The sequence below is a fragment of the Malurus melanocephalus genome, unplaced genomic scaffold (assembly GCF_030028575.1).
Source record: "Malurus melanocephalus ecotype Western Australia unplaced genomic scaffold, MMel_1.1 scaffold_18, whole genome shotgun sequence".
Taxonomy (NCBI): domain Eukaryota; kingdom Metazoa; phylum Chordata; class Aves; order Passeriformes; family Maluridae; genus Malurus; species Malurus melanocephalus.
The window spans coordinates 285,172-429,350 of NW_026623250.1; the positions used below are offsets into that span (position 1 = coordinate 285,172).

At 37.2% G+C, this 144,179-nt stretch overlaps 1 protein-coding gene across 2 annotated transcripts; it reads right to left on the reverse strand.

The window, feature by feature from the left end:
- Positions 1 to 8,430: 8,430 nt before the first annotated feature.
- Positions 8,431 to 119,478, reverse strand: ERBIN (erbb2 interacting protein). Of its 2 annotated transcripts, XM_057389618.1 has the most exons (29): positions 119,212 to 119,478; positions 118,777 to 118,869; positions 100,094 to 100,205; positions 81,446 to 81,502; positions 68,924 to 69,121; positions 65,902 to 66,019; positions 53,099 to 53,177; positions 52,301 to 52,390; positions 46,074 to 46,130; positions 41,969 to 42,032; positions 40,501 to 40,575; positions 38,625 to 38,769; positions 38,109 to 38,181; positions 36,878 to 37,007; positions 36,437 to 36,552; positions 35,338 to 35,407; positions 34,176 to 34,275; positions 32,092 to 32,213; positions 31,350 to 31,520; positions 30,374 to 30,556; positions 28,503 to 28,620; positions 26,625 to 26,808; positions 24,327 to 25,848; positions 17,865 to 18,008; positions 16,925 to 17,056; positions 15,268 to 15,471; positions 14,101 to 14,193; positions 13,434 to 13,508; positions 8,431 to 10,792 (listed from the first exon to the last, which is right to left on the reverse strand). In XM_057389618.1, exons 5-29 carry the CDS (start codon positions 69,110 to 69,112, stop codon positions 10,685 to 10,687), a joined length of 4,362 nt encoding a protein of 1,453 aa, XP_057245601.1. In that variant the 5' UTR covers positions 69,113 to 69,121; positions 81,446 to 81,502; positions 100,094 to 100,205; positions 118,777 to 118,869; positions 119,212 to 119,478; the 3' UTR covers positions 8,431 to 10,684. The 2 variants fall into 2 exon arrangements, with proteins under 2 accessions (XP_057245601.1, XP_057245599.1); XM_057389616.1 differs by lacking the exons at positions 8,431 to 10,792; positions 13,434 to 13,508; positions 14,101 to 14,193; ... (6 more) ...; positions 100,094 to 100,205; positions 119,212 to 119,478 and adding an exon at positions 119,120 to 119,179 and having other exon boundaries at positions 30,281 to 30,556.
- Between the last annotated feature and the right edge of the window lie 24,701 nt (positions 119,479 to 144,179).

The following is a 144,179-nucleotide window of genomic DNA, read 5'->3' on the forward strand; positions in this document are numbered from 1 at the left end:
CAGGTAGGACTTAATTTAAAATGATTAGCAGTACACTCATATTCTCTTTCTAAATTAAATCCAGATTCCAGAAGTACAAGACTTAAATCCTTTCTTGTAGCCATTCTGGTAACTTCTAATTAGCTTAAATTGAGAGAAGTTTAACTGGAGCTTCTAGATATTTTGTTAAATATTGTGGAAAATGAATCTRATACTATTATTCTATATGCAGAAAACCTTCTATAAGGTTTTCTTCTGTTTTCACTAAAACATCTCTTCCCAAGGTGGTTAGCAGWGATGTAGATGATTTTAGTGCTTTGAATAAACTTATCCTTTCTCATTGCATCTCTTAGTGGAGAGTACCAAATAAAAATGAACTCTCAAATTCACAGAGAAAAGCTTTGTGATGTCAGAACTGACTGGGATAGCTTCCTTCGTGTAAAGCCTGTAACAGTACATGTGTAATTCTGAGCTACTGGTTTGCTCTCTGAAGACAAAGCAAGCAAAACATTGATTATATTTTGTAATTGTCAGTTCCTGCCACCAAATTAGCTTGGAAAATAAATAAATTTGTATTTCAAAAGAATAGGGGGAAAAAACAGTCCCAGATCCCCAAAAATCTAATGGTCAAAGCCTTGGGTCACACATGTTGCCACTAAAAGGCTGGAAGCAGACAATAAATATTTTAGTCAAATGGTTCAAAATTTAGAGATGTTGAAGGGCCAGTCCCCCTCATATAATAAAACCCCTCAGAACTATTGAGAAAGAAAAAGTAAATAAAAATGCTAGACATGAAAGAAATTGAATTGATGTACAAGCAGTGCCCAGACATCATCTCTCAAATCAATGGCTAATAGACCTTTATTAATACCTGAATCATTGCTGTAGGTCTACAGAAAACTTTAGCTGCRATCTAAGTGAATTAATATGTGTACAAGTTACTTTTCAATTTTGCCCACCTGTTTTTACTTGTTATTAAACGTATTTGTGCATGTAAATAAAGCTTCAGTAAATAAACTCTTTCATTTCACTTCCACCGTGCTTGTCAGGCTAACTAGCAAAACCCAAGGCATTCTGCAGGCTTTTTGGAGGTATTGGGCAAACGTCAGAATGCAAAATATTTGCTTTCCATTACAACTGCATACCTTTTCTGTTTTATTGATCAGCAGAGTTTTTTTCTTAAGAACTGTAAAATAATCTTCCCCTCAAACTGCATCACTCCCTCTTCTCATTAGATTCTGAAAAAGAGCACTGAAAAAGAACACAAGGTATGTTACCTCTACAGGGATTGTGGTTACCTGCATGCAAAATGATGAAATCTTTAAGTAAGAGTGACTGTTAACCTTTTGTCCAAGATTGTATTTTGTGATCTTGCCATGAGGATTAAAAAGCAATTACTGGGAAATGTTGATTGCAAGGTACCAGTGGAAAAATCTCGGCAATTCCAAARGAAGTTGCAATAAAAGTTAGTTTAGATGATCAGGAAAAAGTCTTTTTCATTTCAAGTGGATAGTGGGTGGTCGATAGAGGTGGAGATCTCTGTGATACTTGCTGCGCTTGCAGGGGGAGGGTATTGAAATAACGTGAGGTAAAAGAAAGAAGCATTACAAAGCTTTCATTAGCTTTCTTTAAATGGAAGCTTAAAGCCTTCAGAAAGAATGTTAGCCACAGAGATAACAATTATTTGATAAATATCAAATAATTCTAAATCTTAAGCAATTTTTGATAAGTAAAATTTAACTTCAGAATCAACCACTACTGCAGCACTTGTACAAACTTGCCTCTGGAAATCCAAAGCCCTTGAAACTACTGCGAAAATCTGCAGCAAAGAAGATGTATCCATGGCCAGGGAGAATCAGGATAAAGGAAGTGTTCACATGCAAGATCACAGGACATGATGGGGTGTTTCTGTGAGTGTTGAAGAATCTAACCAGTGTACTGTCAGACCACCTCCAATTATCTTTCARAGTCATAATGTTTGGGGAGGAGAATGTCACCACTAGATTGCAGATGGGCAAGAAGAAGCATTGGTAAAATTAGAGGCCAATCAGCCCCATGTCCCTGGGAAAGTGATGGAGCAAATCCCCCTGACAGCCGTTGTCAAATACGCCAAGAACAAGAAGAAAACTGGGAGTTGTGAGTRTGGATTTATAAAGCACAAACTGCCTGACCACCTGGTAGCCTTCTGGTGCCATGAAATGACTGGCTCATGAATGAGGAGAGAGCAGYGAATACTGTTTGTCTCTATTTTTCTTTACTCTTCTTTCTTCCTATTTTAAAGCAGTACTAGAATGCCACTAAAACCAATATATTTGTGTAGCCTGTGCTAATTAACTTTACATCACTTTCCTTATTGTATAACCAAAATGTCAGTCTTTTGTGTAGATTAGTGATGCAGAACACTGGAAACCAATTTCTCTTCTGCAGCATGGATGTTGCTTTTCTTGTGAATTGATCAAGAGGCATAATCTTCAAATGCCAGTCTCCTGCCAGTACAAACTGACTGCTGATAATACTCCTATTTTCTGTTTTTGCCTAGACATGTGTTCCAGATTCACAGACACATGTTCACACCTCAGATTAACTTGAACTAACGTTCAAATACAAATAGAACAGAAAATGTTAACTTTATAACATTTCACAGACAATAGATCTTATTCTAAACTCCAGCAGATGCACAGTGTGTCCCAAGYACAAGTTTTTTTCAACCCCTTTCCATTGTCATACCTTTCAGGTTTATCAGGTAACTGCTCTCATTTTTCTGTATGCCTTAGTATATTTTATGGAGTTTTTTAAAGAGGACTCATATAGAACAGAAAAACATATTACAGAAGACAAATTGTTAATTCTGTGTAGTAACCCTCAGTCCACTACATCCGTAATCCCAGAAATTCTATAAAATTATTCAAAAAGAAAGTAAAAGACCAATTTTACATATCTACCCAGAAAAATTATGAAAATACTTTTCATGGATAAAATTTCTAGAGTAGTAATTCTTTTCCCCAGGTGAAAGTTTTATCTAGAAATTTTCAAGTCCTGCCTATAATGAGATTAACAGATGAAGTCTACATGGTCAGTGTAAGCAGCTGAAACCAGTTTAAAATGTCTTGCCTCTGGATGGCAGTCAGCTGTACAAGCTAATATTAAACTGAAACAGCTTTGAGATTTCTGCTTATGGCAACACACGAAAAAATTTAGGATTGCAGTATTTAGCATAGCAGTATCCATTAGAAGAGTCACATTAGCAGCTCTAGGAGTGTGTTTCACATTGACATTCTCATTCTTCTCTTCATAAAATTGCTTGTATCAAAGATGGAGTAGTTTTTCTCAACTTAAAATTATTTTYAAACTTATCTCAAAATAAGATGAGGGAGTTACTGACAGCTTGAGATAGTATCATTACCTCTGAATCTCCAAGCATATATTAACAAAGGAGGAGTATTTCCACCATTTAGAAACTGGGAAGATGTACAAAAGCAGTTACAAGTTGAGAATCTTAATCTGAGAACAGATTCTGCATCCATTTATCATTTCTGGGCAGCATTTCTTCAGTCACTTGTGAAATCTAGAATCTCTTCTGCAGTCAAAACTACTTGGATTACAGAAGCATTTTTTCTTCAAAAGAGGATTTTAGAAAACTTTTTTAAAGCTGTATAAAAGTCTATATCTCAGTTGATAAACCAACAGTTTTATTATATACTTTTAATAACTGTGTAACTAAGTATGTGTAATGAAAGGAAATGTAAAAACTCAGCTTTTATTTTTTTTAATTAAATTGAGTGTCGTTTAGGAGATCTGCTACTTCCTGTTCTTCTGGCAGGACATACAGTTGGAAATGTTTGGGAAGGTGCCACTGGAGTGAAAAAAGTATCTTTTTTTGCTGTGAGGTTATCCTGYTGGGAATCACAGCATATAATTCTACATATTCTACAAGGGGAAGATATTTTTTAACCTCAAAAAGCTCTATGAACAAGGTTATTCAAAGGTATTGGATAGAAAATTACGGAATTCACTGGGACAAATTTCTTTTTCTTTCCAGACAGATTTTGTAGGAGGAGGGCAAGAAGTTTTCTTCATGGCATAAGCATATATAACCTTTATAATTGTGATGTTTGAAAACTCAGTGCAGATTAACATTTAGGTTTTATTTGAATGTGGTATAAAATAGACATTATTACAAAATAAAGTGAGTKCAATAAGTAGTAATGCTAAAAAGTTACTGGTGTCTTCAAATGTCTTCAAGTATGATTCAATCTGTAATASATTAACTACATTTACAAATAAATAAACCACCACACATTGCTTACTGCAGCTTCAGGAAATCACCCAGTGTATTTTCATAAAATTAAAATGCAGAAGAAAAATTAATTGTTTAGATATTTTATCTGTTTGGAGGCTTTCAGCATGGTTTCTCACCCTTGAATGGATCAACTCCAACCTMATTAATCATTGCTTATGAGACAATTTTCCATGATTATTTCATTTTTTTTCCAGGACTTAGTGTTACATCAGCTAACCAGATGTTACTATCTACTTAAATACTTCTTAGTAAACCTCACTTTCTGTARTGAAGCTACAACTTTCAACTGAAGAAGTTCTTGCTAGAAACATTCCCAGCAAAAATACCTTCTCCGTATTCAAAGCCAGTTGTTGATTATTCTATTGTAAGTGGAAGTCCTTGCAGACAAAAATCAATCAAATGGGCTAAAACATTGATCTTCAGAGCCTTGGCACAATACTTTCAAATCCTGAATTTTGCCAGAGCATATTAATAATTTAGTAGAAAGCTTTCCCTCCTTTTTGTTAGTTTGTTATTGGTTTTTTCTCCAAAGTTTCCTTCACAAATTATCAGCATTAGCAGCTGAMTGAGAATTTCTCTGAAGAGCATCTGGTTCATCTGCTACCAGTTTCTCTATTAAAAGACAGCCCACGGAAAGTCAGATGAACCAAATCAGTATTTTCACATCTGGCAAACAAGAGTGAATATTCTGCCACTTTTTTTTTTTTTTTTATTAATTTGGACAATACTGAAGAATAAACATTTCAGCTATTTGCAGCATCCAGCCATGCCTCATGAAATGGATGCAGTACAGAGCCATATTCCCCTTTGTGTTACGCAGCTGCAAAAATGAACGTTGCAGACTACAGTGATAAGAAGTTTAATTCCCGGTGCTCTAATGTTTGGGCCATGCAGAAAAGCTTTGTTATTAGCAATGTGATGTTTCATGAGGAGGAATTGTCAGCTATTTCAGGAACCTTGCCAGCCTAGTCACATGTTCTCTTGCATGGTCTTAGTGCACCCCTAAAGCTTTTAATCTGGAATTCATATAAATATGAGGGATGTTTGTAATGTTTGCAAATTACTTTTGATATTCACAAAATCCTATGCACATTATTTCTGATGTAGTTTAAAATACTGGATGTAGTACTCCTTTGTGTTTTCTCTTCCTTTAGGCCAAACAGCTGCCCGTACTTAATGTTTATCCCTAATACAAAGCAATAGTTCAAATACTACAAATTGGATTATTGAAATACAAGTCACATTCTCACAGACAGAATTCAGGAAAAGCAAACACAAGAAGGCAAAAGAGTCGGACATCCGGGAGTGCCTCAGAGTAGAGGGTCTCAACTGCAAGGAGATGATACTGTCTGTACTTGAAATGAGGCTCTTAGAAAGTAGCCAGAGGGAGAGGATGCTCCTAGGAACCCTCCAAGAAACGTGAGGGACCTGCGGCTGCCACGTATAAAGCAAGAGGGCCACAGGGCTATGGGCCTGAGGAAGCTCTGGCAGCAAGTGTGGTCTGCAGCCCTTGATGCAGGATCCCTGAAGCRTTTGTCACAGCTGCCCCTGCTTAGAGAGGGTGATACTCCCACCCTTTAGCTAGTGCTAGAAGGAGGCTTGTAGGCTCAGAGGGAGTACTTGGGGCCTCTCCTGGACCTTTTATGCAGGACTTGTGCTGCTGTTGGAGAGCTATGCTAAGCAGAGGAATTTTGGAAGTCCACAACCTGTGCAGCCTGGGGAGAGACAGGATTTCATGAGACCCTGCAGCTTCAAGAGCCCCACCACAATGCAGACCTGGGCAGTCTATCTCTAGCAGAACCGTAAGTGGAATACCAGTGGAAAGCAATAGCTGGAAACTGCTGGCTTCGAGCACTGCATGTAAGGCTCTTGCTTGTAGTGCAGCTTTAACAGTCCGTGTAGCAGAGCATCAGTTTCAAGGCAGTCTCATAGATGCTGCAATAGAATCTTCTGTACACATTCAAAAATTGAATTTAATCCACAGCAGGAGGAATACCATACCAAAAAATACACTTGTTCTCTGAAAAAGTACCTTCAGGCAGAAAAACCTAAGTTAGACCCAGCATTCTCAGATGCTTGATGAAAAGGTAAACTGTTAAGTTRTAATGTCCAAGTAGGGAGCAGATACAGAAAACCTAAATAACGAGGGTCCCAGTACTTCAGGGTCATCAGGGCCGTAACCTGTTATAGTTAGAATCAGTTTTCTGTACAGAGGAAGTTGGGTGTGGTGATACTGGTATGCCAGATCCCCATRCACAAGCAAAAATGACTAAACTATGTGTTACTACACTGTTGTGTGGTTTCTAAGAAAACTGGATGTAATCTGAATTTAGCTCTCCTGTGAAATTCTGTGCCTAGCTCTTCAATTTCTTTAGCAGAAAACCCTTGTATACCTCTTCAGTGCTTCCAGTGTACTCCTGATATTAACCCTACTCATTGACCTAGGCATCTGTCTCTGCCTAAGCTACTTAACTTGCGACTAAAGTCCTCTTTGTGGTAGAAGCCACTCACTGTTCTATGTGATTTCATTGCAAGACTGGGGTGCATTGGGTCTAGCTGAGATGGAGCTCATTTCCCCACAACAGCCCTCACAGGGCTATGCTTTGCACTGGTAGCCACAGAAGTGCTGGTAACACACCAGGGTTTGGCTACTGCTGGACAGTGCTGGCACAGCACCAGCACTGACTCTCTTGCATCCCCATCAGTAGGCTGGGGGTGAGAAACATCCTGGGAGGGGACACAAATAAGYCAGCTGACCCAAACGAACCAAAGGGGTGTTTCATAACGTATGATGTCAGCTCAGATAGAAAAGCTACGAAGAGGAGGAAGAAGGTGGGGCATTTGTTTTTCACAATGTTTGCCTTCCAGAGGCAAACCACTACCTGTGTAGATGCCGTTTCCTGGCAAGTGGCTGGCCATCACTTACTGATAATTATGATTTATTTTCTCTTTATTTGTGCACGTGTAAACTTTCCTTTTTGCTTTAGTAAACTGCCTTATCTCAACCTAGGGAAGGGGGAGTGATAAAGCAGCTTGGCAGGCACCTGGCATCCAGCCAAAGTCAACCCAGTAGAGGGGGTTATTCACAAAATCTTTCTTTGTTGTGAAGAACCCAGTCTTGCAATGAAATCACCTAGAACAGATGTGTGGGCACTGAGATACACAGAGCCAGGAACACAAATAAGACTTCACTAATGTATATTGATGGAGTACTGAGGTCTACAGAAACTGTAGATGAAAAAAATAGCATTATGGAGAATATCCTTAAATAAGTCAATTTCACACAGCTTTAAAGAGCATTAGTTTATTATCTATTCTCCATGTGTTACCTCAGAAACAGTCTTATTATATACAAAAATTTGGAATGTTGAATAAATGCTGATCAATAGAAACATTACATAGCTGTTGACAAGGGAGTATTTCTAAACAAAACCAAAATAATCATGTATGTTTGATTCTGTGTGTCGCTTATTGCTGTGTTTGTGTTCATAGAATGTTTTTAAGCATATACACTTCTAAAATTCATCCAAAAAAGAAATTTAAAGAATATTTACATAATAAATACGTGGGAGACTTCATCTTTTCATTACATCAGTTGAACTGATTCTTTAATGAACTATTAAGAATAGAAAGAATTAACACCATTTGCATCAATTCATTGCCATGCTGAGTAACTTAGGCTGCTGATGGATTTTATTCTATTCAAAATGTAGTTTACAATGCATTCAAAATGGAAAGTGCCGATACTGTCTCTCGTCCTGTTGAATCCTGGCTGGACTAGTTCAGGAGACTAGTTCAGGAATCTTTCTCCCATTCCCCACAAAATCATTTAGTCTGACATGTTTACCTTCACACACTGACACTGACAAAACAAACACATTTCAATTCACTGAAAACTCAAACATTTAGTGAGTAAAATCAGCATAATCCATGTTTTATTAGACAATTAATTTGCTAACTGACGGAAGACAAGCTTTGGCCAAGTATTCCCACAAGAAGTACTAAACTTCTTGCTATATATCTCTACTTATATAGTTCTACCAGCCGAACAGTTTTTGGTAGAATTTTTCTGTGATACATAAATCTGAAAATTAAGTGACACAACAACATTTAAAACTTCTGTTACCATTAAAGCAAAATACAATACAGTATAATTTCTCAGTGATATATTTAAATGTACTGCAAAATGTATACAAAGTCAGTCCAAGATCAGTAAAGAATCAGTTCTGCTTTTTGGACTTTTCCCTTCTCAAAGATACAGGTTTTGTAGAAGACCAAGGTCATTTAGGACTTGTCTGTATGTATCCCCATTAAAAGGCAGTGTGTGATAAAAATAACATGATTAAAAGTAATGAACATGTGATGTGAACATCTTGCATTTTCAATAAAAAAATAGAAACTAAACAACAACTAAACACTGAAGCCTGCCATTATATAGCTATGTTTCTCATTCTTTAAGATTAACAGCACACAGAAAATAAGTGAATTTTATCAAAATACAGCACATTTCTGCTAATATATCAAAAAAATCATTTTCTATGTAAATATTACTGAAAATTAACTAAAAAGAATTAAAATATACAAAGAGTTGTTAAAGGGTTTCAATTAAAATTATTAGAACTATACACAGTACAATAAGCAATAGTTAACATCTTTGAAAGAAGTGCAATAATATTGGAGTTCACTTACTAAAAAAGTACTGCCTGTTTATTACTGMTAGCTATGTATAATTCCTTTCTCTTCCAGCTCATTGTCCCAAAACTAAAGGAAGCTGGTGTTTTTGCTAGCTTTATTAAAAGCRTTTACTTTTTGGGTTGAAAAAAAGCGCTTAATCCTGTCTCAAACTACCAACTTGTAATTAAAAATTAACTGCAATAATTGAATATTGCTCCAATGATAGGCTAATTATTAGCCCTGATTAAAAACAGTTATCGGTCTTCTATGGCACTTTTCCCTGGTCCATAACAACCGTGTATGAATTATCACTGCAGATTATGCAGTCTCTATTCAATTACAAAGGAGAAAGATAAAGTTAATGTTTCTGGTAAACAAAATCAATAGAAGCATAATTGAACCTTTTATACAGTAATAAGGAACAAAGGCAGCCTGTGGTAAATTACTATTACATTAATGTAATTAGAAACCCTTTAATGACTCTGAAGTGTCTAGTTCACATTTAATGTTACCTGTAGGAACAGCCCTTTAAGAAACCTCATTACAAACTGGTGGGTTGTAAGTACACCCTCCCTTTGCTCTCCATCTCACCACAGCAATTCTCCATCACTGCTCAAAGTTTCACAAACTTGCTTTGGTTACCTAGCTCCATGCGTATGGTTTCCTTTTTGATGAACAAGGCAATGCAAAGGCCAAACAAAATTGAGATGTTTTTCATAACCTTTCCGGCATCATTGACTTTGTCTGTTTAAATATATATTACAGGCAACAACCTTAAAAACTGGCCATTTCAGTTTCATTTTTAAAATCTGTCAGCTTAAAATGGAGTAATTTTTATAAAGATAAAAGTATCACCATTTCCACAAAACTGGGGATTTCCATAGCAGAGAAAAATCTCTGGGCACAATTCCACAGTACAGTTGAAAAAAATTATGTATGCGAGAAAACAACTAAACATGAATCACATGTGGCAAATGAATGTTCAATGATTACATTAAGAACAAATCCCATATAGTATGATAAATTTGTAGTTACAGTCTTTCTAAAAAAAAAAAAAAAAACAAAAAAAACCACCAAAAGCTTTTATTGCATTTTCTATTGGTAGACGTACACACCAGAACTAAAACACTTTTTCTTCTCTCCTAATTCCAGATTTAGATAGCAGATAATTGTTTCACCTGACCTTTATTCTGTCCAACCAGCACCACCTTCCATCTACCCATTCATCTATACAATGTGCACATAGCAAAGCCAACACTTCATATCCCCGTTCGTATCTACAGAAGTGGTTCAGCGTAACACATTAATATCTGGTGAATAAAAATAAAGGCAATAAACAGCTACAGGACAGACAGCCCTGCCATCTGTCCATTGGCTACAACTAAGGCTTCGCAAAGCCTTGCACGAAGTTTAGTAATGTGTATGAATTATCCAAAAATAAACCTACCATCTGTACAAAAAACAACACAGGTTTGTTCTTGGAGGAGTGATCCTTAGATTGCTATAATGCTTAAAAACAAGTTTATTCACCATACGCATTTCCAAAATTATTTCCTGTATGTTCTATACAGTGGTTTTTTTCCCCCTTTAACCACAAGTTCAGTATTTCCTGTACAAATTTTGATCATAATTCTTTTTGAGTTCTTTTAATGTATAAAAATATGCAAAATATTCAGTTTCCCCATAGTCCTTCAAAGAATTCTGTTGGTTTATCCCCACAATCCACGGTACTTATGAAGAAACTTCTCGCACAATGATGAGTTCCACTGCATTCTGAAAAGTCTTTAGCAAAGATACTGCTTGTCCATGATCAATATTGATGAAGCTGTATCCATTAGCCTAAAAWGAAATATTTCAAATTGAAAATCACATTCTCATATGCCGTGTCAGTAAAATATGTCTCTTATTTCATGTTAGTTTATTTAAGCCTTTAGGCTTCTGTATGAATGTGGAGAATAAAACACTGCAGATTTRCATTTTACTTGAATATGTACCTGCATGCTACAAAAACCTAAACTACCATCTCAATCTTGGAAGAATATTGCAAATAACCAAAAAAACCCTGAACTTTAAACTATTAACATCAGACATCTTATTCATCAGCCATAATGCAGCCACACCAAAAAACCCAAATGTACTACAAATGACACATCCTATTTTAAATATCAGAATATTAGAAATGGTATCTGTGATAAATTAAAACCATTGAGGCCTGTGACAAAAACATKAATGGTACTGAGATCCTGAGATCATCCACAACTTGAATTTGCCCATGACTCTTAAACAATATTGGTATTCTAAATTCTTAAGTTTGTCTTGGCAAACGCAGGCAGAGCCAAGTGGCCTACAAAAGACAAGGAAAACATGGCTATGGCTCAACTTCTCAGGGTAGGTATACTACCACAAAATCATGCTCAACCTTGTCAGCAAAACATTACAGAACAAATTTGCCCATTTAAACTGTTATGGCTTCCAGCTGTGCATCCCACATTTCTCCCTGAGCTACTTATGTGGTGACAGAGAGAACTGGCCATGCTCTCTGTGCYTTAGTTGTGCTGTTTTGAAAGCTACAAACATCATTGAACACTCACTGTTGTTACCAGCTAAATCCTTGGTTGCAAAAACCAGTGTTTTTCAAATCTTTCTAGGGTTGCAGAGGAAGTTTTATGTAGACTGTTCAGAGAGCAAAGGTGGCAATAACCCTTCCAAATCATAATTTGCAAAGAATGTCCTAGTCCTACTCATAAGACTTTACTTGCAATTATCTAATTACTAGTCATGTATTTTTATTAGACATATGTATTAAACAGCCAAYATAATATGCATGCCTACTGTATGTTTTACAGAAAATATTGCAAAATCAGGGAAAGGCATTTTGGAAGAGATTAAATTCATTAAAAACATCAACAGAAGTCTGAGAGGCAACAAACCAGAGTGGGACTGCCTTTGCATCATCACTGGGATTATCACAGATAAAAAGAATGTGCTGTTACACAAAAAAAAAATACTCTTAGTTATGAGAAATGAAGTGCCTTCAGATTATCTAAGCATRAAAATGCAACTTCTCCTTTAGCTCTTTTTCAAACTGAATTCCTTACTAAACAGCAAAGAAATCCCAAGCAGTGCCAACATAACAAACTTCATTAAGGAATTTGATTTGTCTGCGTGACATTTATAAAGATAGGAATAACCCATTAAAACAAGTTACCTTTCAGACATGTTCCACTTTAAAAATAYGTCACAAATTTGCTGACAGTTTTTTTTCAAAGGTTTAACATGCTTCCTGTTCCTGTATGTGTTGGTAATCCTGTTCCTTGGGTGTTGGATTATCACGTCCATGTATCAGTAAAAGAACTAGGACCTTCCTCACCCCAATGAGGAAGAACAAGCACAGAATTATTTATCGTGCTCAAGAACAAGCCATCTTTTTGTTGGAACAACTTAGTCTCAGTTCAGTTTTCTTGTGTGCCTTTTGGCTTTATCTTTCATTTCAAGAATTAGGCTGAGTTTTCAATGTGGTTTTGTTTTAGAAAACAATTCACAGGATGTTGTGGTTTAATTCCAGACACTCATGGGGGTGGGGAGGTTTGGTTTGTTTTTTTTTGTTTGAGCTGTATTTAGAAAACTGAAATGCAGCAGAGTCGACTCCATCAGCATTTTCATGATATGGTGAGTAATTATTTTTAACAAGCTCTGCAACTTTAAGGGTAGTTACAACTATGTTCAAATGTCCCATTAGCCCATTTTGGTTAGCATGCACTGATTACCCTATTATTCGTTTCCCTGATTCCTCTACAAATAGCTTACAAGCTCACTAGACAACTTCAAACAAATCTGATAGAAAAGGTCTGACAGGTACAGACTTCCTAGAGAAAGGAACAACACAGCTTGCAGTCCAGAAGCCATGACTCCTGAAATGCCTGACTTGGTTGGCCACGAGGTGCGTTCTGTGAGCAGGCAGACACCTGCCAGCAAAGGGGCAGCTCCGGCCAGTGCTCATGCATGTCTGSCCTGCCAGGGAAGGAGACACAGCAAAGGCTGGCAGGAGCTGCAGCACCGAGAGGGACATTGCAGGAATGTGCAGCTGCGGGGAGTGGCTCTCAGGGGCAATTGCTGGTGTGCAGACTTCACATTGATCAGAACACTGCATGTGAATGACCACAAATTCAGTAACTGAATGATAGTATAGCCTACTGAAATGCTCATGTTCCATCTGAAACGACATCTTTTGTCACTTTTATTTTTGTCTTTAGAGGTGTAAAAATGTTCAGAATTAGTAAAAATGATCCACCCTGCTTCAGTCTGTGTCACTGATCATTATGCTAGGTGGCAGAAAATGAAAAGCTTCATCCCAGAATAAAAGAATAAATTTGGAACAAATATTGGTAATCTATCTAAAAGTTAAATATTTTGCTCTTAGATGCAAACTGAAAATGGACTACTGTATTACATTGGCTAGTTAATTAAGTCGTTACAATACCTGAATTATTTTATCCCCTGGCTGTAACAGCTTAGATGCTGGTCCGTCTGGCTGCACTCTGGTTACAAATATGCCCTTGAAAAACAAAGGGGGAAAACGTTTTTGAAACCTAGTTACAAATAACAGGACAGCATCAAACAGATGTAATTCAAAACATTTTTTTCAGTTTTCCACCCTAAATAGAAGGGAATGCAATATTATTCTACAGGTCTCTGGTTTTTGGCACCACTTTCCTTTTCTGATGTTAAAAATCCAGAACTATTTTTAAAGGGTTACTGAGGGGCAAATTGTGTGATCCACCTTGGTTTAATTTGGCAGATGTATATGCCATGATGAATTATCAACCACCAGAAATATAGCTGTAGGCTAAATTTCTGTTTCTTTTATAGGAGGATTCCTAATTAGACACTCCATAATTCACTGTCTCAAATCTGCTGATAACTAGAACTTGCATAACCGCTCATCTGGAATAATCTTCTATACTGTCATGTGACTGTGATGACCACCTACAAGCTTGATTTTCCACATCGTTTGTCCAGTTTTCTCTCTTCCAATCCTGGAGTTTAGTGATTTGGGAAATATATATACTTTCTTTACTGCCTTGGCGGAATGTGAGAAACATTATAAATCAGAATACTTTTAAGAAGTATCGGTATAAAATACTTACATCATCTTCTGGTCTGAATGGATTTCCTCTACCACCAACTCCTCCTGATATACTAAATCCAAGTTCAGGATCCTTGTCAACTCTCACTCGAATCTAAGTAATTACAACCAAAGTTAGATGAACTGGCTGAAAATCTACATTCAAAGCTACTGTAATGAAATCATTACTAAGGAATTCAGGTGAACAAAAGCTTTAAAATAAAAAAAAAAATTAAAAAACAGTTCAAGAGAGTATTGTATCTCATAACATTAATGCAGAACAAGATTGCAATAAAACACCATGTATTATTGTACCTAAATTATACTACAGTACCACTGTTATTATAATCATAATTCACATGGGCTTTCAATTCTTAGATATTTTGATAGGTAATGGCCCCAGCAAGTACACATGCTCCTATGAAATGACCTGTTCCTCCTATTTCTTTGCTATCTCTAGATGAATTTTTAAAATCAAACCTCATGCCTGCTTTCACTCCAAGTCCTATATAGACAACAGTGTTCTCTTTCTCTTGCTGAAAGAGTTGAATAAAAAACTTATTTTACACAGGAAGTGGACATTCTCATTCTAGCACAGAACAAATATCTAGTTCTCAGTGTTTTCTAAAAAAAAAACCCAAACAATATAGAAAGAAGGCTGCTATAGAAAGAGCCATTTAGAAAGAGCCACTAAATGGTGTAAGAATTTCTTATATACACATTTRTCTGTCATAAATAAAACTGATAATTATCAGGCACACATCAGATTGCTCACACTTTTTAATGGATTTTGCTTACGGATACTCATTTCTACATTTGCAGGTTTTTTAATCTTTCCAGATGCAAAGTACTCAAACTTGTACTGTGATTTTGCATTTTCTTCAGTTACTAGCTAAATAATGACTTGAATACATAAACACATTTAGTTGAGAAATTAATTTCTAGCTCAGTAGAAAGATGCAAGTTTAAGTTCCTGGGACATTCTGCTAGAATTCTACTAMGTTTCTCTCAAAACTGGAAGGAATCTGTGATTTGAGGAGTAAAATTGCTCTGAGATAACTGTCTTCTGATGGAGATAAATCCCTATATTGTTTCTGTCACCATCTACAGAGAAAAGATAAATTAATGTAACAATTCATTGTCACTGACTGACAGATGTCATATATGTCAGACAGATTTTTACTCTTACCTCTTGCTTTGCCAACTCATGGCTTTGTCTTGGAGACGATTGGGTATAGGGAGGTTGGTGGGCAACTTTCAACATCAGATAATCAATTAATTGCTCTCTAGATGGATGTCTTGCAACTGATGATTGAGGAGGGAGATGATGGACTTGGCTGTAGTTTGCCTGAAGTCTCTGAGGCTGGCACATTTGTCCATTTGTTAAAGGCATCTGAAAAAACCAGGAATACTCAGGGTCATACATTTTATAAGCAGCAATTCTCAAATCTTGCTTTATTAATTCAATACTTCTTATATGTGACTGCTCTTAATTTTTAGCAACATTATTAAAAAGTACTCTTCTGGATCATGTACAATTATATCTATTTTGTTTATAATTATCAGGCCTGACCTACTAAAGAAATATGAAAAACAAAAACTTGAGTGCTAATTTATTAGCACAGATTAGACACCTTTACTTGTAGCACTGGTTTTTTCATTGAGTTTTCCCAAACATTATTTTCTAGCAGTGCAACTGATGGTATTGACACTTGGTCAATACCATTATAGCCTGCACTTTTCTTGCATAAAATTCTGAGATTTTGTAACAATYTCCAATAGGTCATACAAAAATAAAAATCCTCCCCCCCATCTGGCAGACTACTTGCTTTCYAAGCATCTTTTGGTGACTGCTTCACTAGAAAACCCCCCGAGCAAGTTCACATCCATGCTCAAGATTGCAGTATTTCCAACAAGGGTTATCTTTTGTTAACACATATATAATTATATATAACAAATATAATTGATTTGATAGGTATAAATGATGACAAGCAGCAGTGAGATACACAACTGTCAAGACATACAGTGCATTCCAACCCAGTCACCAGGAATGATGTTGGAGGTGACAATGTTATTTTGGTCTTACTGTTGTGCTCTATAGCTCTGTGTTGAAATGGGCAGCCTTTTGTCCTCCTTGCCCATTAAACTCATGCTCTTATCCACCATAATTAGTCACCGATGCATCTTTATCATTCCAAAAATGCTACAGGCTTGAGTTACAGATTTTTTTGTGCCTGCCACCATCATCCCATCAGTTACAGGATACAAGGATATTAAAATACTCTCTCAGTATTATAAATAGCTGAAGTGTGCAAATTTTAACCTCTAACCATGCTCTGTGAATTGACAAATATCAGAATCTGCTCTGTTCAGTTTATGTCAAACTGATTCTGAGAAATTATAATGTGTGTATATAATACATTTCAGCTTATTTACAGATCACATATATTTAATTTACACGATTTTCCACTGCCTTTTCTGAAAACTTGAAGCATGACAAGAAAACTTTTCTTTGCTCTACTGTCAGAGGTAGAGTTTATATAGGCAAAATGCATCCACAGCTATGCAAATTCCCAATACCCATTGTCTGTAGTAATGTGACTGAGATTACTGAAGTTATAACAGTAAGAGCAACTCTTGCATCATAATTTACAAGAATCCATTTCTGTCTTCCAAAAAGGATGCTGTTTCACTTATGCCAGCTTTGAAACCTGGGTATTACATTTTAAAGAAGGTTTAGTTCCAACTGCTATCACAACGTAAGTTTCTGCTACATTAAATAAAAAATATATCCTTACAAATAATAGCAAATAATATCCTCTCTGTGATGTCATGCAGATAATTACCTGCACAGCTGTTTTCTTCATGCTTTCTGGAGGAACATCTTTGAGACTAAGTGTGGCAGATGAGTAATTCTGCTGTCCTGAAATGAATACTTCATCCTGGCACTGGTCTCCCGGAGCAGAAACCTGGGGATGCTTTAAACAGAACAAAGCAGTATAGACAACTGTTTTCATATAATTAAAACAAAAAAAAATTTCAAAAGAAGCACAGGATAAAACATCTTAAGAGCTTTACCATTCTTTATCTTCTTTGATTAGCTAGTACATTATTTATGTAGAAAATCTCACTAGCCAGAACACCATACACCCATAAAATATTGATAGACATTTACAAATCTCACAATCGCAGAGATGTCTTTTATCACCAGTACATTAATAAGAAAAGTCAACAGATGCTAGGGACCAGGAATTCAAGGATTCAGAGAAGTATTCTGTTGACTTTATCCTGCTCACTATGGATTCTATAACATCGCTCAGGATGCTCAGTTAAAAACTCATTTCCTCACATTTTTTGCCTATGAATTTTCTTGAATGCTACAGTATCTCAAAGTACAGTTTACTCTGTACAGAATTTATTTTAGGGGAGGAAAAAGAATAGTAAGATTTTGTTCAAATCTTATAACCTAGGTTAAATTCAGAACGTAATCTCTTGATCACAAAGTTACAATAAAATCAGACAGTTTTACATATGTTCAACCATCTACAAAGCCAGTTAGAAAAATTCAACTTTGTGACAATAAACTGAAAAGCTCTACAGCAAATTTACGGCATATGAAGTGAAGGCAATATATTTAATGCCTAAAATAAAATTCCAGTATACAAGTTATGTTCTTTTTATTAAAGCATTGTGCATCTGTTACAGGGTAACTGTATCAGTTTGAGGACCCCCTCAGTTTATTCTCTCCCACCGTATATAATGCAATAGCCTCCTGTAGGTACTCACTCGAACAATGTGCACACCAGAACCTCTTCCRTCTGCAACACTCAAGGCAACACTACCCTGGCTGCCATGCAGATCCCTAGAGCTGCCATAGTGAAAGCTGCTAACTGCAGCATAATTGGAATTAAAGGACCGAGACAGCATGCTCTGAATAAAGAGGGGACAGATTTAACACAGAGATTAGTGCAGCATGCATAAACCACAAGACATGTTATACATGTAATACAAACATATTCCATTGTCATGCAAGATAAAAACCATGCAAGAACAGTACCACTGTGAGGTATAAATACATCTCAGTGACCCTATTWACCTTTATTTACTGTAAATCAGCATGCAATCAGCAGTTCACATGCAGAATTACATGTAAATAAAGTAATCAAATATTCATRTGGCTGAAAAAATAACAAAGGTGCTTATCAAAATTTTCAGGTTTTCATTACGTTTGCAACATATTAAATATGTTGTAGGAAGAGAAGCTGGCAGTCAAGTAAAACACCTGTAGTAATCTGTCTAACTTCCCCTTACTATCTCATCCTCACTACTAGTAAAGCACAAATGAAAATTTACACAGATTTGACTGACTGGATTTTCTTGCTGTAGCCACGCTGCAGCAATGCTCTCCACTTCATTCACGAACGTTAACAAGCCTCATTTAAAGGAGGAGGCTTCAAAGAAACTGAGACCACCCCTGTGCTATTGTAGGCGATGAAACAGGTAATATAACCTCAAGGACAGATGTGACAGGGGTTTGGGTTTGAGCTTCATTACCTAGCAAACCTGACCCCTGCAATATTGGTAAGGATAACAAAATGAAAGCAAGAGGCATTACCATGTTGCCAACATGGTCTTTTGTAGCAGTAAGAACAAAATAAAAAGACAGTGCAAGGGAAGAAACAGAAAATCTTCCATGGGCCATCTGATAAACGTAACAATCCTATATTGAAAATGTGATGATCCCAAGAAATAATACTAGAATACGAAAAGATACACCACAAAGCATCAAATCCTAGCGTATTCAAAGTTGCTTTTTCTCAGTTAAAGAAAGGAATGTTCAAAACAGATAAGATTTGACTTAAAATTTTATATTTACATAAATAAATATATTTTGGCATTTGCCTGTTGACTACTAATCTGATTTGGAAAATGGTCACTAGTCCTTAGGCAAACATCTGGTCTTTCATCCTAGCTTCATCTTGTGAAACTAAAACTAGTTTAATAATCAAAGCCATATGCCTCTGCAACACTTCTATTTCCCAGATGCTTTGATAGCACAGTCATTGGAAACTCCCTTGACAAACAGTATTTACAGACAACACTTGTTTTATCTTGACCAAAGCTCTTGGATAACCTCAGCCTCAATGATATAGTGAACATTCTTCATGTTTCTCTTTTACCTAGCCTTCTCTCTGGCCAAGGGATTTTTCAAGCTTCCAGGCAAGTCTACAGAAGTCTTCCCTCTCTTGGGATGGGAAGACTGTTCTCAGCATTTAAATCTACATCCACTAGACATTTAATCTGAGTTTACTGCTCCTCTAAGTTTCAGGCCAAACACCCGGGAAAACATGTCCAAGTTTTCCTTAACTTCTTTGTGCCTCAAACCATCTTCTTACTACTCTTCTCAGAACAGCCTGTAATTAACCTCTTGGCCTTCTTCCCCCACCACTATAGGCAACTCCCTGAAGTCTCCTTACAGGAAATTCTCAGAGGTTCCTATRTCTCTCCAATTTCTATATGTGGCAAAAAGACAGATAAAAATAGAAGGAATGCATGGTGGGACTAAAAAATGATCTCCTGAAAGTGTCTGTAGCAGACCATCTTACTATAAACACCCCTAGATCCACTAGATTAATTTTTGCCAGATAGAGCCAAATAGATGCTCAATAAACAGTGACTATCTCTGTGACAAAAGAGATGTGACAATGCAGGTTTGGATTTGAAATCTAAGACAGATCTTCAATAGAGAGGGAGAACTTTCCTAACGTTTACAGACATATGAACTTGTACATCAGGAACTGAGATTTCAGTTAAGTGAGTTTCAAGGTGACTACATAATCTGAGAAGAATAAACTCCCAAGGGTTTATAAAACCTTTCTTGGAAGAGACTTCTTCCAAAAGTACAAAAAATGATCATGTATTTGATGTAGGGAAGAGTAGAGAACCCCTTAACTCTCCTTTTCTACATGAGCACAGCACCTCAACACTAATTAGAAGAAACACAGAAACACTACAATCAGTACAGAACAAATACTATTTAAAATTACATGGACTTGTAAGAAAGTTTAACACAAGAAGAGATACCTAGGGACAAAACAAAAGAGTATTTTGTCCTCTACCTATTTTTAATTGGGAAGAGAGAAACTGAGGCATTTGGAGAATGAACAGCATTCCTATTTTGTTTCTCGATAAAAGCATGATGAAGATGAAAGCTGTACATTTCCTAGAAAAATTCCTGAAGACTGCTACACCAGAGAAGACACTTTCTGAAATCTGAATATGCAGATGCCATTAATCTCCCTGGTTTTTACTCTGAATTATTAAAAACTAAATATGATCTAAAATTTCAGACTAAATATGACTGTTAATTCCAATTATTCACCTGGCTTGCTAGTATCTTATAGCATAATGGACTGCAAAATAATAATTCAAATATTTGAGGCCTGAGAAATATTATTTCAGTTATTCTGAAGTGATACAAACTAGAAATACACATCATGTTTTTCAGCATAGTTTTGGGAAAGCTGCATTTACCAGAAGACAGTCATTCAGCCATCAATAGTCCCTATTACAAACTAMAAGACATCAAGAAAAAATGGCTATGTACAAAGTAAGAAGAAGTATGTTCACCATAATCATCCCAATGTGTAGTTAAAATCAGCCTCTAATGAATCAGTTTAGATGCAGGCAGCTAATAGAACAATTCTGGTGTTTACTCACATAATTTTTTTTTCAATTATAAAAGCCAGAATGTATTCTCCATTTTGCAGCTTATAAAAGAATTAACATTTCAGACTCCAAAAGAGCATGTTTTGGGAATTGAAATGCATTAATGCATTAACTTAGGTGCACGAAAATAAATAGTATAATTTATTTAAGAGAATTTATAATACTGTAATTTTAGGACCAGCTAGAGTCTGCCATGGCAATCCATGACATTTTGGCATAGAAGAGGAACTAATAAATTCAGTACCTGCAGGGAACAAGAGTCTACACTCTACTTATCCTGAAACAGCCTTAACTGGTAACTGCTAAGCCTAAGTATTAAGTCTTTTTTATTTATTTACTTAACATTATCTAGAACTGCARGGTAAAGGTGGACGTAAGTTACTCTTCGTGCCAATATTGAAGTGTCTAGAAATCCCTTCAGTTTTCATTCCCACCATGCACATAACAGACAGCATTCCTACTGAAGTGTTACATATGACAAAACTATATATAATTTAAAGTCTACTGCAAGAAAATTATTCTGGCAGGATCAGAAATTTTGCTGTTTATATACCAAATGCACAAGAATTTTATTCCTTTTGAAGTGTAATGATTTGAGTTCCAAATTCTACAAAATATCATTATAATACATTGATGTTCTAGTAGTCTATTCAAAATGGAGGAAAAAACCCAACTAGAATAAAAATTTTAAACTAACAACTACTGAATGGATAATACTCCTGTAATTTATCAGTGTAAAAATATCCTTCAGGTTATGAATGCTTAAGTATTTAATTTCATATATGCACAGACCCACTGAAGTCACTGTCCTTGGGTTGAAAGCGACCCACATGGATCATCCAGTCTAACTTTTTAGTGAATGCTTCTTACAGCTTGTTGAAGGTATTACAAATGCTGGCTATTTCACTGGAGCCCACTGATAATCATTTTYGCTAGACTTAAAACTATTCTTTATCTCTGCTCAAGCAAATTAAATTATTAAAAGCTTTTCCCCCACCTTTATCAGGTAAAAAAGGGCTAATAAATAAAGAACTAGCTTCTCCAATTTGTCCAACAAGCAGACATTGTTCAGTTAAGTGGGTTCACTCTTCCCTCTCTATTCAGTTACTAAATGTTATAGAAAGAGAATYAGCATGTGTTTCAGGAGCTTAAGAAAAGAAAACCRCCAACCAAACAAAACAACAACCAATAAAGCCAATACCCAAAAGCTCACTAAACCTTCTTCCTAACAAGACACAGGATAGAAATTAYGAAGATGACTAAATTCAGTAACATCAAAAATCATACCATTAACCTATAGTGGTCAGGAAGGAATGTATTAAATATTCATTAAAATGCTTAATTTTGTATACCTGTTTTTTTCAATGTTGTATCTTATGCTTTAAAAAAAAGAAACGCCATTTTAAATCCGTGAAAGCTTTGTCAAAATAGTTTCCAATAAATGCTCCTTAAATGAGCTCTGCAATTGAACTTGTTCCTCAAATGAGTTCTGTTAATTACTAGATTTTTTTTTTTTTTAGACTTCAAAACATTTCAGAAGTCTGCTTTATAGATAAAGCACCCTCACTACTTGGCTAATTTTTAATTACAAACAGAAATACCAAAGCCATTATTTAAAAAGAAATAGACGAAATATAGAATAGAAGAAATATTCAGTAAATTCCTAGAATTTTCACATTATCATATTTGCCAGCTGCCATAAGGATCATATCTATATTTTTYACAGTTCAGATTTTTCTTTTAAATTTGGTTATATCCTAGAGAATATAAAGTAGACAATTATATACACATTAACTTTTAAACCCATAAATAAGTCKCAGATTGTTAAGAAAAAGCTACTTTAAAACACTTCAATACAAAACAGACTTAAAAGATCTGTTAAATTAAATGCACAACTAAAGCCTCAACAGCTGCTACTCTACGTGAGTTTAGCAGGAAAAATTAAGGTTTCCACATAAAGCACAAYGAAAAGAATGGTCAGATAGGAAAGGAACCAAGTCAGGCAGTCAATGCCATTTCAGTAAAGTGACACTACACTGCTGCAGGCTCAAGCAAGTATCACTGCTGTATTAAACACTGTTGCTAACATGCCAATGAACAGGCTATAAACAAACTGCATTAGCAGCACACTGGATCTCTGTACTCAGGGACTGATGGTATTTTTGCTTCTCTTGTCATTTCTTGGAATATTTGATATATCCATCCAGAAGAGAAAATGAGGGAATGTGTCTTTTATTAGAGTTGGAACATGGTGAGTTTAGGGACCCTCTCGTGGGACAAGGGGTCCCCACATGACAGCACAATACTACCCTGAGACATTTCCTGCTGTAGGTGACAACCTGGATTAGAAGAAAATGTACAGCTGTTGTGCACATATCTTTAGAAAATGAAACCTGCCCCTTTCTCTCACCAGAATTTATGCTGGAAAAAAAAAACCCAGCCAAAAAAACCCCCAAAAACCAGACAGCAAATCCTTCAAATTACTAGAATTTCTAAAGAAAAACAATAGTTACAAGTAATTTTTCCACCATCTCCAATTAAATTTCTCTAGCTATCACAGATATTCAAATATTTAGCAAAATAATTAGCAAGCAAAGTATGCTCTAAAATAAAAAACCCTAAAAAACCAAAATCCATGTAGCTGGCATAATCAAAATGTAATTTGGCTGCTTTACTGAATTGCCTTCCAAACATGATCTGGCTAATGATATTCTAGCCATTTTTAGTGATGACATTTTCAGCTGGGTTAGCTGGACAGCACAGATTACACTTTTCCAGGCTCTACGCAAATTCTCTGAAGATATGTAATTGCTCAGCTACRTATCAGCTCAAATTCCTGATGGCATTTATAGTACATAAAGCATCCTGTTCATTATCTCTACTTATATCAAAACCTACTGTGATTTTTCTGAAATGAACAAGATTTTTAAGTGTTCTCATCTCACAGCAATAAATATTCATTTAACAATCTGTCAGATACCCAGCTTCAAAAGATAACTGGCTCAGAGGCAAATACATGATAATTAYGGTTTTTGAATTCTTCAACAACTAAAGCTGCAGACCTATACTTCCAACAGATTTCACTGAATTTCTTTTTCCTTGTTCTAAAAGAGAAGAAACAGGGTGAAAAAAAAAGGCAGAACAGAAAGATCAAGTAGTGCAAGGGAATATTTTAGTATGTTGTGAATACAGAGCAACAATAAAAATTACCTAAATTAAAAGAGCTGGCCTTGTGGTCCAGCAGGTCTGTATGATATTATTTAATGTATTTAAAAGTAATATGGCTAAGCTGGCAAGTATGATACAAAAATAACAGCAGCATTTTTTTATTGGGGAGAAAGGTTAATTTACAGTCTACCATCTGAGTTTTTCTTAGATATTCATCACAAACACGTTTATCCTTTATAAAGAAGTATAAAAATTAGATTTTCAATAGTAAGTAAAAGCTGTTCAAAACAGAGTACTTATTCCATATATATCTAACAGAAAATAGAAAAAAGTTAGAATTATTGTTTTTACCTTTTCCAGCTTTTTAGCCTCAATATGTCGCAGCACCTGTTCCCTCCAGTCATGGGGGACTTTAGTTTTTCCTGCAGGGTCTAATAAAGAGTGCTCGGAGTTAACCCTTGGGTTTGATCTCTTTGAGGGGCTAGTCCGTGAGTAATTGAAGTCACTGACTGACATAGTTCTTTCAGGTATTTCGTTCACCGACGGCCGCGCGCTCTGTGGGCGGGTCACGTTGGGACCATCAATGCTGTAGGTCCGGGCCGAGAGAGGCCTCTGCTGCCCTGACATTACTGCTGGAGCTCTTCCCATTGAATGCAAATCTCTGTATGTTAAGTAGTCCCCTTCAGGAACTTGGGCCCGCCTTGAAGGCCCACTATCCCCAATATTAATGGAAGCTGTGGAAGAGACACTACTCTGCCTTTGAAGGGTATGTCTGGTTGCTCCAGGGAGCAGTCTGTCACCTGGTGGAACAGCCCACAGATCTGCGTGTCTCCCAGCCATCCGCTGGTGAGTGCTGTACACAGCACTGGCCCGGACATTGTTATGATTGGAGAAATTCATATTGCCAGAATGCTTTACATAGCTGGGAGTTTCTGTACTGTCAGACCTAAGCAGACGTGAAGGAGGTAAGCTGCCTTGTTCTACTTGGGTGTTTTGTTTCTGGGGCCACAAGGCATCTTTTGCTGCTGCACTGCTACTGTATTGAATATTGTACTGGGGAGCACAAAGCATCTGTGCACCACCTGCCACTGACCCCCTCACTACATTAGCACCTTCAGGATTGTGATTTGAGTCAAACTTGAACACCGTTTTTGTAGAAGATACTAAATCAGATGATGATGATGACCCAGGAAACACCTGCAAAGGCTGATCATAGAGAAGAGTAGCAGATTTACTTCGGACTATGTTTTTTCCATCTGCAGTATCAGATCCTGATTTTAGCACTGAGTTTGGCTGTTGAGATCCATTCTCATTTACAGTATCATAGATTTTCAGCCCACCACTGTCCATACTTGTGATGCTGTGAGATTTCATCACAGGAGATGTTCTCTGTGGAGACAAATCTTCAGTGCTTCTAGAAACAGACAGCTCAGCAGGATCCCCATCAACTGTAGTGCTTTTTGCTAATTTGTCTTTACTGGGAGACTGTACTGTTTCCTCAGGATGTCCATTTACTTTATTTATACGATATTTATTTCCATTTTCCAAGTGCTCACTTTCTTCTTTTGTGTTATTATTCAAAAAGCCCATTACTGAAACCATTTTCTGTGTTTCTAACTTTTCTACAGGAACTGGCACTGSCTCTTCACTAACCAGTTTATTGATATTCATGTTTATTTGGTCTAATTTGTGCGACTCCTCTATAGGAGTGCTTAGATCAACACCTTTTCCTATCAGGCCTAATCTTTCTTCAATGCTTAATTCATATTCAGACAGATTTGTAACCTTCTCTTGCACATTTAATTTTTCTTCTACTGTAATACTCAATTCTCCTCCATTTTGCAAAAGATTATTCAAATTTTCATCTTCTCGCCTGGAAGAAAAAAAGATGGCTCTTAAAAAAAATTCTCWTAAGAACGAACATATTTCTCTAAGAATCACCTTAGAGAGAATTACTACTAATATGCAACCATGTTGTGCACACCAAAGAGAACAAAGAAACAGATTTATGACTTGCTATCTTACACTGAAGAAATATCTTATATAGAGAGCTCATTTAGGCAATGTTTGTGTCGTGGCTTCAGAAGTTTGTTTAAATTCAACAAGAATAATTAAAAACAGGTAAACAGTGTAAAGAAGTATGAAGTGCCAATAACTCAGTATTTTTTTTTGATTCCTTGTCATTTCCATGACATTGTGGGACAATTGTATTGTTTGTATTGTCAGTTTTTATGAAAAATGGTACTTTTTAACTAAACCTCTGGAAGAGTAACAAACTGCAATTCCATTCTTTGTAAGTTTTTAAGAACCTTTAATGGTCATATTAGCCATTTTCAAAATAACACAAATAAAACCACAGAGCTTTTAAAATGGTATATATGGATGTATTTTGTAGGGATAAAATTTACGAAGATAAAATTATTACATCCTATTATTAAGAGAAATGTGTATTGTATACTAAAGACAGTCCCTGAATTTTTTTTTATGAGAACCTTATTAAGAGAACATTATTACCTTTATTATACAATATTGAAATTTTAAATATTTAATGAATGATACATGAATGAATTAAAGGAATGAACACAATACAAATTATTAAGTAACACTTTTCTATTGTATTTGCTTAGTGGTCCACAGTATCTTACAAACCTGATCTTGGATAAAACAGCAGCATGCGTTTCTTTGTCAGGAGAACAGAGAGAAATATCTTGGCTACTGTCAGTATTTAAGGAAACAGAATCTGACATTCGAGATGGAGAGGAACAGTTGCTGTTATTCTGATTACTATTGTGGGTAGCTTCATCTGATAAGGAATCATTATCTTTTGAATCATCTGAAACAAAAATTTGCCAATTCAGTTAGACACAGATTTTACTAACAGCCATTTCATCTGTGTATATATAGTTTTTAGAAAATATCTCTTGACCTTCAGTAATTCTTACTACCAGAAACTAAAATGTAAGCTAACACCTTTGCAAAGTTCATTTAAACTTACAGAATACAGTTGGAAACAGTCCCTATATTTGAAAGTATTTGGCTAAATGTAAACAGCCCGTATCTGGTTATTAAATCCAGCTTCTTGCTTTATTCCTATTTTCCTTGTCATACACTAGTGCTCCATTACTGAATACTTCCTTAAAATATCTATCAAATAATATTTCTGTTATTACAAGGATTTCAAAGTTGTAAATTACACAAGCCTACTGGCCCCGAAGAAGAAGAAGCACACTGGTTCACATGCAGTGTTTTGAAAGTGAACACAGCTCCTGATTTGGAACATCATATAATTGTTGGTGCTATTTACTAGACCACGTACTCTGGAAGAATCTAGATCACTGGACAAGCTCTGTATAGCTTTCTAGTAAAAATAAAAAATCAGAATGAAAAATCTTCTTCTGCAGATTTTGAATCCAATGCAYTCCCATGCTTTGCAGATCCCTCAGGACAACATTTTCAGAGTAATTTACCCCTGTGCACATTGATTCTTGCATAATGTATGCATACTTACATACCACATCCGTATAAAAATAATTTCTCTGGGGGAATTCAAGCCAGCCGTGATTCTGACATGAGCGTAGAAACAAATACATTTAAATTTTTGCTTCAAGCCAGTTACAGGTGCCAAACACATGCATTTTGTGGAACTAATGTCTATCTTCAGAGACAAGAAAGATRTTTTGACCTGGTACTTTGGTCAGACATAAAAATCCAAGGACAGCATTGATAAACATCCACCTTTTCACCTGCACGGGGTCCTCAGCAGACTCCTCCTGCTTCCACCGTATGGTTCTCACCAAATCTCGTATTTTTAAATCTAATGTCCAGAAAAGSCTTTTGTTCTGGAAAGTACTTGGATAGCATTTGAAGCAAAATACTATTTKCTATCCCATTTTTCTATCATGTTTTCACTGAATCCTAGGCCATTTCTTACAATTAAGGAAATATTACCCAGAGCAAATTTATATTTCAGAGAATATAAAATCCAGTTAACAAAAAAAAAAATATTCAGAAGTTTCCTGCTAATGGAACAAAGAAAAATCAGAGTGAAGTAACTCTGGAGAAAGAACTTGCAAAAGAAAAGTTTCTTAACCCTTAGGAAAAGAGCACAGCTTCTGCAGAGAAATTTAAGTAAGTGATACTGCTGCCTACAGCAGCAATAATTCACAAAATCTGGATGAAGTGGGAGATACAGAATATTTCTGCACTCTTTCTCCTAAGCATATCAAGAGTGTGTTCAAGCTCAAAACCCCTCAAAACACACACCCCTTCTCTTCCTGTCTGATTTAAACTGCAAGAATCAAGAAAATTAGGATATMAACACAGCCTTCTCTAGCACGCACTCAAGTATATAAAATTTTCTCCTGCTTTCATTGCTTAACTAGAGAATTAATCATCTTTCTTTTAAAACATACAAATTAGGTCTACTTTTATGTTATTTTACTTAATTTAATTGGAGAAACTAGCCACCTGGAGTCAAGAAATTATTTGAATCACACAAGACTTCCACTGCTTTTTATGGTACCTTACCCTTTTTGCTGTTGCTTARGGCTACCACTTTTGGTTGGTTTATGGAGGTTTCTATCAGTGGTGGTCGCATTTCTGCCATTTTCATCTCTTCGTCAGAGGAGAGTTCTTCTGATTCCTGCTAGAGGAAAAGCAGCTTTATGCTATCCATTTTAAGGAGCACTTTAAAGGTTAAGTGAATGCTATCTAAACTATCACCACCTAAACTATAAAAGAGCAAAAAATTAGCCACATTACAAAGGCAAAACAAAACAACTTTGTAGGACACCTGTAGTCCAAGTCAACTGAATTATCTTTAAGAAGCAGCACATGCAGACTTGCATTGTCACTGATGAACTTTGTGGGATGACACTCAAGACAGGTAACTTTAACTGCCAAAAGCTACTTGAAGCAAGCAGATGAAATATTCATTCTACCACTGGAGAGAGCATCTAGCTGACTCCAAGACACAAACTGAACACTGAACCAGAAAACACTGCAGATTTACTAGGTGGGTATTGGTTTTGAAGGAAAGAACCCAAACTGAAACAGCTATAGAATAGCATGACCAAGGAAATCTTAGGAATGGAGAGTATGCTGTGAGAAAAGACTGAAGGAGTTGGTTTGCCTAGTCTATCTAACAAAAACAGTATGGGTATGGGTAGCTTGCTGGGGGTAAATCCCAAAAGGAAAAGAAGTTAACTGCAAGAGCAATGGCAGAGGAATAAAGTGATGCAGAATTCATTTAAGCTAGTAATCACTATTTCTGAACCGTAAGATGGAACTCACTGCAATTAAGAGAGAGCTAGACAAAGCTGCTGCAAGAGCAGCCATGCCACTGATTCAGCATCCTACTACCAGCCCTATATTCACTTATCTTTAAACCCCAGTTGTTTACAGTAGTATCTTGAGAACCAGCAGGTTTAGTACACAGAAATAAGGAATTCACTATACCTGCCTTGCTTACTTAAATGGCATACAGCCAGCTACAAAGAATTAGTATCATCAGACAACTATCATGACCTTCTGTAATTATGTTTTTAAATGAAAGGAAAATATCAATACCAATATTTTCAAAAAGCATGTAGAACCAGGAACACACTGCAAGTGGGGAAGTAGCCATTGACAGCCACAACAGCCTGTCACTCAAGTCTCTTCAGCGGTAAGTATGAATGTAGAAACATTCCACAGCTCACATAATGCAGGCACAAAATAGTTACCCACTTGTGAAACTATAAAAAAGGTGTTTTACAGGTTGCGACTGGGAACTGATAAAATGACAACTTCCAAAATTTGTCATAAATATCAGACTTGCTAAACAAATGAATACACAGGGTTTGTCAGCGAGTTGTAAAGTTCAGAAGTTTAAAATCCCTCACTATAAGAAGCAAATACATTCCAAGAAATATTCCTGACAACTCACTAGTAAACACAGAGGAGTAAATACTTTTAAACCCTCCTTTCACTTTACCTTTGAAATGCATGTGTATCGTCACTTGGATATAGCAATTTTTATTGCTCCCACTGTTCTGACATTTTCTCATTTCAGCAATGATTTAAAATGGTTATTTAATTAAGTACTGACAAGCGATAACTGGAGGATTCTATCAAAGTGTGAGTCTTCACAGTTTATAATAACATTTAATTGAGTTTGCTTTATTTTTGTTTAAATGCATGCAGCTTTCATGATGAACTTTTTTATCAGCTGTTTCAACTTTTACTTAAAAAMATCTGAAGGGAGAAAAATACTGTAATGAAAACCATCTGATTTTACAACACTTATGGAGGGCAATTTTCTTCTATTGTCTACAGAAATTTTAATCTCCCAGAAGAACAAATTCAATACAACACCAACACAATTTCTGACTGCTATAATGCTCATTGCAATGCCATACCTCAAGCACGTCTTCATGGTTGACAATTGTTTTCGTGTTCGGCAAGGTTTTAACAAGTGCAGTCATCTGTGAATTTGCAGTGCTGTGCTCAGCTTCTGGTTCACTAGGTTTCTGCACAGAGCTTCCTGCTGGATATTGCTTTCTCTCATCRGCTTTGTTCTTTACCGAACCAATTTCTGAAGTCTACAGAATTAAGAATATTAGCACAAAAAACATCCTGAAAGGTTTTCAGTGACCTATAGAACAAACATTACTTATTTTGGAAAAATATGGAATGGAAAAATCTGAGCTCTGAAATTATAAACTACAGAATAGACCCGGTGTGAAATGCTGAGAAAACTCTACAGATCACTAAGGTACAGTCCCTGCCCTTTGTCCATCAGTTTGACTCTTTTCCTTACTGGTCTCAATGTGTACCATTACATTCCCAGTCAAATGAAAGAAAAAAAAAAAAGAAAAACACGAAGGCCAATACCTACAATGATTCTATGACAGCACCAAATAGTAGTCCTATCACATATCATGCTACATCAAGCTCTTAGATACTCTCAACACTTTGGCCAGCTTGTTATTACTGTTTGTTATCATATACAACCTTCAGTCATGAGAGGAGCAGTAAAATCCTTAGATTATCCAAATTTCATTGTGAAGTCTGTCAGATAAAAGAGGATCAGAGGATGACAAAGATGCCATCCACTAGAAGCCAAAGAAGTCAGCTCCTTAAAATATCCACAGTTTGCATTTGCCCAAGAATCAGATAACTTTCCTTGTTCCTAGTGTAGGAAGAAGACTAGTACTACAAACCAAACATTTATTACAGACATCCTTAAGTAGGGAAGAGGTAAATTGTGTTCTGCAAACGAACAATTTTCCTTGCTAAAGCATCAGAGGGGAGGGACAAGAAAATTAAAAATAGTCAATGATACTTAAGTCTTTGGAAGTTCTTGCAAAACCAGAAGATAATGCTATGTCTAACCTTTACCCCCACATCTTTTACAGAAACTGTCTGGACTTCTCGTTTTGACTCCTTGGCAGTATCTTCAGTAGATTCTTCATCCTTTAGTCTATGGACAATTGTCTGGACTGTTTTGACCATATTCTTCAGTTCATCTGGATATGGAGTTGGATATCTCTTCAGATTGCCCTCCTGTATAACAAAAAACAATAATGTTCAACATTTATTTAAATATCAGAACTAAAAAATAAGCTTTAAAATAAGTAATTAATTAGGACAAACCACTGAACAGTCTAGGATCTCCACTTTGCTATTCAAACCTACCGTCACTGAGGCACACATAAGCTTATACAACCAGGCAAGGTTATGAATCCCTTTCACCCCCCTTTCCCCAACATGTCTACTAATTCCAAGCAAGGATTTAATTCACTCAAAATACAATCAGGATTTATCACGGTTTCTCCACAGCATCATTAGTCAGGTATCCTCCTAGCTAGGCCCTACATGGCCATCTATCAGCTTAGAGTTCTTCCCTTGTGCCCTACTGAAAGTGACCTGGCCAAATAATACCCAAACGAAAAGCAAACACAACAAAAAATCCAAACCATAGTGTTTTATCTGCTATATGCTAAACTAGTAACTGCTGACTTGATTTATTCAGCAGAGTGAAACCCACAGCCAAAGGAAGGAAAAGGCAGAGAATAAGGGGTGGAAGTAAGCGGGAAGGAGGCACCAAGTATGCAAAAATAAATTCAAWACTAACCCGAGGTGGTGCCTCCCTCTCATCTTTGTCTTCATCACACTCAAATGCCACCTGAGCACGCTGTTTCCGCTGTTCCTCCCACAGAGATGGATTGAAACTTTCATTATCAGATATGAACATAACTGGAAAAAAACCCAAAGAAGCTCTCATGAGAATAGCATACACTATGCAAAATAAAATATACTTTCTCTTGGGAGGGATTGGTATGCTTTTGTATGCATTCTTAAAAGATAAAAGACTAACAGCACCATTTATTGAAGATTAGATACAATGCATTGCTTTATGAATTTGGCTGTACTTTTATATTAGAAAAATCCCTATCTGTAAAAAGAAAATAATGATGTTCAGCTGTACATTAGGCTTAACATTCACACTTGAAAATTTTCAGCAGAACTGTAAGTGGTTCATTATATCTGTAAATATGAAATAATGTATTTGTGTGTATATATACAAATGCAAACTACACCTGCATAGATTTACATAGCCTATTGTCAGTGCTTATCATTATTAAGCACAAGTAAGAACATTCATCTGAATTTAATTTAAGGAAAATTTTAAAATGAAAACTGAAAATTACTTAGTGAGAAAACCCTGCATTATTACTAATCCTAAYAAAATATAAGTATCTAAAACTAAAGGTTAAGCTAATATGCATGATTTTGCAGAAGTTATGCAGTTTACATGGGCTTTAAATASAAGTATTTCTTGTTTAATTTTACAAGGGATTTAAAAAAGAAGAAGAGAATAAGTCTCTTATTTTAGCATGTCTTGGTGTTACATCAGCCAGGTTCTACTTTAGCATGACAAATAGTCTAATAAATCTGCCACTATCACCCAGCAAATACCAACTGCTCCTATTAACCACTCCTATACCTGAAAAATATAAAAATACCTAATGTTATGGCTCAGTAAGTAATGAAATACTTGTTACACTGCATTTATTGGGTAAACTTACAATTTTAACACATCTGAAAATATTACAATAAATGTCACTATCTCTATCACTAAAATTTCCTGACAAAAAGCCAGCTTAAAAATACCTATAGAATCTTAACCCATCCATTTGGAATTACCACCTGATTCTGTCATCTTAAACCAAACAAATGGTCCTTTCCTTGTTTAAAGAAAGAAAYCCCAGAACCTGAGAAAAATGTAGTTCCAGTGGAGAGAACACTTTCAGGAACAATCTTGAATTTCACTGAAGCTCCCAATTCTCACATTCTATCAGCGGTATTGCAGATACATTACAAGGCGCAAAAAATGATGCAAAATTTACTGCTTTTGTATATGTTTCTTATTACTCCTCTCTCAGTGTACTAGACACCTATGCCATGGAACAAGAAATGTTGCAACTTATCCATTTTCAATTATTTCCATTAATATATTGCCCCCCAGCACCCATTTCTGTTAAAGCAGCACAAGCTTTTTCGTTTTCTTCACAAGGGAAAGAAAGTGGAAAAATAAAATTATTTAACTTCCTTTCCCTAAAAAGGGCTTAGTACTGGAATGTTACTTGTTTCCCTAACTGTTTCACAACTGTGCTGAAACAACTTTGTGGTAAGAGCTTAAAATTTTGTGCCTAACCTTTGTGCCTATAAAACAGTTTAATCTACATATGAGCAATAATGCTTTCTCTGGACTGATTTTTTTTGTCATTTCAGAATAAACCAGAGAATACTAAGCACTTTTCAAAAAATATGCACCTGGTAACAGATGAAACATTTTGTTAAAATAGTCAGTTTGAAGCTAACACTTGGTACATTTCACCCCAAATTTTACCCCAAAACACTAAGCTGTGTTGGAAGGAAAGAAGGTGTCACACYGGGAGCAGTAATCATCACAGAATGTGTTCCTGTCAGTCTTTTCTCACCTTGCTCACTGAAATAGTTTCATCTAGAAATTACCAATATCTAAATCTCATTAAATTACTCTCTCCCACTCATCAGGCACAACTCAGAACCTCTTACAAGTATACTCCAGACTTGCATTTAGGAATTATTTAGTGAAAACCATTTTAGCAGGAAGTCTTTCCATTATTATTTTTAAAAGTGATCACTCTGACAGGGTATTTCAGAATTCCTTACCCTCCTCAGTCCTTGGTTGCTGAGGGAACATGTAATTAGTAAGTACTGTTTTCTGTGTGTCAGGGTCAGCTTCTTTTTGAAGAGGGATAAGTGGTTTAGACTAGAAAGTAAATGAAAGAAGGATATGTTATGAGATTATATATAGATATAAAAATAAATATGACCTACATATCACAGAGCATGCGTGTCTCATGACTTTGAAGACTATTCTCCCTTGTATTAAATCATTTCTCCTCTGAATAATTTTCACAAAATTAAGAYGTTAACATGTCTGTACTTAAATGAGGAATGGCTTTGACTGAACACAAACTCAGAGACAGCTTCTRTGAAAAAGCAATCACTAGATAGTCAAAAAGTAACCCAGTTTCTTKTTGGTACTTACAACTATCCCAAAGCATGCTGATCTAAAATGCAGATATATTTGGCTATTTAAARCCGTAAACAACCATACAAAGAGAAAAAATCCTGTACTTTTGTTCTTTATTTTGATGCCAGATTGAACACCCTCCACCACTTACACAGAAGGGGATTCTTTAAATTAGTCTTTTAGTAAAAGTGCACATCTGCAGTTAGTGGATTTCTGGCAGTCCCTGCACACCTTAATGCTATTCAGAAAATGAGCATAATGCCAAGGACTTCAATAAAAAGAAAAATACAAGYTACAAGCCCATGAGGTACTGCTTAACAGCTTCAAAGTGGAACAGTCACACAGTTCAATGGTGTGGCAAGAAACCTGACTCAAAACCACACAAGCTGAGTTTCCCCACAGGTACAGCTGCAAAAGCAATGCCAGGCTATACATTTAAGCTCTAGTTTATCAACTAAGTCTCCTGTGCAAATTAGCCTGAGCAAAAGAAAACAAGGAAACAAAAGAAAAAACAAAAAAACTAAACAGACAAAACACAACAAAAACAAATTTGAAAAAAACCCCAACATCTGTTAAATTGCATTTCCTCACAGCACAGAACTTCTCCAAAAGTATGAGACTCCAGAGACACGTAAGCTCACTATTGGTAACTTCAGGAGAATTGATACTGTAATGTTAGGAARGTTTTGATGCACACAGTACTAGGTCTCTTTTTTTAGCAGATGGCTCTGTACTTGTAAGTCCCATTAGGAATGAAGTAAACAATCATTTGTATCAACATTTAAAAAAACTTACCTGATTGTCTGACAGCCACATAGCAGTGAGCTGTTGGAGTTTTGTGAAGGTAAATGGTAAATTCTTCAGTCTGTAAATTACAAGAATTTATATAAGGACATTTAGCCAGACTGTTAAGACTTTAAACAATCCTGCATTAGTCTGTAAAATATTTTAAAAGGACATTTCCATATGAAGCTAAATTAATAAATAGAGAGCTGAAAGGCTACAGCATGGAATTTAAATTCAAATTTTAAAAACCCAAGCAAACAAGAAAAACTTACATATGCCAAGTTTATCAAGTAGCTTAAAACAAAGAAATTACTTATTATATTATTATTATTATATTCAATTATAACTTGAATTTAACTTAGTTGAGTGACTTGAATACAAAGACAATTAATGTGAAATCATGAATTTGAATCCTCAGCATTTTATCTGTTAATACATATGCCAAGGAAAAACATGCTACAACTGAAAATCAGTTTTTCAAAGTTTTTCATGTATGGGGAAGGGGCTGTCATGGATAATGGATGCTCTAGCATTAATGGATAAATCAAGCTACAGATGGAGTACAGAGAAGCTAGATTGACAGAACAGGAGGGAGAGCTACAACAGACTCCTCTCTCCTAGTATCTTTTAGTTCTATAAACCAGCAGTTCAGTTCTCTAAACCCAAAGCTAACCATTCTGTCCATTTTTAATGATTATCTCTAACAAAACACAACACTTTTCCCCCTTCCCCAGGATATGGAGGTCTTTTAAATTATCCTATGATGCTGCTGGCTACTCCATATGCAATACAGGAAGCTACTAATCTTTAAGTGAGAATCAAAAGTTTTATGAAAATAACCAAACTAATTCCCAGAAAAACATATGCTAATAATCATGAATGTATTGAAGCTGCACTTCAATGCATCTGCCAAGTCATTAAAATAAAGACAGCTTAATACAATGGAACTGCAAGATCCAGAATATGACAATAATACATTAAATACATCTCAGTCAGCTTCTGAGCTGTGCATGAGATAACGAAAGATAGCATAATGTATTCGTAACATTCCCACTACATTATTGTTGCATTTTATACAACTTCTACTTGATTAAAAGCATTCACAAACCTATTGTCACTCAGATTGATGACTTTTAATTTCTGCATATCACCCATTTCTTCAGGGAGAAATTCAAGCTTATTAGAATGCAAAAACAGCACTGTTACATGCTTCCAGTTTCCAATCTGAAAAAAACCACACAAAGAATTAATTCATCTTCACAACATAAATATGAAAATTTTAAACCAATTAGTACTGAGGCTATTTGCCCTGGAAAGTTTATTCTCACATATGAAACCTTTTAGTTTCAATACACAGCAATGAATTCCTACTTGTTGCTTTAAAAAATCAAATTCRTTATTTAGTAACTTGGATATTTGTATACATCCTCCTTTATAAACACACACAACAAAACCACTCTAAAAATTATTAACTTGTTATCCACAAATTGTACAGACTATATTAACACATTAATATATTAATTTTACAGGTTCGCAATTAAATGCATACCTCTGAAGGCAATTGAGTTAAAAAGTTATGATCTGCAGCAAATGTTCTTATATTCGAGAGCTGCCCAACAGATGAAGGCAATGTTTCAATCTCATTGAAACTACAGTCCAGTTCTTCTACAGATATTAACCTAAAAAAAAAAGAAAAATTACTCCTCTATACAGATTAATTAATCCAACATTAATTGAATACTTTGGTTGCAGTTTAATTTAAGTTAGTAACACTATTAATTACTAATCTCAAACGTAGTTAAAAATAAACCCAAAGGAATTAAAATCTAAGAAGAATCCTTTACTGATTGCCTAAAGTGTGTTTTGGGATGGGTATTTTTTCCTGTTAGCTGATTGCAGGTTTTTTGGTTCTGTTTTGAGCCTGCTTGTTTTTTTAAAATCTCCTTTACACTGCCCTCACAATGTAAACAGTGAGACCAGCAACATCAGATGCTTGTGTAGTACACAACAAGACACCAGCGAAAAGCATTAAAAACATTCAGAATAGAACAGATCGTAGCCAAATTAGAGCTCAGTGCAGTTTCTGAACAAGTAAAGAATTGTAAGAGTTAGGAGAGTGAACCTAAGAGTCTGACAGTGAAGAAGTATTTTGTAAAGACAACCTATATTAATTAAAATATATGAAAATAAATTGGAAAATATTGTACATTTGTAATTACTTTTGCAATTATTTGCAAGTTTTAAATTAAATTGCTGAACACCAAAATATGTATTAAAAAGATCTGCTGATGGACAGCTGAAAATTCTCTCTCTCTCTCTCTCTCTCTCTCTCTCTCTCTCTCTCTCTATATATATATATATATATATATATATATATATATATAAAGAGAAATATATGCTCAAATTTACTTTTTACAAGGTTTTTGAGAGTGGGTGAATCATTTCAGTCTCCACCACAGCCATCTTACTGGCCAAAAAACCCAGTTTCAGGCAGCTGACTGACTCCTTAGGTATCTTGTTTTCCAGCACATCCCATGCTTCTTCCATAGACTGGTGGCTGCATTAAGTGAGGAACATATGTCTTTTGGTATTAATAATAATAACATACATGCAGCAAAGAAGAACTACGATGTGAAAACACTCCCTTTCAACTGTATTAGGACATTAAAATGTAGAAGATATTAAATCATGTAGTTATAAAAAACTTCAAAGGAGGAGCCACTGTTACAGAAAAGTGTTCAGAAAGGCAATTCAACTTTTTATTTTGGTGAAATACCTACCCTCCTATGGAGTCTGGCAAATAAATTAGCTGGTTTTCATCAATTTTAAGTGTTGTCACCTTTTTCAGAGAACCTAGAACAACAGGAACAAGTAAATCAAAACCGACAATTGAGTTCATTACACTGAGTTTTAATTTTAAATTAAGAACGGGAAAAAACCCAAAATATTATGGGCAATAAACCACATTTTCTCTATTCCCTGACATGCCTATGGTGCTGCATTCCTAAGAAAATACGGAGATGAGTTTCCAGAACTTGTTTGGCAGTTTACAATGTGTCAGCCATTAGAGTGGGCAGGTGAGGGCAGGGAGGAAACAAAAGTTTTTCTTCTGACAATGACATCAGTTTTTCCTTCATTTATAGACTACTGCATAAAGAATGCTCCAAAACAATTTTAAGTTATTATTCAGCTATGGTACGTCTACTCAGCTGAAACAGAATGTAGTTTTTTCATTTTCAAGTGCTCTGTGTCTGAACTATAGCTTCTAAGAACATGAATTAATCAAAAATACAAACCAATAGACTCTGGTAGTTGCTGAAGTGAATTACTGGATAACAGTAGGTCTTGCAGGCTTTCACAACCTGAAATACCTTCTTCGACTACCTCAATGTTGTTTTTAGAAACATCCAAGTAGGTCAGTTGTTTCAAAGTGCCTATGAACTAAAAGCAAGAGAAAACAATACATTCTAGAAACTGCAAGTTCAAAACAAAAAATTCAGTAGATTTGAAAGACTATCTCAAGTGTAATGCCAGGGGAAAAGACTGAGAGTGCTGAAATACAATTTCATGCAAAATATCAAAACTTTCAAATTAAGTATTTTGTGCAGATAAGCACAGCTGATGTTTATACACACACAGACACCCTGTTGCTGTTGGCTAGACAGCAACATGAAATAACAGACACAAAGACACACATGTACACACAGAAAGAAAAAAGAGTGTACTTTATTGTGGGACAAGCTTCTTTTATCTACTTTAGCAACCAGTGCATACATTTGCRTTATACATYAGTAATTAAACAACTGTCTCTTAAACAATCAATATATGATTGGTGGGTTTGCAAAAGCTACGGTATTAGTAATGTTTATAATTGTCAGCCACCTGCGTTATCGATTCTACATTCTAATCTCTTTTTCTCAAAGGTAGCCAAGGCTGTGGTATTCCTACTCCATGCAGGCTGTTAAACCTCCCTTTAGTTTCCCAGGACTCAGTCATAAACAATAATYAGCTGCGTTTGTGAGCCAGCCAGATCTGAGAGTCGGCTCCCAGACCACCCAACACCCCACAGTAACTGTACATCCCTGAAGTCAGTCTGCTGCAAGTTCAGGTTTGATTAGTTACCATAAATCAAGTAATTGAAGTATTACAACAGACTTCAGAAAGAGACACATAATGTGAGGATATCATTACGCTCCAGTAAAGACTTCTAAATGTTTACTTTTGCCTTTTCTTTAAAACTGCATCCTACTTAACCTAAAAACCAACAACGATGAATTGCTAATTGTATAAACAGAAAGAAACAAGCCAAAATAAAAGCTTGTATTACCATTCCATATGACCCCAGCATTATCTTCAAGACTCGCGCATATTATTCTATTAAAAATCTTCAGTTTCAGAAATAGTTTTATTTTACTGCAAAATACAGTTCAGCTTGTATTTTACAATCAAACCACTCAACTCTCTAAGAGTCAGCTGAAGGAAAGCAGTAGTAAAGACTACTGATCAGGCAGGAAGGCCACATACCACATGAYTGCTAGTGAATTTAAGGTTGAAAACAACTCAGCTGCTTCACAAATTTCAAATACTCATTTATTAGTTTGCTACAACTTAAGCACAGGTTCTCAAGTACTGTAATAATAGGTCAGCCTAAGCCACATGTAACTGTGAAAGATGTCAGCCTTATGTCAACCCATACAAAGTCAACAGACTGTTTTCTCAGGAACTGGCTCTTCTCCTTGTTTACACTGCACCAAAACTGGCACTGCTTGCTTTACAGCTGTGACCAGTACAAATCCACACAATGTATTTACCCTGTGAATTCCTGGTTGCTGTCTAACACAGAATAATCCCTTTTTGGAAGGACTGTTCAGCCCTCAGTTTGGTTTAAGATTTTTACCCTGAACTGCAATATAATTTTTAGATAAGTACATAACTTTCAATTTTTTTTWAWTWAWTTTTTWAAWTTTTTTTTTTAACCAAAAAGCTGTGAACCCAGCTCTCATGATCAGTGATAATTTCTAAGTGAAATATTTAAGCATTCAAGTGCCATTTAGCCTTTTGGCTTTAAATAACACTAAAATTACATAGCAACTTCAACATACATGTTCAAAGACAAAGCAAATACCTATGTAATTTAAAATACTCTATGTTTAACACAGCAAAAGTACTTACCCCAGGAATAAGTGTTAGTCTATTACCATCCATCCAAAATTCCTTTAATCCACTCAGTTGTTCAAGTACTTCAGGCTGTAATGGGAAGAAGACATTTTTAAAAAAAATTAAAATATGTCAGTGAATGGCAAAAACAACTCCAGTGATTTGTCTACTGCAACTTTAATAATATCTTACTACAGATAGTTATACACACTACTGTTACACACCCTTCTTTCACTAGATCATCAAAGAAAACCCAGATATTTCACTTTTGAATTGGAAATATACACCAGATACAAAAAAAAAACCACCTTCTAAGCACTAAATAATCTTTAGAGAAAGGCTTTCTGTAGGTTTGGTATTTTTTACAGAAAGTATTATTTTTCAACAGGCACACATTTTAAGTCCATGTCATGTGTACAGTTTCTTCCTTGATGGAGTTTTGTTGTATAGTAAATAGACAGGATTTCTGCTTAAGTTGCAAGAAAAATTTGTAATGCAAGACTACTAGTCAGAGAGATCTTTATCCAAAATAACAGCAGTTTCAGACMTTTTAGTGCTTTTACCTTAAGCTCGTACTGAAGTTACTAGAAGTTGACTCTTATAGCTAAAAGTAAAAGGCTAATACAGATGAAACAATCAGCCAAAAATAGAGCCAAACAGGTAATTTTWCAGCCTATGCTTAGCTCCTCGCTGTTATGGCTTAACATGGACCTGCACACATTAGTTTAAGGCTCCCACACAAATATGTACCCTGTAATGATGAGAATATGGCAGTAATGGTTAAGGGCTAGATGTTTAAACATCATAATCAAAAATTCCTTAAGTACACTGCCCTGTTTTCCAAACCATTTCATTAGGCAATCATTGTTCAGCTCTGCACGTTCTACTAGTGGCACACAAAGGCTTGACTTTATTGTATTGCAGGTCAGCAAGTTTCATTATACTTGTATTTCAATTCCTTTACCCAGGAAAGCATGTGTAAAAGCAGAGAGATGTTACATGACTCTAAATAYATGACACATTTGCCTGTGAGACCACAAACAGGGCACAAGTCAGTCCACACTAAAAGAAAAACCTGAGTACCTCAACTGTCAGTACTACTTTGAACAATATTCAAACTTAAAATTAATATAGTTTCTCTTGGATCTACATGGTTTATGCACAATAAAAAAGCAGGTTATGCACAGTAATATATACATGATAATCAATAAGTGGTTAGAATTTATTCCAAGCCAAACAATTATGTTTCTAACTCAAACACTTATTATCATTAATTATTTACCAGTACAGTAACCACACCATACAACAGAGTGTTACGTTAAAATGGAGTAAACACATACTCTCCTAAAAACACARGCTCCATAAAGTATATGGTAGCAAAATTCTTAAACTGATGTTTATATTTTCRTATTTATTAACAAAAGATCAAAGGATAAGGAGATTTAAAAAAGATCCAAAGCTCTATTACTTTAGCAAAACTCACCACTTCTGTGAATTCATTACTTCCTAAGTCCAGTCTCTCCAGCTGAGTCAGTCTGGACATGGTTCTGCATAGGGAGGAGATCAATAAAGAATTATATCTAGCTACATCAAATCTTCCAGTATTTCCAAGAATCTATTAACCAGTATTAAGTAGTGATGCTATTCCAGAATTGGAATGACACATAAATAAGGTCAATTTTTTACACGCTGTTCAACCAGATACCCATTATTGATCCCACATAATGCTGAGTGTCAGGTGAAGAGGACACTGCAGCACATCTACAGATGGGCTTGCGAAAACTGAAAACCAGTAAAGATAAAGATAACACAGTGACTCATCTCTTTTGAGCGTTTCAGCCTTTCACCTACAGTCATAATTCATCCTTTCACCAGTCAAAGGCTGGTTAATTACATGTTTTCTTCTCAAAGACAGCCTAGCGATCAGTTAAAAAAGAAAAGACTGCTGTTGAACCACAGTAACCAACATCACCTTTTTCCCTCTCCAGGCTGCTAACAAAGTTGCTTCCACTTGATGTCATTTGGAATCATAATTATTTCTCTAGTCATACATTAAATGAGATTACTAAATTGGATTTTGTGACACATCACAAAATCACTGTTTAACCTAACATTTGGCAAATATTAAATCAATGTCTGAAATAAATGCAAAATCCATTACTTCAAGCTGTGTTTTGGAAACATTATTCCTCTATTTAAGTTTRCTTTGGGAACTCCACAGAGATTATCTACCACTGCACATGGTGGTCTACACAATGGGTACTTCAGAGTCAACAGCAGTTCTACCTGAAACTTTTTTTAAGGGGGTATAAATCACTCATATAACCTCATACATGGTCTGTATTTATTTAATAATGGATTTCCACAGAATAATTAGTAGTATCTAAAACTTCCATATGTGAACTGCAATTGTATACATACTGTAAAATTCTGGCAAAACTGAAGAGCTTCTAAACAGTAGAGTTTTGTATATTTTCAGAATATAACAACAGTTTCTTCATGAAAAAACTGCATGAGCACAAGACATTTTAAGCAGCTATTCAAAACTTCAGTTTTCTTTTAAATACAATAAGCTCTGCAGCTGCTTTGAGCATATAGTTAAAAAATAGTATATTGGAAAATGCCTTATTTACTGGAAGTAATTTAATGTGATTATTAGTATTATTAATTAAATAATCTCCAAGAAGGAGACTCCACATTTGTTTTTCAATTTGATTTTCATGACATTAGAGTAATTTTGCTAGGGGACAAACTAGGAATTTAGCATAAGCAGGCAAAGACAAGATAAAAGCTGAAACACCTTTTTGCACYGGTCCAACAGTACACACAGGCTTCGCAGGAAAGCCTCTAGCTAACAGTGTTACTATACCAGAGAAAGAAAAAAAAAAAAAAAAAMCAAAAAACCACGAAAAGGCTACTTTCAGAAGACTCTGGGAAATAATTTCCCTCATTTCTGGAAGCTAATGAACAGGATGATTATCAGTAAGCCAACTGCTAACATTCTTTTCCAAAGGCTAACTAAACTTATATAAGTCCCTCTGAAATCCTGCAGAAGATTAATCTCTCAAAGCTTYGAGAGACCATGCCAATACCAATTTTAGTGCAGTATGTTCCTAACAAATTTGCCCCAATGATTCTCCCAGAAGCACTGCTGAAGACTCCTTTAAAAGGATCTAACACAGCATTCTGTGGCTTTTGAAACTTCACAGACCACACTATGCAAACCAGTGTTATGTAACAATGACAGGATAACAAATTAACTTTATTGATTTTGGGCCCTTTTTTTTCCTTGCCAAAATGGCTGCAATCTAGCAAACAAATCCACTCAAGTATAAAACATACACAAATGTGTTTGCTAGATGAAGGTCTTGGTAATATTCCTTCCTTTCCCTGCTGCTTGCATAATAGCACTTTCAGATATTCTATGACTAATGTCTCCTTGTTTTCCTGTATTATTGATGGAGAATTACATTCAGACAAAATGCAAACAAGGTTTCCAATAATTTTAAGGCAAATTCAGGAAATGTAGGAAAATTCAATGCCAAAGCATGTGGAAACAAACATTAACTAGATCATGGAGTTACACCTATTTCCATCATTGACATGGTCCGATGTAATCCCTCCCACACACTGAAACCCTCTTTCATAATTCACATTATTGAACTTGGTGTCAAATCAACTCAACACTATGTGATCAGATAGCCTAAATTATGCCTCAAATTCTATTGTTGCATACAGACAGATTCACTAAGGTTAACACTACAGCTTACTTCAAGTGGCATAAAATTCAAGGGATGTGTGTGTGATGTCAAGATTGGGCCTTCACTCTTATTATGCTATCAAGTAACTTGCTTCTTTCTAAAAAGCTTACTTCTTTTATTGACAATTAGGCCACAGAAATTTTAAAAAAATGGAAARAAAAATTTACCATATTTTTACTGGACCATTTTCCCAGCTTACCTAACAGAAAAATGCCTCTAAAATAGTCACTGTGTGTTTTTGCTTTCCTTTCAGTAGAAGCTGTTTTGCATTATAATGCTGCCACTTTCGCAGTCTCTGGCTGTGGATAAGCTTCAAGCAAAATGATGCATTTGGCATAAAGTAAGGTTGATTTAGTGTGTTGGCATTAATTACCCATYTTGATTAACGTTCTTTCAAGTGCTYCATGCTTTACTGTGAAAAATTATGTGCATGTTTTACTCAGAAAGAAGGCTAGTTTGATGCTGCAAAAATTCATCCAAATACATTTCTTATTACAAATAGCAAAGAATTTGCTGTAAGAATTAAAATATTAGAAAGATGAGATTCTTTGAAACATAAGAACATATATTGGTATTATACAACAAAAGTGTATTAGGACATACTGCTACATCTTGTTAGCATAAAAAAACTGCTTTGGATTTTCTACACTTTTCAAAGCTGCATAGCATGTTCTATAGGAGTACCAGGATAGAACAATAAAGGTGGTAGCTCAGCATGTACTATACATTATTATGGAGGACCTCTTCATGACAGTTGCTGATTATTTTTCAATCAAGGATGAAGCGCTGAAAACAAAAAAAAATCCCAGCACCTTCAACAGAGGGTATGTTTGACTTAAAAACATTAAAGCATTTGTTTAAATATCTCTTGTCACCACAAGAATAAACTACACGTTTAGAAAGATTTCATGTAATTCATTCTGTTTGTGTTAATTATGGCAATTAAGGCCAGAGTGATCTTATAAACAAAATCCATATTAGCTGTAAGTTTTAATTATAACAATTATAGCTATTGTTCTTCAGTTGGGAATAACTTAATTTAGAGAGATACCACCCCAGATTACATGTCCTTTAATTTTTTTTTCCACTGAAAACTAATGATAACACAAAGAGCCAACAAGGATAGAGAGTATTTATACCACAGAATGCTTCACACTTTCAAGATGCAAATTCATGCTTTCTGATGCTATACACACCATTCCAGATATGAGTTCTGGCCTGTTTATATAGTAGACTCCACAGTACAGTATCTAGGCACTTAAAAAATGAATCTGTATAGAACATAACCTTGATGTCTTATGCATATAATTAGCTAAAGTCACTAAAAAAAACTGACTTTTGTATTTGAAGAAATGGCAATTCCCATTTCAGCTAATTGCATTCAAGTCTCTGTGAGCATGAGTTAGAGCAAAATTCAATTGCTAGCTCCTCCTCCACCAAAACTTCTTACATTCAGCAAAACCAGCAACTCTCTCTTCCAATTTCTGTTGCCAAAGAAAGATCCTTTTACAGTACACCACAATATATTAATGACTCTACAGGTAGTTATTCACATCCCATCTTTGGAATCTGTTTCTTTCTTCATTGACATCTTTTATCTTTATTAACCTTCTTGGAACTCCAGGGTCCCAGTCAGAAAATTCAGTGCATTACTCTTGTTCATAGAAACAGCAGGAACTGCATGCCCATCAGCCTGCGTTTGTTTGATGAACTAAGTGAGAACTGCAAGGCAGGGACGAGGAAAATGCTAGATTTTAGGAGAGAGGTACAATTGGATTAATGTTAAAATAAATGCTGTAGGAACTTCCAGAACTATACTATACTTACTTTGGCAATATTTTTAACTGGTTTTCTCTAAGTTCCAATATCTGGAGTTTAGTTAATCTGTAACAGAAAGACATAACAAATTACCACAGTATTCTGTATTTTATGACAAAAGCAATCTCTGAACTTATTTATGTTACATGTTACATTTTTACATATTTATGTTACATTATGTTACATTTAAAAAAAAAAAAAACCTGTAAGTTTTAAAATTTTTTCCTGTAACATTAAGACAAAATTTTGTGCAAAACTTGTATGCTATTTTAAATTCATTACTGGAAYTCGACTTTGGTAAAGCAACAAACAAACTACGTCTTGCCTGCTTTACTGCACCTATTTGAATGATTTTTTTCCTTCATCCTAAGGATTTGGAAATACTTCATTGAATTAATTATGGGTACGTGTTATTGTTATAATGAAGAGTACACAGGAAGTCACAGAAAAGTAGGATGATTTAGCACAACTTAAGATATTAGATTTCTACTACTGGCAATGTAGCGAATCTACTACTGGTGATTTCTACAAACTGTTCAATAAAAAAGCTTCATCTGAGGAACACCTTAAGGGCTCCACCTGATAAAAACAACCTTTAAATTAATCTTGGATTTCTTTCCATATTATCTTTATAGTCAGTTTCTTAATCCATTTTGAAATTTCTGTTAGATGGTGGTTTGACCTTTCTTCCAGTAAGTCCTCAGCTGAAGATAAATAACCTCCAAATCCCAACTCAAGTGCTTGGCCAAGGTAAGTTCCAAGCAGTCTTGACAAGCCATGCACCATTCATAGTGAAAATTTTTATATTGTGACAGAAGTATCAAAGCTGTATTTGTTAAAAGCAAYGAAGAAACTGGGTTTGGTTTAATCACAGACAGGACCATAACAACAAAAGTTCTACATGTGACCCACTAACAGCCTTCATACAAACAAAATAGGGCATTAAAGTCCCTAACTCAGAAAGGCACTTAGTGAAGAGGCCAGCCTTTCCTGAAAGTGCTTAACTAGCACATTGTAAGGACAGAGACAAAACTCTTCATTTTTGTTAAGTGGTAAGAGCTATACTTACACTTTCTCTATTAAGAAATACAAAGCAGGAAACAGTAATTATTTTTCCTCTAGAYATGCATTCATTTTTAGGTAAGTTCAAAAGCAGCAATCTGCCATGCCCATAAAAAACTAAAGAATGTAAGTCACCTTGAAACARTCAGTGCAGTGCAGCATTGCAAGCAGCACTTGCCATCTGGTAGCAACTGCTGGAGGGGAACTTCCTCTCTCCAGCTTCTAAAAAAAGCCCCAACACCCTAACAGTGCTAAAAGAATACCTTAATAAAAACACCATTCATGATAACAGCACTGCTGTTCATCTAGAACATAAGTGGGAAAGACTTCTCAGCCATCCTACCCTACCTGCATCCCAAGATATAAATCTAGTAAAAAAAAAGAACTTGTTTAAGAGCCCTCRTGAATGAACATTTTGGGCTTTGATTTCTGAACCAAGCACTGCATTAGGCTTCAGCTGGTGCTTTGCTTTGACGACAGAGAAGACAGCTACACAGTTTGTAGTTTTTCTTCGCAATTCATATGTGCAGTCAAATTTCTGCTGAATGCAGTGGAAGCAAATCTCTATTCATATGCTAAAACATAAATATGTACACCCACTCTGCTGACTTTAGCCAGAACTCAGTGCACAACACTTGTAATAAGCTGATTCTCTGAACTTAGAGACTACCTTTAYAGTGATAGAAAGGCTCATTGCTTTGTCACCTTGTTTCATGTACTAATATTTCCTCAGTTAGCCCTAAAATCCTGAAGCTATAAATATCGAATTTCTTATGTGTAGAGCTTCACAGAAGCTACTAGGAAAATATTSTCAACCTCTTCTGGCTGGGACATAAAAGCTTTACCTGCACAGGTAATTTTTTTCCAGTAATTGATGAGAAATACTGGACTGAAGCAGTTGTCACCTCTTCCATTATTGACTCCAGATGCTAAGTGAAGGTTAAAATACTGAGYCTAGCTATTATGTAAATTGTTGGTGCTAAGCATCCAACATCCACCCAAGCTGAGCATCTGAACTGCCATAATGGACCCGAAGAACTGGCATTTAATTTGGAAAAGAAATATAGAACTAATTCACCTATACAAAAAGAAAAATCAAATTCATATAAATGATGAGAATGCTTATTATCTGTGCCCTTCTGGCAAAGAATTGTCCTACTTGTACAGAAATATTTAATTTCTGACTTGAAAAACTCATCACCACAAAACTATCTGTACATCACCAACACACAAAGCTGTAAGAGGTWTTATTCAACTGAAAGGACATATTCTGTAATAGCTGAAAAATTATTTTTTCAGTATTGTTCTTTAAGTGTAACCAACTCAGACTGCCTTTAAAATGCAGCACAACTTCTCAATAAAACAAAATCTCTACATGAACTATTTGCCAGAAGAAGATCAATATCCTTCCCAAATCTGCTTTCTTAAACTACACCACCTGTAAAAAATGTAAAAGAAACATACAGCAGAAACTTGCTGTGCAACAAGCTGCCATTCCTCGGGAAGCTAAAAACATTGCATAGAGAGACATTCCTTACTTTACACCTTCTTTGCAGTTTTTCTAAAGCAGAATATTTTTACCTGAAATTGTTACTAAGATGTAAAGGCAAGTGGACTAAAATATATGCATCCTGTAGCAGGCTGCATCTATTAAAGTTTCTGCAAAACATGTACAAACATATATGTATAAATTTCATTATTACTGTACATTTATGCAAAAAATATCCCAAAGTTGATACTACTGAAACCATCTATTACTACAAATACTAGTGGCAGGTTGTTAAGTAAATATTCCTAAAGCAAATTAACTGCAACACCACAGTAAAGAGGCTCTGGAWGCAATATTCCACTATGGACAACATTCCCACGTTTTTTAGAATTACACTTAAGATAAAATCCTTGCTTATCTTAAACAGCCATTAGTAAATAATGTTTCCCTTTTTAAACCCTGTCTCAAAATACCCATGCAGTGAATGACAAGTTTAACATGCTCTGCTKATATATTTGTGCTTTAAACATAAATATACCTTATGTATTTAGATACAACAGATAATTTTCTTAGGCAAGCATAATAATTCTCAGAGACCTGTTCATTGGCATGAAGGCTAATGCTGTGATCTGTGCCAATACCAATGCATTAGAGTTTGGGAATGGAGGAAAATCCTCCCATTGTCACCTGAGAATTCCAAATGAATGGGTACATGATATCAAAAGTCTGGGGACTTTCAGTAATTCTAACAGGTTAGACAAATACAACGTCATTGAAGGACAGTAAACACACAACATTCATAAAAAAGAGGGAAAATAGATTGCATAATCTTGACCTCACAAGTACAAAAAGCATTAGCACAAATTCTGAAGATGAGAATATAGTACGAAGGTAAATGAAATAAAACACTGCAAGGATATACTAAAAGTGCTTTTCATTACAAAAGATTTCTTTCCGAAGCATCAGACTGAGTGTTACTGATAGAGGTGTTCAAAGACCCTTACTAGGACTATCTTGTTCAGTATTTTCAATAGCTATTTTCTGATTTTAGGATCAGAAAGAGTTTAAATTGGCTTATGTCACTTATAAGTGATTTAATAAGAAACTGTAGAGGAAAAAAACCCATGTAACTKTAGAACTGAAAAAAATTAGAAAAAAGGACAAGATGCCATAGCATCAAGCCACATATTTAGGATTTCCTTGTAGGCATCAGCCATTTTTAACTGAACTGTCCAATACATCAGTTGATCATGTAGGAAATTACACTAGGCAGCTGCAAAAAGGATAATTGGAACACTAGAGCATAACCACAGACATTTCCAAGAGAAGCGAGAAGATAGTCATGACACTGTACAAGCCACGAAGAGATCTCAATTTGAATTCTAAATATAGCTATACATGTCATCCTCTGTCAAAAAGAAGATGAATTAAAACTGAAACTTGTACCAAGATACATTAATATAATCAGACACAAAAGAAAACCTACCACGCCAGAAGGAAACAGAATTTAGTCTAATAAACTGAGGGCACTACAAATACAGCAGGTGAGAGAATGGGGGACAATACTCATGAGAAATGACAGCAGTTAAACTGTAGAAACTATAAATATGAACAGTCAGAGAAAAAGTGATGTGGGAAACCAGGTTTCTAATCTGAGACATAAGAGCATAGAAACCTTGTTAGCTGTAGTATGTACTGGCTTAGTTTCCAGGAGATGTCATTATTGACAATAGCTGCCAGTAAGAGGAGGCAACAAAACTCAGTTACTTCACATATTCATAAACAATTAAAAATAATAGCTATAAGGCCATCTACAAAATAATTAATGCACCAAACTGGAAGAAACTGAAGGGCTTGTCCTTTATGAGAATAAATATCTCAAAAGTCTCTACCAGAATTTTTTATTTGTTTATAAAAGAAGAATTTTCATATTCTGAAGTACAAGTTAAAAAGCTTTGTACTAGAAAGTATTTACACTAGTTGTAAAATTGTGGGGCAGCAGAGAAATCTCATCACTTACAGAACAGAAGTATTCAATGTCAAAGAAGTCTGAATCTTACTTGAAAATGGTATTTTAATGTTTCATTGTTTTCTAATTTATTTGATTTAAACATTACCTTCCTATAGAACACTGTATTCTATGCAACACTATTATTAGGAGATTACATACATAAACACTTCAAATTCATCCTCCTAGCTGTAACATAGGATGCTGGTAGTCATTAGATTTTAAAAAACAAAGCTGAATTCTTCATAGCTATCAAGAGAAACACTACAAGGGAAAGCTGGCTTTCAAATTGTCTTCTGTAACTGATTTACTCCTAAGACATTTGTAATTAATGGCTTCACCACTTCACTAGCCATTAAGCATTATAGAAGCTGACAGTGATGAAGAAAAAGTCATGTGACTTTTTGTATATGTGTAAGATAAACTACTTAAATGATCAGCTGTGTCAACCTGAAGACTTCAAGTTCATCCCTAGTGCCTACTTTTACTATGAGAATCTTGCCATTTGTTTAGACTATTAAAACTAGAACAGAAAAAAACATAGGCAATCATTCAAATTCCACTAAGATTATGAATATTCCAGATATTTCTTCTTCAACTTTAATGAGGGCTTTTGAAACATAAACTTTGTGCACAAGAAACAAGCATGATAATAATGTTTCTGCATCATAAGCAGCTGTTTTGTTAGCTGAATATGTAGCACATGTGCCCTTAATCATTCATCAGGGAATGAATGGTAACAGAGAAGAGCAAGCCAACAGCTCCCATCAAGACGACTAATAAACTAATGGTCACTAGTGGAGGGCACCAYGGCTTATCTTCCACTGCACATCTCCTGATCTGCTAAACTGCTGCAGCATTATCTGAGGGCTTTGCTAATGTCTTGCAAACTGTGCTGACCCAAATGTAACTACACAGCCTAAGGCAATTTTTTCACTCAGCAACATGACTCGTTAACTAATAGCTGTATTTTCTGAAAGAGATGCTTGCTGCACATGGGAAGGGGCATGTAAGTGACAATCTAGGAAAAGAGCATTAGATTAGGAACAGAGAGAGGGGAAAACTACAGAAATGGCTAAAATCAGTGTGATAAGGACAGCATGAACTATGTTCATCTAAGACTTTTATGAGTATTATCCTTTCACTCTTGCTCCCAAGATTTAATCTATTTTACAGAGGTATTAATCCAAGTATTTATCTTGTATTTAAGCTATGACGTGTAACAATTTTGCACAGTCAGCACACCATAAATATGACAAGTTTTTCAGAAACAGCTCTGACAATAAGGACTTGAGAGTTATAGCTGTGCATGAAGTAATTTGTGCATCCAGGACTGGACAAGTGGAATTACTGTTGTCATTATTTGCTTCACTCCAATTATTACATGACAAGCAATACARATTTCAAAATGACTGATGTTCCTTACTTACCACACTACTGTTGCAAAAGAAACAAGAATGTAAATGAGTTTTAGGCTCTTCATTCTATCTGTGCTTCAGAAGTGAAAACTAAAAGCTGCTGATACAGATTTMGGGCTTTTTGTTCCTGTATCTGTTGTGAATTTTTAATGCACACTTCTTCCCCTTCTCCAGTACTCAAATTGCTTCAGAAGCAGAAGAAACTGCTCTGCAAAAACTTAAAACTGAAAGCAGATATTAAGTTTGATGTTCAACTTACCTGCCAAAATTGGCTGGCAAAAACTCAAGAAAAGCATCATTCAGGTACAGTTGTGTTAGGTTTAACAGTTGAGAAAATCCATCTGGCAGCCTATATTGAAGTAAAATAATGTTGTACCTTAGTGTCAATTATATTCAGGGGTATTAAGTCATAGAAATATAGTGATACTTAAGAGAATAAGTTCTACATATTGATAAAGTAAAAGGGTAAATTTCTCTAAAGTCACACTAGACAATTGCTCTCCATAAGGTAAGTTTCAAAATTATTTGTAAGTACTGAGAACAGTGTCTACAGGCAATAAAATCTACAAATAAACGTAGCCTTGCTATGTATTTGTGATCTCCTGATACCTAATGTGAGGAAGGCATTAATTAGAAAAAAACATACAAATTAAAACACCACACCTTTTCCCCTCAGAAGAAACATATCTTTGCAGTGCTACTTCTGGCAAATTAATTTTGTCACTACAGCAGAAATGCATATTAAAGCAGRATGAATTTTTGTTATTAAGGAAGAAAACACTTTGCATATTTCTCTACAGCCACAGAGAAGTGATGGATTTTAACAAGCTGACAAAGCTACATGGTATAAYGAAGGATTGTCCACATAGCCTATTAACTTTGGCAAAGTACTTTAATGAGATAGCTACTCCGGATCACAGCACAATAAGGTTAATGAAGATACTTCTCAGGTAACTCTGCTCTCACATCTAAGAGCTGGTACCTGTCTTGGGTAAATTTGAGACTCAGTACTATTTGCACAAAATATAAAGCATCAAAAAAAAATCTACAAACTTACTTTGAAATTGGATTTACGCTTGCCTCAACMACTGTCAAGACTTTACAGTTTTTAATATTTTCTGGAAACTCCTGTATGCCTGCAAGATACAGAAAGAGGTAGAAAAATAGCATTAAATTATTAGACTCCACCACATGCATAAAAATGATGCACATGAAACCACTAGCCATAAAAACTTTGATTCATTTAGCAACTAATGAACTGTTTTTCTAATGTCTCATTTTACATTMAGTTCTCATTAAAGAAATACTTTTGTGCAATATCATTTTCTGTCACTGTACTATTCCTAAAGCTTTTCATGTAGGTTCGCAGGCAGTACTACGGACACACAGCACAATAAATTCCGACCGCTTATTACCAAATACTAAAGTACTTGTSCTTTGGAAATGTTACTTAAGATGAGAACTTCTGTCTCAACATAATTTATTTTTAAAAAGGCATACACATGGTAGAATGAAGTTTCCAACAAGATCTGTTTATCAAATGCACAGCTTTTATAACATCCAGGTGAAACGGCAAGGCTTCAAATCTTAAAGTATGTTTACAGCTTCATAGTGCTGAACACACATCAAAAATGTCATGCATGCTTGCTGCTAGCTTCTACATCATTTGAGAGAAGGACAAAAAATGTTTCAGCATACTTATGTTTGAAAATGAAAACAGKAAGGAACCTCCTTTTTTTCCAAGGTCCCATCTGGAAATGCCAGACTGGAGCTGCATTCCACATATTGGCCAATTTGTATTTGTCCAAAACCAATAAAGCAGTCCTTGAATATGACATATATCCACTACGTCAGTAGGAAAAGAGTATTGAGCCATTCTGGCAYGCAAGACCTTTACCTCCATCTTTACTATATACAACATTAAAAAAACCCCCAAGTAAAGCCACTGCTATCACAACTGCAGTTGCTTTTGCAACAGATCACATTTTTCTTATACTCTGAATAAGAACCGTTATACCCTGAATAAGATACCCTTATACCTTGTTTTATTTTAAATGTATTTTCCCTAAGTACAATACTCATTTATACTGATATCTTTCTACTTCAATTAAGAATACACTGTTGTTTGCAAGAAAAAAACCCCATAAGCTAGTAAACAAAGTCAGTTTAAAACAACTTTTCTTTTTTTTCAGGTAATAAATTGTAGGTCTTTGTCTTTTAATTAATGCATGCAATGGTATTTGTGAGTGGTTTATCAGGTGGAAAGTGTAACCGAACCCAGGGAACAAGACCACTAAGAAGGCACCCTACTCCATGAATGCTTGTGTTTAGATTACTGAGAGCCTGAAATTTCATGCTGCTTGAAGCGACATTAACAGTCCAGCTGCAGAGAGAAAGAAAAGGGCTGCATCACTTCTCCTTCAGGCTGGCAGGTGGAACTTGGTTATTCTCTGTTGTGAGAACATGGTAAAGCATCAACTGCTAAGTAACATTTTTACTYACATAAGAAATTGCACAATATTTAATGTTATCCTAGAACTTGATTCTGTATTTGTGCAGTAACAAGACTGACCTGGTATATTAGGACTTCAGAGATGGCAGTACACAATAAAAGTAGTGACAAAACCCATACTTTAACGAACTGGTGATGACGACTGACAGAGTTATTGTACTGATATTTCCATAAATTCAACTAAAGTAGTGACMCCATTTCTTTACCCCAAGTAGACTTTTAGATCTTTCTTGACAGGAACCTGCTTGTCATACTACTRTTGAAACTAGTACTTTTGACTCATAGCAGGCATTGCACTCTGTTACTGAGATGTAAAAGGCAAGAGAAAATCATTATGATATCCAGATAATATTGGTGTTTAAACACATCTAAGTATCATGGACCTATCTGGAAAATAACTTGTTAAAACCAGAAGCAGAAGGGATCAGGAAGAACTGAACCATCAGTGGTAATACAGGACAAGATTCCTGACACTTCAGATTGACTAACATGCACGCATATGCACACGTGTAAATAAAAATACAGCTTTTAGTATATTTATGTATCTCTGTATGTGTGTGTGTGTGAGTGTGTGAATTCAGCCACATGAAGTTTACTGCAGCTGCGAGCRGAGTCAAAGCAGACAATAGCAACAGACAATTAAATAATTTAAACAATTAAAATTTAATCCATTCCACTACTCAGTACAAAAAAACCTAAAAAGGTAATATTTATAATGTAATAAAGTTTCATTTCTKTAAAGCAGTAATGTTATTTTCAAGTCCAAGAAAGATTAAGAAACTACYGAAGAGAGACTGGAACAATACCTTACCAATTGCTGTCATATAGTATTAGTACAAAGAGAAACACACTTSCAAGAAACTTAAATATACTTGATCTTAATTCCAATTGTAGTAATAAACCTCTTTCAGCAAAAAGAATATCCATACATGGAAAGCAACTAACATGACACAATAACCTGAGCCTGTAGAGATAAAGTTACAGATGGTTTGTATGAATGACCTTCTGCTGTCTGAAAAATAAATCAAGACCTCTTTWTTGCTGAGGATATAAATTTACCTTCTTAAAACAAGCATCTACATTAATCAGAATAAACTATTGCAAAGCTCTTCCTTGGAGGCAGAGCTGTGTCTCAGACTCCCTCTGTGCATTTAGCTTTGCTCAATGAATCATGCTGAGAGATTCTCTAAGCTTAGTTTTTCTGAAAGATGGTCACAGCACTGGCCTTGGCTTGGTCCTTGGATGAAAGAACACTTCAGTTAAACACTCTAAACCCTATGTTTGTAATATTAATACAAGTTTCCATTGTCTGTGTCATGAACTCATGAAAGCACAGAAGGCTTAAATTTGTGATAACTACCTAAAAAACAAAACACATAGCACATCTGCTAGAGGGGAGAATCTCAATGTAAACTTACTCTCAAATGAACAGCCAAATAAAATATTAGCTATCCAAATACAGACATGTTAAATCAGCATGCTTTTGTACATAATCAGAGGACACTACAGTAGTCTCCRGTTTGACTATGCCTTGGGCAAGTGGCAGCAACAGCTTAAACAACAAATTAATAACAGAATTCAACTGATACGAGAAACCTAACAATGAAGGAGCCTGGGAGCCTAATTTGACTTCTTCAAGCTAGAATCATTATCATACCATCTTTACCAACCTCACTCAGTACTTCAGTACAGACAAATGACCATCATTCAAAAGAGCACCCTATTGGGAATGACAGCACAAAATACACCCAATATTTCTAATACACATTCATAAGSTAGGAAAACAAAAACCAGGAGACTGCTACTCTACCACATGATAGGAAGTTCCATTTACTAACTGGCTATACAACAATCTTCTGACCACTCACTTTTCCTCAGCTATACTCCTGCACACAAGAAGCATGCAGTTATTGTTGAGCCAGTATTCTTTCATTTCTCCCACCAAGAAAGCAAATTCAAAAAGAAAGTAAGAAAGAAGAGTAAATAAGAAGACAGAGAGAAATCAGAAAAACATATGAGGGAAGTAAACAGGGYTGTTTTAAAGACCACCTTGGAAGAGGATTTGCTCCTCGCTTTTCTGCTTCTCAWCTACCCTCAATGTTTTGAATCTTCTTCCCCATTAAGGAAGCTCTGCGAATCTCAACAGACTCCGTGACCACATGTAAGTCATCCTTTTGTTAGCCAACTCAATCCTTCCATGAGCATCTCATTAAATGATTACTACACTTTGAGATCCATATTCYTTCCTAAATCCTACTTTTCTTCTGGGTTTGCTACTGCTTTCTTTATACTCTGATACTCAAGGATTATAGACAGCAGTGCAACAGATCACTTGGTCTGTTGCAGCCTTATTCTACTTTCACTGAAAAGCATTACATGGGCAAGTTCTTCAACATACCCATTTCATACTTTACATACAACCACTATTGCCCAACACATTTTAGTGCTCCAACTAGTTTATTGATCACACTCATTGTTTTCCAGAAAAATACAAACCATCAYGCCTGTGGACATGACCATTTGCAGAGCAAAATAGGATAAAACACAATCTGCTGATCATCTTTAACCACCAGATCCAAAATGAATTGGGAGCAAAGTTCTTTTCGTAGTGTAGCTTACCACAGAAGTCGGATTTATGCAATAGGTACAACAACAAACAAAAACTCAAAAAATCCACTAAAACCCACAACAGAATAAACAAAATAAACAAAATAAACAAAACAAGCTTGGAAGAAAGTTAATGAAAATTTGGCGGTAAGGTAAGGAAGAGGAATTTAAAATTCTTGTCTGGACTACACCAAAAGCAGAAAGCATTCATCATTCAGAACTCTACTTGGCAAAACCTCACCATCTAACCTAGTGGTATTCAATCATGATCCAAGAACAGCTGTGGCACATGCCCAAAGGACATACCAAAAAGGTCATACAGGGATTTCGGGTCAACGGACACAAATCTGGAGGTAATCATCCTCAGTTCTTGATCACATAACAGGGCTGAAATACAGAATTTCACTTGATTTCTAACTCCTTAGAGAGCAATGATTTTTCTTGGCATAGTTGTCAGAGCAAGTGTGCACAAGTGCCCTCTGCCTGGATTAAAGACTGTAAATATAATTGGGGTACCCCTCACCATCTGGAGTTACACTCATCTTCTTCCCTACACAGCACAATCCTCCCCTATCACTAGGGTCAGTGTRACCTGTAGAGCAGGAGAAAAAACTGAGACAATCTTTTCTCTCTATCCAGTAAGATTTTTTTCACTCAACTACTGGCAATTCTGTATCTATAGAAAATTGTGCAAGTCAAATCCTTTGTTGGTAGAATCCTTTACTGCAATGAATCTTGGTGGTGACAACTCTGTATGCTACTGCTTCAGCTCTAACGCAGATGGGGGCTTGCTCTGCAGCACATCCTGTGATGAAATTTAACTCAGAAACAAATGCTAAAACTAGTATGTCCAGACTCCAGCTACAGAAACCACCACTGCCATACAGAAGCAGCAATCCCTAGTGATTTGTAGAGAGTTACACCTCTTCTTACACAGAAACTTTTAAGATAAGCTTAAATAGGAAAAAGGAAAAAGTATTGGTTCAATTCCTAAAAAGCACAGAGGAGCTGTGTAGGAGCCATRTGGGTGATGTTCCCAAAGGACTCTGCAGCTACATCTGTTTGTGAACAATGTGAGGGAAAGAAAATTCTCTCCAAACAACACTAAAAAGCTCTCTTGGAGCAAAGTACATGAAACTACAGCCTGCTGTGCACCTATTCCACTCTGCATCCTTCCAAGTATAGAGAACACAGAGGCAAACATAGAGGTTCAGTTAGCATGAATACAAATTACCTACTTTCTTCCCTCATTTAGTCTGTTTATCCTGGGTCTGACTTCGGGGCAAGCAGCTCCACCATAAAAAGAGAAGCTGTTGTCTGTTTTTCTCCTCAGTCCTTCAAGCCCATATAGATGAAACACAGCAAAATATTTTTAATAATATATGCCACAACTCTTCCAAAGATCATGAAAGACTTGTTTGCAAAAGCTGAGATTTTAAACTGAAAACTGACAGTATCAGTCACATTCTATATTTTTATATATTTATGTATTTTACTTTTATGTGGGATTGCTGCATACCTTCTAGTGTATTAGAGCCCCAGCAGTTCAATGAACAGTACTGACCCACCCACCCTTACTTTTTGAACATCGATTCCTCTTCCCAAATTCTTCCTTGCTGCAGCTGTTTTCAGACCCACCAGCATCTCAGTTTTACATGAGATGCAAGGCTAATCTGCAGGACAGCAGTAATACTTTTCCAATTACAGTTGTGCAGTTTGAGCTTTTGRGTCCTTTATTGCTTTTATACTAGCACAGATAACACAGTACCACAAATGTGTAAGAATCTTCCAAGCATTCCTCCTCAAACCTCCGATTTGGAAGACATCCAATTTTTAGAGAAAGGTCTCTCTAAGCCTGTTATAGCCATGKCTCTTACACAATTTAAAGGAGAAAGAATATGAGTCACAAAGCAGGTTCCTCAATGCCTGTTACTCAGAAAAAAAGGGATAGCCAGTAATTGTTTTTTGAAGACATGCCTGACTCACTAATTTACATAAACCTAAACATGCCAGGGCAGAGTAAAACTGCACAATGTGGAACATTAGGACGGTTGTGGACAACAGTTATGTTCATAACACTATTTTGGACCATTTCCAAGGTTACGTGGTTTTCAACTATGTCTAATTCATGGATGGAGTGYTCAACCACTCAGAGAAGCACAAAACGTAACCATTTGAAGCTGCTTTGCTTTTCCCTGCCCTGTCCCTCACTACTCTGGACTAAATCAGTGCTGTGTGTCCAGTCACTTTGAGTTGCTGCAAGACAGTCGCTCGAAGCACATCCTGTTGCAAAAATAAAGTTTCTCCTTTCTTGAATTGGCCAGGTGCATAGCGACAGCAGCTATGCTATATTCTGGGCAGGCTAAGCACTAATTTGAGCTGGGCAGGGGGTTYCTGGAGTCAGGCAAATCTGAGTAACAGGCTGAGACACCAGTCAGGACTGCCAGGAAACAGCCAAGTCCCAGCAGCTCTTGTAAGCAGTAGAGAAAGGATAGCAGGGCTAAGTTATCATGAGAGACTTCAAGAGGTTCAGTGAGCGAAAGGGACTGGGAGTGTAAGGAACAGGACAGGGGGTGTGGTGCAGGGTCTGCACAGCAGCTCAAGGCAAAGGCCACTCTGTCCTACTGAGTGGTCAACATGCAGCAACCTCTTTTCGGCAACAAAATTGGTGTCCACCCATTGTGACTGCTGGGCTGAGGATGAAACATCAGAGAGATGCCACAGCCTCCTCAGGCAGATACCTAYACCCAAACAGACCTCCTGAAGTTTCAGAGAGCCATCCAAACCCTCAGCTGCAGGGACTCCAGAATCTGGGAGCCTCCCTAGAACCCAAAGGCAGAGGTGAGTGCCATGGGTGCAAGTGTGCCCAGATACACAAACTCAATTGAGTAAAGTGCTCACTAGGCAGAATACCATCTGGGAATTGGAGCAGGGGATTGATAGCAGTATTAAGCTCTCACACAGGCAGSGCTGTCGCTCTCACACTGGCTTGGGAGCTGGAGATAAGTTAGCATACAACCCAAGCCAGTGGACTCAGCTAATTCACAAGACAAGGGAGAACAGACTCTTGTCTTAGCTCAGAGCAGGAGAAAGAGTGCTCCCTGTGCTACCAACGTACCCCTAAAAAACAGGTGTGAGCTAGAAGAAGAATCCCTGATACATAGTCAAGACCCAGAAGAAGAGAATTCTACTACGTTTGTACAGTCAGTCATCTTCAGAGTGACCTAATTACAGCTTCCCAGTAACTGAAGGGGCCTACAGGAAAGGTGGAGGGGGTCCTTTTACAATAGCATGCAGTGACAGGACATGGGAGGGATGGGAGTAGGTTTAGATTTGATGTCAGGAAGCAAGTTTTTACTGTGAGGGTAGTGAAAACTGGCTGCCCAGAGAAATTAAGGATGCCTTCTCCCTGGAAGTATTCCAGGTCAGGTTGGATGGAGCTCTGAGCAACCTGGTCTAGTGAAAAATGTCCCTGGCCCGGTCAGGGGGGTTGAAACAAGATGACCTTGCCAGTTCCTTCCAACACAAATCATTCTATTCCATGAGCCTATTCTGTCTCTGCAAGTAAATCCACATCTAAAAAAACTCCATCATTACTTTTACAATACCTTTTCTGTGTACAAAAATTTCTTTTGAGTCCAGGAAGACGTTTTTATTAAACTTACTTCAGAATTTCAGATACACACACTCAAATTTCACATTCAGAACCTTATCTGCATTGAAATTCCACTTCATTCACATCCTCTCTTATACACAGAGATCATTTTATTGTGAACAGACAGATTATTTTCAGTACCTTCAATAAGACAATGTATTTAAGAAAAAGTACTACAAACACTGAGAAAAAACTTTAAATAGAAGGGCTGCCTGCATTTAGGATACATTTMTAACCACTATACAGTGATACACTTATCATAGAGCTACAGACTCMGAATTCTGCAGCAAATCAATTGTCTTTTATTTCACTATCACTGATGATGTAAAAAACCCTGCTCCTGTCTGCCCCTCTGTCAGTATAAGCAGAGAAATAGCAAATTAACAGCAAGTTATTTTGTATGCAGGATCTTTCTCTCCTACTTCTTCCTGCAGAAAATAAAACTGGCATCTGTCTCCCTCCATTAACTATAAACAATTCTCAATTCCTTGCAAAAGCCATATTTCTAAACGTACCAGATGGGCAACACATGACTCGATAGTTTCCTGAATTCTCATTCTCCAACACCCCAACTTCTGGCACACAGYGTATTAAAGGTAGTTTGCCAAATCAACAGATTTTTTTGAACACTGAAGAAAACATATTTGATCTAAACTTGCATTTGCTAACAAAAATCTTTAAATTACAGGAATAACTTTATAGGCAGATATGCCTGGAGACAGGGAGGTGAGGGGAAGGGAGTGTATTCTTAGATTTAGTTTGTCTATTTTCCCATGAAGACTCCTTTCAATACAGACTAACAAACTGACATGAGTAAATCTGCTATAACATCATTGTGAAAGAAAACACACCTAATTATCTAAAAGACTACTRAAGGTTCTTTCCAAAGCCCCAGACTACTGGTCTTGGTAGTTATTTTMTCATCTTGCTGTTTAATCCTCCAAAGGCCTGAATAATAGGGAACTTAAAAATTCCATCATTTTCTTTTACCACCTGCATGTAGGGAAAAGTAGAACATCTCACCGTTTCCCACTAACTCCACAGACACAAGCAATTTCAAGTGCATTTCCAAGGTTCCAGGCAAGCCTGATTTTCCTTGCAGTCACCTCATCCTATGTTTCAGCCTTTCAAATCACTTGATTCTAGTAACCTGTAAATCTAATTCTTCTGTACATTTATATAYGCCATCAGATGCCGAATATAAATGCTTTCCCCTTCTTCAAAGAAGAGGCAAAAACATTTCTGTCAAAGTCTTCCACATTGCCCTAGATGCATGTTAAGGCTGGCACTCCAGAGCCACAAGGAAATGATTGTTACCTTAAGCTTAAACCTGAAAGACAGTGATTTAGGGGTGGAGAGTGGTGTCGCAGGGCTTTTTGGTGGGTGGGATTTTTTTTCCTGTACAGCTGTCAATACATAAATACGTTGGSGATACAGGCTTAAAAATATTTTGATTTCCTTTGGCCTCACAAATAAAACATTAATTAAAATAAATTTTTTTTCACTGATCTCGCTATCTGTATACTACAACTTCTCCCTGGGATGTAACCCATCAGCTTACAGGGCTGGGAGAAAAGGTATCTCTCAATGCTTTGTATAGTGCAGGATATAATTTCTGGTATAGGAATGCAGTTTATTTACTGAACCATTTGTTTAAGTATAATTTTATCTTTGTGAGTAGGACAGCATTAGGTTTCAGCTAAAAATTTCAAAGCTGAAGTGTATCTGGAAAGAAGCAATGGACTACCTCTGATAATAAGGGCTCACCAGTAGCCTTGGGAATCAGGGTTAAATGCCATAAAAAGAGTGGATGCCCTCACWACCAAAAAGCTACAAAATTTATTATCTACTATCAACAATAAAAGCAGAGTTAAGACTAACTCTTGTCTATGCTTGCTGCACACAGCAGCAATTTGGAATTTTTAGGCTACGCTTGCACCACGACTGCTTCAGCAGCCACGTATAATACATTCCAGACCACACTCTTCTACAAAGAGGTCTTCTTCTTCTGTATGCTCCACCACACRCAACCATTAGAAGCTTGTACTGTAACTCAGCACATACATCAAAACATACATCTCTTCAAACAGCAGATAAACTTACAGAGAAGTAGTCAAATGMAGACTTGTATATAAAAAATCCACCCTATCTGGCTCAAGGAGGTCCAGTAACAGAAAATGCTGGACACTGGAAGCATACATTGAAACATGCATGTCTCCTGGCTTCCTGTATTTTACTAAGTTTTCCCTAGGTGGCTACTTTTGGTCACTGTCAGATACAGGACACTAGATTAGATTAATCCTTTTTCTGATAAAATGTTACTAAATATTCTTAAGTATCAGCCTTTGCACATCTGCTATGTCTCTGTTACAGAGTTTTAGATATTGCGTGTATGAGCAGAGACCTTTAAGCAAAAAATCAAAAGGGCAAGATTTGTCATGTTTCTAAAGCACCATAAACATTGCTTTCCTGGACTAACACCTTTCACATAATGAATCTGCTACCTTGAAAAATTGCTGTGATTTTGATCTTTCATCTAAACATCAAATACTAAGCACACACATGTATATGCATGTAATTCTACTTGGAGAACTGGATGCTGTCCCATGCAACAGGTCTCTCTCTGTGAGCCAGACTGCAATTCATTAGGTAATTTGAAAACATTTTAAATCTGAAGCTTAATTTTTCATTTTTCTATCAACTCTTYAGAAAATTAAATACTTTGGTCAATACACTTAATTATGTCTATGCCAGAAACAGCTCAAATATTTTACATGGAAGTTCTATCATATTTCATGTATGCTGGTATTTGAAAACTGAAGTCTAACTATCCTTCTAAAAATACAATCTTTAAAAATAAATTCATATTTGATCTCAAAGCATCTGCACTTCATGGTTTAGCTCAATCCATCTCAGAAGGAAACACTTAACTGTATATCAATACTTTAAAAAAATAGAGGAACTATCACCATTCACTCACCACAACAGGAATCTGAAAAACACACGGAATTATTTTAGAATTTGGCATCACTCAGCATCCTGCCCTATTGGGAACTCACCTAYACTAATTATATGTTTCTTATAAATTAAAGGAAAGCAATTCCTGTGCTTTCCACAGAAGTCCACTGCTTCCACACTCTATTCTTTCAAAATGTAACAGAAGAAGGAAGAATTGCAGTTATTGGTAAGTTTTGCTACCCTCAGAAATCTAATCAAATGACTCCTATTTGGCACTATTATTGACACCAACCAGAACAATAGGCAAGTGAGCAGTGAATTCTTATAAAGAGAAAAACAGACACAAGGGAGGAATGTAGGCCTGCAGTTGTCAAGAGAAAAATTTTCCAAGGTTGCAACAGTCGAGAGGAAAATAGGGAAATGCATTTATCCCAACAAACTGAGGTCTCAAATAATACCAAATTTATTACAGAATAAACAGCACTATTTCTTACTTCACCCAGCAGGAACAAACAGGGAGTCTAGTTTGTTTTTAATTTTACAGAGGCTTTAGAACTACTAGAAAACAAGATGTCCCTAGTAAACAAGCTTGTGACCTCAGAACTATTTTTTTATGTGCAACACTAGTCAGAGAAGCTATCCAAATTGTGATAAGACTGTGAATAGACACATGATAATAGTTTAAATAAGCTTGTACCCTGCCATTTCTCTGAAGGGTGCTAGAAAAAATCCCCAACCTCCAGAAAACAGAGATTCATAGTTTACTGGGATAGCGTATCATACGCCTCAGAGGAACAAGTGCCCTTTCAGCAGCTCTCTGTAGGCTTAGCTCAGGACCATGCCATTTAGACAGACAAGCAACTCCCTAGCTTCAGCTGCCTATTTATGTACATGAGCTCTGGAATTTGCCAACAGCGGCATTCAAATCCCCTTTTACTGCTTTTAAGTCTTCTGCACTGAGAATTTGTGTTGCAAACAGTTAATACTTTCAACGGTTCAGTCCAGGACAAAAGGATGATTCTTCTCTGTTGTATGTTACTGTGACAGTTTAAGGCCTGTGTTCTTTAAGAAAGACTATCAATCCACTTGTACCAGGAGCAGATCAGTGACAACTAGGTCAATGTATCACATTAAATGCTCTGTTCATTAAGCAGAAATAATAGAGTAACAGTTTAAGTACAGATTGGGCTACAAAAGACAACCAAGGAAAATACTGACACCTCAAGAACTGGAATGCTTTCTTAGTAAAGTAGAACATAGTTCTCTTTGTGGAGTCATAATTAGCTACCAGCCCAAATAAAATAATAAATTGAGTAACAAAACCTTTGGAATATTTACCTAATTCTCATTTTCAAGTTCTATTTTGGTAAGGTTTCCTTTTACTTAGCTTCAAATTAGTAAAATTAAAGTATTCCATTAGCCTCAATTAGCATGATTTAACTTCTCTCTCAAAAAGGTCACACAACTAAGTTCAATGACAATGTTATTTGAATTTCCACGTAGCTGTGCACATCTGGCAGTTTGCCAAAGCAGCACCATCAGTAAAATCCCAWACAATACAATACCTGGCTGGTATTTTCTAACTTATAGAAGTCTGACGCACACAGAATGACAGATTTTTAACAAGTCAGACAAGTGAAYCAAGTCATGTCTGTGGACACATAAATACTTTTCCCATGCAACAGAGGTTACCAGCCCCCAGAGCAAGACAACGAAGAAGCCAAGTCCTACTATACTACAATTTTCCAAGAGCTTGTTAAAATTAACCAAAACCAATTTTCATATAGAACAAATTATATCAACAAAATCTAGCAAAATTTACAAGCTCYTGTGCGAACTCTGTTCAGTGACAGATACTAGTTACTACAAGTAGCATTTGAGATTATGTATTTTGAAACAATACAGAATATTAGACAGTATCATCTACAAACCAATCAATGTGGGAGATACAATTTAATATCACAACCAGATCATAAGAGTATCTTTTATTGTAAGCAGGGATTTACAGCAGTAACGTAAAAATTACTAGCTGTGTAGCTGCTAGAAACTACAGTTTCACTAGTGTTTTTGTACTGTCAAGGGTGATTCGCCATTTAGTAACCTCAATACAATAAACAAAGTGACTTACCATTCTTGCTGACATCCAGTTCCCTGAGATTAATGAGATTTGCAATGGATGCTGGCAATGTGGTTAGATCATTGTCTGGCAAACTCAACTTGTGTAGAGACTGACAGTTAAAAAGTTGCTATTGAAACAAAGAAAAAAGTGAATGTGATTTTCTCTTAGTTTCCTCGATATAGCTTTTGTTTTTAATCCCTTTAAACTTCTGACTTCATGGCCTGATGAGCAGGTTATTTAGAGTTTTTGACTAAAAAAAATTTTAAAGCAGTTTCATTAAAAATTGACTCAGATTAAAATGCTTAGGAAAGCAAAAAAAAAATGCAAATGGTCACAAGTATGCTTAATACTTCCTACAAATTCCTTCCAGTATCTCAGAAATTGTGATCTGCAGTTACACACACACCTGCAAACATTGCAAAATATTTGCTATAATAGACATGCCATGTGATACCCCGAGGTTAAGTAAAGTTTATTCAAGAAAGAAAAGAAAAAAATTATAGRCATTTTTTTTAAAGTCAAATGGTTCTGGAACACAGGATTTCAGTAGGTATTCATCTCCTCTAAAAGTTTATATTTCATTTTGTAATGTTGTCCAATAGTTTTTCCCCTTCATGCTTCCTATCTTAAGTATGAAAACATMCAACAAAGTTGAAAAAAATTTTAAACTACTGAAAAAAATTGAACTAATGAAAAAACTGAAACTACTCAAAGTTCGAGCTAGGAGTATAGAAAAGTGTTTAGTCTCTTCAATATACATGTATTAACATCTTTATCAAATACTAGCTCAGAGCTAGATCTCTTCCTACATGCAGGGTACCTAAGTGATTTACACTCAAAAGCTTTAAAAATTGACAAAGTAGGGCAAATGATCTTCATGTAATGGAAGAAAAATCTTCAAATTATATGTAGGAAACTTATTTTGTACTATGTGTATCTCTAAGAAAGCAGTTGAAAGGTTCATCTAAATCATTTATGCTGAATACTCCTTTCCTGACAATTCTGTATAAGATTATTCATAAATACATTGATTTTAAAACCTTGTCTTTTGGAATTCTGAGAAAAGACCTTAAAAAAAGGAAGTGTTCATTGACTAAAAAATTCATCTCAATCACTATCATAACAATGGGCTCAGTTTGACCAAAATTTAATGTGTCTCTCTCAATTACAAGGCCATTATTTCAACCAGAGACTGAATAAGCCCCATTCCTAAAAAATTTGCATATACCACCCCAGAACAAAAGCAGAACATAAATTAGCAAGATGGACAGTTAAAGGAATGAGCTTTAACTTGTCTACTGCTGTTTCCAATTCATCAGAAATGTGTCTGTTAGAACTTATTTATCRTTAAGGCTTTGAAGAGTTACAAGTCACTCAGGATACTTTGATGAGCTCAAGTGTTTTGGAGCCATTCCCTCATTTCAAGAATATATACTTAAAGCTCTTCCCGGAAAGCAATAATCTGGACTCCTGGAATCATTAAAATTTCCCTGATTACCCCGGTCAAAGCACATGCAGCACAAGGAATTTCAAGAACCCTAAAGGAAAATGAGGGGGAAGGGAGTTTTGGATGGTGTTGAATTTGAAGTTGTTCTTTTTGTTGCTCTTTGTAAGTGTTGACATATTTGTAATTACTACTGTTAAATGCTGGAAGCTACATAATTAAAGACTATTTTACTGCAGAACTCTTCCAAACTTCAGAGTGAGAGAGAAAAGTAAAACTGTTACAGTTTGGGCTTTTCAACTCAAATACACACTGTGGCACTTAAACAGCAAAACTTTTCAGATGTGATTTAGGATATAAGATGAAGGGAGGATGAAAGCCCASTCATTTCAAATGCCCAGTCAATTTTGAAGCTGAGACTATGCACTAACATTTTGTGTGAAGTCAATTCCTTCTCTACCACAAACTTTCTCTCCAGTTTGCTTCCTTCCAGTTTGCTCATGCTGTGCCCGCAGCCAGCCAGTTAAATTAAGGATATACTGTAAGAACTGAGTTTTGAAGTAGGCTGGAATTCTGAAATTATTCAGGGCAATTAAAAAAACGCAAGAGACACACATGGATGGGTGATTTCAGTGATCAGATTGACAAGCAGCCCCAAACCAGTTGTGTTATAGCATAGGAAGTCCAGATCACAAAACACTACTGGGGCGAAGAGGAAAGGTGAGAATGGGAATGTCTTAACAGGGTTTCAGAAAACTAGARAGAGGGCCTGATAATTATCATACTCTTTATATTTCAAATGCCTTAACTAAAAGCATTTTTCAGAGCTGGAAGACTAAATAAAAGGGAAAAGGAATAYGCAGCTTGAAACTCTGGCTCCATATTGGCTAGGATAATTTCAAATATTACAGGCCTTCCCCTACAGTTCTTCTAAGGAACTTTAATTATCAAAATTTTGGTCAAATGAATAAAAAGCCACTTWGACTACATCTTCACTTCCTCCTAATCACTCTGTGTTCTTTACTGTATTTGAATTTATATATGGGGGCGTTTTCTTTTGAAATTTAAAAGGGTAGCAAAGACTAATGACCAAAATTACTTAAAAGCTGGAAAAAACCTTTAGCTTCTCAGAAATATGCCTGTAAGTATGCCTTACTGTAACGCAGAAACACATTAACTTGAAGCAAATGTAGGCTATTATTTGTCCCTGCAGTTAAGAAAAAATCCAACAAAACCCAAAAAGGAAAAAAAATATAAATTTTCAAGCAATCTTTCTAACCACATGGATAATTAAACCTTAGAGCAGACCAAGGCGAGTGGAAGTAGGCCCACTTCTCAGTGCACAGAAATAGATTTATTAGCCAGCCTTTTCTGCTATGTATYTCTTGCGCTGGATCTTTTGCTTGAGCAGCCTCATTCCAATTCATGTAACAAAACAATCAAGCTAGAGTGCGTAAATTTTCAGTCCATCAAGGCTGCTTCATGGCAAACTATGGCCCAGAAGCTGAAGCTAGACACTATCAGCTTCTCCAATGACAGTGAAGTAAAGTTAGTAAGTGTACCTAAAAGCAAAACCATCCAACATACCTTTGGAAGCTCTTCAATCTGATTAGCATCTAAATACAGTTCTTCCAAGGTCTTTTCAAAAGTAAAAATCTCCTTAGGCACCTGTTCCAGGCTGCAGTGAGAATAATCAAGCGTAGTCACAGTTTCCTCCTCTCCACGCAGACAGCGGCATGGCACCAGCCGCAAAAACAAATTCCGCTTCGTTGTCATTTTCAGGCACTGTAAAACAGAAATCAGTTGATTTAAAAACTAAAGCAACCTCAGAAACACGTGCAGTTTTTCAAACTTCTACCAGCTGCTAAATACTGAAAAGAAGTAGCATATATATGTACCTGCATATATATCTACACATGAGACACAGTGGGGATCAYGTACTTACTTTCTTTTAAATACAACAGATCTCTGATTATATTAAATGGGGTGAACACACCTACAGACACCAGAAATGGAGCCAAAATTTAGCCTGTGACTTGTCACCAGCTAACACAGCCCTACACTGCAGAGAATCAGAGAACTTTAAAAAAGCATTTCTGAACTGTCAATTGTATCTTTACAATGTAGCTKATCCCACCTTTACAAAGTCAGTGGAATATTTTTGTTCAGTATAATAAAATCTACAGAAAATTTAAACGTTGCTATAGCAAATCTATTCAGTTTGGGATTTTTTCTGGTATTTGTAAATTCACTTAACTCAATTTGAAATCCTTTAATGACAGAAGACAATGGAAAGAACCCTTTTCTACCAAGTGTTCTGTCTGCAGTTTAAAAGGAAAGGTTTCCAAGTGCACAATTTTCAATTTCAATTGAAATTTTTCAATTTCATTCGCTTTGGAAAACTTCAAAACACCTTGCTGTGTACACTGGAACTAAGGAACCTTGTTATGGGAATGTATCTTTCTTCCTTTTAACTCATTATTACAACAGTTCCCTCTATTCTCCATGACTTCTACAATATTCCCATCCAGCCTGGAAAGGCAAATCTGAATTGCGCTGACTAATTACTGAGAGCATACGCTAGCCACGTTCCTGCCTCTTTTCTCCTCAGCAACAGCACAAGGTCTCTTTTTCTAATTATCACTGGATTTTCACAAAATCTTTAGAATGTCACCCCAGGTTTCAAGTTTGTCTGAAATTAGATAACAGACTCAATTTTTCAAGAAGGACCAACATATGCAGACTAACAACACGATCATGTCAGCTTCATTTCCTCAGGAAATTGGCCTAAAAATATATACTTCTTCAAAACAGCACTATTTATTTTCTCAATCAAACTGCCAACACTCCAAATGAAAATATGCTTTTTTTATCTCATTTTTTTTCAAACTGCTGAAATTATATTTCAACTTCTGGACTGGTGACAGGAAACTTTCTCCTTCAAGTGCCAAAAAAGTCTTTCAGACACATTTAGCAGACTGCACTTGAACTTTCAGACAATATGTTAGTAAAATAGAGAGAACATAAAATACCATGCCCATAGCACTATGCTAAGTCACAAACTGCAAGACCCCTTTTCTCATTAAGACACAAAAACAAGTAATGTGCTTGGATTTTCCTCTATGTGCAGCTTAGCTTGCCAAATACTTCACAGTACGTATAATTCACATGGCAACAGATCAAGGGACTGCTATACTTCAGTGTTTTCATTAACCAGAAGTAGAATTTATCACTCAGGCTGTGAACAGTCAGATTCCACATCCACCGATTAAAAAGTTGGAAGAAAACGTTTCATTAAAATAGTGGGATGTCACAACTTCATTTTTTAACAAAGCTTCAACATTGACAGAATTTTGTAATTATGTTGATTATCAGAACACAGCATTTCCATAAAACTCCGGTAATTATTTAAATGAAAACTGATCCAAAAACTGTATTGCAATGTAAAGAGTTTGGAGACTGCAAATTTCACACTGGGGTTTCTACAAAGCRGGAAAGTCAGCAAAACAGACAGCACAACCTCCTCCTGCCACTTTCACAGGAACAGGCTCAAGAAYGACATCCGCCAGCCACCCACAGACAGATGCCAAAGACACTATGGAAGCTGATGTGATCACTGGGTCAAAGCTACCCATGCCTTCTCCAAGCCTCTGATGCTGTGCATGAAAACACAAACTGAATTCCCTGGCCACCATTTAAAAACAAAAAGCCTTTGACAAAACAGAATTTTTTTCTCATTTTGCTAGTAGTTCAGAGAATGGCAAAGCTGTGGAAAAACACAACACTTCTGAAAGAAGTGTCAACAGCACTCTCTTTAAATAGGAGTACGAACAGAAGAACATATGTCATGGAAACAAGCACTGGAAGCAGAGATCGTATGTGTGAATTGATTACCAGAAATCTGGCAGGGAAAGACACACCTATATCACACTAGCTGCAGCCATCAGTGAGTTCACTTTGTCCAGTCATTTCAACTTCTGAGATTTATGTTATGAAAGCAGAATATTAAGTATTATAATATAATATTCTGCTTATATTATTAATATAACCATATGCTTCATATAAATAACAAAAAAAGAAACTACTTGTCATTTGAAACCCTCAAAATGAGCATTCATTACAATATTTGCCTCCTCTTCTTCAGTGGACATGGAATCCTACTTGTCCACGTCTCAAGAGTTTCCAAAGCAACAAAACTCATAAGGCCTAACAATGCAAAACCCACACATAACTAGTTTTCCTAACTTATTCCATTATTCTGTAAGAGAGATTTCAAGCTTTTGGAAGGCATGGAGTTAGAAGGATCTGGTAAAAGATCACATGCATCCACAGTACTGTAAATGGATTAGTAAACAAATGCCTGTGTAATAACACAGTGCTAGGTCGTATTTCCTACAGTTACCACATCCCTTAAAGCACCTGAACTCACAGCTCACACCTTAAGCCGAGACAGCCACACCTCATATTTAAGTATAAAYATACAGCCATCCAAAAGCACTGGTTTGTATTAGGCACATGTCAAATTTTGAACTTGGGCATGTTTCATTGTAACTCTTCAAAACCCAGAATGAACCAAGAAAGCCACATTTAAGTGAAGGCAGGAAACTGCAATGTGATTTAATTCAAAATTGTTTTATGTTTGTTCAAATTTTACATCTGCAYATACAGGAAGAACAGTTTAAGACCCATAATCTACAACAGAGATGGCTGCCAATACTAGGAAATGGGTGCGTCGGGATAGTGGCAGGAAGTATTCCCCACAGCCACTCCTCTACAATATGTATCTTATAAAACAAGTCAGACCACACACCACTTCTTATCTGTCTCAGTTTACCCATCTCGTGGTCAGTTGCCCAAGCAGAAAATCATGAAATACAKAAGAGACTCTACTGTTAGAACTACCAAAGACAGAAAAAGGTGATTTCACAYACATGTGCTTTTCTTCTATTGCTCCAAATAGGAACTTCTCCATGTTTATTTTGGGTAAATACACAGAAAGTAGTAAGGAACACATATACAGGCAGGGTAATGATTTTTTTCCTGCCCAAAAAATAGGCAAGTCTAGCAGGCAGAAAAATCTTCATTACTAATATATCACAACATCAGGTGTATATATACCTGAAGCACCATATTCAGCAACGTAAAATTGTTTTTCAGACCTACAACATTATGATGGCTTATTTTTCTCCACTACTTAACTCCAATTCTTTATGGGGCAGATATATAATAAAGAACTCAAAGGAAAATAAACAAAAAACCCAAAACACAAATAAAACTCTCTTGTTCCTTAAATCATTAGAGCCTTGACACAAGTCTACCTGAGGTTCAGTGCTCAAAACCAACAAAAAAATTATGACTTTCGTATAGTACTTTGGTTGTTTGGGGTTTTTCTCACATCTTGAAGGAATAGGAAGGGAAAAACASCACTCTGCATGGATTGTAGGTGGATACTTGCTCCACCTTGGACAGTGATTGGCAAAGGAATCTCTGCTCTGGTGCCTGGAGCACCTTCTCTCCCCCTCCTTCATTGGCCCTGGTGTCTGCAGGGCTGTCTCTCACATATTAGCACTTTTCTCGCTTTGCTGTTTTACAGTTGTTTTAACAATCCCTTGAATATGTTATCACAGAGGCCTTACCAAGATTGCTGACTGACTCAGCTTTGGCAAATAGTGGGTCCAGCTTGGAAACAGCTGGAATTAGCTCCATCCAGTATGGGGGTAGCTTCAGGCAGCTTCTGCGTGTGGTGAAGTCACACCTGCGGACCCCCTGCAGAATCCCAGGAGATAAGGGGCTAATGTGTTTGTCTCAAACACCAAGAGCAGCGTGGCTGTGGCACCAACCAAGGACTGCAGGTAACAGCAGCCAAGGACTGCTGGCAATAGCACGCTGTGAGAAAGAACAAGATGTGACTGGACAAGGGGCCATAGCAAGGTAGGACAGCACTTTTCTGGGACAAATGTCTTCGATCCAGCTCCTGGAGACAAACACAACTCAGAACAGCACAAACACACAAGTGAGGTGGAGAAGCGGGCATGGACTCAGGGCGGGGGGGGCAGGGAGCGTGTGTAACAAGACCACTAAAGATCCCCAAAGCCCTCTGACCCATTTCCAGATAGTCCTGGAAGAATGGACTGCGGATGATGACTAATCGCAGAGAAAATGCAAAACTTTTCTCCAGGGCAGGGGAAGTTTATCTATTAAAAAGGCACCGAAAAGCAAGCCCAGGTGCATGGGTATCCCCGAACCCTGGACATCCCATCAGCTGGATCAATGCTACAGCACTGATCAAGTCTCTTTCTCCCTTCCTCTCTCCATATTTAATTCATTTCTCTTTGTCTCCTTCCTTTCACTCTACCCCCTTTATCCAAAACCCCTGCTGTGTACTTACATTAGGAGGTCAGAGACTAACACACTAATTTCCACACCAGGTTTAACTTACTAATAATTACTTTATAAGCTTTTGTGGACTTTCCAATTTTAGTAATTTCTTCTGACAAGCATCTACAAATCTTGGATTTGTCCTTACAAGTGGGACACCATACACCAGCTACTAAATCCTTGCCACATATACCCAATACAAACTACAAACAGTAACAAGCGAACAGAATAAAAACAGAGAAGCAGGAAAAAAAAGCGTTGGCTTGAAGACCAATGAAAGAAAACAAGATCAACAGCAAGCTTGGAGAAACACTAAATTTTAATCCAGAAGAGACTAGCATCATTCAGTGAACCAYTACTCTTCACTAGAACTCTGATGATTCCCTGCACACTCCCATTACCCAAGTACCTGGCAGTCCAACAGCATCTGGAGACCTGCCTGAGCCCCACACGACATTTAGAGTTKAACCTCAAGTAGAACTCAGGATTCAAGTAGTTTTGTCCCCAGTCTATGTTAATTTTTTCTCAAAGCCGTAGTTTAACTGCATCATTACATCTTTAGACTTCCTGGCTGATGCTAACAGGACGGAATCGCACATGCTCAAAGCTGCAGAAACCTCTGCTTCCTCCTCCCAGGCCCTTAAAAAGGATATTACATCAGCAGCAGTTGAAAACAACCTATCAGATGTTTATACAGAAAGGCAAGACGAACCGGGAACACAAAATACACTGAGGTTCTTTTCAGTCCACCCCACTACCTACGAACTAGTTCAGGATTAAGGCACTGAGCAAAACACAGGAAAGAGAAAGATTGTTTTGGGGAGGAAGTAACCTAACATACTGCCTGACAAATACAAAAAAGCTTTAATTGGCCAGCTGACAGAAGTCCCAACATACTCCTGGTTGAAACAAAGAATTATGAAAAAAACTCCTAAGGGTTTTTCTCTGCCTAAAGTAGCAACAAGCACTCCAGTAGGTATCAAAATAGGGGCTGTTTAGTTTGTTGATGAGAGATGCTATATTGAGAAAATTAACAGCACAATTTACATTAATGTCTTCCAGTTACAAGCAGCACTAACCCTCATGAATTTGGGAAACCTATAAGTAACATAGTACTTCTAGAAGGAACACAAAATATCATAAGTCTTTACAGAAAACAAAGCACAGGATTATTTACTCTTTAAACTCATAGTATTTGGCACCTCTTACTACTCAGCAAGTCATGGAGGGAGAGGGTGGAAGAGGGGGATGCAGCACTAAGGCTTGGTACAGACTTAGCCGAAGATCTATCCAGTTTTCTTGGGCAGGAAGGGTGAGAATCTTAAGTTAACAAACTGTAAATACCATTTTGCAAACCCTAGCTTACAAGTGTGTTTCYTTCCAATCCCTTCTCTTGTCATTTTTGGAAAAGGAAAGGATGGCTCAAACCTGACGGCCACTGACAAGGACATTAAGCAAAGAGAGCCTGCACTGTGAAAAAGCTGTCCCTTTTTAAGTATCACTGGCATTCTCTGGCTGAGGTGGTAAAGCCTCACTTGGTGACAATGCCAACTTAAGGTATTTTCACTTCTTCCTTCCTTCTCATCCAAGCTATTTTTCCGTATCTCTTGTAAAAAAAAATTCTGAACTGGACTGGTTATGTCATACATTTCATATGAATGACACTGGCAAAMATGTCAGCACAAACAAATGAACCAAAGTACTGCACTCTGGAGAAAGAACAAGTGGTTGGAAACAAAATGGATTTTGGAACCACCATTTTAATATTAAGCTATTGTCCAAGCCTCCCTACTTCTAGCATAAAAACAATGCTCAGGCCTGCATGATGGCTGCGTGCCTTCACGCAGGCAAGGAACACCAAAAAATATGCGGTGGTTGCTCACAGACAGCATGAAGAAAAAACAGAATAAAAGGCATTACTCTTGAAACAACAATAGTGAACAACAGGAAGAAGAACATGTTAGTAAACAGAGTGAATAGCCACTCGTTAAATGAAAAATATTGAGGATGTTTGCTAATTTTTTTGAGAAAACCAAGGGAACAGGCAAGGGAGAAATCAGGGGTTTTTTACTAATCCAGCATCTCAGAATACAACCAAAACCAGCCATTATCTACTCCTAGCTTGCCAAAACATTAAACTCAAAGTTTCTCTCAGGTTCACTACTTTGCAAGTTCTCAATGTCTCTACATATTATACAATAACTCCAAAACCTAAACCATCCACCCATMTCTAAGGGAGAGGGCAGCAAGATAATTTCAGTTAACTCCCAGAAAAGCAATGTCGGATATGAATTTTGAAGACATTTGCTTAAATTATCTCCTTCTTGCATACTATAAATAAATTCTAACCAGATTTCAAATTACTCTATTTTATTTTGCTTTAAAATAATCAGAAATCCTTTACACAATTAGAATGTRAAGTTTCTCATCAAACCATATTATAAAACCTCTTTACTTGCTGCAGTTGCAGTGGTGTTACCTGTATCAACATTTCCTTAGTTCAAAATCAGAATTTTCCTGTTTTACTGGAACTAAAGAATCTTTGTAACAGACATATTTCAGCTGAWAAGTTTATCTAAACTGCCTATGCTAAAACAAACATCAAAAGTTAATTTTGACAAGTAAAACACACCCAAAGCATATCAAAAGAACCCTTTAAAATTATTTCTATTTATTTTCTGCAACAAAGCAGTCAGCAGTACTTGGCCTTATCATGGCAAAAGCCTAACCATAACAAAACCGGAATGACTTTGTCAAAATGSAATAGAGGTATTGTTTTTAAACTGAGAAGAAAAAATCTCTGGTAAATAATGTACATAATAAAATATTGTATTTCAAGTGCAGCTTTTAACTGAAATGTAGTAATACTCAATATTCTTATAAACCTAGACCAAGATACCAGTAAGTCAGAGATATATGGGAGTATAGATCTGTAATTCAATTACCCTAGTAATTCTTGGAGAAAGCACATAACCCAGCACAGTCCAAGAAATTCCTGCAGATCAATGAAGTTAACTTTTTGGCGTAAGTGGTAGAAGAGGCAACAAAGAAAGGTGTATTGTTGGACCTTGTAAAAATAAGCCAGGAAGGAGTGAGAATGTGAAGGCAGGGGCAGCCTTGGCTGTAGCAACCATGGGATGATGGAACTCAAGATCCTAGATATATAGAGGAAGCAAAGCAGTAAGCAGGACTAGAATCCTAAACTTCCACAGAGCTAACTCCAGCCTCTTCAAAGACCTGCTTAAAGGAATCTCATGGGTTAGGGCTCTAGAAGACAAGAGGGTGTCCAGGACAGCTGGTCAATACTCTAGCATCACTTCCTCCGAGCTCAAGAACTGTGCATTCTTATGAACCAGRAACAAAGCAAAGGGGGCATAAGAACTTTATGGATGAACAGGAAGTTTCTCAAATTGAAGAAAGAAATTTATAAAATGTGGGAAAAGGGACAGGYCACACAGGAGGATGACAGGAACATTGTCACAGAATGCAGGGATGTGACAAGRAAGGCCAAGACCCACTTTGAGTTGAGTTTGTAAAGGAATATCAAAGACAACAAACAGGGCTTCCCTAAGTACATCATCAGCAAAAGGGATACTAAGGAAAAAGTGGAGTCAGATGGGTGTCCTGGTGATGGAAGACAAAAAGGACAGAACTGAATGCTTTCTTTGCTTTAGCATTAACTGCTGAGGCCGGCCCAGAGGAATCACAGGCCTTGGGACTAAAAGAGGAAAGCTGCAGAAAGGAAGACTTTCCCCAGTCATTGAGGATTGAACCTCAGGCTTAACATAATGAGGCTTAACATTCATAAATCCATAGGCYTTGATGGGACGTACACAGGTGCTGAGGGAACCAGTAGATGATGTTGCTAAGCCACTCATCCTTGAAAAACCATGGAGAGGTGACCAGAGACTGGATGAAGGACAATGTTACTCCCATCTTCAAAAAGAGAATGATGGAAGCTGGGAACTACCAACCAGTCAGCCTCATCTCCATCCCTGGAAAGATGATGGAAGAGATCATTCTGGAGGTTGTCACTAAGCGTGTAGAAGAAAAGAAGGTCATCAGGAGTATTCAGCATGGATTCCCCAATGGGAAATCACGCTTGASCAATCTGACAGCTCCTGTKAYGGCCTGGCAGGATGGGCAGATGAAGAGGCAGGAGTGGGTGTTGTCTGCSTCCCTTCAGCAAGGCTTTTGACACCGTCTCCTGTAACAGCCTCACAGACAGGCTCAGGACACGTGGGCTGGATGAACGGACAGTGAGGTGGATCAAGGACTGGCTGAACGGCCGAGCTCCGAGGGTCATGATCAGGGCAGCAGAATCCAGTTGGAGGCCTGCAGTCAGTGGTGCTCCCCAGGGATCAATACTGGCTCCAGTCTCACTCAGCTCGTTCATCACTGACTGGAAGAAGGGATACAAGGTACCCTCAGCAGGTTTGCTGATCACACCGACTGGGGCAGGGGCTGATACACCTGAAGGCTCTGCTGCCTTTGGGCTGGCCCTTGGTRGGCTGGAGAGTTGGGTGGAGAGAACCCTCACGAGGTTCAGCATGGGCAAGTGCAGGGTCCTGCAGCTGGGCAGGGATAACCCCAAGGACCAGCACAGGCTGGGGCTGCCCCACTAAAGAGCAAAAGAGCAGCTCTGGGAGTCTTGGTGACAAAGGTGACAATGAGCCAGCAGTGTGTCCTTGTGGCCGGGAGGGCCAGTGGGATCCTGGGCTGCATTGGGAAGATGTGGCCAGCGGGTCAAGGGAGCTGATCCTCCCCTCTGCTCGGCCCTGGTGAGGCCACATCTGGARTGCTGTGTCCAGTTCTGGGCTCCTCAGGACAAGAGAAGCTGGAGAGTGTCCAGGGAAGGGTCACAAAGATGATGAGGGGTCTGGAGCATCTCCTGATGAGGAGAGACTGCGGGAGCTGAGCCTGTTTAGTCTGGAGGAGAGAAGACTGAGAGGGGACGTCACCAATGCACATAAACAYCTCAGGGGCTGGTGCCAAGGGGATAGTGCCAGACTCTTTTCAGCGGTGTCCAGATATTGGACAAGAAGCAATAGTCACAAAACCACAAGTAATTTCACCCCAACATGAGGAAGAACTTCTTTATGTTGAGGGCAACAGAACACTTGAACAGGCTGGCCGGCAAGCCTCCCTCTCCAGACACTCAAAACCCAGATAGATGTGTTCCTTTGTAACCTGCTCTAGATGAGCCTGCCTTGGGTCCCTTGTAACTGTAATTCATCCGTGATTCTGTGAATTTAAGGCAAGATCTATTACAGCACTCTCTTTGCAGAAAAAAAGAAAATTACAGATTAAGTTTACAGGAAAAAAYTAATTTTAAAATGTTCAGATTCAYCAAGCAATTGTAATTTTTGCTCTTTTTAAAATATTTATATTGACTTTTCATATTAACACTATATAACACTACACAGGAACACACATACACTCTTGTACTGCAATTGTAGTCCAGGTACTTGCAAACATGTTCTCACACATTTCCTTTTGCTCTTTTTCTGAGACTGCCCCAGAAAATAACTTCCATCTGGACAGTAAATCTATCCAAGCAAATGCCAGTACAACACTTCCTCTGAAGAATGGTTTCTAATTGGAAACCATTAACAGCGCTGCTGAGATTAGCATTAGATTGGAGCTTCATTTCTGATGTTTGACTTGATTGCATATTCTTGGGGTGTGTATTTGTTGTGTTACTAAGAAAACTTAAGAGGGAGGATTAAATTSATTTTTAAAACTACTGTGAATCTCATCCACTTCTCTTCCTCAGATTAAAATAAAATACCACCATACAAATGCAGTGATTTTTACTATGGCAAACTGAAATCTGCAAGAAACTGCAGGAGTCCCACAACCCTTCACAGAATATACAAAAACTCAAGCTTTTTTAAAAGCCACGACCTTGATATTTCAGTATTTCAACACTGRTGTTTCCAGATGGCTAAAGAATTCCTTTATGGAATTCCGTTATGGAACAGACACAGTTCAGGTTTAATTTTTCTCCTTTTTAGTGTTAATACATAGTCACGAATATGAAATATTTATCCCAACAGGATACTGAAGTGTACTCTGTCCCCCACTAGCCACCAAATCTCCTTTTTTAAAAATAGCCAGCAGAAATAATCACAGCTGCTGGATAACTAGTAATCACAGCTATTTGGTACAGCTAGCTAGAACCAAGCTACTTCAGAATCACTTTGCTTTCCGAACCCACTAATTTCTACATTAAATAGCCTCATTTTCTTTCACTGTTACTGTGAAAAGGATCCAGAGAAATTAATTCCTAACTCTCTATACAAGGAAAATAATAAAAATGAAATATACAGAGCAATCAGACTAAAGATGGTAAGCTTCTGGCAGAGGTAAAAAACCCATAATGAACAGCTTATGCTTCAGGTTTAGTCCTTTAAGGGATTATGTCTGGATCTACTGTGTGAGAAAACACTGTGTATTGCATATCATCAACATCTACTCCAGCAGAAAGGAAGAGATACTGTCTTAATTCCTTTGCTTATACCATCACAGTCAAAAGAGATTAACCAGCACAGGGGAAGTGAAGGCAAGAGGCTTTGCTAGTCATTTGCCCATAGGAAGCAACAAACCTTACGGTGCAGCRAGCACAGCTGAGGCAGTGCAGCACGAATTATTAACTCAGTGGAGAATGCCAAAGCACACAAAGCCTACAGCGTTGTAGATTACACAAAAGGTTAGAAAACTCAAGCACGTGCACATGCTTCTATCTGCTTAAGCATATGCTGTTTATAGAAATGCCAGATAAAACACACAGAAGATTTTTCRTATTCTTTGAACCAATATTGTATAGTCTGAAAATTACAGTCATTGAGGAGTCAATATTTATTAGCAATTCCACAATCTGAGCAGGACTATTAATAAAATCAGAGCAGATGGAAGCTGCTGTCATATGTTGTTGGGTTTTTTTTTTCTGGGGCAGGAGGGGGACTAGGCAGTAACAATTCCTCCGCAGGAATTCATACAGAATTCTGATGACAAAATATTCTATTGGGTACTCTTTTTATTCATGAAAAATACTTGCCTCTACAAACCCTTATAATATGAGGCAAAAGCAAGTTAGTGCCATCTGCACTGGCATCTTTTAATGAAGAAAAARGCTGATTCTGAATACGTGCTGCTTTTCCATAGAGCTTTGAAAGAAAATCAAACTTTGTCTTGTTAACACTTTCCACACTTTTACATATGCTCTCTAGCTATAAAATATTAACACAGAAGTAAGAGAGAAATTATATTATATGATGTACATCTAGGCTTTAGAGTAGTAAACCAGAAAGGACAGTAAGAATCCAATAAAACTTCTAAGCATTTATTGAAGCATCTTTTATCCAAGTATTCAAAATAAAATATGCCTATCATTTCCAAGAACTGAAATAAAATAAAATTAAAACTCCCAGTATTCTGAAGTTCTCAAGCCAAGATACTTCATAATGGAGACTGAGCTTTAAAACAGAACTATCTTCTTTTGCCATATATTCCCCCTTCTAYATACACACACAAATGCATGTAAATAGATATAATTTACTTGGGTCTTCAAGAGCTAAAAAAATCTGCCTTCAAAGTAACATGAGACATGATGCATAATAAAATTCAAGTGCTTTGAAGGCAGTTATAACAAAATACAAAAAAATAAGATGGTTTATATTTTAATACATTATGCAGTTGGTCCAGAAGGAAGAAAAATAATGTACTTACCACTGTGTTACTTTTTTCTCCCTGCTGCTTCTTCCCTGAGCTTTCAAAGTCAACATTCTGTTTAAAACAAAGCCACAAAAATTTTAGTCAACCCTACTAGATAAGAACAAACTATAATTTACTGAATTGGATATTTCTTTGAACTTTCATAGTTTTAATTTTGTTAAAAGAAAAGCTGTACCTATGTGTGAACAACAGCTTGAATATTTCACAGCACTTGAAAGACAGCAAATCTGCATATGTACTTTTGAAAGAGATAATTCTTTTACGTACAAAACATTGCTTTTTGTCCGTTTATTTTAAAGCACAGTGAAGTTGTTTCATTTTTACACCTTTTTTAATTACTGCATTAAAATATTAAGTATCACACAGACTTCTCTTGTAGACAATTGTGAAGAATTCTATGAAAAAATATATCAAAACTTAAACAGTGATGAACAGAGAACATTTTTGTATGGGTAACTTTAGGAGTTTTTTAGAAAGTTGCAACACATTTTATAAGGCATAACAGATCTCTGATGCTAACATTACTGATGTAGAACAATTGAACACAAATGAAAACATCCAGTGTATTTGACTGAAAACACTTGAAATTAGTAGCTAGACCAATGGGGAGGATTAATTTTGCCTCCAACAAAGTAGAACATGTCTTCAGAGGGATTAAATTTCACTGTAGTCAGACAGATCATCTAACTGAGCATAAAGTCATGTAGAACAGACAAGAAGCTAAGTCAAGCAGAGTATAATCTGTCCCATTTTCAGTATCCAGAAAAAAACTTAAATTGTGGGGATCACAGGTAGTAGCTTCATTCAAATTATCTACCTGTAAGTTGAACTATATTTCATTTCTTTCCAATAAAACCAGAACCAGGCCACAATAAAATAAATAAATTCTGAAAGAGATCTAAAATCAAACTGCTCCAGAAGAAAAGGAAGTTCCTTGTTTTGGAGTAAGAAACAGGACTGAACTCCCACAGAAGTCAGGACTGCCCACAGCAGGATTGCACTATAATTAACTTTTGCACATTACAATGTCCTGTTCCTCATTTGGGAGTCACTGGTGTCAGCTTCTGCATTCATACCTAATGGACTCCAATACACTACACTGAATAAATGTATTCCTTTATTTTCAATAGAAAAKCATTCAAGACATGCAAATAGCAAGGGGTAAAAGTAATATTAAAGCCTCAAGCCTTATGAGTTCCCTAGGGGAGAGAAAAAAATGGCTATTAGTTTAGTCAGCCTCAGAAATGCAGAGCGACAGCACTTAAGACAACTAAAAAGAGTCATCGAGGATCAAACCAGATTCTGAAACTTGGGCTCTTAGGGGAGTCAGTCAAACTGTCATGGTTTCATGCTTCTTTCCTTTCCCATAGCACTTTGCCCCTACTGCAAAACTATKTAATCTTTACAAAAGCATTTCAGAAGCACAAACTCCCAAACAGAAGAAATGCAGGTCTGCAACAGCTCTGCTAGTATATGAAGAATTCATCAAGAGAACACAATAATGCAGAGCTGGATCTCACAAAGAGACGGTCAGGTGACTGTGCCTYTGAAAGATAAAGACCTAAGGTCAAAACTCTGCAGGCAAAGCATTCAGACAAAGAAAACTATCAAAGAAATAGCTATCCCCATAATCAACACAAAAATAATAAACAAAAAGGGATTACTCTTGCATCATTTCCTGACACCTGTGAGGTGAGGCTGCCTCTGTTGAAACAACTAAAAGAACAAAATCCAGTGAACTGTTTGCAGACTTCCAACACCAACAGAAGGAACTCATCCAATCTCAAACAYATAGAGACAATCAGCAAATGCACAAGGGGAAGAATACACAAGACTACCTGGGTATTTCAGTTCATCCTGCTTTAGAGATTTAGCAGCTATACAAAATCAAACAAAAGCAATGATCGCAGTTTAAGTGATGTTTCCGTAATATCACTTGAAAATGTGACATTGAGTCACATAGCCTCTATCAGAACATGACAGCTAAGAATGTGCTGTAACTACAATTGCAAGCGCTGACAAGTCTCCAATAGCAAGAACCTTAAAGTCTTATACATACTAGTATCACCCAGCAGTTTGCAGGAAGGAAAGCACAACAAACTCTCCMAGAAAAGAAAACTAGAATATTTGGAGCAGCTCAAAATGACCATGCACCAGAACTATAGAAGTCTAGAAGACAAAGGGCTAATATGTTTGTCTCAAATACCAATAGCAGCGTGGCTGTGGCACCAACCAAGGACTGCTGGCAATAGCATGCTGTGAGAAAGAACAAGATGTGACTGGACAAGGGGCCATAGTGAGGTAGGACAGCACTTTTCTGGGACAAATGTCTTTGATCCAGCTCCTGGAGACTAACACAGAAATGAGGTAGAGAAGTGGGCATGGGCTATGGGGGGCTAACAAGACCACCAAAGACCCCCAAAGCCCTCTGRTCCTGATCAGAAAGACCTGAAAAAATTAACTGAGTGAAAATTAATTTGCATAGGAAGTGTGACACTTATCTCCAGGGCASGGAAGGCTTACCTATTAATAGGTACCCCAATCTAAGTCCAGGCAGTGGTCCCAGAACATGCCATCAGCTGGATGTAGCAGCCAGGACTGGTAATCTCTCTCTTTCTTTTTTTTTCTTATTTCCTTCCTCCTTTCCTTCTCTCTCCCCCTCTTTAATTCATCTTTCTCTCTTCCCTTACACCCTACTCCTTTATCCAATACCCAGTGACACGTGCTTATATAGCATGTCAGGAACTAACATACCAATGTCCAAACCAAGAGCATAACTTCCTAATAAACCTCCATAAGCTTTTGTGAATCATCTGACTTGTCATTCCTTTCAACCAATGAATACTTACTACAAGTCTTGAGTGTTCTTTTCTCCATAAGGGTGTAACATCACAAAAGCCTCARCTAGCTCAGATCACCACTTTTCTAGTTGTGTTGCAGAAGTGGTAACAGGTGCTTTACATAACTAGTGGTAAGTTACCCTCAAGGTAAAAATACCTAATGAAATCTTATTTAACCATGCTCTAGCACATGATACCAATCACATCAGACAGACTCAGTATCTGTCATGTTCCACTAACCAAAAAGCCCTAACACTCAGTTTTTGGGGTAACTATCATATGTGTCCACCCCATTCTTATTCTTTCATAAGTATAACCCAAACACTGCTAGAAAATGCTTGCCAGATGGATTGTACCCCAGGAATTGCTCACATCTAAGTGAGCAAATATCTCTYATTCCACTGAAGTATTCCAATTCCAACTGACCACTGGCTTTAGCCTACAGAGGGTGAAAACAAGGGCAGATAGCCTAAGAGAAATTGTCTGAGCACCCAAGGATCAGGTTAGGAAAACGAAAGCACTGGAAAAATTAAATCTGGCCAAGGGCATCAAGGGCAACAAGAAAAGTTTCTATAAAATAGCTTCTTTGGCATCCAGAGGGAACTTGGACAAACATCAGAAGCAGGACTACAAGAACCTCAAAGTTCAACAGGCCAAGTGCAAGGTGCTGCCYRTGGGTCAAGGCAATCCTGAACACAGTGAGAGCAGCTCTGTAGAGAAGGACTTGAGGGTTCTTARGATTAAAAGCTGGGCATGAGCCAACAGTGTGCACTCACAGCCTGCAATGCCATCAAAACAGCAGCAGAAAGAGGTGATTCTGTCCCTCTCTTCTGCCCTTGSGACACCCCACCAAGATTACTGTATCCAGTACAATACTTTACTATGAGGGTGATGAGACCCTGGAACAGATTGCCTTGAGGAGTTGTAGATGCCCCATCCTTGGAAGTATCCACAGAAGGAGGGTAYGAACTTAATGATCTTCAAGGTCCCTTCCAGCCCATGATTTCTATTATTTCTATAGGCAGATGGGTGATAAAAGGAATGCTATGAAAATKTKGGTCATCTCGAAAGAGAAATGAGAGACCTTGATACCTGGGACATGACGAAAGCTGAGGTAAGTCAATTACATTTTTGTCTCAGTCTTCAMCAGCAAGTTCTCCAGCCATCTCAACTGAGCTGCAGAAGGCAAAAACAGGGACTAGGAGAATGAAGAACTAACTACCTKCTGTAGGAGAGTATCTGTTTTGACACTATCTGAGGAACCTGAAGGTTCGTAAGTCCATGGGACCTGATGAGGATCCATAGATCTTGAAGAAACTGACAAAGGAAGTAGATAAGACACTATCTATCATACTTGAGAAGTTGTGGAAGTTCTAATAACTGAAAAGGTTTTTTTCCTTTGGAATRGGGATCAGGAAGATGAGGGATTCCAAAGTAGGCTGAGGAAGAACAACTGTCTTCATAATCAGTATTACAGTAATTGATAAAGAAGACAGCCTGACAAAGGATATCCATAGCCAGAATTTTAAGTATCAGGGGAGTACATGCAGATGTGCGTAATCATTCAGTAAGTTCTACTGTTAGCGGTTACTGGCAAGATTCTAATCATAACCTGCCACACTGGTGGGAAATGTGTGCCCTACAGCGAGCTAGATTTGAACAACCAAAACAACAACCAATTTTGATTGAGGAAACAAAAGATAAACACAGCTGGGAAAATACTTATCTCTAGACAGTATACCTTTTGAAATTAAACATATTTTGCACAAAGTAGAAGGGCCTGCAGACCACAGACAGTTTAGTTAATCTCAGATTCCCAGACTGGGGAACAGGGAGGGGTAAGAGGGAAGGACCAGGGAGACACAAAGGATTCAGAAACCATTCTCAAAAAAGCATCAGTCTTGCTTTTCCTGGAAGCAGATGCTGTCATCATGTCTCGCTGTTTCTTGTTGCTTCAGTAACTGGCCCAAAGCCAGGCATTTAGAGTGAATGACAAAAATCTAACAAGGTTCAGGAGCAGAACTATCTTTCTACTGATTTTGCATAATCAAGTCTAAGATGTTAATAATGAAACATTACMTCAAGCAGCACAAGACTGACCTACTTGAGGATTTGTTACCCCCTAGTACCAATGCTGTCACAGCTGCTGACAACCAGAATCCTTCAATGCAGGAAGAGGACAGCTGATAGCACATYCTAAGCAAGCACACAAAGGTTCACATTTGCTTCCAGAACGCCCCAAAATAACCTGCTGCTATGCAAGGGGACATGCAGTTCAAAAGTGTTCTGCCAAGGGATACGGGTATGCTTATCAATATATGGAATGGAAAAGGCACTGTGATAGGTCCCTGGACTGGCTAACTTGCTATATGAAATATATTTTAATATTAAGAGTTTCATTGTTCTGCCAGATTACCTACAGTTCTATTACAGGTCTTTTAAATTATCTTAAAACTTAATGGACTTAATGGAGTGCAACAAAGTGAGATATTATTATTTACAAGATCACAACAGCACTTTTGCACAAGACAGTTAAGGAAACACATTCATACACACACACACACACACACACACACACATACACAAATCAGAGCTGCTAGATTTTGTAGCTGACTACTTTTCCTTCAGGAAATGGGTCAAAAAAGGGTCTCCAAGGCATACATGAAGACTAACTGTGATGTTAATTTTTTTAAAGAAGTAATTTCCACCTCTGTGGACATAGCTGCAAAAACTCTAAGAGTTCTGAGTGCGAATTGTGCTTTTGCAACAAAAMAAACACACCTAGACTTAGAACACTGTCTGGGGTTCAAAACTCCTTTTTGTGATAGTGCAGTTAGTGGGTCAGTGGGCAGAAATGACCAGTATGYCTGCATTTGAACTCATCAGCAAAAAAACTAAAATGTAAATGCAGCTGATTGGAGAAGTTTCAGATCTCATCAAACTGCAAGGAATCATTTACAAATCAAGTTGCCTGTTTCCCTCAGCATAAACCTCAGCACATAAGCTCTGAGAGGTTATTCTATAATAAGAACAAAATACCATGTTGTCATTAAGCACAGTTAGATCTACAACACCCTCAAAAGGCCTATCTGTTGCAGGTTAAGAATAATGTTGTGACTTTTAATTGCCTTCAAACCCCATATTCTCCAGAGGAGCAGAACTATTTTACTTGCTTTTCCCTGAGAACTGTACAATGATGGAGGTTGTTAGGGACCTCTCCAGATCATGTGGTCCAACCAACCACCAACACCACCATATTAAGGCAAAYTTCAACATGAGATGCAACGAAGTCCACCTCTACTTTTGAGTTAAGGTCAATGTCAGTTTGTACAAAAGGAAGCAGATCAGTTGGCTTATCTGGAAATATTTCCAGGGGAGAAAGTTGAGATTTAATGCTTTTTGTTAACCGTGGAGATACATGCATCCATGCCTCCACTACAGCAAAATKGTCTAGTCAATGTAATTACTCTCTTATGTACTGGTTTTACAAGTCTTACTAAAGCAACTAAATAATCACATATTGATTCAATCATTCATGAATGCATGATATGAAATACTCCGGCACACACAAAAATAAAGGTATCAGGAAAATCTCTTTACAGACCAAGACAGCTTATACCAATATATTCTGCTTTACAGGAAAGTAGAGTCAGTATTCACAGACTTACAAATTATTAAAATCTATAAGCCAAGGTTGCTTTTCTGAATGGTAAATATGAGGGGAATTAAAATGTTGCCATATGCTGTTGCTAATCATTCTGCTTAAGACATAACTGAAGTTTACTTTTTTGTTACTCAATGCCATCACATTAGCTCAAATAACCAGAAACTACGGCAGAAATGAAAACAGAAAATATAACCAACACTGGTTTTCTATTCCCAACTTAATGCTATAAWTTAAGAATTTTAAGAAAGCTTTAAAACATTAACATTCATGGCGTCCTTAAACACTATACGCTTTTAATATGCACCTTTTTAAATGCAAAATAAACAAGTTTAGTGATCTCTTTTCTTAAGAGCTTGATTCTTGTCTTTGAAGTATACAATACAGCAATACCTGAACTTAACTAAAAACAAACAAGAAATAAACCATGCACAAAAGAAAATAGCCTGAGATCATTTGGTAGACCACTTATCTTGCGCTCACAGATCATTCTTAGGGTCAAAACTAACATATGTCAGAATAGCAACTGTCTGTACCCCATGCATTGTCACAATTCTTTACCAAACCGTTTTTCTGTGACAATTGTGCTCTCACCGACWAAAAGTAAGCAGCTGTGCTAAGCTACACACTGAGGTCTAGTTAACCCTGAGGAAGCTTTGTTGTTAGTGGCAATACAAAGAATCCAACTTGATTCAATATAGGAGTTTAAAAGAAAAAAAAAAAGGGCTTTTTTTTTTTTTTTTTTCAAGTTACAACAACTTTCACACAAGCTGCAGCCATTTCAAAGATTTCCACTGCTGCTACAGAATGACATCAACTTTTGAGAGAACTGAACATACCTAAGTCAACATCAGAAGGCACCACAAACAACTTGACATCAACTTCCAGGATAACAAGAGAGATGGCTAATCCAAGAAAAAATAGTTTAGATCTGGTGCTCTCACCATTTTCTCCCATGAGGCCCTCTTCACTCTTTCCTCCCACCATTCTTTAGCTTCCCACCAGCACACAGATCCTCAACACTGASCACTCCAAAAGGTCAAAGCTTTTTCACTCCTATTATTGTTAGCAACAGCAAATGTGGTCAGACCTCAGCCTTCTTTCACTGCAGATGATGGGAAAAATGAAGAATGTGGAAAATTTGGAAAACAATTGACTAACAATACATATAAGACAGAATGTAACAATTGAGTCTGTAGTAAGATTTATCACTAAAAACACAAAACTCAGGCATACATACACTAAACAACACCACTATTTCTAGAAAAGTTACTTAATGTAAAAAATAGTTACTTACTTAATCTAAATGAGGTAGGTGGTTAACATCTATTAGGCTATTATCATGATCCTTATTTCTTTTTGCCTACTGCCATTCATCAGATAAACACTTTTTCCTCCACTACTTTATCATACCCACATCTTTTATCAGATATTGAAATAATTTAAGATGGGACATACCTAATTTTACTTACGCAGTACTTCAGAAATACAGTACCAAGTCTTATAGAGACCATGGGTATGCATAAAATGCTGGTGGCAGCCAACACCCACACTTCTGTGTGCAAATATTACTTGTCTAAATATTGCATTAAGCAGATGCTGACTCACTAACAGATAATACATTAACTATGTAATATGAGGAAAAAAGAAGTGATCTAGATACTCAAGCAAGTATGACTACGCATTAGAGAAACAGCACAAGAAATAAAAACTTGTATACTCCAATCTCCAATAACAACATTTGAAACTTAAACAAATAAACCCCAGGGTATATCAGCCATCTGAATGAACCCAAGATTGTTACGGACTGTGCATTCCTGTCCTGAAAGGCAAATAATCTAAGATTCAAGTCCTCTTGGACAACATTTAAGTATAGGTTTCCAGCACTCCAGATGAACCTATTGTTTACACACCAATAAAGATGTTATATTTGTCTCCATTTAAAACCTAAGCAGTCACATATACTTCCAATATACCTCCTGGATCAGTATACTCTCAGTTATGACACAGCTTATGCACAAAGCAAACCCTAGAGCTGTTTCAAATTATCAAAATACAGATGGCCATGGCAGAATTCAGACTACAAATGTTACCAATTCTGTCAATGTTTGTGGCATCAAATACTTAAATTCTTCTTGGTCCAGAAGATTCTGAGCACAGTTTGAACTGTTGAAAAGCTGAGGCCTAATATTTGAAGCTATCAAATCATACATAAAGTACTAATTCTTAGAATCAATAAAAGCTAAGCTGTCTCAATATGTTATGAAATTGGTATTAGGAATTAGATGAATCTTTTACATTTCACATACTTCAGAAACATAATTTCATAGCATAATGAAGATTTCAAATTTTTATTCTTCCAAAACAAAAAGAAACTAACAGTAAACAGTTGCTATAATTGCACACTTAATTATAGATATCACACTACCAGCCAAGTCATTGTTAGGGTATGTAAATTCCTCAGCTCTCTTTCCTTTCAGGGCAGAGGTGAGCAGTGCTAGTCAAGAAACACTTAATATATTTTTAGACATCATTTCTCCCCCCACCATGTGTAGAGGCGTAACTTTCCAATTAACAATTACTTTTATGAACCTTTTACTAATTTCTGCATTTATTTTGTTCCTTACTGCTTTACAAAATTGAATAAGGAGCATCACTGGCCAGTTTGATTACAAATACAATTAGCAATCTGACAACATGTTTGCAAAATTGTTAAATATTCATAGCTGTGAAGGATATTAACTTCAGCTGCGTTCTTAACATGCAAAATGAAACAAAAATATTTGTGTGTTATTGCTTGTCTGAGTGGGTTTAAATAATAAAAGAACTATCAGGTACTTGTTACAGCTTCAACTGTCAATTATTGCAAACACCAACTTGGATGTCAGTGTTATCTGTAAACAGTAACAAAGACACTAGGAGGAATAATACACCCATATATTCAAAACAGAAATTATATAGTCAAGCATGAACAATGTAGAATCAGAGATAAGAACTTTTAAAAACACAATGATCTACCCTGAAGGCAAATGTCCAGTATTAAATTTCATTTGTAAGCTCAGGACAATTGAACAGGTGTCTTCCTGGAAGCTGATGCTTCCTGTTTGTATTGATATTAATTTTTGTAACTAACTACAACAGCTACTTGATTGTGACTAAACATAAAAAACACCAAACCAACAAGTATTTTTACCCTACTACACGTCACACAGGCATGCACCATCTGTCACTGAGGTATGATCTGTAACTCCGTGACATTATCACATTACTCTCGGAAAGACTAATGCTACTGCTTAATCTCATGGTTTGAGCCAATTTCTAAACACTAAGCCTTGGCCTGCTGTCAGATTTTTTTACCTGTCCGACAATCAGTGATGGACCACAAGTGTCACTTTTTACCATATAATTTAAAGCTACCCAATCCCTTTGTTGCAGCTAATTTATATTCTGTAAATGCTGTTAGAGGTGATTTGTTTCATGGATGAAAAGCTATAGAACCCCCCTGGATTTTTGCTATGTAACAGGATAACAATCTTCCTCTAATACACAAAACAATCCAGGACCATAAGCGATCTGAACTAAAAGGTAAACAGCTCATTAAAGTAATAAAAAATACTAATTTGAAATTGCAGAACTGCAAGGTAATYAATCCCCAGCTCACATGAAAATTTAAGGAAATTAATATGCCGAATTAAACTTATTGAAAAATAGTTCTAGCTTTTCCTGTCTAAAAAGAAACTGTTCTGCTGACTGAAGTAACCAATGCAGACATAGCTTCTGAATCTGAAAAAAACCCCAAAAAACCGCAATTATTTAAATTATGTGTGGATGGCAGTGTCTGGAAAAGAACAGGGTATGAGTTTGTTGTATTTCCTCCAATAATGAGGTTGCAGTGAGGGTTGTTTTGCCTTAATTCTTACCATTTTTTCATTAAACTTGATCTAAACCAACACAGCATAAGACACAAAAATGGCTATTAGTGTGTAGTCTGCAGATCAGTATGTTTCGCCTCATTCCCAATAGCTCATTCTTTGCAGGGTTGTCTTGTAAAAACACACTGCCTGGAAGAATATGCCCTTCACATAGTGATAGAAGTGCTACCAAACTGCATGTCCTAAAATGCACTTTGAAAGTTTTATCCATGCATCTTTCAAAATCTTTTTTACTGTAGTTGTCATTACAATTCACAATGTCTTCAGTAAYAACGCAATTGCATTACTAGATCTGATAGCCAAACAATGGAGGTTCTTAGGCATTTCTGGTTTCTAGATACTGTTCCATTCTCACTTCTGAGTAACGACAAAAACAATCAGATATGAACTTTAAAAACAACCTGGCACCTGTTTAATCTAAAATTAATTTTCTTCTGGATTTTCCGTATCTTCTCTAACAAGCTAGTACAAGGTCTGGGCAAATAAATTAAGTCTGTATTTAAAGCTTTCATAGCAGTAAAGCAAGTCACTTGTTTATCTGCTGATTACTGGATTCTAATTTACAGGGAAAAAGCTGCGCTGAAAGATGACACCTTTATGCAATTTTCTGTCTAGCAATAGGACACTGTAACTAAAAAAGAGAACAAAATCAACCCTTTCCAACAGGTCGATTTTTACCATGCCAGTCATCTTTGTTAACACATGAAAAAGCACTAGAGTACTTTCTAGTATGGAAAAAATCTCACTAGTAAAGAGCAACAGTGAGATTAACGGACTCACTTCTAGATACCAGCTTTCCTTTTAATATCATTAAGGGATCAGAACTTAAACAGATTTAAAATTGATAAAATCATTCAACAGTTTTAACGCATGTGCTCTATGACAATCACATAGTCCAGTTTTCCCATAAAATTATAAAAATCTGAAAAACAATGCATGTGAAGTTAATATTGTCTGGTATTCACAACAATAAGTGGCTGAGCTGAGAATAAATGATTACAGCATGACACATAAAAACAGAAACCAGAATGAGCATTAGCAGTTAGACAGCAGTAGTGTTATTAGCACCTCATTTAAAAAGAAAGAAACATTTTCAACAGCTTTGATTAGCCTGGCAGGCCAGCATCTAAATCTGAAATAGCAAATACTGAGAGACAGAGCTTAACTAATTTACCCAACACCAACTCACTGGTTTAAGACTAATGAGCCTTAAACTTAAATCTTGCTAGATGTAAAAATGCCTGTAAAAATCGCACTCCACCGAAATCAAATCGTTCTATCATTTACTGTTTGCTTTAAATGCACGCAAAGAAAACTACAGCTGATACGCTTGAAAATGAGGGAAACTTCAAAGTGGAACCTTGACCCTTAGTCAAAATTTGACTCTTTCAGAGGTATTGGAATAAAAATGAAAACAAGGAAAAGAAAAATATCAAAATATAAAAAAGGGACAAGAAAAGCTTGTTTGGGTTGCTAAAATCTCCTATCAGTCCAAGACTTCTCAGAGACCTAGTACTGCTCCACAGGTGATCCCTCCAATGACAAGGTCATCAATAATGGTGAGATCCTCTAAGAGTGTCACCTCTCTTGCTTCCCCATCTTTCCATTGTGATATCTTCTGCTGTTGGTCAGCCCATCCCTTGCCACTCTTCTGTACTTTCTTCTGTTTCAACATGTTTTTTTCATATCCCAAGTTGATTCCCCAGCCTTTGTAACACTAGTGTCCCTGACATGCTTCCACCTCACAGGAATGCTCCAGAAGACAAACACATCTGGGGATTGTCTACTTAAACTCAGTACATACAAAATCTGAACATATTCTCAACCACCAGCAACAATGCTTTTACCACATGCTTTGATTACTTCTGTGGAAATCACCRGTATCCTGTTCATTACTGTGACCCACAACTCTTACTTGTTTCTTTCCTGTAGTCACACTTGTCCTCAGCCCCAAACACCCAAAACAAAACCTTAACCCCACAAACTTGTTTTTATTACAAAACAGTTTCTAGGACACCACTTGACTGTACTGCTGGATTAAGTACTCCTATTTTGACCCTTTTCCTTTGAAGAGATAAGCAGCTTATTTTCACTTATTTTTTCAAATTATTTTCACAATCAAAATCAAATGGGAGACTTCTCTGTCAATGAAGTTAAGTTCTATCACCTTGATCAATTCTTCAGAACCTTTGACAGCATCCCAACATAGATATACAAAGTGAATTCACTGTATATTTCTTCATATTTTCCTTGTCTCTTGCCTTCACAACAACAAAATAAAATCCTGACAGTTACCAGGCTGCTGTTGTGCAAATACTACTGCTCATCAAGCTAAGGTATTTACTGCCACCATCCCCCACATCACGTGCTTCTCTACTGAACTAAGTCACCCTAACCTGTTCGAAAGGACAATCAACCTGTTGTCTATCCTACACTTGTGTTGAATCATGAGAGGCAATTCCAGTTTGTTTACTGAAACTCCTTTGGATTACATGAAGGATAATCATAATGCTTTGAAAAACACTTGAGTTTACCCATCCTGCATAAAAATGAAGTACATATGTTACACAAATACATGCATAAAAACCAAATAGAACAGTTATGCTGGTACAAACCTTTAGGCTAAGAAGAAAACTTGAAGTAGACATATTGACCTGGTCTGTTTCTTTACTAAGCAAAAATACAAATAGAGTTTAATAAAAACCCCATAAAATTCAACAGAAGAAATACTTTGAGTCCTGAATTTTTTTATTCAGGGAGAAGAACAAGCTCACTACTCTACCTTGAGAGGCAGCAGTCAAGTAATTTCCCTGATATTTGAAAGAAGGTGGGTTTTTTTCCCTTGTGCTTCAATCAGCTCAGCTACAGCTATATGGTGTAAGTATAGAAATTGTCTTCATGCTTTCATAGAATCATAGAATGGTTTATGTGGGAACAGACCTTAAATACCATTAGTTCCAACCCTCCTGCCACAGGCAGGAACGTTTTCCACTAGATCAGGTAGTCCAAGCCTGATCTAGTCTGGGATGGGACATTCCCAGCTCCTCAGGGCAACTTGTTTCAGTGCCTCACAATCCTCACAGTAAAGAATTTCTTTCTAATATCCAATGTAAACCCACTCTTTTTCAGCTTAAAGGTATTCTTCCTTGTTTTGTCACTGCATGACCTTGTCAAAAATCCCTCTACCAGTTCTCTTGTATCCTCCCTCCAGGTACTGAAAGATGCTACAAGGACTCTCTGGAGCCTCTTCTTCAGGCTGAACAAYGCCAACTCTCTCAACCTGTCTTCACAGAAGAGGTACTTTAGCCCTCCAGTCATTTTCATTGCCCTCCTGTGGAAATACTACAACAGGTTCAAACTTTCAGAAAGTTTTACCTCTGGATGGGGCGAAGGTATTTCAGCTCCAAAATAAATTACAACATCTGTAATTGTGAACAGAGATTTAGAATAACTTTGGAGTACTTTTTACTTGAAGTTGCACAAAAGGTGCATTTTAGCACAAAAGGTAAGGAAGGTTTGAAGCAGCAACCATATAAACATTCTGACTGAGCACGGACATTCTCTTTATTCAATTTTACATGGCTTGGTATTAGCACATAAGACCAGAGAGGCTTCTTCATCTAGCTAAGAGTCAAATCAAGCAGTTTTGTACACCCAAACACCAGCAGTTAAATGCAAAAGATAAGCAGTGCTCCTTTCAAGGGGGAGAGAAAGCGAGCACAAAAATAAAACATTTTACATGATATTCTGGGGGGAAAATACTAATCCTCTACCATAAAACCAGATTGAACCCAATTAATTACAGGATTACAATAAAATAATTTTCTGACTGATCAAAAACTTTAAAATGTTAGCCATCAGCCTGTTGAATAAGCCTAGCAAGGAATCATCGGAATTAAGCTCTTTTCAACTTTCTCAATTACAAAACTCTCATATTTCGCCAAGCAAATGAAACAGATCTGTTAAATTTATAAAACGGCTGGTATATTATCTCATTCTCATTCATTTTAGTGGTCCTAACATTAGCATCCTATAGATCTTAGGTAGACTCCCTTCATCCCCTACCTTCTGAAGTCTTCAGCTTCTAACCCTCACTGCATTGCTATAGCTTCTTTTTCCTTCATTTAATTAACAGATGCACACTTCTGACTACTATATTAGCCCATTTTAGATTTAATGTTTTCTAAGCATTTAGTAAAACATCCTTTAACTGATTTCCCTTTAAAACTAAGCAGAAAAGGAATTTCTATACAGATGATTTCACTGAATGGCTTCCAAGTCATCTTTATAAAAAGGAACAAATAAATGCTGCTGATTAAACTTCATATTTATTATGTACAATCAAAGTCAATTCAGGCATTTTTACTTCATCAAAAACACGGAGGTTTTAAATACACTACTGGTTACTTGGCTTCTTTCAATAATAGGTGTGACTCCAAATCCTTTTATAATGACTTCTAAAAATACCGCATCCATCATCTTTTTAATGGACGTTTTAGTATTAGTAGTACAAGACCACCTGCACATAAAAATTAAGTTTCCTGTACTTAAGGAGTTAGTCATCCTGTGTGTGACTGCAATTTTATAGTCCATAGCAAGCTATTTCTGCTGTGGTTTACCACAGAGGAAACCAATTGATAAGTGTTATTTTTTTCCAGTTCTCATCAAAATAGCATTGCCCTTTTCCTTCACTTTGCCCTTCCTAAATTGCAAGCAGCTATTTTCACCATCTAACACATCACTCTTCCTACCGAGCGTCAGAAATACTGTGCAGATCAACCACAAGCTTTTTCTTTTTCCCTTCAAGGTGGATACTCAACACTTTTTTCTTTATAAACATTCTTATTCATCAATTCTTGATGAGCAGTATTTCCGACATCTTGCATTTGTATTAGAAGACAATTGAGTATTTTTCCTTCTGTACATGTTTCAGTAGATATTCCACTTGCCTCCTCTCTGTATCTGGCTATTTAAATACATCAACCTGTACAGCTATTTAAATACATTAGAAGAATTCTCTGCATACTTCCCTTCTGACACAATCACACATTCATAACATTGTATAAGAAGTTTTTTATTTGCAAGTTATTAAATTGACAAGTAAAATTCAAGAACTGCTTGCATAATCCAAGCACAATCCCAACATCTAGCCTTTGCATAGAATTAAATAAAGTTGCCTCTATGGAGACAGGATGTTTTCCTCACAATACCCAATTATGGCCATGTGACAGCCAGCAAATTTTCACACAAGTCTATCCCATGATAACCTAATCTGGTTTAGACTCTCTCACACACATTTTAAGGGACAAACTAACTACAATTTCTCGTGAGTCCTTAAATGAAGAAAACAATTCAACAAAATAGTCTAGAAAACATAAATGCTGAAGTGCCCATGGGCCTGGGAATCATTTCAGGTATTGAGACAGCTTGTCCATACCTCTCAAACTCTACAGTGAACATCAAGCTGACAGAACGAGTTCCCCAAGTGCACTGCCACGATAAAATACATCTCATGGTGACTGGTTTAACCTTTACAGCTGAAATACCTGAGATATGTTTGAGCAGGCACTTCACGCCAGAACTAGTCAAATATAACTAGGAAGGGGGAGATTTGGGGCAGTGCTTAGTGCTACAAGGAGAAAAGAATCAGCATGTCATCAGGGCTCCCAGATTAAATATGCAAACCAGAGCTTATGTAAGAATCTTGGAACATGTCCAAAATAAAGAAGCCACAAGAAAACTGAAGTGATGGGATACAGGGGATCCTTTTTAGTCAATATAGTTTTCTTTATTCAGGTGGAATATAGCAACACAATGAAATAGGAATTTTCTTATGTGGTTCTTAATTAYGCAGCTTCAAAATTGCATCCTTAAATAAAGCATTGTCAAAAGATCAAATACACTACAAATATAAACAAAAGAAGTGGCAAAACTCTGTAAGTGGGAAGATTTCAAAGTCTTATAAAATTCACCTATCAGGCAGTGTATGGATTACAAAAATTTAAAAAAAAAAAAAACCCTGACAACTTTCATGTTTCTTTCATGTCTTTTGGCTATACACAAGTAAGAACTCATTTATGGTCGTTGATACACCTTCTACACGTTGATGAACCTTCACGTTGGACCTAAGCATTGTGCTCACCGTGAATTTAGCAGTTTGAAAAATTACAGCAACTTTTCCAGAAACTTATTCGTTACAAAACTTTTGAGAAGCTGGAGAACACACACTCAATTTGATTTAAAAAGCATCTAGCCAAGATGATCACAAAATGTTACTGTAAAGCCTACAGTAAATATTTCAACACAAAATGCCTTACAATTCAACTATTTAAGATACTCATGCAGCCACAAGTTTATTTGCTTCCCAATCCTGTTCTTTTCTAGAGGGTAGAGATTTTTCTTCCCCAATAAAGGGTCATTAATCAAAGCTGCTAATGAATCAACAGTTTTGAGTGGAAGAAGGACTAGATTTAACAGCAAACTACTACAAAGCAAAAAAGCAACAAATCCCAGATTAAGAATGCCATTTGAATTACTCCAACAAAATTGAAGTGTTTCCAAGCAAAAACAAGGAGATGCACAATAAAACTAGGATTATAAAACGATGTTCTAATTTAACATAAAATTATTAGCAGCATTCAAATTATGTATTTGCCTATTATCTTACACATATTCAATGTTACTGAGTAATATTAGTAGCATAAAAAAAAGAACCTCTTCTAAATCCAAGTTGTGAACTGCTGCCTAAACTCTCCAGGTGAGAACATTGTCATTGGCTTGGCAGTAAATGGGACAGTAACTGTTCAGAAGTCTCAGCCGACCCAAATTATAAAATGGTTTTTCTTTTGTGACAATTTTATCACTCTTTAGTTAGAGAACTATGAAACCTCAAAAGTTTAACAGAGAAAAATGGCACTTCCTAAAATTCTGCAAACAAGGATCTACAGAAACAATAGTTATGAAAACTTTACAGAGTATCAAATATTTTTAATACATATATATGTATTTAGGATTTTTCTGTCAAAAAAGAACGTGCTCCTCAAAATCTAACCTTTTTTATTAAAATCCACTCTTTCCCCACAACTCATCTTCAAACAAAGGTTCCTACACTTGGTATTGTCTTTTCACAATTTTTCTGATTTTAGGCATCATGACTTCTTTATTTCCAAGCACATAATTTCTGCAATTATTAAGCATTTAAAGCATTATTTTTGCCATTAAAATACTTCCCCTCTCAGTCTAACATTTTCTGTGGCTAGTTACACATATTTGTGGGCACACTAACTACATTCTTGAATCAGAACAAGAGATGGTGAGAGCAGAATTTTTAAAAATCCATTTGCTCAATGGTCCTTATAATAAATTGTATTACCCTGCTCCTGTACATACTCTGATCTACCAAAGATTTTTTGTGGCACTTCAATTATGGACAAAAAATTTTGAAAGAAGGTCTCATCATTCTAGTTATTTTTTCCCTGTTCCCCTATGACTCTTTCTGAGCATCAATTTGCAACTGCTATTAAATTATGGGATGAAAAATAAATTTTAAAATAAATCCCTTCAGTCTTAGCCTGCTCTAAACACACCACTAACAATATGACAAATATACAAATACACTACAGTACTTGTATGCAACCAAAATTAAAAAAAACTGACTCCCCAAAATGAAAACMAAACCAACCCAAATCACTTTAACYTTTCTCTAAAYAGAACAACAGCATCTAAGTTAGCTTATCCAGGGCAGAAGTATTTGTTTAAAACTTCCTTTATTTTTTGCACAGAGCTATCTGAATACATTACCCTAAAATGGGTTACTAATTCAAAATAAGCAAATAATGCAGAAAAATAGAGCAGAAGCAATAGAAGTCTATAGAAGCAATAGAAGATAGGTTGCCTTTACACAAATGCTCACACAGAGCTGTACCAACTTTAAAATGTAAACAGAACATGCTCTGTGAGCCAAGTGCAAAGACTTTGCCATTACAGTGAATAASCCCCACCACCCTTTGACACAAAGCAACCAAAATTCACATTTCTTATGCATGGTCCCTACAAACTACCATGATACAAATTCAACAGTTAAAGGTTTACATGTGTGGGTGGGAGAAGATATTAATAGCACACTTAAGAGCATAACTGAAACAAAAAGTGTGCCCAAAACATTTATTTCCCCTTATCTCCTTTAACACATGGAACCGTCACCTACCCAAATGACTCCACCACTGCCAATTTACACCATAGGAGCCTGAATCAGTTTCTCAACTGGGACCACAGATTCACCAGGACGTCGAACAGTTTATTAAATCATCCACATGGATCTGTGAAAGAGAATTAAGAATTGTTTTCAAATGAAGGGTATAAGCAGCCTTGCACAAAACTATGACAGTTTTAAATCCACACATTTAGTATCTTCTACACCAGAATCAAACATAGAAGCAATCATATGTAGTTTACCACAACCACCATTCTACCAACATTCATTTTTGTTCTTTGTCAAATCTGAACATAACGCAAACAGAAAAAGCAGCGTGTCAAAACATAGAAAAGGTAGAACTGATTGTCATCTCATCATTCTATGGCAGCCAAAATTAAAACATACACATTGCTAGCATGATAGATTTCAGAACAGCTCCCAGTTATTTGTATGAATGGAGTGCARTTATCAGATTAACGAAATGTAGCCAGAACCAACAAGAAGTTATGTGCAGGACCTCAACTGAACGACTTTGTCTTAAAGCACTACTGTTCTAGTGAATCTCAAGCAGGTTCTCTGAAAAGAGAATCTATACCACCCACACAGACACAAATACTCCCACAGCTCTCATGGGGAAATAAAACTCACTGCAACAGAAGAGTCTTTAAAAAAAGCTTCAATTACTTTAACTGGATCTGCCAGCTGCCTTTCATTTAGCTTAACATAAGGTTTTATTGACAGTCTGCAGCCACAGCTATTGGCAAGTGTGGAGACTTGCTTACAAGTAGTTGGATCCATTTCTCAGGAGGTTTTGTGGAGTATTACCATACACTGTATTTTGAGGTTACAAAGTCTTAATATGTGGTCCTGTCTAGTAGGCCAGAGTAATACAGTAAATCTAAGATGTATGTGGGACTCACTGATGGCCACAGTGACATTTGTTGAAGTCAGTTCAAATAAAGTGCCAAAATACAGAAGAATGATTTCTCATATGTTTTTAAAACACCTAATACATCTGACACAAAAGTAAAAAAGGTCTAATAAATCTAGGTTCCTGTGTTGATAAATGGAATCTTTTCCTGAAAGAAATGTTTCTTCGGGAGATCAGATCCTGATAAACAATATATAGTCACAAAATCAAGTTTCAGGATTCCTGGAGTTTCATTATTCCTAAAGCTTCTAAGACAAACAGAAGCAACAGAATTGTCAATAAATGTTTCTGCCACTGCCAGAACACTGAGATGTAACAAATCCTAAACTGTCCACAGTAATAGAGCTGTTTAACAGATCTCAGCTACCTTTTCCAAAGGTATCAGCATCCCATGGTGCCATGGCTACTACAACTAGAAACTCTGAAGGATGCCATGGTTGATGACTACACTGCTAGTTTCCTGGCTTTCTCAGGAATACTAAAAAATTAGATTGCTGTTCCTTATAATGGTGGCTCTGGAACCTTCCTTCTAAAATTTTGCTACTGCTTTCCCCCCTACAGCCAATATGTTAGTATTTTCAGCCATGCAAGAATAAGTATTATATTAAATCAAGTTTGTATCTAGCTAGCAACTCCCTTCATACACACCCCTGTTTAGGAACTGACGGGCTATGATCTAAAGCCTGGAACAGCTTTCTAAGCTCCTAAGGAGTGCTGACTAACTTCCATCTCTCTTGTCTTGCTATCTTTCACAGGAGATTCAGTTCAATTTGAGATGTAAATGAAATCTTGATAGATAAAGAGTGGACTGTTGAACACGCTGTCTCTTCCAGATTATCTGTTCAAGCTTGTGACTACCTGGCATCCACCATATAAGTGCTATCTAGTAGTAAACCAGACACCAAAAGTCGAGGGTTGAGGAAGAGTATGAAAATAAGAATTTTATATATCATTAGAAGACCTTTGACATTTCTTCTCCTAATGCCAGTTTTCCCCACACCAGGGTAACTTGGAAAGTAAATAAACTAAGGCCAAACAGTCTATTTCTGCTCTTTCATTATCACAGAACACACTGCCTAATTAATACCAAAAAGCCATTCCAATTCAAACCCCTGATGGGCAGGTCACTATATGAAAAAGGACCCATATTACATTTGAGTTATCAACTCATTTCAGAATAGTTATGGATAAACAGGACTTTTCAGAACTAGCCAGATTTGTGTCACTGAATATCTAAAATCATCCCTTCCAGACAGTATCTTGGAGCTTTTGTGGCTGCAAGGATAATTAGGAGAAGAATCAACTTGGATTTCACTGCACTACCATACTTGTGAAAATCATGCTACATTAAAAAAAAAAAGTACTTAAAAACCAGAACAATTATGTTCCATTTTACTGTTTCGAGTCCCCTGTTACTCTCACTCCATTTTTTCAATATATGACATGAATGGTCAGGGTCTGCTTGTCTACATTAAATTTTGCTCAAGTACTGTGAAAAATCAGGTGTGGTTAATACTTCTATGAAGTACTTAAGAGTTTGCAAGAATATATTCTACACTCTATGCTAAAATGAACTGGCAATATTACATTAAAAACCAGGGATATCTATCACTTTGGCGAGGCTTATTGAAGAAAGATGCCAGATGGAACATCACAATGGATGCCACTTTCATTTCCACCCAGAGTCAAGAGGCATCATCATACCACTGTCTCAGGAGCAACTACTGATAGCACTGAGCAATGGAAAAGATCACTTCAAGCAGCAATTTCGAAATATATTAGTCAAGTTTTAACAAAGTAAAAAAGTTTTTGARACATTTATTAAGTCAATTCTATTGCATCAGTGGATCTATGTATAAAATCTAACATCATGCTTTCAAATGAACAGGGAAAAAATAATTTAGTATCCCAGGATTCCTCCTCTCTATGTTCTTCATCTATTATAATAAATTAAACATGCTATTTAAATTTTTTGAAGCTTAGTTTAGCTGAATCCAAAGTCCCAAGTAAGAGAAAAATAGGAACTTACAAATTCATGAGCATAATTACTGGCAGTGCACATACAAAATTGATATTTTATCGACTATATTAATGCAGTAGAGTAAGACCTGAGTAAAAAAACTAAAAGCTTTTCTCAATTACTTTCTGAAAGTAAGTAAATACTTCATACATTCTTTTCAATTAAGTTGGATGAACAAAGGATGCATTTAATTACAGGTAACATACAAMAATTAATTAGCCTACATCTCACAAAGTTGTTTTGATACATATTAATTCTGCTTTAAAAAAAAAAAAAACCACTAATAAGTGCCTAAACTACTATCCTTTGAAATGTTAAAAGATAATCTGGTTATTGGCAGCTAGGTGATTGGCAGGAGAAGGCATCAATTTGCAGACACTTTGTGAGCTCAATCAGCAGCTGACTGATTTTAACCCAAACACTTAAATTCTACCCTGGATCCTAAGTTCTTCTCTAGATCAATGACTCAAGGGGAAGGGTGGAAAGGAACCCACTCCCACAGTATATGTTCATCTCACTAAACTCAGTTTCACTACTAGCTATTATTCCAGCACGCCAGACTCACAGTTCATATTCAAGTGTCATGACTTATACCAAGAAATGCATAACCTTAGAGAGAGAATGAGTCGTTTTTATAGATTTTAACATACCCTCCCCCCCTCTTACTTCAAGACACAGAAGTAGAAACATATGCACATACACCTAAGAAGCAGTGTTCAATTTGTATTCTAATCACACAGCAGAACAAATGTAAAAACACAGTTATCTTTCACAGACCTTTTCTGCCCAGCATTTTAAGACATAACAGATGCATTGAAACTACACTCCAGTCCCCCAAAATCTCTCTGACTCTTCCCCAAAATCCAAAAACTGCAGCATTAAAAAAAAGAAAGAAAAATCTTTGTATTTTCAGTGGAAAGATGCAGGAGAAAGACAACTTTAAAAAACAGAAAAAGTGAATGCAGTTTATATTTCAGTCATAGATTCACTTGGAGGTGGAGGGATTAATGCAAACCTGAAAATGTACCMAAAAAAGAAACATTTGCACTCAGGTTCAGAGTCAATTCCAATTTACCACACTCTAGATTCTTATTACAGATAAGACTCTCACAAATTAAACAACATATGAAGGAAACATGAAAAAATGTGCAACTTTTTCTGCACTCATTTGCAAGATCAACAGAAACTTCAGTGTTTTCATCCCTAACTAGACTGCGAATGCTTTTAAGAAAAATCCTACTATATTTTCAATCTGGAAATGAAGGAAAGAAAAGAAACCACCAATCTTAGCATCACATTTTCAAAATTTCAGTCCCAGAGAAATTAGTATGATTATATCAGTTCCTCTCAAATATGCAGAAGATCATCATTTAGAAACCACCTTCAGGAAGAATTCAGTATCTCCAAATCCTGTGTAACTTAATCCTTTTAGTACACAATTTGAAAGAAAAAGCCTAATACGTAAGTTATCTTCTCAAACATAGTATTCAAGATAATTTGGGACTTACTATATTCTGAGCTTTTTTTCATCTTTGAACCCCAGGAAAACAAATTACCTTACAGCAATCACTATTTTGCCTGACATGCAACATCAAATACTTATCAATTAAGCAGAAGATAAGCAGTTATTTTGCAGGTTAAAGAGCAGGACATACAAATAAGACAACTGCTGCCATAAGAAATAGCTTAACTGCTTAAGCATGGGTTGAGAGCTCTCCATTTGACACCTTAGTATTCCAGTAAGCAGCCAATGCTCAGCTAAGCTCTCTCACGGAAGTAATTGCTACTTACACTGGCTTGCCAGGAGAAGGAATAAGTCCACACAATTCAATTTAAAGCTTTCTTATGTGACAACTCTAAGAAGAGCATTGCAGGAGCAATTTAAACTCAGATAACAATAAATACATTTTAAACTCACCTAGTGCTTTAAAAAGATCACTGTACTGTAGTCTCTCCAGAGAAGTAGAGATAAGCACAATATCAGAGAGTCTTAAAAAGTGGGTAACAGCTCAAGTACCAGCTGTTTCTGTTTACCTCATGCCTTTGAGTGCCACCTCCTCCCCAATATAGGAGCTTGGCCCTTCTGGAAAGAGGAGGGAAAGATCAGAAGTCACCTACACTTTGTGAGTGCAGTACAGTTAAGCAAGGCCACTTTACATGGCTTCTTACTACAGCCCCACAGCACTTCCACACCCAGCTGGMAATCTTCCCAGAAGATTTGAAAATTATAAAGCTAAATGGCTTCTATTCTTCTATCCTCTGCCCCTAAATTATTTTGTATTTTTAATACCTCCATGAATGAGGGTAATTCTACATTGTCCATCTAAAATAAAAAAGTAAACTACTGTAAAAGCAATAGTGTAAATTGCACAATGTGACAGACATTTCTGAGTCCATCCTGTTGTCATAATACATTAACTTGTTTGCCAATCATACCAACTGCCCATCACCGGTCAATTCTCTACCCTCTCTAGCCTTGAGGTCAAATCAGAAGGCATAGCATGCCACATTTCAAACACTGCTGACCTACACTTTTCAATCAAGAGATCCCTTTAGATAATGAAAAACAAGAGCCACCAGAAATCCCAAGGAACAAAAGAGGCTAGGTATATCAGACTCAAAGCAAGTGCTCTGAAATGCAACTTTCAGGAGAAAAGGACTCATTGTTTCTTCTTCTTTTCCAACTTGAATTCTTACCATGGTTAGTTATTTCCCACTCCTGAAGCAATTAAGAAACATTTTACAGAGAAACATTACATACCCAGCCTACTGATTCAAGTCTAAAAGTCAATCTGCCTATGGCAAGAAAAACTAGGAGAGATGGGAGGTGGTAGACTTTAAATCTGCCAAATAGGATATGTAACTAGGAAGTATCCCTAGTTTTTAACTGCACTTTTGACTTTTATGTACATATTATCAAGGATCGAATCACTGATAATGAATACTGACATTCGCATTTACTRTAAGTGGAAGACTATTCGAAACCAGCAGCTGGAACTCAAAAGGCAAGTCAATCTCCATTGTGCAAAATTCAAACTAGAGCCYGCTGAAGCAAGAATAATCCCTTTTTTTCCCTCACATCTGCCTTTTATTACAGATAGAGTTTGCATAACCGTAAGTCCAATCAGTAACTGATCCAAAAAGCCTAATCCTGCAAGACATTGGGACAATTTTTTAAAATTTAGATCAGTATGCTCAACAGTTCACTGATCTTCAATACAATGTCTCCACCTTCAATACCTTGTCTTCTTTCTGATGCAAAGCACCACACCGGAAGCAAAGAGGAAGCATGCAGAAGAGTCAGACGAGATGCAGCAGAATGTAAGACTAGAGATTGTCACAGGCCTTCTAAATTATGACTCCTTTAAAGCAAAGGTAGTAACCTCATTATTATTGGTATTTTTCTTTTAATATTAGAAAGATGTATCAAAAACCACATGGAAGCATATTTTAATGCTCACAATAGCACATGTTTACCACAAAATTCATTCCTGTGTGTCATGTTTCTAACTCTGTCTGCCTTGGATTCATAGTTTTGGTGGAGGGGGCAGGACTGAGGAATTACAAAAAGAAAAATTAACCATGCTAAATGTCTACATGCAACCAAAAAGAAGCAAGGATGCTCAGTCAATCCAGTAAACAGTTTGGTCCAGACACTGACTATATCAGCAGGTTACATTCTACAGAACTGAAAGAAATATTTACAGGATGTGGTCTTAACCTTAAGATACTGCTGCTCAGCAAGCACTGCACGTGTTTTTGCAACAAAAAGTCAACTACCTGCCTATAAAGCAATGCTTTAAATACAAAAAAGGCTTGMGGGAATGACACTAAAGCACACAAAAGTATACAGATTATCATCCCCAACATGGCAAGTTCAAAAGTCATATACAATTACTTTATTTTAACCAAAGCAAAAACTCTTCTTAAATTCCAAAGTGACCAAGACAAGGAGGTGCTTTGTAAAGAAGCACAAATGACAGAAAGCCCCAGCTGTTCACTATATTAACTGTAATACTAATGTTAAAAAACTTTGGAAAATTGTTCAATGAATATTAAACTCTAATTCAAACCATAAATAGATACATTCAATAGATTTATAGAAAGTTTTATTTATATACACAACAGTGCCACTGATCTTTCACATGTGCCACTGTTCTAAAAACACACGTGAAGATACAATGCAGTTCAAGCTTCCTAAAGCATCAGAAAGCTGACACTTTATAGTAGGTGATGCCCACAACTTAGAGCAGAATGCAACCTATTTCCAATCTTGATGATAAAGGTGACTTGTCCCATATTATATAAGCTATTTTCTATTAACCTTCAGATGTTTGGATGGAAAGCAAGGCTAATAATTGGTATGGATGAAACCAGTCTGTACAGTGGACCTAGGTTTCTCATCTAAATTCCTCTTCTACAGCCCCTCCTACTAACTGATTAACTAAGAGCCACCCACACTATGCACCTTAAAAACAGAGTTAACAGTAAATCTTGATAGGAAGAAATAGAAACAGTATTTTTCATGAAAAAATATTCTTCCATGATACTGTCTTCTAGTTTGCTCCCAAGTGAACATTACCAAGGTCTCGGAGAACCTAAGGAGAAGGGACATAACCAGGAAGAAGCTACAAGAAAGGATGAAGCAAACCGTAATAGTCAATATGCTTTTARAAGTCACAACAGTCATATGTCATGGTTAATTAAACCACACAGTAAAATTAAGTTGCAAAGTTACTTTAAAAGAAACMAAACAACCAAAGATAAAAGAACAGAACTGTCTAATAAAGCAATATAAAATAGATATTTACAATGAAAAGCATAGAAAAATCTAAGAAAAAAATTTGGAACAGATGCCAAGGAAAGGGAAAAAAACCTGCAGATTCCAGAGCACCATATGTCTATTAAAACCAGAACTAACAAGCGCACTGATGGCAGTTTAAGTTGGTCAAAGAGTTGGAATGTAGTATATATATTATATAGTATAACTGTTGGAAGGACACCGCAATTTGCAACCTATACACGTTCCAAGTGGCAAAACTACAATTACAACAGTTATGGTCTCTTTTACATGTGAAGCTATTTATTCTTGAATTATTGTTTCAAATAAATCCATGCCTGCCACAGGTATGGAAGTATAACACCTGCCCTATCTTCTCTTTGGACCTCTCATTTCGTACACAAGACTGAAYAACAATTAGGATGTTATGTAAGGTAATTTACTAAAGTTAATTTTTAACTTTATTTCAAATCATAGTGATTGAAAAGAAAGAACAAGAGAAAAACAACATTCAGAAAGAACAAGCAAAATTGCTTTAACAAAGATACATACTTCTTCCTCTGGCTCAAAGACAGTAGAAAAATTAAGGCTTTCAATTTATTTCAGATAAGAAGACATTATGCAATACATTAGTTAGAAACTGATCAGATTAAATTACAGCTTTTAGAGGTACATGTATTTTTCTGTCTATGCAATTTTTACTGTCTTTGCCTTCCAACTAGGAGCAAAAAAAGTTAATACCACCTACTTTGCCAGAATATTCAAACAACAATAATATGCAACAAAATGCTTGGCCTTGGGCTTGTGTCTTTGTAATAATACAAYCCTGCAATATTTTGAGCTATTAGTTGTAAGTGTGCTTATTCTGTCTCTTGAGAACTTGCTTGAATTAGACATTGGGCAGCAGCAAATTCTTCACTGCTCATTTTARTTTTTATTAACCATGGTTTTCTACCTGTAGTATCAAGCAATTAYATACTTCTCTCACAGTGCTGTAAAGAAACATATACACCACAAGCCTTAAAAAAAAATAAAAAAATCAAACATACAAAGCAAAACAAAACCAAAAAACTCCAACGAACCAAAAAAACTAAATCACCCACCAAAAACCTTTAGACTATGTACAGGCCTAGATATCTAAGGAGGAAAACCTAATTATCTTTTTCCTATTCCTTCATCCCTATTGATAGACTCCTGGTTTCAACTTCCATCCACAGCATATGTAAAACAACAGAAAAATAGGGGATGGGGAAACAAACTATAGTGAAAATGCTAACCGTCTATGTCAGCAATTGGTATTTAATGCTATCCTCAATACAAAAAGTCCTATTTAAACCCTTAGCTCAGGAAATAAAATAGATTTGAAAAACATAATTACCACATGCTGTTTCACATGAATATGATATTTTTACTYGTTTGACATATGTTGCTTCCTGAATGGATTTAATGTATTTTGGCATTCCAGAACAAAACCGCTCTCAGTGTTTGGCACTTCATGTACAATGCAGCCAGGAAGCCACTCCTTAAGACTATGCAGCCATCTGCAGCAGATACCAAAGGTTTTTGACAAGCAAGCTGCACTGCTGTAAATATGCAGTATTTTAATCTAAAAGAAAAGTTCTCATCTATTAACCAGACACTGCACATAATTGGAAATAAATTCAGGTGATATGCAACACAGAAAAGGGCAGCACAGAAAACAAAAAGGAGGAAAAACAATTTAAAAAATAAAATATTTCCTATCAGAAGATTGCTTGTTACTTAATTATTTGCTGATTGAATTGTATGGTCTACACATAAGAAGAACCCCCAGCCCCTGATGCCCTGCCCTACATGCACTCCCCCTCAAAAATGCAATTGCCAGAACTCCTACCTAAAGCTAGGACCAATCAAACAACAGAGGTCACARGAACAAAGCAGGCCCAGAACATTTGATATACAAAGTAGGCAGATGTTGGGTACATGGGAGGGGAAGGAAGAATCCCACTCAAAACCTTCCAGGTGTTAACTGCCCAGAAAAACTGTTGCACCAAATCCAGACAGGTTACATAATTCAGTCTATGGTAACAGGAAGACAAATAGAACCACAYGTACAGATCAGAGTTCAAAAGAGCTACATGTAGATATGTATATTCATTTCCCATTTTGAATTTGGCAGATTTCAAAAAAATACATCATACCCAAAACCATACATAAATATGCACCCGAACACTTAAAAATATTATGCAGTGGCCTAATGGAAGTTAATTCTTAGAGAGAATATACACAGTACAAAGAATTTCCATTTTTAAAGAACTGGACTTCCTTCTTTAAAGAACACTTCCATCTCTCTCTTTTAAGTGTTATCCACCTCAATAAGTTAGTTTGGTTTTTACTCTGACGTGTTTAGTTTGAAATGCAATACCAAAACCAGAACCTTTTAGTCAGAATGCAGCTTTAAAAATACTTAAATATACCTTTTTCACTGCTACTATAAGGAGTAGCCACTATTAAAAAAAAAAAAAAAAAAAAAGCAAAAGTTAAAAAAAACTAAACAAAACAAAGGTTGTCTTTTCCAGAGTCTAAGCATCTTCTCCCTCTAATTATGCCACATGTTAGCTCAACATTGTTATCAGCAGTTTTATAAGTTACTGTTCTGGACATACAAAGGAACCCCTGAATCTACCTACTTCTGTTTATTGTTAATTTTACAACTGATACACAGATCCCAATACATCCAATTAGTCATTTGCAATGGTGATGGAGAAGAATTACTCCTCTGCATTGGCTGTGGCTCTAACTATAACACTCTTCACATCTTCCATGTGGATAAGCACCGTTATTCTTGTCATCCATTTACTCAGCTTTTCTCTCATAATGCACATTTGATTTTTGCCAACTTATAATCTCTTTTCACTCCCAACATAGTGATGAAACATTTAAGTTGTTATTTTTGTACTAAATTATTCTCTCCTTTGCTTAGTGTTTTGTTCCTCTAAATGAATGGATGATGATTAAAAAAAAGAGCGCTGTTATGTTATTTTTATTTTACTCTATCAGGCATTTTGCAGATCAGATAAGCAACTGATACAAAAAAAACCTAGCAGAAGGCTATTCCTGAATAGTTTCTAAAGTATTTTTGCCTCCTTAGATAGGGAAGAACAATAGTGTACCGTTTACAACAAAATTTTTACAAAGAACTTGGAATTTAGACAATTACATTTAAGTACACTTTCTCTTTAAAGTGCTAATTTCAGTAGGGATAGTAATTCACTCTCTGAAGCCAAAAACAAGTTTTTCACCTGACAGCAGATTTAAGTTGAACTGAAGAGTCTTCTTTCTCATCAAAATGTTAATTATAGCCTCAAAACTTAATTCAAAGTTGATTTAATAATAACCCAACTTAAAGTGTTACTTAACTTCTGACATCCTGTGCTTTTCAGCATGAGAAAAAAATAGASGTACAATACTACTTTGACACTACTGAAACAAAAAGTGGGACAGTGCCATGGTAATTTGCTAATAACACATCACCCTCTTTTCTAGAAACAGAAAAAAGTGACTGAAGAGCACAACACAGGAATTTCAGTGAATTTTATAGCTATGATTTCAAATAATCTAAATTGTCCAGTGCATACTTCAGACTTCTCAAAGATTAAAACCAAGTTAGTATAAAACTGGGGGAAATGAGTAACATTCTGATCTTGAGGGAAAGTTATTCCTCTGTAGATATTTCATACTCTGAAGCTGAAATTTAAAACTTGGTCAAGATTTAATACCAGTGGAATGACGTGCAAGTTACARATTTAAAATTAACAAATACATATTTAAACTCAGTGGAAATAAGCAGGGACTCACTCCACAGAGAGAAAGTACCATTTTAAAAAGGTTAAGGAACAATTTACTGTTTCTTGACTGGTTTGTTTATGCAAAGGAAGAAGCAAAGTAAGAAAGAGGATAGGAGAAAATATTGATTAAAGAYGTGATTCTCTTCCACTCTGGAAAATTTTCTTCTAACCTGCTCCACTAACAACGCCATAATCTTCCCCTTGACGTGTCACCAACCATTGGTGCAAAACCAATTCAGTAAATGATGTCATGAAAGACTACCGGACATTTGAAATCTTGACAATACATCTCTAACAGATCCCACAATTTCCCACAGAAACATATGCCTGCTTTATTTATTTTTTCTAGTAAGAACATTGCAAAACCACAGAGTRATGCCAGGATCCTCAGCAATTTTTCTGCTCACCCAAATAAATACAAGTGAAAGAGTAAATTAACCTCTTTTAAGTCTATTAAAAACTATTTTAAGTATATCTTACTTTTCTAGTACTTGTATTACTTATATTTTTGTTTAGTTAGATGAAATACCTGGTACCAGACCCAAAACCTTAACATCCAAATTAAGAATAAAACACTGGAAGAACAGGATTGTCTAATAACCACAGAAAGCCCACACCCTCACAGAACATTGCTCAGGAAAATAAAACTCTCTTAAAACACACAAATAAGATGCACTATAGTTAAAAAATATTACAGCAAAACAGTAAAGCTCTGAAGGTTTTTCCTTTTCCCATATCAAGCTTTCTAATCTTGTCCATCAGGATCAGAGCCAAATGCATTAACAAATTCTGAGTTCCAACTRATTTTTCCTCCCTCTCACATTCCGAGAAAGCTGGCTCAACATGTCTATTTCCACCCTTTATCACCTCTTCTTACTTAGAGCCCTTAATATTTGTTACCTTGTTTATAACAGTTTCCCAACACCCATAGGTAAACTAACAACAGTGACCTGACAAAAGTCACAAGTAAAACCGTTGGTTTGATCCAAACATTATTTTCTAGCACTGCACATTCAATTGCCTTTGCCTGCAACTCCAAGAACTCACTAATTACTTAGAATAAACCATCCTTTGCAAGTTTACTATAGCATAGGAGACTGAATAGGTATGAATCATAAGATAGATAGCATAAAGACTGAATAGGTATGGTCAAGAAGACATGAACTTTTGAATTTTCTCCCTCAGTGATGAACTTTATTGCCAATCCCCAAAATATATAGAGCACCTCAGAAATTAAATGACCAACAGAGCTCCAGGGTTAACACCACATATGATTATGTGACCAGAAGTAACCCAAAATGAGCATGTTCTCCTAAAAGGAGCTAACTACCAACCTCACATTCCAGGCCACCACARACTAACATGCCACAGCAAGCACACATACCAGCAGCAGGAGATCACTGAACATTATCTGCTGTCTGCACGTTCACCGATCCTCCTTCAAGTACACCTACCTCAAAGGCCAAAATGGAAACTAAGTAAATCAAACACCTAAATATTACACTCAAAAGCATAAGGATGGAAAGTGAGTATTTACAAAGCATTTAAATCATGAAGGATTTCAACTGCTGTGCTGACATACTTTTCCATTTAATTTTACTAAAAATACAGACCTCAATCTTGTAAATACTACTGCAGCCAAGCTTTTTGTTTTAACCATGAATGTTCATAAGAACATACAGATTTTTAAGCAAAATCTTTCCACAGACCAAAACCCCCCTGTAATTCACAATAATGATTGTTCTTCAAGACCCAGCATCAAATATAAAAATTAATCTTATCTTCATGGTTACCTGTAAGACAAAAGACYGCAGTAACTTGATCAAAGTGCTGACAATTGGGTTGATCTTCTAAACTATTATTTCTCCCCTCTGGGAGTGTAATGCCCAGAAGACAACAGCGACATGGGGAACAAGCAGCAGCTCTCAAACCTTAGCCGTCTATCAGCATCTTCCAAGCCAAGCCTGGAAACACTTTCCACCATTCCAACACTTACAATGATATCTACAGTCATTCTGGACAACCAAACCTGTGAATGACATTCAATCATTTGGCACTGCATTTCAGATGTTTCTGTAGAGGCAGTGATATGGCTCAAAGAACCTATGCCCTCTCTTCTGCTTCTTGAAACTCAGAAGTCTTAGAATACATGTATTGAAAAGCTCCAAGGACAAGGAGGGCAAGGGAGGCTGAAGAAATAACTTCTGCAATTGTACCAATCCAGCCCGCACATCATGGAACAGAGGACAAAGGAAAAACATGAAACTTTTCTTCCATAACTGTCTGGGAAGACAAAACCCTTTTTGCAGTTGCTACAGGAACATCTCACGCTGACTAGAGTGGAAAATTGGTGAGACGACTCCAAAGGCAACAGTAAAACTCAAAACATAGTACTTCAAAAACCAAGACGGTCCTTCTGCATCTACCTTTAACATAACAGCAGAACTTCAAACATTTTCAATTTATTTATTGGGATTGGAATTTTCCCCAGCAAGGAGAATAGAGCCCTGGCCACTTCACAGGAAAACACGACCCATTCCAAATTAAAACTTAAATTACATGTGTTTCCCTTGAAATCTGTAACTTCYACTAATACTTCAAACCAACTCTGAGCTTCTTCCATTCCTAAAGCTGGCCCCAGACAATTGACACAAGAAGCAAYCCTTGAGCACTATGAGCTCACAGCAAGACAACTATACCCCAACCTCTACAAACCATCTTATCTAACAAGACTGAGCCTTTAAAGCCTTGGTTACCTTTTGACATTTTTAAATACCAGGACCTCCACAGCAGCCAAGATTGTTCAGAGTGTCCTCAAACTCTGCCTAATTATTGCTGTTTGTTCCTACATGTAATGATCGCTTAGTATCTACAAATTCCTTCCAAGAACAGAAAGAAACTAACCTATTTTTTAATTTAAACTGAGACAAGACAGTTGCAATGCTAATGTTCCCCAMCATTTTGGTTTCATTTAGACAAAAGGAAGAATTTTTTTCAGCTTTATTTCTCAATTATGTGAAGTCACAATGTATTTTTTAAGGCTRCTGGCATTGCAACGTAGTGTTGAAATACCATGTTTCTGTATATCCTTTAGGGAAAGCGTAGAAAGTAGTAATTCAAATACCTGTACTGAAATTTAAGCATCAGAGAAACAAGTATCTTAAAAAAAAAACCTGGTAACTAAAGATGTTCCTTCAGATACATTGAAATTCAGGAGCAGGTYCCATCTGGGTCACCAAAACTACTACCAAAAATCTGTAAAAATAAAAAACTCCTTACCACCAATGTAGTATTAAGAAGCAGGCATTCCTTATTGAGCTGGATGCATGAGAGGATATCTCCTCCAAACTACCATGCATGCTGAATACAGAAAAAGCTCCTGTTTATATACTATATTTCAGATACATATTCATTGATTTCCTGGAACAAACATACATATTATAATAATTTCCCAAAAATCATTATTTTCCCTCCCCTTTACGCATGCGTTCTTCTGTCCTGGAGGTCTCTTTGGGGTCACTGACCACCAGGAACCACCAAAGACACAGCTGACTGCTTGGGAACTGGTATAAGTTGGCACAACTGGGCTGGTTGCTTTCCAGTTCTTCCCAAAGAATAAGCAGTTCCACAGGCCAGTGGTTTTTGAAGAATAAGCATTGTATTAGCCCACCAGGTGCAAACGATTTTTCATCTAACAACAATGAGGGCAAGACAGCAGAAAAAGACCAATTATCCCGAGATTACTATGTAAGAAAAATACTATTGATTCCAGCACAACAATAATAATTTCTTCCATTTTAATTAGACAGGAGATACATAAATCTCTCCCAAATAAGCATCCTTACTCTGAAATCTTACATTTTTAAGATTTGACTCACAATACCCAAACACTGTACTCTTAGTTCAACATGAAAGCTGTATTTCAGTGAAGTAACCTTTCTATAACAAAAAAAAATCCTTAAAAAAACCCCATAACCATAGTTAAATACAGTCTATTTACTACTCATACTAGCCACAATGTTTTCGTTCTGATGCAAAAAGTGTGTCCTCCACCACATTGTCCTACTTACTCAAAAGCTGACAAGGTAAAATAGCAATGTTTATAAATCTTCATTGTCCAGATAATCTTCATTTAACTATCCATCTCAAACGTCACCATAACATTTGCACGCTCACATAGGAATACAGTCTATATTTTCATAACCGTGTGAGTAACTCTTCCGTCAGCTCAGCTAGTAACTCATTTGGAAAAGGATAGATTTCTAATTCCTCCATGAGGATTAAATGTCAGGCATTTCTACAGCAGATCCTGTCGTTATTCTACAGGGAGAATCTGTCGAACATGTATCAACATTTGATCTTTTCATAACATTTTCCCTAAAAGATTTTCCTTCTTGCTTGGGTGCAGGAAGGACAAAAACAAAACAAGAACACAAAGGAGACAGACAGTGATTCATTACAGCCCTACAGGAAAGCCGAGTTGAAGAATTTGCTCTCATCCCCTTCTATTTCTAGAACTTACTGCTACCATGCGACACATAATGTATGTTACACATGTGCAAGCCTTTCCTTAGCTTTGATCTTCCAAGCATGGCTCTTAATGCCTGGGACTACAGACTCTAAACAGCAYTGAGAACAAGCCCTAGCACTGTTTTCTGAGATTACCAGCTTAATACAGTAAGCAACTATCAATCATATTTTCTCCACTAATATTCTCCATTTTATTTCTCTATTAATATTGTCTCCCTCGTCCATTCTATATGAACATGATGTGCACATTATACTCTACAGAACTTTATGTTTACATCAAGCATTATCTACTGTGCAGTTTATGCAAAAGACAGATCTAGTCATATTTTTACTAATACGATAGTCATCCTAATGATAATCACTTTCCACAGTATGCCATATGCTGCAACTTCTAGCTCTTTGATACATTCTTAAAATTAGGGATGTTTACTTGACCTTAATTTAATTCATGAGTAAGAACCAGCCAGGTCAAAAGAACATTTCCTCAAGCCATCAGCACATAGCTATAAAAGTGCCATTTCAAGCACATGAACTACCATGTGTAAGCTTCAAGAATTTTGTTCATGAGTATCAATGCCAGACTGATTTTCAGTCGAGAACATTGATCTCAAGAAAGAATACATCCCTTCATAACTCCTAAACTATGTTAATGACATGAATGGCATTCGATGATATAACCATGAGCTGTAAGCAGTACTGAATTACACTTTCATCATTAAAAAGGGCCTTATCCATAGCTACCATGGTGACAAAACACTAGCGTAAAAAGTTGTGCCTCCACTACAAGGAACTATTCTTCTACAGGGCATTGAAAAATATCAAGTGCATCAGGAGAAACACAAAAGGCCTGAAAAGAAACAAAATTGCCTTGATTACGAACATAGTGGTTTACAACTAAATTTGTCATGCACGGCTACAATTCCTCACCCTCCCCTCAAGAATCTCCAGTCATTATTGGGACTGAAACACTGCTGGGGAAAGGGATGGTTCTTTGTAAAAGGATTACTCTATTTAGACTTCATTGCTTTTCTGCCAAGCATAAGCCATATAAGGAAAGCAAAGTTCACTGCCATTTATTTTGCCCAGACCTTTCTGATGCCTAAGAATAACCCTTACTGCTGCCTGCAAAGGTAAGTCTATAAACTGCAAGACAAATAGTTTATTTGTTATCAGCCACTGAACCCGCTTTAGGCATTTATATGTTAACATTTTTCCATACAGTATATCATACAGTTATGGAGTTTCAATTATTTTTTCTTAAAACACTAGATTACTCCATGATGTAAAGAACTACATCTGTAGGAGTGTTAACAATTTTGCACAGAAATGACTGTATCTAACATTTCCAAATACCAATCCATGTCAGACAATGGCAAGACTGAAGCATACRCATCCTATCTGACCAACATGTTGCTTCTGAGTATGACAAATAGGAAYGAACACTCCACAGCTATGGCTTCTACCTCGTTTTTAGCGTTCACAATTTAAGAAACYCATTGCCTACATAAGAGCACTAATCTAAAATTGTCTCTTTGAAGCAGTGAAATAAACATGCGGTGAGCAATACTGCTTTCACTACATGTATCTAGTYAGTTGGTGCAACAAGCACCAGCAGTACAAAACCTTACACCAAAACTTCACATTTAGTTTCCCCTTCAACAGCTTCAAAAAGGAGTTATTTCAAAAATTAGAAAGGTGAAAGCGACCACCAAAACCAAACAAATCTACATTAACGGCTTCAATTGCGTGCACTTTAAAGAAGTCAGACAACTAGCTATCTGTTTTGGTTTTGTTTTTCACTTTGGTTTAAATGGAAGTTCTTCAGATAAACTTTGCAAGGATCAAAACACAGGACAGACCTCTGCTGTACAAGCCAAAAAACAACCAGCCCAACTCGTCACTTTGAGAACAGAGGGGGCAACGGGGAAGAAGATGGGTGACTGCAGCAATCGAGGGGAAAAAATGCAACATTTACAGAGGACCGACGAGGACTGACCGTATTTTTTTTTTTACAAAGAAACTCAACAGCAATCCCGAAGTTCAGTCAGACACTAACTGATATTCTAGAAAACAAGGCAGACACAAGCACAAAACCTCAAGATCTTTAGATTAAATAAAAGATATTACCTCCTCCAGGACTTTCTCATTTCCCGATAAGTTAATTATAATCGCAGGGTTACCAAACGTTTTGGAAGGAAAGGAGCTGAAGCAGCAGTTACGCAGTCAAGCAGCTTCAGCTCAGTACCTTCTCGGACCGAACAAAGAAACTTCTGTGTCCGATGAGATTAAAAACTTTCCGTCTCCCAGACTCTTTCCTTGCCTCCATGAAACCAGCGTCTTTACGTTTAGGCAAGGCGGGGAGAAACACAAAGAGCAGCTAAACTATCCAGGCCAAAGCGGAAAACAGAGAAAAAAAATAAAGGCCAAAAACAGGATATAAAACGAAGCGTGAACTCCTTGCTTTTTTCTCCACCCCCTTCCCAGAGGAAGGATTTTTCTGTTGGTTTTTGGTGGGGTTTTTTGGTTGTGTGGTTTTTTGTTTTTTGGTTTTTTTTTTTTGCTGCTGCTGTTGATTCCAAGCCTTCCCCATCAGCCTTCCCCATTTACCTTATCTGTCGGGGCGTCTAAACCAGATCCAGCAGGCTGGAGTTTCTTCCGACCCCAAGCAAATGCATTAAATCCAATCGGAGTTTTCTTCTCCTTAAGGGGGGAAGAAAGAATGTTACAGCTGTCGCCGAGGACGGGGGAGTTGGTGTGCACGGGGAGAAGGCAGCAGAGCAGCCCGGCTCCTCCCGGCCCCCGCCAGGGTCTGCCCCGCGGGCGGCCCCGCGTCGCGCCGGCCCCGCCCGGCGGCGACACCGCAGCGCCCCCCGCCACCCAGCGCGGCCCGGCCCCGGCCCCGGCCGCCCCCCGGCGCGATGGGCACCGCCGCTCCCCCCCGGCTCCGCACCCTGGGTCGCGCTGCCTGAGCGCGGCCGCCGCACACCCGCCCTGCCGCCACCGCCAAGCGTCGAAGGGAAGCGGGATGGCCGCCTGCCTCACCTGCCCGCCGCCGCCGCCCTAGCTCCCCGCCTCCTCTCGCACACTTCCCCCTTCTCCCGCCGCTTCAGCCTCCCGCCTCCCTCCCCGGCCTCAGCAGCGGGGGGCCCGGGGAGGCGGCGGAGCTGTGGGGAGGGGGAATGAACGCTCCGGGCAGACACGCGGCGGGGAGAAGAGGAGGTGGCCGCGGGCGAAGCCGCCGCGCCCCTGCTGCTGCCGGCGCCGCGCACCGCTGGCCAGGCGGGGGAGGCACTGCAGCGGCGCGGGGGGCGGAGCGGGACAGGGCCCGGGCCGGGACCTGGCGGAGGCGGGAGCGGGCAGGCGAGAGCAGGATCGGGCGGGAGCGGGCAGGCGCGGCGGGCGCGCCCGCACTGGCTGTGCCGGGCGGGAGGAGGGACGGGCGGACGGCGCCGGGCGGGGGGCCGAGCAGGGGGAAAGCCGTGAGGGACGGGCGCTGCGGCCAATGGGGCCCGGCGGGGGCGGGCTGTGCAGGAACGGGGCGCGGCGGGGCGGGGGGCGCTGGCGCGGGGTCGAGGCCGGCGCGGGCCCGGGGGAGGCGGGAGCGGCGGCGGGCGGGGGCTGTGTCTCGCCGCCGTGGAATGGCTCCTCCCGCCGCTGCCCGGCGTGGGGCCTGTCCTAGATTGTCTCCGGCAGGGSCGCGTCAGGCGCTCAGGCAAATGGAGTCCTGAATAATAGAAGTTTCCTCGTTAGCAGCTCAGCTTCCGAATTTAATGGTTGCACACCCCCTGTAGGAAGCGCTGTGGCGCTGGCTCCTCCATCAGGCGCTGGCCCTCACGCCGTGGTGGCCACCCCACCCTTGCTCCATCGCACCTTGTGCTGCCTGACTCGGATTAACCAGGGTCTGAGGGAACCAGCCCACCCAAGGGAAAAACTAACAGACTCCACCCACGCTTTGGTGTTTGGGTATGCTTCGTTATACTTGGATGCAAACAACAACAGTTAAAATAATGCCTCACATATTGTCACAGTGTTTCACGTAAACCCTGGAACACTGCTGTACTTTCTCTTCCAAGTATTTCAACACTCAGTGCARTGCAATGGTACAGAAAATGCATGTTGACTGACAGAGTCATGAACAAATACATGTTTGAAAAGTGGGCATTGCGTAGGTCACACAGCTTTGGTATCAGTTAGGTGTGGGTCACAGTATTACAGTTGTGATCCAAACAGAAACAGTGAGTTTCTGTTTAATTTCCTGGATTGTTTGGAAGGGGTATTTGATGACCTATTGTGTGTGCAATATGCCATTTTAACAGTCCTGGAGCCTGGAGTTCTGCTCAGCCACAACACAGCACATGAAGCTGACAGCAGGGTGTTTCTGTACATGCTGCTCACCTTATGCTCCTTAATTGTGCTCTACAGAGACCAAATCTAAGGACAGAGGTAGTTTTGTTTTCACGCTCATTTAATCCCTGGCTACTCTACTGGGACTGCCACCAAATAAGATGGAAGAGTGTTTTATTATGATAATCTGTTATCTGAGAAATTGGCAAAATGCTAAAAATGCTGTGTTATTATTTGGCCCATTGAAGAATGGAAAACAAAGGAAAACGGTATGTCATGTTAGTATTGACATGCCCCTGATTTTAACATACAACTAGATGTGAAAACTTCTTTACACCCCTACCATTTCTTGAAAGTAGCTCCAATTTCTATTTCCTGTTCAGGATCGTGGTTTCCTTCATCCAATTCCTTATAGAGTTTTGCATGAAGGATTTAATCTTTACAACAAAACATATTGTTGATCACATTCTTATAAAAGTCCACTGTATTTAACAATACTGTTTTTTATTCTAAAATTCTTTCCTGTATGTGGGAATTGTATGTTCAGGTATCCAGTTTGTATCCAGATATAGAAAATAAGCATGCATTTCTACTAGGATAGAAGAAACACTTACTGTTTCTTTACTTTTCTCCTTATCACAGAGCATACACTCCTACCTTAGGGACTACATCAGTGCCTAAATTTAAATAATTAAACTAAATAAAATATAGCCGTCAGAGTTTATAAAAAATATAATTATATGTGTATATATAGATATTCCCCAAAACATTAAATCACTTCTATTTCTTCTTTTTCAGAAAAGCCATTTTCTTCAAATGAGTCAGCTTTGGACTAAGGCCAAGCAAGAGAACTTTACCCCCACTGACAACAGATTTAGAATTTCTCACTACAGTGCCCTATGGTGGTGCCCTATTCTGATGCTRTAATAAAATTACTATTTTTTTTAATCTCTTGAAAATTATTGATCATTCCTGTCCAACACCAAATAATGTGTCCTTATCACAATTAATGTGAATATCTCTCTGTAACTGATGCCCTCCATCATGAACTCTTCAAGGCACTTTTTTGCATGAATTATCATAACTTTTTTTCTATGAAAATATTCTTTGGCAATGTTTACTGTAAATTGCCCAATGCATTAATTAATGCAGCAGAGTAATAGATGGGTCTCAGAATTTATAGTAGCTGTTACTCAGATTGTAAATGTTAATTGCAATGTAAGATACTGTTTCACTTGTAGTTTTAGCCATCAAAAATAAAAGCCAAAGTCTGCTGAAACTACAGCTAGCTGGGGCACAACTCCTGAAGACATTTTGCATAGACAAGATATAACTATCTCTACAAATTAAGAAAATACCAGGAGCTATCCTAGGGATCTAAAAGTGCTATAAATATCAAGACAGTATTTAATTACGATTAAGTGCACAAAGTACAAAATAKAGAGTTTCATAATGATTCATTCAACTGAGACTATACATCTCACTAAACATTTAAAYAAATCCTGTATACACACTTTCATGCTGGACATCAAGACCAAACTTCTTGTTTTAATATCTGGTTTTGTATTTTAACTGGAACATACTGCATACAATATGCAACTGAGTTGAAAGAACATTTGGTGAAACAGTCACCTGTATGTTTGTCTCTTCAAGAGTTAAGCAGTCTGAACAATTATTACACAGTCTTTTTTCAGAGTAACAGGGTTTAGTAACTGCTTTTCCCTATTCTTAYTCCTGTTGTATATTACGATTGTGTGTTTCCACTGCTCCAGGAAATAGAAAGGCCTCTGGGGTAAATGCTTCTACTTATTAAATGCTCAGGTAGTGACTTGAATGGTGAGTTTCAGATTGATTTGAAGTGGGACTTCTGGGCATGATTGCAATATAAATACTAAATAATAATTAGTGGAAGTAATTACCACCTGAAAGACACAAAGAGGCAGTAAATAAGCTTTTCTCCAACAAGTATATATTGAAGTTTACTTTAAATACTCCATAATCTAAATTTGCCAAAATGCCTTACTGTAACATATTCTGAATTTATGCGGCTTACTATTGGATGACACCATATTTATGCTGATGAAATTAACACAAAACTGGTATAATTCCGCGGCAATTAAGTCTTAGAAGTGTATTGGTATAACTTTTAAATGCATAATACTTATCTACTATATTCAAATAGAGACTAAATAAACAACTGCAGTTCTATCTAACTTCAATAAAATCCCAAATTTACACTGGCTAAATACACCAAAAAGTAAGTGTTCTCTGTATTTGGTTGCTTTGCCTCTCAAATAATAAAATCAAAGTGATGAATGTAAATTGTATGACTAACTTTTGTAACATTATGCAAGTATCAATAGAAAACCTTGGTAACACCACAACCTATTTTGTATATGCTGTTTTCTAGAAATGGTTAGGAATGTTTCAGAGTTATTTTTAAACATTTTTATTGTGCCTTTTTGTTTGTATTTATCTTCCTTGGTTACCATGGGAGAGCTGGTGAATTCTGAGGATCATTTGGGACATGGAGGAGCATTTTCCCTGCAAGAGAAAAGATAAAAAGGTGGTGTTAAGGTACTTTTGCCTGATTTGGACTGCTTTGCTCCTGGACAGTATCTCTCCTAAACACTGATTTTAAGCTATGCTGCAGCCTCTTAGCCTAAGGGTCTGTTTTGACAGCTGATGCCACCACATAAATCTTGTTCTGGTGAAAACAAAGAGAAAGGAATGAAAATGAACCATACTGTCTAAGGACGCTGACATCTGTGGATACAATCACAAATCCTTTGCTCACAGGGTCAAGMCGAAGAGTTAAACATGAAGTTGGCAGAAAGTGCCAACTGAGAAATTGCCTAAAATAAGCCATGTGCTCAGTATGTTGCCTATGCACCGATGGTAGTTTTGGACAACCTTTGCAAAGTTCTTGGATCCAAAAAGAATAGTAATTAATGAGAATGTATGTGTCCAAATAGAAATCCTAAAATAAAACTGTATGAACTTCTAATCAGATCTGGAATTGTTTTCTACAGAAAATCAGTTATGCTAGCTCTATAGGACCCATCATCACATAACCATTAAATAAAACCAGATTTCTCTAATTGTAGAATGAATTACATTTATTTTGCATTTTATGGCTTACTTCTATTTTGACAATTACTTTTTCTTAGAAAGTGTTAATGCTGACAATACAAATGTCTTAGTAGTCTTTAGCAGCACAGTCTATGAACACAAAATTTTTATCTTTCCCTTGTCATTTTCTGTGAATAATGTCAACCATGTAAAAATAAATGCTAACAAGGTGTYGGTACTTGGCTTCAGTGTTGGCTCAATGATATTCCAAATTTAATTTCTTATGGACTACCATGTTTGGAATCACAAGGTAAATCCTTTTGAAGCAAAGAGGTGCAAACAACACAAWGAGATGAACTACCCTGACTCTAGTCTGGTTAAAATGACAGATGGTACCTCAAAAAAAAGAGTTTTTGATTTGTAGAAAAACTAGTATGGAACATTTTTAGGAGAGTTAAAAAATATCCATTTCATTGTTGTCCATTTGCAGAATATGATTCACTATAAAAGATTATTTCATTTTGGGAAAAAAATTTACTTTTTTCAGAATCTGTTAGAACAATTGCATATTTCTTTTACTACATATGAAATTCAATTTTAAGTTCAATTTAAAAAGAATAATTTTGTCTTCCTCATTTCTCTTCTTTATGAAGTCTTCAGTTCTCCTTTTTTGCTTTTTTTTGCTTTTTTTGCTTTTTTTCTCCCCACACAATAGATAGAAATGACATAGTTCCAAATGTTAAAATGTTCTCCTTTTTAAGTATTTTATTCCTTCCGCTTCAAACAAACAAAATATAAAAAATTGCACTTGTATCACTAGCATARCTGAAAACCTTATAGAAACATTATAGATATTTTTAATTTTCCTTTGACAAGAGTGATTTCAGAGTATTATTTAAAATCTAAAATAGGTATTTTTTTCAGTTACACCTGTCCTATGTTCTAAGGGATGGCAGATGCAAACAATAAATCTTTAATGTTTTAATTCACAGGTTTCATCTGCTGTTTTCCTCCATCAAAGGATATTTTTATACATCTTTACATGACAGGCATATTCTACAGTATTATTCTATATCAGTAAGGAAATAGTGACTTTGCAGGTCACAAAGGTGCAAAAGTTGTCTTTTAACTCATTTCCGTGCCTGYAAACAAGCAAAATATCTCAACAGACAGCTTGGCTTCACCAAGTACTTYGAGAAGAACACTTTAGTCTAGGGATGTAATTATTTCTATTTTTAGAAATGAAATATTAAAAATATTGTACTTTGTTAAACTAAGGTGAAAATGCATAGCTTCTGATTAACCAAGCTGTTAGGAGTGTAGCAGAGTTTACACGTGAGCATCATGATGACATCAACTCAGTCCGTTTCCATGAACATTCTTCTAAGTGTTGTGATTAAACAGCATACATTCAAATTCAACAGATACACAACTCAGATGAGAGAGACTTTCAATGAATTCTGACACTGTGAGATATAAATTARACAAGATTTGTAGAAGGGGTGATACCTTTAATAAGATGAACTGATAGAAGCAGAGAAAACCAATCCTTTCACTTGACTGACATCATTAATGAAAACTTAGAAGGAGGAAAACACAAACCAAATTCAAGTGGGATTTATTGGTTTTAGTATAATAAAATTATTTTCAWCAATTAAATCACTGGTGAGAAAACAGCTGCTAACATGAATGTACAGGAGATGAATCAACAAGAAAACTGTCAGCTTTAAAAATAAAGTCACTTCTGTCTCCACAGTTGTTTATCCACCATTAAGAATGTAGTTCCCAGGATTATTTTTTAAACATGACTTGTAGGTCCCCTGTTGGTCCCTAGATTTACAAGGTGCAAGAGATGGACTATTTTCTTTATGAAATAAATATTCTTCTACCCCTTGCTGTGTTTTGTCTGTGATCTGTTTCCTGTTATCTGACACTAAAATGTCAGTTCATTGTAGTGAATAGCAGTTGATTAGTTTCACACATGTAATTTTCATGAGGATGTGTGATACTTAGTGTAATAGATCACATCTTTAAAAGTGTATGAAGAAAACCCATGGAAATTAATAGTTCTTTTGGGAACTGATATAAATTATGTTAAATACAAGTTTGCTTTTGCTGTGCCAGTAGGATTTCATTCTAATGAGTGTTTGTTAGTACAAGGTAAGTGTGCTTTGGATTGTGACTTTAATACTGGAACTGTTGTTTAAAAAGAGATGTGGGAAAGAAGTCTTTTAGTAAATGCTGTAATTATCTAACAATTTTTTTGTAAATATACCAGCATTGAGTATTGCGCAATAGACAGGAACATTTTTTCAGTGAGGGCTTCCAGTTTGCATCATTAGATTGATAGGTGGTATTGGGAGGTTAATTTAAATGCATGGCCTGTTCCTTGAAGAGCAGTTCTAAGACTTTTCCTAGTGTCTTGCATTGTGGTTAATTTTCTGAAGAGTTTGTTGATTTGTGGATTCCTCTACAAGGTAATTTTTATTGTCACTTTTTGCAGCCATGTTATCTAGAAAGTGATGTTCATCTTCTACTACAGGAAAGGCAATACATTCTTAATTTAGCAGTGGAAATCTGTGGAGAAGCTCAGGTGAGGTTTTGTGGCGCAGCTCTTTAAAACACTTTCCCATGAGTAGTTCATGAACATGTTGCCATTACTGATATAAGGGACACATTTTAGAATATTTCCAAGCTTTGGCTGTTCTCCTCAAGTGATTTCACAGCTGTTTGTGAGTAGTAGCCACCTTCACCAGTAAAACACCAGTTTAGCTGTATCAACATTTTATTAAATGAGAGAAACAATTGTTTCAGGTTAAAGTTCTTTCTTTGACAGAAACCATCTTGAATTAAGCCATTGCACAACCAAGAGACCTTTGGGAGAGAAATCCTCTAAGATGTGAATATTCATAAACTGCTTTTTAAGACACTCAAATGTAAATGGCATTGTTCTTGTCAGACTGCTCAGCATTTTAGATCTAAGCAGGCATTTTCTTAGGCACACTCGGAAGAAACGGGAAATTGACAGGGTAAGCTTGTGTTCTTTTCCATCCCATACCTATTTTTACTACATAATCTGTTTTGCCTGTAGTTCAACTATGTCTTTATGTTTAATATAATCATAAAACAACTAGAGTTCTGTGTATATGTATAGACACACACACACTTGTTCCACAAGAGCCTAAATCTGAAATATATGAGATGTGTATGTATATAAATTAATATGTCTCATGTACATATATATATGTAGGTATGTATATGTATACGTATGTGCACAAATATTGAAGTGGTAAGCATTCACTCTTACAGTGTAAAATGCTTACGGCATAAATTTAATTTCTCTTTCATTTTAAGACAGATAAATATAAAAACATATAGACACAAAAGCTATGTGAATCACACATAGGAAAGTGTATAGGAAAAGTAAGTGATGTGCCAGCCAGGTAATCAAACAGGCTGCTGTCACAGAGGTTTAAAATATAAGGATCTGCATTTTCAAACGCAGAGGTATTTTTCATAGGAATAAGCTAATTGCCTTCCCTAAYATTGCTAATGGAAATAAGATGCTACATCTGTCTCTAGATCCCTGACCTAAGGGCTTGTTTACATTGAATCAGAAAAGTACACTAACTCTGTGTACATTGAAACACCTTAATTCCAGGTGATATGGTTTTAGTATGTAYTCACCATTGAGATAAGGTCAAGCCTACATACCCATCTGAAGCTTAATAAATGAGGCATGCATAAATGTTTCACTGAGCTACTGCCTTCCTGCCTTTCCAAAGCTGAGAATATGCTCGAGTTACCAGGAAGATAAGAAAGGCCTTCTTTGCCCCTCAACTTCACTTCCTCATTACAACGTCGCAGGCTGACAACAGAGCACAGCAAACCCTTTTCATCTCCTTGTTCTGCAGATATCAAATATGGAGCTTCAGAGGGCACTTACAGACCCTCACAATAAACACTCTCCTCACACAGTGGAAGGAGCTTAGACATTCTTGAAATGAGGACCTCCATCTCTGATTGCCACAGGCAGCTCTTGGCACTTTCCTGCTGTTCTAATGCCATGCCAAATAAAATATCACAATGCACTTCCAGAGAACCAAAATAGTTTATCAGCAATAGTTTATCAGCAATTCTTCTTTTACCTGCATACATTGGGAGAAACCTGACTGGAAAAGGAAAGTTTTGTTAAGGAGAGACATACTGAAGTCAATTTGCTGTAGGGAGTGTTGATGCCAGTGTACACAGTGAGGACTCTGAGGCTGATGCATCTTGTTGTCAACAAGGCCCACATAAAAGCCAAGACTATTCTGCCTGAGTGACTGACTGTCTTGGCTGTATCCATGCAAGCGGAGCAGGACGGGTGTTCCATTTACCCATTTTATGGACTACTCATGCTGGCAGTCCTGAGAAGGRAACATTAGCCAGTTAATCTCCTTGTTTTGTCTGGTTAATATGCCATTAATGTGAAAAGTTACTGAAGAGGCAGCATTGAAAACAGTGACCATTCTTCCAAGAGGAGATTAGACTGATTCTGTTCCACTACATATAGAAAATGTCCTATGAATCCTTTCATCCTATAATGGTTGCATAAAGAGGGAAATCACCCAGAGCCAGTGCAGCATTCTCTCTCCTATTTATGCATTAAAAAGGAGACTATTTAGCTGCTGGTGAGTATGGAAGACCTTCCTGGAGCTGAATGAAGTAGTTCAGTTATCATTCAGAGAATGATCAGCCTTTGAAGGGCAAAAAGCTGAGTGATAAACAGAGGTGTTTTGGTCTCCAGTGAAGATGAGGGCTGCCTTGGGAAAAGGTAAGTTAGTCCCAACAGTCCACTGTGGAGTGAGGGAAGAGGCCAGTTTTACCATATCCAAATATCATGCAGGTGTCCCAATGGTTGTTTTATTTTTCTTGTGTGTGAAGTAGATAAAAACTTCTGACAAATTCCAGACATGCTGCTTGCACACACAGGCTTCTGGTTAGTTTTCTTGTAATGGAACAATCAGCATTCTGAAAACTGTAGGAGTGATCCATTAGGAAAGACAGATTTGACTAAGCAGGCTACAGCGTAGGGAGAAGCAGCTGGCATTGAGAAAAATGAGGAATAATACTTAGAAAGAGTTAACTCTTAATCACTACAGGGGAAATGGATGTGAGCAGTTAGTATGTACTCCCAAGTGAAAAAATGAGGGATATACATGAAAAAAATATCATCAAATAGGACAGAAGGATATTCAGTGGTCTTTCCAAAGTCTTGGRAGAAAAAGGAAGCTGAAAAAGGAAATGAAAGGAGATGAATTAATTCTCAAAATTAGTGTGGTCACATGTGTCTGGGAAAACATGGGTATTCTTATTTCTGTAATGCTGAAAACAGAAAAGTAMGGACAGCAAAAACAAGGAAATGCAGTTGGGGTGAGTACCATGTTAGGCACAAAGCTGCCGTGCCCRTGTTTTCTTACCACAGTGGCAACAGTCACAACTTCACCAACTCCATTATCCATTTCTTCTCTCTCTTCAGGGTCACTTGGTTTTTTCTCCTAGGACTTGACAGAAGATCAGAAGTGATGGTCTGATGGAAAATGAGGTAAAGACAAGCAAAGGATTGCCAAAAGGGAGAAGTTATTAAGTATGTGGTGAAGATGACTACAAAAAAGAGGGAGACTAGTAAATGGAAGGATAGAGAGGAGGGAGGGGAAAGGAGAGGACAGAAAAGATAGACAGGTAATAAAATATCCTCTTTTGGCCCACCATGCCATTCCAAAAAGAAAACTGGAGACCTACATAAATATCCTACTCCACTTAATGAAATCAATACATGCATAACATCAGGTCTCTGGAACTTCTGGCAAAAAATTTAAATTGGATTTCAGTACTTTTCTGTTTTYAGCATTACAATGCTCCACCAGAGCCTTGTGGTTGTTTACAGCCACTTGAGGATTAAAGACTGAAATGAATTAAAGACTTGTGAATAAAAGGCTAGAACCTAGAGCCAATAAACGTATTTTGGCATTTAATTCCATTTATTTTAGGGGAAGTAAGGCTCCTAAATCCTTCCTCTGCTGTGAGCTGATTACTTTCTGTTACTCACAGAAAGCACAATTACAATGGACTCAGCTAATTTATCCCACTTGACTATTCTCATCAAAATGCAGGAAAGATCCACGGTGGCAGTACAACAGTGCAGCAAACATGAGCCATCTAAATTAAGGATATTTGGCTTGTACTTAATAAGGTATACTCAGATATACTCTTCACCCAGTACCCAGGTTAAAGAATTAAACTGGGATATATTTTAGTTGCTTTCTAATGCTTGAAATTAATTAGTCAGGTGTTTATTATGTTGAGGCAACTGAATGAATCATATTGCACACAACTGGTTTTTTATGTAACTTGCAGCCTTTTTATGTAATTGAAGTACTGAACATTTTGTAAGTTTATGTACATATTTGTACTTTTGAACACTTTTTCATTCATTTTCCTTTACTGACTACTGAATAATGAAAGATAGTTTCAATTCATGTGACTTTTTTCTGTCTAAATTATATAAATTTTTAACAGAGAAAGTATTTTACATGTATTATATATATATATAGGAGGGCATTTATTCCTAGGTATTTTAAAGAAAAAAAATACTGTGCAAATATYCCTATTTTTTTGGGTTTTCTTTTGTTTGTTTGTTTGTCTGTGGGCTTTTTTGGTCTGCTTTGTTTTTTAAAAAAACATATTCATATACATTGAAGTTGACCATTTTTAAAGAACAATATCTTTTTGAAGAAAGCTATTAATACTATACAGCCAACATAATTTTAAATCCATCTTTTACAAATAGTCTGCTTTGACATTCACTACTTGTTAAACTTTGCTGATTAAATATTAGAAGAGTGGAGAAGTCATACTGCAGCTAAAAACTACAGTTATCTAKAGAAGAACAGTCTACAGTTGTCTTGTAAGTTTCTCATTCCATTGTTGGCAATTTGCACAAAATTAAGGTTAAAATTAATTCCTTAGGCTGTATGGGGAGTAATAAACACAGAAATACTTTTCTGCTTCTCTCTCCAACATCCAGATATTTTTGCACAGATTTCAGATTTCAGCTACAAAAGGATAAACACAGCAGTGATAAAATGAGCTTGATTTAAATGTAAGCTGTCCCATTTTTTATTTTCTACAGTACATGCCAGTATTTTCCAGATGGGATGTCCCATAATAAAGAAACACAAGACAGACCTCCTACCTGTATATAGAACGAACAAAATTAGTTTTGGTAAAAATATAGCGTTTCTAATGACACTGTTGTGTGAGGTCAATGTTCTGTTTATCTACAGCATGGCTGTTACTTTACAAAAAGTGAAAGACAGTTTTACACATGTCAAGTGATCATAGAAAACTGTCAGTGCCCTGCAGCAGTTTGACAGCTCAGTGGAAGAGCGGCAAAGGCAGAAKTTTAAAAGCTGCCAGTTTCACTAAATACAAGAGAACAAAGATTGAAGACAGACTTTCAAGGCAAGTCTACACTTCTTTCTCTTAAATATGTTCTCAAAAAACATTCAAAAATGGMAAATTCATTAGGAAACAACTAACTCTCCTTTGAAGATAGATTCATATAGGAAAAGTGATAGAGTGACCTGCTCTCTGACTGATGCAAAATCATTGGAAGATGCTCATATTTTCAAAAAACTCAGTTAAAAATTTTTTCAGTTGCAAAATAAGTTCACTCTTACAAACATTACATTAGTCTTCAATCAGAAAACTAAAAATCAATATGCCTTAAAGTAACATTAAGTTTTATATGCAGCATGATATTAAAATTTTATCTTATATTTTCCAGCATGAAGGTTTTGTTTCAAAATAAGGTATGTTCTATTTTCTTATATAGCCTGTGCTTCTGACAATCCTGAGACTCTGAGCAGCACTTGTTAGTGCTGGGAATTTCCTGTTAGCTTAGACCTCAAACTAAATTAAGAATTACAGTAGTAGGTATCTAYGCAATAAAGAATAAGAGTCTCTGAACCCTATCAGCAGACTTGTTTAGATCTGCTGAAAATGGACGTTTAGATTGCAAGGCACTGATTTTCTTTGGGCTGGAATGGAGAAGGAATGTTCTTTTTTAGTGTATAAAGCCAAATGCAAAACGGTGAAAGTATAATTACATTTACTTAGAGTTCTTTTGTGTCATGCATTGTGCCAGTAAATACAGGCTAATCATTCAGAAATTAGAGGTCCTAATTCATATTCTAAAAGAAGTAGAGGCAACTAATTACTTAATTCCTTTCCATTTATTTTTATTCTTTTTACCCAAGAGGCAGTATTATTTTCTCCAGTAAAATATTTTTTTCTGGATGCAAATAGCATTTAAGCAATGTTTTACTTGAAGAAATTCAAAGATAATTCTTTCACATTGGCTAAACTACAGTTCTACAGCATCTATGCTAATGCAACTTAGGTAATATGTTAAGAACAGGAATTCATTTTTTGATCAGCTGAAGAAAGAAAGCAAAACAAATAAGGGATATTTTTGGTTGGGTTTTGGTTTTTTTGTTTGGTGGGGTTTTTTTGTAATTATAAATAAATAATCTTGGCTGATTTATAAAAAAAGCTGTTTAGGACACAGGAAAGCAAGTTTTCTATTTGCAATAAACAGCCTAGTTCTGTTCCAAATCTGATGCCTGTACAGTATTCACTCATGCATCACTTTTAGAAAATATTTATGCATTCTTTTGCTGTGGCATTATTCCAGATTTAAAAGAGATATAATAGTATTTTTCTTGGTCATTCAGCTTCATCAGAAAACTGGAATTTCACCTACAAATAAATTCTAATATTTATTTGCTGGAAAAACATGTATCAGTGGTTTACAACCTCTCCTGGCTTTAGTTCAAGAAGGAGTTCAGCATAAAGGTAAACAAATCACCATTACTTTTAGTATCCTCTGTCTTTGAACCCCGATAATTGTTTTTGTTCCTAAACCATCCTTCTGCTTAACTGCTAAGTGGGATTGCATTGTTTCCACCATTACCTCCACCAATGATGCTACACTTAGCCTCAGAAAAAATTGCAGACTTTTGCAGAGGCCACAGAGATCCAGCAAAAGACAATAATAAACACTCAGGATCATTAACCCTGTTCTAACCATATTGAACATGTCACTAGAGTATTGTGTTGCTTTTGAGGAGAAAAAGACCTTACAGAAGGGGTGCACTAAACATGAGCATTCCTGATTGAAGCAAGCAAAMAGAATCTAAATATTCAGTTAAAATGGGCTGAAGTGGCTGTAAGATTTWGTTGAGTTCATGGAACTCTTAGGCCCACAAATGTTTTGTTTTTCTAAAATACTCAGGAGGATGCAAGTCTTTCAAAGTCAAGCTGGCAAGTAGGCATATTTTAGAGTTCTGCCTATTTGTAATAATCTTATCCTGTTGCTTGTTAACTGAGGTTTATTGGGAAAACTGAAGGTATATCCATGTGCTAGCAGCTTCAGAAAAATATTCAGAAACTAATTTCAATTTGTTAGTTAGAAATASTATCTTATTAAATTCACACTGAACTTTTGTCCTGGCATATCTGTYCAGCTCTAAAAGTCTTCCATTTCAAACCCTTTTTATCTTTCAAATAATGTTTTTCCCTAGTGTTCATGTGGCATTTTCCAGGCAAAAGAATTTAACAACTGAAATGAAAGCAAAACAAAAAAGAGCAACATTAAGGCATGTTTAGGCCAAAACACAATACAGAATTGTCTGATGAGTATGTAGGGTAATTTAAGATTCAGTGTCAACACTATGTATGACAGTAGTTTGGAAAAGAAGGAAAGAATTTTCATGCCAACAGTTTATCCAGTCATGTAGAATCAAAGCCTCCCCATGGAAATAATTCTATCATGAGCAAAATAAGGTGAGATTTTGAAGGTATACATGCTGTATCACAAAATTTGGCATGAAGTCTTGGCTACAGTAGCAGAATCTGCATATTCTTTTTTTTTTTTTTTTTNTTTTTTTTTTTTTTTTTCTGTAGATTCAGTTTTCAAAGCTAAAACACTCTGGGGGGGGAAAGAAAGAAACTTTTCCAATCCTCCAGCACAGACACAGTTCAGACACAGAGCACCATCCTGGTAAGAGGAGCCTCTCAAGCCCAGACCTGGAGAAAGACAGCTGTCAGTACCCTGGGTACACGGTGCTCCTGTGATGGAGTRGGAGCAGGGTCCTGGCAGGACAGACCCAAAGCTGCCCCATCAGGGCCTCCAGCCTCGCAGGGTCAGGAAAGCAACAGGCATTTGCTGCCTGCTCCTGGCCCAGGCTGTGAGGTTTGCACTTTGGCCCTGACAGAGGCGTGGGCTGCAGCACAGCACACAAGTGACATTCACTGTTGCTGGCCCCCAGGCAGTGGCAGAGGCGTGAAACAGCCCGAAGGGAAGGCTGATGTTCTGCAGTTGCTCTGCTGCAGCCAGACCGTGCAACATGTGCAGCAGTGTGCTGATTTCTAAATCTATAGAACCCCTTCCTGGAGCATGGACATTTCAAAGACAGTCTAGATATTGCATATTTCCGATTTCAAATTACAGTGGGTTTCACACAGACAAATTATATGCATCAGGAAAAAATATCGGAATAATACAACAAAAAAGTTAATTTAAACAACTAAAAATGGATTTCAGTGGAGGTTCCTTGCTTTGGGTATATGGTAACATGGGGAGTTAGTTATTAGCTACTGATACAATGCTGCTTTCCTTCATTATCATGGCCTGCCTGAATTTTGCTGGAAAGGCAGATTATACTAATAAACTAAATGATAAAYCAATAAAATCCAATGGAATTGGGCTATTGTTACTGTTGTTGTTACTATTATTATTGTTATTGTTGTTATTGCTATTATTATTACCACTATTATTATTTTACTGGATAGCATGAATATGCTTTCTCAATGTGACAAACACAATAGGAGGACAGATCCAGTTCTGCAGGCATGTTAATGGCAGTTTTTCCACAGCTCTTATTCTCAACATGCAAGTTTCAAGCAAACACATCTACAATTAGGTGATCTTTTCTCTCCTCTCTCCTCCAGGCCATGCTAGGCAGTCCTGGCAGCTCCTGGGCACAGCCACTGTTGTCCTCAGAAACTGGTGTCTGGAGCTGAGATGAAGCACTCTGACACCAGCTCAGGACAATGGAGCCTTTTAAAGAGATCACTGAAGGGACACAGGGACCAGGCTCCTTCAATTATATGTATTGAATTAAAAGCTGATGTGATGAAACCCCTTGTAACTCCCACCAAATGCTGAGCGCACACCCACCCATGGGACAGGAGATGTTAGTTTTTGAGTCTGCAGTGGGTACACAAGTCTTGTCTGGTACATGAATCCCCCACAGGCACACAAGGCCACCAGGAGGGCACACAGTGTGTGTGATGCTAACAGTGACCAGTGTGCTAACAGTATGGTGAGGAGAGGAGCAGCCTGGGTGCCCTGATGCCTCTGTCATGGCACTGAAGTGCTGCCATGGTTTGACCAAAGCATGTGAGAAGGAGCCCAATGGATGCCAGGCCCTATCACAGTATCATAGAATGGCTTGGCTTGGGAGGGATCTTAAAGATTATCTGGTTCCAACTTCCCTGGTGTGGGTACAGATGGCACCCAATGGATCAGGTTGCTCAAGGCCCCATCCAAGCTGGCCTGTGGGCATCCTCACACCACTCTAAGACATGCACAGGCTGTATGTGCTGTAATGTTGTTACACCTGCAAGAATCTGGTCACAGAGGGGCCACTCTSTTTCTTCATCCTCAGCAGACCGTAAAAATCATCGAGGCCACAGGTGGCAATACTGTAAAGAAGAAAGGAATTAGTCTGCTGGAAAAGATGGTGAAGAGGAAGGAATAGAGGAGCACCTCTTGCATGTCTTCTGCAAGAGAAGCTAGGGAAAGCATGTGTTTGGATTTTTGTGAGAGATTAGCTGAAGGCATCTTTGGATTTATAGACTTCTATGCCAAAGATATATTTTAAATTTAAGATTTGTCTGTGACRTTTTCTTTCACTTAGACAATTCATTACTTTGGCCTGGCTACAGGCATAACACAATCCTTCATATAGACATATCGTAAATGTCAGGAAAGTGTTTGTGAGAGAAATGTGGAGAGGAGCCTGAGCACACCATGCCGGAAAGTTGCTCTGCAGAACTGCATACACCCAGCACTTTGCACAAAACCTGGGCCATAAAGACTCTTGTTTATGAGAGACCCACCTGTTCTAGCTCTCTGTGGCATCTAGGATGTCAGTAGAGTTGTTGCTTAGGACAAACTGTTGTTTCTAATGCCATTAAGCAAAAGACCTCGGCATGGCAGCAGCATGTATTTAAGTACTAGGACATCTGCTCTTTCATAGAACAAGTTATTTTCATTAAGAAAGCATTTATAATGTTATGGGAGCTATTAAAAATAAAATACCTGGCAGCAGTACAACTACCAAACAGCCTTGCAACTGACATGTGGCTGTATCTGTGTGATCAAGGTGGCACTTTTATGCTTTAGCACCAGAGTTGTAGGTTGTTTTATTCTTAAGCATAAAATCTAAATGTTTTACAGTTCCAGGCAATTTAACGTAACTAGTTTTTGGGTGTTATCAAAATCTCTCTCAATCTTGTTTTCAGAGTGAAAGGATAATCCTGTTAATTCACTAATCTAGGATTTAGAAGCTCTGAACTCTATCCCGGTCTGCCACAGACCATGGGCAGCAGGAGCGCAGCAATCCATCCAGCTTTGGATGGCACACAAGCCAGGAGAGGGAACCTCCCTTATTTAGTATTTGCAGCACTTGGTAGGCCATTTTAATACAAATCATAGGTGCTGCAGTGTGGGAGGAACCTGTCAAAGTCACTGAACTGCTGTTGGTTGTGTGTCAATATGTGCTGAGCCGCCGCAGGAAATGTGGCTGACAGACACAGCTGGGTCACCCAGCACGGGGCTGCAGCGGCGCTCGGTCCGCAGGGCTCTCTGCTGGCACTGACAGCGGAGCGTGACCAGCAGCACGGGCACCGAAACAGCACAACCTTCAGCTTCTGGCATCTGAGGAGAGAGCCCCCCACAACTGCTGGCCAGCAGCCGAGTTACCGTGCTGCTCCTCTCCTTGCTGCCGAAGGCCCCAGGCAAACCACAAACWGCTTACACCTGGCAGGGGAACAAGAAGAGATAAATCAATTTAAAAGGCGGTTCAGCTTGATAAACYGGATAAGTTCCTACTCTTGCGGGCTCGTGTCAGCTTACCAGARGAACAGCAAAGGTGATCATACATGCTTCYTCTAGCCATTCAAAACTCCCAGGGTCGGCACAGCCCCTTGTGTGGACTTTGGCATGCCACTGGCCTGACAAAAGCCTCCAGTGCTGCGCTTCATTGCTCAGGAGTGGTGAAGGGCACAATATGGTTGTGTTTTGTTGTTTTCTTCCCTGTAAGTCAGCCTCAGGCCTATGAGAAACATTTTGCCAATTTAGCCTGCCAATAAGAACAGGTGGTTGCACAGCTTCCTCTAAAAACTGCAGAAAGCCACAGAGCCAAGGATGCCTGAAGGGAATAAATAGAAGTATATGGGGACAAACTCAAGGTCAGGAGCAGCCTAGGTGAATGGTTTTGTTGTCAGCACAGCACAGCCCAAGGCCTCATTACTGAAGGTACAAATGAAGGCAAATCCAAACATGTGAAGGTAGCACATTTCAGCAGGGAACAAGTTGCAGTGTGACTGGAGTGGGATTCTCTAACAGGGAGAATATATCATTTGGTTCTGCAAAGAGGATTTAAATATGAGTGCTAGCATATAGAAATGATTCTCCAAGGTACCAGGCTAAGTCATTTGCATCATGTGCAAATGGCACAGGTTTACCTTCTCCCACCCTCTCCAGCTTTTCCTCTTCACTAAAGCACATCCATATTTACTGTTCACACAATTCTCTCTGCTCTCCCTCCTGCTTTTCCCCTTCTGTCTTCTCTAGTTCTGCTTCATTAAGAGTTCTACTTTCAAATACAAATGGCTCTTGGAACGCAGTAGTCAAATTATTAGATTTTCTGCATGTAAATTGTAAGTGTCCGACAAACCGGATGAACCGTCCTTTTCTCCAATCCAGCCGTCTGCTGGCTTGCTGTGTTAAATCCCCCATATCCAAATGCCAGGTTTTTGCCTRTTCTGCAGAACACAATAGAAGATGAGCAGAGTATGCTGTTGGATATTCAGAACGGCTTTTCTTTCAGTTTCCCAGTTTCAGATCATTGTTACTTCTGTGTAAACCGATTAAATATCCTTAACTCTGCTATTTCTTTTTGTAGACATTTATGAGCATTCTATCCCTGGTTCACCTACTAAATTTCTCCATGAGGAAAATTTGGATGATAGCCATCTCTCTGCCAGGATTCAAAACAACATCATATGCTCTCATTCTGCTTGTTTTCCAGCTGCTGAGGACTCAGGTTTTTAGGACATGGGACAACACGCTCTGTAGCTGGTCTGCTCAGAGGCAGAAGAGATGCTAAATAATCAGTTTTCTCATGTTTCTCTTCACAGAAGTTGTCTTTAAAGCATTACGACAGAGACAAGAGAATGAGATACCTCCTCTGCTTTATTCCAGTTCCTGTGGGGCTGGAATGTTTGTCAGACAGATATGTTTCACATGACCAAGCAATTTGTAGCTAATGTGCAACTACACAGAAAACACAGGAGAAACATGATGGGCCTTTAACCCGAGGTATGAGGACATCAGTAAAATAATCATAAGCCAAATCAGGACAAGAGGATGGCACAAGATGTCTCACACTACTGCCTTTGTGTAAACACTCTATCAAACTCTGATACTCAATAACATGGTTTGTTTGTATAAGTGGAAGGATTCAAGGAAAACATAAAATCACTGAAGTTCATCGAGTGTGAACACAGCACCACCACGTCCAGCACCCCAACACAGGGACAGCTGTGGTTAGTAACCATGTCACTTATCAGTAAAATAACAACAACACTGTATGACTATTATTATCAAAAATTTATTTTCCTTCCCCTCTCAAGTTTGCTAGCCATCAAAAACATTTTTTTCTCAAAAACAGTTTTTCTTTTCCTTTCCTTTTCCATTCTTCAGGTAGATCCATCACTTGGAATTTTTCCCCTTGCTAGCACATTAAGGGCCTTGCCAAGAAGTGTAACTTAGAAGGTATGTCTTAGCATGAAAAAGAGTTATGAACTTAGAGTAGTCTTTCCTTGCTTGAAATTAGGGAAGATATAAAAGGCCCAAATATTAATTCTCACTAAGGTATGTAAAATTAGAAAACTTATAAAAAAAAGCTATGCCAACAATAAAAGTAACTAAAACCAAAGCAAATATTTAAGGTACTATGTTTGGATGTAAATAAAGTGCCCTGATCTTCAAAATTGATGATCACCCAGTTCCTCCTTAAATTTTAAGGCATCAGGTGTTATTTACCTCTGATTTCCCTATTGTTCTTTTTTAAGTAAACAGGATGGATATAATCTCACTGTAAACAGMAGATTTGCTCAAAAATTAAATTTAGCAAGCATTGCAGAATTAAATAAACTTTATTTAGCTAAAATGAAAAGAAATGCGTTAACTAACGAAGAATTTTCTTTTAAAATGTATCAGTGCTAACCACAGAAGAAAAAAAAATATTCTGGCTGTTAGTATTTCCAGAATCACAGGAAAGGAATTTATACTACAGAATCTTTATGATCCTTATTGAATTATGATGTAATTTAAAACACCCAGTGGACGAACCTGCCTGTAAAGCCAAACACTCCCTCTTGAAGTGAGTTGTTGAAGAACAAAGTTGGAAGTGCTCTTGCTGGAGCTGGTTATGAGCTCTGAAACTCACTGAGGCAAAAAGCAGGATACCTTCTGATTTTCTCTTGCTCCCAACTCCATTCAGATCACTTCAAAATTTTCACTCCATGGCACAGAAATGTCATGCCTGGCTTTGCAGAGCACAATGAATACCCAGCTACCACAGCCTGGGATCTGTGCTGCTCCATAAAGAAAATGTCAATAATTAACATTTACAACATTTAGGGAAATACCACAATTGCACACTAGAAACTAGTGCATACTAGTAAGTATCTGGGAAGTTCCTGCAGATGATAGCAGSCTAAGTAAGCTTAATACTGACTTGTAAGTGAGTGACATAAGCAATTCTAAATGAAGTCCCTTTACTATTTCACACACGCTCAAAGCACTGGTGGGAATTTCCTTCTCGGAATTTGCCTAGTAGCCTAGGCCCAAGAGTCAGGAAGTGGCAGAGCTGTTGTTCTCAGCCCAGGAGACTGCAGGAAAAAAGATAGTTGCTGAGTCAGACAGAATTTCCCCTGAGGACTCTGGCTGCAGACCAGCCTCTAGAAGACCTGCCAGCTCACCTAAGGGTAAAATCAAAGCTTTTAAAAAGCCAATACAGCTCATAAAGAAAGAAACTAATCTCTGGGATTGCTTTTTTTTTTTTATTATTTTTTTTTAAATTTTTTTTTTTATTTTCAGTTAGGTCTGTGGCAAAGAAAGATACAGAACTTGGAAAATCTTTTTGCACGTTTTGTATAGTGTCTTTCCAACCTCAGCCACTGCTGACATAGCCAAGAGCTCTCAGTGCTGCTCGGCTGAATGCTGCTGTACCTGCTCCTGTTACCATGGGAATGGACACTGGCAAAAGTAGGATAAGAGCCTTAAAGTAATTACCAATATAATTAGCACTTTCACCTTTTTGGAGATTGCCTCCCCAAAAGCTCCCAAATCGTGAAACCATCCAATTCAGACTCATCAATATAACAATTAGTGTCTAAAGAGGCATCAATTAACATGATCAATGTGGGAACGACACATAAAAGGAAGGCATTGTTGGAGCCGGGAAGCAGTGGGTTCCTGTGGCGTTCTTTGCTTATTACTAATAAGGAACTCTGCTTCTTTGCCATGAGTCACTGTTCCAGTTTCATCCTTAATTAATTCAGAGTCAAGAGAAAGGGCACTAACGTGAAGGGAAGCTCCCAGAAATGGCTCAATGAAGTTTGCAGTAGAGGGGAAGGGAAAACAAGTCATTATAGCAACAAAATTTGATATCATAGAGAGGAAGAAAACTTGTRGAGAAATCTAAGTACCAGTGTTTCTTACTACACTGCAACTGAATGAAATAGACAAAGAAATGTTCATCAGAGCACTGCTACCCAGTCCCTATGCACGAATCTTTCATCCAGGCATTGAGTGCATGAGTTCATACATCTTCTACAACATCGCAAAAACCTCCAAAGCACTCTCAGTTTTTCCAGCAACATTTTTAACTATGAGGGTCAGAAAGGAATTTTGGAATTTGGTACAATTCTTCCACAATGGCCTGCTTGTACTCAGGTTGAATACAGAACTCACCTTCACTGACCAGTGAAGTGACTCCTTGCATAATTATCACCGCTTCTAACAACATTAACATTTTGATGGACACAGCCATAAAGGTTTTGRCTTTGGTTATTTAGCAGAAAAAGATGTACTTTCAGAAGCAACTGATGAATGCCCTGAAGAAAGTCAGGGTGAGGGAGTATGAAAAGTTTTGTACATTTACTGGCTTACTAGTGGATCTTGACAATCTCTAAACACATATTTGTAATTTAAAAAACCCCAACTAATTACCTCTGTTCATCTCATACTATTCTTTCAGGCTGCCTTTGGGCAGGGTTGGGCAAGCCGAGCTTCAGGCAGAACCATCTGAAATGAAGCTGCGTCCCTCGGGATGTCTTTTGTGCAAGTCCTACTTGTTAGTGCGTTCATAAGCCCCAATCTCTTCCCTTTGGAGTGTCTTGTTACTTAGGCATTATCACACAATCTGGTCACTGCACAGCAGAGCAAATAAAGTGTCTTTGTCCCTCCCATCCCCATCAACAGTGATGTGAGGTAGCACAGTGAACTTTCACTTTGTTAGCTAAATATAGGTGGGTGGGGGGTGGAGGAGGAAGTGTGTTACTTTCAGCTATGTGTTGTTGCACAGCTGTTTCTCATGCATCTAGATTTTCAGGACCTTTTAAGACATCAAGTAATTTTCTCCTGCTTAGTCAGTGCTGGAATTTTTTGTGAAGACACTGAGATCCAAATTTACTGTTATTTTTCAAAAAAATACCACTGAGACAAAAGATTCTACCATCCAGATGCATTTGATATAGTCTGTCTCCCTGCCTACCACTGTTAAATGCTTTCAAATGAGTGTGAAATTAGGCCAAGTTCTTCCATTAAGGGCAAAACATTGCTGTGGGTGGAACCCTTCTCTGCTTTCCCCATGATTACATAGACCTAACTGGCTGGACAGCTTCCTTACAATACAGCACCCTTGAGACATTTGCGCATGTGAAAAGCATATATTTTATCACGGCTCATTTCAGAGAAAACGGAGGCTTTTTCCCAGAAAGAGAGGTAGGTAGGGGCAAGAATGGGGAAGATCACGCATGTGGAGGGAACTGTCGTGCCATCTGACTCTGTCAGGAGGTACTGTGGCTGCTAGGCACTGTGTTTTGCTCCAACACAGAGTCTGGACAATTTCCAAAATGACAGTGTCTGGTCCAGACACTTCAAGACGCTTCCAAGATTCCTGGGCTCCCCAGCTGCTACCCATAGCCCTCCAAAATAGCTCTCATTCCCCAGAAAAACAAAGCAGCCAAAGCCCTCAGTAACAGCTTTACTTTCTAYGCAGTTTACTGCCAAATGTCTTCATCAACTAGCTTAAAAAAGCTAAACAGAGAAAACACACTGATCCTTGCATTAGTCAAGTAACTGTCTTCAGCTGTAAGAGGGTCACAGCTGATACAACCATGGTGCGTTTCGTGGACTAGCACTGTTACACCACACTGAGTTTCAAGGCAAACATGCAAAGAGTTAGGAGGTGCTATAATTAAGGTACACAAGGTTAGGAGGTACATAATTATGTCTAACCATAATTACACCCACTGGTGACTGTGCTTTATGATACAGTCTTCAATTACATGACCACCTCCTTTCTTCTTTTTCCCTATGTGATCTGTGCCTCTGTCAGGGCTGCCTAAATGGCACAGTTGCTGTAGGATTGGCCAAATTGCCATAAAACATTCCATTTAGCACATTGGGAAGTGCAGTAGCATTTGCATTGCATTCTGTTCAGGACATGCTACCTTCTTGTGATAGAGATGTTTGAGGCATAGGAAGTCTGAGCTCACAGATTAAAACGTTCTCATGCAGATTTGAAAAAAACCAGATTTGCATGTCTGGCTTGCACATTTTAAAGCTTGTATTTATAAATAACTTCTGATATGTGGCATCTTTTTGAGCTGCTTTCTTAAGTACAGGATAAGAAGCCATTTACCAGGACTAAACTTTTTCACCCAAAAGTTTCTGTAGTAAAATTTTTACTGACTAAAATGGGAGCAGGATCATGCCTCTGGCACCTGCTATCCTGCCTCATTCCCAGCAAAGCATTGTACAGTTCAGCCAAACCAACAGGAAAAACTGCAAGAGTAATTTCTCAAGTCACAGCACAAACACATGCACATAGTGTGACAGACTGGAAGGATATTAATATTGCTTACACTGGAAAAGTGAGCTGGCTCTTCAGATATATCTGGGAAATCTTTGTGTGCATGCTGAAAAGCAGAGTGGAATACTCATCTTCTACAGGCATTCACATGCCAGCATCATGAAGAAATATTTACACTGTTAGAAGCTAATAGCAATGTTTCATAATTRCTGCTTATTAACATCTCCATTCTCCTGAAACATGGCAGAATCATAGTTTCAGTGATACTWGGGAAATAACTAATGCAATGGCAATACAGAAATGTAACTGTTCATAATTTTAGGGTCTGTGTCTGAAATAAATAATCTATATATTGCTATATAGACTGGTACTAAAACACAGTCCCAAATGACAGGCTAATCAAAATCTGATTTTTGAAAGGATACCATGTAGATCTCCTTACAATGTAAAACTAGACAACTAACTCATGAAGCTTGTTCTAGAATAAAAGTGTACTTGAAAATTCATGATTATATGCACAAAGTAAAGCATACAAAGACCTTGCTTTGCTTTAATAACAGTGCAACTATTCTATGAAATAGGAAGAACTGCAGAAGAAATTTAGAGTATCAGACAAATATGTAAAAGAGGTACAAACTTACTAAGTACAAAAATGAAAAAAAAACATATTTCAGAATTAATTGATTTTTAATGTGCTGTGATGAACCTGGGAAACCATTCTATGAAACAACTCAAGTGAGGCTGCTTGCTTTCCTCCAGCAGAGCACTTGGCATGGAATTCTTGGCACCACAAATTCCATCAATAAATCTCAGTGAGGTTTCTGGCAGCAGGAACAGAACTGTTTCTACCTTTCTTTAATCACACTGGACAATCCAGAGCTGTTATGATTCACTGCCCCTGGAACAACTGGAGATGGTTTTCTGATATATTACATTACACCAGGATAAATAAGATTAAAGATTGTATTATATACCTGGAAACAAAACAAGTATTTCAATCAAGTTGTATTCTCTTCCTCCATCATTGCACAGCAATGAGTATTTTTAACTTCARTCTGTTAGTTACATCCTGTTTATAAACACACATACCTC